General features: G+C 38.1%; 10 protein-coding genes across 10 annotated transcripts; 8 read left to right on the top strand and 2 right to left on the bottom strand.

The window, feature by feature from the left end:
• Window positions 1-9,286: 9,286 nt before the first annotated feature.
• Window positions 9,287-14,368, top strand: cabp5b (calcium binding protein 5b). The gene is made up of 6 exons (XM_023396305.1): window positions 9,287-9,497; window positions 11,063-11,093; window positions 11,215-11,358; window positions 12,278-12,387; window positions 12,557-12,704; window positions 13,328-14,368. Exons 1-6 carry the CDS (start codon window positions 9,447-9,449, stop codon window positions 13,354-13,356), a joined length of 513 nt encoding a protein of 170 aa, XP_023252073.1. The 5' UTR covers window positions 9,287-9,446; the 3' UTR covers window positions 13,357-14,368.
• Window positions 14,369-14,632: 264 nt separating this feature from the next.
• Window positions 14,633-21,193, bottom strand: asphd1 (aspartate beta-hydroxylase domain containing 1). Its single transcript, XM_023396303.1, has 6 exons — window positions 21,134-21,193; window positions 19,061-19,537; window positions 18,558-18,764; window positions 17,665-17,872; window positions 16,803-16,916; window positions 14,633-16,493 (listed from the first exon to the last, which is right to left on the bottom strand). Exons 2-6 carry the CDS (start codon window positions 19,511-19,513, stop codon window positions 16,384-16,386), a joined length of 1,092 nt encoding a protein of 363 aa, XP_023252071.1. The 5' UTR covers window positions 19,514-19,537; window positions 21,134-21,193; the 3' UTR covers window positions 14,633-16,383.
• Window positions 21,194-21,318: 125 nt separating this feature from the next.
• sez6l2 (seizure related 6 homolog (mouse)-like 2) lies at window positions 21,319-37,249 on the top strand. The gene is made up of 19 exons (XM_023396301.2): window positions 21,319-21,434; window positions 22,203-22,283; window positions 22,502-22,630; window positions 22,722-22,937; window positions 26,624-26,757; window positions 27,081-27,273; window positions 28,014-28,199; window positions 28,296-28,479; window positions 29,134-29,297; window positions 30,263-30,457; window positions 32,056-32,194; window positions 33,253-33,446; window positions 33,606-33,800; window positions 34,116-34,310; window positions 34,414-34,605; window positions 34,892-34,930; window positions 35,312-35,429; window positions 35,593-35,704; window positions 35,910-37,249. Exons 2-19 carry the CDS (start codon window positions 22,226-22,228, stop codon window positions 35,937-35,939), a joined length of 2,673 nt encoding a protein of 890 aa, XP_023252069.1. The 5' UTR covers window positions 21,319-21,434; window positions 22,203-22,225; the 3' UTR covers window positions 35,940-37,249.
• A 1,150-nt stretch (window positions 37,250-38,399) lies between these two features.
• On the top strand, window positions 38,400-43,019 carry kctd13 (potassium channel tetramerization domain containing 13). The gene is made up of 7 exons (XM_023396272.2): window positions 38,400-38,834; window positions 39,258-39,518; window positions 39,669-39,838; window positions 40,523-40,612; window positions 40,863-40,915; window positions 41,099-41,294; window positions 41,541-43,019. Exons 2-7 carry the CDS (start codon window positions 39,281-39,283, stop codon window positions 41,787-41,789), a joined length of 996 nt encoding a protein of 331 aa, XP_023252040.1. The 5' UTR covers window positions 38,400-38,834; window positions 39,258-39,280; the 3' UTR covers window positions 41,790-43,019.
• Window positions 43,020-43,885: 866 nt separating this feature from the next.
• On the top strand, window positions 43,886-49,112 carry hirip3 (HIRA interacting protein 3). Its single transcript, XM_023396300.2, has 8 exons — window positions 43,886-44,021; window positions 45,080-45,200; window positions 45,314-45,455; window positions 45,960-46,355; window positions 46,467-46,624; window positions 47,141-47,288; window positions 47,552-47,650; window positions 48,685-49,112. The coding sequence occupies exons 1-8, from the start codon at window positions 43,948-43,950 to the stop codon at window positions 48,864-48,866; spliced, it is 1,320 nt and encodes a 439-aa protein (XP_023252068.1). The 5' UTR covers window positions 43,886-43,947; the 3' UTR covers window positions 48,867-49,112.
• Window positions 49,113-49,313: 201 nt separating this feature from the next.
• Window positions 49,314-52,234, top strand: antkmt (adenine nucleotide translocase lysine methyltransferase). Its single transcript, XM_023396298.2, has 6 exons — window positions 49,314-49,400; window positions 49,980-50,143; window positions 50,266-50,370; window positions 50,455-50,595; window positions 51,123-51,173; window positions 51,320-52,234. The coding sequence occupies exons 2-6, from the start codon at window positions 49,982-49,984 to the stop codon at window positions 51,545-51,547; spliced, it is 687 nt and encodes a 228-aa protein (XP_023252066.1). The 5' UTR covers window positions 49,314-49,400; window positions 49,980-49,981; the 3' UTR covers window positions 51,548-52,234.
• A 737-nt stretch (window positions 52,235-52,971) lies between these two features.
• On the top strand, window positions 52,972-68,416 carry xpo6 (exportin 6). The gene is made up of 24 exons (XM_023396308.2): window positions 52,972-53,760; window positions 54,660-54,750; window positions 55,309-55,421; window positions 56,509-56,706; window positions 57,660-57,819; window positions 58,108-58,185; window positions 58,359-58,890; window positions 59,459-59,585; window positions 59,691-59,800; window positions 59,935-60,043; window positions 60,195-60,287; window positions 61,292-61,361; window positions 61,494-61,653; window positions 61,968-62,060; window positions 62,545-62,689; window positions 63,578-63,727; window positions 63,998-64,187; window positions 64,300-64,455; window positions 65,142-65,256; window positions 65,428-65,599; window positions 65,912-66,073; window positions 66,329-66,427; window positions 66,849-67,079; window positions 67,777-68,416. The coding sequence occupies exons 1-24, from the start codon at window positions 53,758-53,760 to the stop codon at window positions 67,876-67,878; spliced, it is 3,459 nt and encodes a 1,152-aa protein (XP_023252076.1). The 5' UTR covers window positions 52,972-53,757; the 3' UTR covers window positions 67,879-68,416.
• A 1,232-nt stretch (window positions 68,417-69,648) lies between these two features.
• Window positions 69,649-72,305, top strand: nme4 (NME/NM23 nucleoside diphosphate kinase 4). Its single transcript, XM_023396314.2, has 5 exons — window positions 69,649-69,946; window positions 70,872-71,002; window positions 71,103-71,204; window positions 71,422-71,534; window positions 71,714-72,305. Exons 1-5 carry the CDS (start codon window positions 69,802-69,804, stop codon window positions 71,832-71,834), a joined length of 612 nt encoding a protein of 203 aa, XP_023252082.1. The 5' UTR covers window positions 69,649-69,801; the 3' UTR covers window positions 71,835-72,305.
• A 1,028-nt stretch (window positions 72,306-73,333) lies between these two features.
• Window positions 73,334-81,419, bottom strand: eps8l1a (EPS8 signaling adaptor L1a). The gene is made up of 14 exons (XM_023396313.2): window positions 81,236-81,419; window positions 80,298-80,415; window positions 80,131-80,189; window positions 79,421-79,553; window positions 78,262-78,350; window positions 78,069-78,143; window positions 77,845-77,993; window positions 77,549-77,758; window positions 77,191-77,299; window positions 76,306-76,446; window positions 76,073-76,217; window positions 75,343-75,505; window positions 74,495-74,627; window positions 73,334-74,035 (listed from the first exon to the last, which is right to left on the bottom strand). The coding sequence occupies exons 2-14, from the start codon at window positions 80,413-80,415 to the stop codon at window positions 73,949-73,951; spliced, it is 1,611 nt and encodes a 536-aa protein (XP_023252081.1). The 5' UTR covers window positions 81,236-81,419; the 3' UTR covers window positions 73,334-73,948.
• Window positions 81,420-84,811: 3,392 nt separating this feature from the next.
• slc6a16a (solute carrier family 6 member 16a) lies at window positions 84,812-96,534 on the top strand. Its single transcript, XM_023396309.2, has 12 exons — window positions 84,812-85,055; window positions 89,699-89,918; window positions 90,235-90,392; window positions 91,249-91,375; window positions 91,465-91,640; window positions 92,175-92,285; window positions 92,461-92,702; window positions 93,093-93,273; window positions 94,055-94,256; window positions 94,515-94,674; window positions 94,797-94,959; window positions 95,428-96,534. Exons 1-12 carry the CDS (start codon window positions 85,053-85,055, stop codon window positions 95,770-95,772), a joined length of 2,088 nt encoding a protein of 695 aa, XP_023252077.1. The 5' UTR covers window positions 84,812-85,052; the 3' UTR covers window positions 95,773-96,534.
• Window positions 96,535-101,623: the final 5,089 nt, after the last annotated feature.

The following is a 101,623-nucleotide window of genomic DNA, read 5'->3' as shown; positions in this document are numbered from 1 at the left end:
GACTATGACAAATCCAGAGAGACTCACAGGATCCAGCTGCCAACAGCAGCAGCAGAGCTACAGAAAACATGGTTTATGGTGAAGCTGACGAGCTGTGAACTCCACTGACAGTCTGATCTGAAGTTTTTATAGCTGAGTAACAAGGAAGGTCACTGAGTTTGCATAGAATCAAACACATGAAGCATCAGTGTTGGTCTAACTGGAGCCAATAGAAGAGTCTGTTTGGTGTTGCTGTCAACACCTCATACATCAGATTAATGTGTCAGCACATCTATTTTTACTACAGCATTTATTCCTCTATTTAATTGTTATCTGTATTTACTTACTAAACTTGTGTGACAATACACAAACAAATGCATCCTTTAGCTGAGATGAAAACTGTGGTATAGTTCCTGCATTAGTTGATTTACTTTTTGTCATTATCACCATATTTTACCTTTATCTTTGTGATTGCCTCAGTTCAGATCAATGCGAACACCATAGTGCCTCAGAAACTTGACAATGACTGACGTCTGCTGATTTTATAGTTGGAACTGCAACATTTGTTTTTAAATCTTATGATATGAATCACTTTTTAATCCACATCATTTACAGAAATTATATGTATTTATTCAATAGAACATAATGCATTTGAAGTTTGTTTTCAGCAGCCACATTGTTGTACAAATTCTCCTTATTAGGATTTTTGTTTTGTCATATTTCTTGTGAAAGAATAAAGTATTGGTGATGTGAAGCATATACTCTTATATAAAGATGTCATATGAAATCAATTATTTGATATGTAATATATATAACACAATAACACTTAAAACTCAGGCTCCACCAGACTGAAATATGAGGATTGATGGACCTTGTACAGCTGTTCAACCAACTTCAGTCACTGTGAGTCTCCAGCACAATAATAAACAGCAGAATCTTCAGTCTTCAGACTGTTCATCTGCAGATACAGCTGCTCTCTGCTGTTGTCTCTGGAGATGGTAAACCGGCCTTGGACTGACTGAGAGTAGTATTTGCTGCTACCAGTGTCATGCAAGGCAATCCACTCCAGTCCTTTTCCAGGAGCCTGTCTGATCCAGGCCATGTAGGAGCCACCAAAGTAAAACCCAGAGGCTGTACAGGTCAGTGTGTGGGATTCTCCAGGCCTTTTAACCACTGGTTCAGATTCTGTCAGAGTCTGACCATCAACACCTGTAACAAAAAAATTGATAGATAACTGGGAATTTGATTAAATGCTTCAAAGTTTTAAAGACAACTTCAACTCAGGATCAGAGAAAGTCTTCACCTGCCCAGCAGAGAGTTAAAAGCAGCAGTCCTGTCCTATAGTCCATCATGTTAAACTGTGTGTCCACTGTTCTCTGTCATCCTCTCTGCAGTCAGATAAGTAGAGGTGGAAGACATCTGAGTTTTGCATTGACTCCTCCTCACAGGAGGAGAGAACAGGTTTGCATTTGACTTTCTTTTTTATATTTATAAAATATTATTCTACAGTGAGAGAAAAGTCTTCAGAAGTTTGATTTTATTATTGGAATTTTAGTTGTTAAAAACAGATTTTTGGTCGAATGACATTGTTCATAAGGTTTATTCACAAGACAAAACACACACACATACAAACCATCATACAACTGAAAACTTTGTTTTTTCCAATATTGATTTTATGGAAGAGACACTTTGTGAAGATCCATGTCTTGTTATATTATGACCTTTTTAAGACCAGGTTCTCAGCTGGATGAATTTCATCACCTGAAAGGTGTAATAGTGTTATTCAGTTTTCACTTCAGGAAACATACAGTAATATATTATAAAGTCAGCGTATTTGAATTGTTGAAAACAGTTGTTGTAAAATTTAATTAAGAACCATTGATAAAATCTAAATACTGTTTCTCTCTTGACTGTAACAGTGAACTGGTGTGAAATCATTAGTGGTCTGAGGGCTCCTCCTCTGGTGGCTTCATGTTACAAGTGTTCAGGCACTGAGGGGTTTTTGTTCAGGTCTACTGATGGTTTGTGTTATTGTGACTCTCTGGCACAGTAATACACAGCAGTGTCTTCAGGCTGCACATTCTGTCCATTTAGAGTCACTCTGTTGCTGGAAGAGTCTAAGTCAATACTGAACTTGTTCTTTAGTGAATCTTTATAGTGAGAGCCTCCAGTATATCTCATTCCAATCCACTCCAGTGCTTTCCCTGCAGGCTGTCTGATCCAAGCTGTGTAGTAGCTGCCAACAGAATAAGAGACCTGACAGGTGATGGTGAGACGTTGACCTGGCTGCACAGTCACAGAGGCTGGCTGTGTCAACTGTTCACACTTCACACCTGTGAAAAAGAAAATGTTTTGTTATCAATGGTCATGTTCTACAGCAAGAGAAGAAATGTTGACTATGACAAATCCAGAGAGACTCACAGGATCCAGCTGCCAACAGCAGCAGCAGAGCTACAGAAAACATGGTTTATGGTGAAGCTGACGAGCTGTGAACTCCACTGACAGTCTGATCTGAAGTTTTTATAGCTGAGTAACAAGGAAGGTCACTGAGTTTGCATAGAATCAAACACATGAAGCTTCAGTGTTGGTCTAACTGGAGCCAATAGAAGAGTCTGTTTTGTGTTAAATTATCTGCAGAGTGAAAGCTTACCAGGAAAACATCTTTGCTTTACATATTGTAATTTTTAATTTCATTTTAGAGAATCTTTGTAGTTGGTTCTCCAATCAAATACTTTTTCCAGTCCACTCCAGTCTTCTCCATCTAGTTTATCTGATCTAAGCTGTTGTGCAGCTAAGAATTAAAAGAGACCTGACAGGTGATGGGTCAGATATTAACCATCTCCTAAAAACGCCCACTATTCTCGTTGGGTCCGATACCTTTTTAGGGACCAAAATGCTGGATACCCCGGGTTTAAATACTCAGTTAGGGTTAATTTAAACTTGGTTGTAGGATCAGGGTTAGGCACTCTTTCTGCCGTGTTTGTGTGTTTTTGTGTTTTTGTGTGTGTGTGCGTGTGTGTGTGTGTGTGTGTGTGTGTGTGTGTGTGTGTGTGTGTGTGTGTGTGTGAAAAAGAGAAACAAATTCCCAAACCATATGGAAGCATCAAAATATTTATTCATTTATCACCTTCAGGAAGACAAGTATAGTTTTAAAGTTTTACCACAATAATAGAAAGACATGAACAATGAGAAAGTGGAATGTTACTTTTTTTTTTAATCAAAGACTTAATTATTCTCATTATTTTATCAATAAACAATAGATCCAAGGAAAACCACTAATAATCAAAGTTTATTTAATTTCTGTTTTACAATGCAGGTTGCAACTGAATTCAACATTCAGTCAACTTATCTGAAATAAGACTCAAACATTCAGGTGTTCACTCCTCACCTGTTTCACCAAACAAACTCTAATCACGATCAATATTAAAAGAAAGGTGTTAGTGAAGAACCTGAATGTTCCCAGCGGTGGAGGTAAATAAAGGAAGTAGTTTTTGTATGACTCTGCTATCACTGTCTCTCACTGTGTGTCTCTGGCACAGTAATACACTGCTGTGTCCTCGGTCTTCAGACTGTTCATCTGTAGATAGACTTTACTGCTGGAGTCATCTCTGGAGATGGTGAATCTGCCCTGGACTGACTGGGAGTAAAAGAAATGAGAACTGCCTGTGTGCACAAAAGCGATCCACTCCAGTCCTTTTCCAGGAGCCTGTCTGACCCAGTTCATAGGGTAGCTGCTGAATGTGAATCCAGAAGCCTGTACAGGTCAGTCTGTGGGATTCTCCAGGCCTTTTAACCACTGATTCAGATTCTGTCAGAGTCTGACCATTAACACCTGTCAATATGAAAAATAAAAGATCTATTGAAATAGGCTGGTGAAATAAATAAATGTTATGTAAAATTAAAATTTGTAAGAGTCTTCACCTGCCCAGCAGAGAGTTAAAAGCAGCAGTCCTGTCCTATAGTCCATCATGTTAAACTGTGTGTCCACTGTTCTCTGTCATCCTCTCTGCAGTCAGATAAGTAGAGGTGGAAGACATCTGAGTTTTGCATTGACTCCTCCCCACAGGAGGAGAGAAGTGACTTGGACTTGGTCCATCAGAGACCTTGTTTGCTAAACTCTGGCAAGTATAATGTACAACAGATAGAACAATCCAGAATTTTGATATCTGAATTTTAGTTGTTTAAAAACTGTTTTCTGTCTAATAATAATGTTCATAAGGTTTACTCACACAAAAAACCCTATTAGATAAATAAGATAAATATATAATAATTAATTGAAAATTGATCCCAGAACTGCTAATAACAAATAGCTTTTTAAAACATGATGTGGGTTTTTCTTATCTCAAACAATGCCTACAATTGCTGACATAAGATCATTCATAACCTTTATTTAGTATAAGTATTTATCATTCCATTCATTATTATTTAAACAATAGCACTGTTTAATTATTTGTATGTTGCATTTGAATACTGGAATTACTGCATAGGTGGTGTACCAGTTGTACACCTCAGCCAACCAGCCGAGTTGTAGGAAATATGGTCACAATCTCCCCTACCTGAGCTACAGAGCTGAGTAATAGTCAGAGGGGTTTTTGTCGTACATTATGACGTCACAGTGAAGTTGACCTTTGATCATTGGATATAAAATATCATCACTTAATTTTATCCTGATAGATATTTGAATTGATTTGTGTCATAAATATTGTATGAATTTGGGTTATGGCCAAAAACTTGTTTTATGTGGTCACAGTGAACTTGACTTTTGAGCTTTGAATAATTTCATTTTTTAATTTTTTTTTATAAATGGATGGGTACAGTTATTGTTAAATCAAGTTAACAATTCTTTACAAAATCTAAAGACTGTGAAATCATTAGTGGTCTGAGGGCTCCTCCTCTGGTGGCTTCATGTTACAAGTGTTCAGGCACTGAGGGGTTTTTGTTCAGATCTACTGATGGATTGTGTTATTGTGTGTGTCTGGCACAGTAATACACTGCTGTGTCCTCGGTCTTCAGGCTGTTCATCTGTAGATAGACTTTACTGCTGGAATCATCTCTGGAGATGGTGAATCTGCCCTGGACTGACTGGGAGTAATATTTAGAAGAACTGCCTGTGTGCACAAAAGCGATCCACTCCAGTCCTTTACCAGGAGCCTGTCTGACCCAGTTCACATGGTAGCTACTCAATGTGAATCCAGAGGCTGTACAGGTCAGTCTGTGGGATTCTCCAGGCCTTTTAACCACTGGTTCAGATTCTGTCAGAGTCTGACCATCAACACCTGTTAAGAGTATAAAAACATAAAGTCAAATATGTTGGTGAGACAAATAAAAACTATGTCAAATTATGATATGTGAATCTCTTCACCTGCCCAGCAGAGAGTTAAAAGCAGCAGTCCTGTCCTATAGTCCATCATGTTAAACTGTGTGTCCACTGTTCTCTGTCATCCTCTCTGCAGTCAGATAAGTAGAGGTGGAAGACATCTGAGTTTTGCATTGACTCCTCCTCGCAGGGAGGAGAGAACAGGTTTGCACTTGAAAATCTTTGTTAAATTTAGAAATTAATAATCTACAGTGAAATAAAAGTCTTCAGACGTTGAATTTTGGAATTTTAGTTAACTAAAAACAGATTTTTGGTCGAATGACATTGTTCATAAGGTTTATTCACAAGAAAAAACATCACACAACTGAATTTCATCACTTGAAAGGTGTAATAGTGTTATTCAATTTTCACTTTGGGAAAACATACAGTAATGTTTCAGAGATTATAAAGTCAGCATATTTAAATTATTGAAAACAGTTTCTGTAAAATTTAATTAAGAACCATTTAAAAAATCTAAAGACTTTCTAAAGAAGTTTCTCTCTTGACTGTAACAGTGAGCTGGTGTGAAATCATTAGTGGTCTGAGGGCTCCTCCTCTGGTGGCTTCATGTTACAAGTGTTCAGGCACTGAGGGGTTTTTGTTCAGGTCTACTGATGGTTTGTGTAATTGTGACTCTCTGGCACAGTAATACACAGCAGTGTCTTCAGGCTGCACATTCTGTCCATTTAGAGTCACTCTGTTGCTGGAAGATTCTAAGTCGATACTAAATTTGTTCTTTAGTGAATCTTTGTAGAATGAATCTCCAGTATATTTGCCGCCAATCCACTCCAGTCCTTTCCCTGCAGGCTGTCTGATCCAATGTGTGCGATAGCTGCCAAGAGAATAAGAGACCTGACAGGTGATGGTGAGACGTTGACCTGGCTGCACAGTCACAGAGGCTGGCTGTGTCAACTGTTCACACTTCACACCTGTGGAGGAAAGCATGTTGAATATTGACTCAGTGTAATAACGGTCAGTGTGCTGTGATCAAACTGCTTGTTTCTCTTTCTCGGTGAGACTCACAGGATCCAGCAGCCAGCAGCAGCAGCAGAGCTACGGAAAACATGGTCGTCATTGAAGGTGATCTGATGGGAGCTTCTCTTCTTCTGTTGTAACTGATAGTATGATATCAAGTCTTTATAGCAGACTGTGAGGAGGTTCACTTTGCATAGAGAATGAAATTGGCAGAGTATAAAAGGAAGTTAGACTGGTTCCAATCCAATTCATAACTCATCATATTTGTCTCAGTCCTTTGTAATCTGTGCTGCAGCTTCTGTGAGTTTTTAGACCTGGCAGGGGAAGGTTTGAGTCTGATCTTGATGGGCTGTCGGAGATGCTTGTTAAATCAGCTTTATTCCCTCAACAGGTGAACAAAACATTTAAAAAGAAAAAATCACATAGAGCCAAATGTTTTCCCTCTCCTGGATGAGACCTAATTGTTACATCTTGCAAACAGTTTTGTGTTCATCATCTTTTTTTTTCATTCATTATGTGTTTGATTGGTGACCTTTGAACCATTATTCAGCAGTTATAGTTTGTGGCAGTTGAATTATAACAGAACAAATGTTTCATTCATGCCTGATGGGAATATTATTAACCACTAAATTGCTGTAGAAAAGCACAGGTTGGTAAGAAGCCAAAGAATGAGGAAGTCGCAAACCACATCCTCAACTGATGCTTCACATTGTGTGTTTTCCTTTGTTTGTGTAAGTGAGATGCCAAACAGTTGCTGTTTCTGATCTGCTGCTGCCCCCTGTAGATCATTGCAAACATAGGTTATTTGAGGTTTTTGTAAAGCCTCTCGCCCCACTTTAACCAGTGTGTGTCTAGCACAGTAGTACACAGCCCGAGTCCTCCAGCTTTAGGCTGGACAGTCTCAGATGCACAATACTGTTGCTGTTTTCTCTGGTGATTTCTCTACGTCCTTGCAAACTGCTGGCATATACGGTTTTACTTGCATCGTAGTAAATAAGCCCCATCCATTCCAGTGCTTTTCCTGCAGGTTGTCTGACCCAGTGCATTCCATAGCTACTGAAAACAAATCCAGTTCCCCTGCAGGACAGACTGAGGGCTTCCTGAGGCTTTTTCAGTACTGAACTGGAGGGAATGGACTCCAGAGCCTGGCCATTCAAACCTACAAAAGAACCAGAAATAAAAAGAGAGAGGTGGGAATGAAAGAGAAGTAGGCTAAATGCCAGAACATTAAGTATATGCATTTTTTTAATGTTTATTATAGCTAAAGCAACTTACAGGGCAGACAGAGCGCTGTCAGCAGAACAGACAGTTTGTCCATCTTGATGAGACTGAAGATGAGAACTCAGCTGCTTCACACTGAGACTTGTCGTTGGGAAGACAGAAGTACAGCCACTCGAAAGCCTGGATTTGCATTGGGATTTTACAAGGGGAGGGGCAAATATTTTTAGATAAAAATATGTAACACAGAATTTTATGCTTTTTTTCCATCATTGGTTTCCCTCGAAAAACACTGACACACTTCATGCAACACTTTTTGCTTTTGATTCTTACCTGCTAAAATGATTAAATGATTAAAACCAGTCATAAAAGTCCTGACCTTCTGTGAAATTAAAGCTGTGCATCATTAATCCTTTTTACCTTGACTCCGCTGTTGTTCCAGTTTCACCAAGATCATTTTGCATGTCTGAAAATAGTTTGTATAGTTTCGTATAGTAGTATATCTTTTTCAACCCCTTGTCAGATACTGAAACTCTCACAATCATATCAGTCATATGTGACAGTTTCTTTAAATGGACAAAACCTATTCAGCACTTCATTTTATTAATGTATTCATTTTATAAAATATAAGCTTATAATATAAGCTTAATGATGATATAACTGTGAAAGAAATGTCACTTTCATTAACATTTACTCTTTTATTTACAACAATGTCTGTAAATGTGAGAAATGTGTTTTTATATGTGTGGTTAATTTGATCCGTCTGTACGTAGTGAACGTACAGTTTATGACCAGAATCAATGCTGTTATGTAAAAAGATAGAAAAAGTGATTTCATGGTATTATCTGACATCCTGCTCATGATGTCAGTTAATGCAGATCCTGTTCACATACACCATATACAGCCAGACCAAATTCACTACATTTGAAATTAATTCTTACTGAATATGTTGTTTTTGTGTAATCAGACTGGTCATGTGCTCTTTTCATGGGTTTGTCATGCACAACAGCAAATAGATCAGCTACAAATGTGATGCTTGCGTGTACATTTGAGAATATCTTCTTAAGTCGCACTGAACCTTTAATTTTCTGGCATATATGGTTATGTAACAGGCTGAAAATATATAATTTAATAATTACAGTGAACAAGCATTAGAACGGCTGCAAGTCTTTAATAATCAGATTACTTGCATGCTGAGATTGACCATTCTGACAAATCCATTAATTTAGGTTAAAGTTAAATTATCATCACAACCTATAACAATGCTCTTATTTTATCAGATTTTTTTTTTTTTTTTATTAAAAAAAACAAAAGAATGATACATATTATGCACTGGCATGTGAGTCACAATCCTTCTAATACTACTTTCCCATCTGTTGTATTTCATTTAGTGATAATAGAAAGCTTCAGTCTCTGGCACTGTGTCAACAAACTGGAGTCAATACACAAACACAGATATGTATTCTGCATGGGTTTCCTTTTTCCAAATGCATAAAGACTGAAATCCAAAGAGTTGATGGGACTGCAATTTTTATCATTAGTGTACAGTATCAAATTATAATAGTTTTTACAGTAAAATGTTTTTATAACATTTAGGTGCATTAATTCTTTATTTTCAAAAGAAGCTACTAAAAACAACTGTAATCTTTGACTGTGTATATGAAATTGTGTATATGTGCAGCATTAAGCCTATCTTTCTTTTTCTAGTCCAAAGCTGCAGAGATAATCCATAAGGGACCTCATCCCTCCTCTCTGGCATACGCAGATCACTACTGATCACGGTTTACACACACTCACATGCTGGCACTGAAAAAAGAAACCAGATGATACAACAAAATATAACAGTGAATTTCATTTAATAAGAAAAAATAAAAGAATTCACAAACAGTAACTCAGGATCTCAACAAAGGCTGACATCATGAGTCTTAAACAAGCCTGCATCTTTCTCAGAGGAGGAACAAGGAGACAAGTAAGACTGAATTGTTTTATGGTTTTATGGTTTTATGGTTTTACAGTAGATGGTGTTATGGTAGTTTTTGACTATTTATGTGTCTTAAGCTTAAGAGTATTCTCAAAAGTCTCAAATGAATTATTAGTATATATATTATCATTGTTTTCTTTTTAATTGGTTCCAGGAAATACATATCTTATTTTCATCTGTTGATCATTCATAGAACAAATATTGTTTTTTTGTGTTTGTTTGCTGGTTGGTTGATGTTTTTTTTTTTTCTATTGTTTTGTTATTTTTTATTTTATTTTTAATTTTCATTTGTTATTTTAAACTAATGGGAAAAGAAGCTTAAAGGACTAGCCCCATTCTGGAGTAGAGGTGGGAGGGCAAACTTTTTAACTGGTGCATTAGGCGGATGCTTTGGCACTCAGTCAGTTTTTGTGCTTTGTCCCTGATTTCAAAGATTACATTTGCACAAAATCTAAACACAAATAAAAACATATGTACATAGTGGCATTCAGCACTCATCACTATAATATTTTGACCTGCAATTGAAATATATAGGAAATCTGCGCTGATGTAATCCCAAAATGAACATGCTGTAGAATTACTGTATAAAAATGTTTTGAGCAGAGATTTAAGAGATGACACAGACTCAGTCCGCCTGAATTCAAGTATCAATCCTCATGTCAAAACACATTTACAGATGTTAGATGTGCTCAAAAAGAAATGTGTTCAGGAATTGTCAGCAATCCATGTTCATAGAATATACAAAACTACCGCACACGTTAATATGTGGTAATCTGAAATTTAAGGTTGATTTATGTATAATATATACTACCTATGAACAGTGTAGCTAAAAACATGGAGGATTAAAAAAAATACTAACCATTGAAAATTACTTTAAAAATTATGATTTGATTGAAACCAGTGTGTTTCAGGAATAATTGAAAGAATGTAAGTGAGTTTTATTCACTTCATCTTTTTCATGAAGACCTCAGATACTACAATATTGGGGGGGGGGATTAAAAAGCCTATGCAAAATAATAAACATCTTAGTGTTACAGTAAAAATAATACATGTTTATCATAGTGCATATTGTGGATGTTGCTGGTACATATTACATGTTATTTAGAGATACACTTTGGGGGAAGAATGCGACATATTGAACAAAGGTACAATTAAGTGCATCACAGGTTTAAACAGATGTTAACTGTACATTTGTCACACCTGAGTTGCACTTAATCCCCTATTTTTTTACCCAAATTTTCTGTCTGAAAAACAATTCCTTGCAATTTTTAAAGTTAAACTGAAAGTTAAAAATATACACACACATACCTACATATATAGAATTGGGACACTAACAATTTCAACAAGTGTGTCAAGCATGTGTTTATTCCACGGAGACTTTATTTTTCATCTGTAGTACTTATGAACTCTGGATCTATTGGTGCTTGACAAGCTCATTATCTTTCAGAGGGACACGATATACAGTAGATGACTGCAGACATTTTGTTGCAAACTAATGTATATAAAGCATATTAACATCATTTCATATTTGTGTCCATATCATTATTTTGCAGACAAGAGCTCTTACACACGATGAGATAGAAGGTAATTGTTGTTTTTATGCTTCAAGATTTACTTGTAAGAGTGCTGTGTAATTCTTTTTACCTTTTCACAGTTTAGTCACATACCACTATCAATGTCCCACATATCTCTGTGTGCTCTCTAGAGTTACGCGAAGCTTTTGTAGAGTTTGACAAAGACAAGGATGGTTTTATAAGCTGTAAAGACTTGGGGAACCTGATGAGGACCATGGGTTACATGCCAACTGAAATGGAGCTGATCGAACTGAGCCAGAACATCAACATGAATTGTGAGTAATGTCTTCAAATGAGGTTGAAGCGAAACGCACAATTAATGCTTTATAACTACATGTTGGAGTGAACCTTGATGAAAAATGAAAATGAAAAACATTGTTTTAATTGGTGTTATTGTACAGGCATTTTAGAGCAATGGTGTTAAAGAAAAGAAAAGTTATTTATTACCTGTTGTGCTCGGACTCTTCTAAAGCATAACATATGTAATAATTTAGGAATATAGCATTTGATTCATTCATTTATTCATTCATGCATTCATTTTAATATGTTATCAAAGTCTAATGCATAGTTCAATGTATGGTTTCTTCAAGACTGGTGATGTAACCTGACCCACATATTAAGAAATAAATAAAAAGATGAATAGTTCTTATTCATGTAGAAATAATCACTGTAGGGCATTCACGTTTTTACTGAGAAAATATTAAAAAACAGTCATAGCTCTGCTTAAAAATTAAATGATTGAAAATAAAAGACATTAAGACATTGATCTGACAAACTGCTGCTTGCTGTAAATGAGTATTTATTGTTCTGACAGTTTCAGGAAATGTGTCTCGCAAGCTCTGTGTCCCCTGAGCTCTTTATTTGCATGTTCTATCTTGAAAGAAACTTGTCAAGTGTAAAAACAAGGGGGTTGGAGCAACAACATGAATTTATGGTCTCACTCCACATCAGTAGCAAAATTTACAGCAAAGCACATGTTATCATATATTTTATTATTATATTTAAAAATTAAATATGAACCTGTAGACATTTGCTTACCTGATAGAACACTATGTTTTGCAAGAATTTCAATCCACTGACATTTTCAAGTTGATCATTTAAAACAAAGAAGATAAATGAGTGGAGAAATCTGTTTTCTGATTACTGCCTGCTTATACTGTAGTTCCATTAGCTATGACATCTGTCTTATCACAGTGGGGGGACGGGTGGATTTTGAAGATTTTGTTGAACTAATGACCCCCAAGCTCGTGGCTGAAACTGCAGGGATGATTGGGTTGAAGGAACTTAAGGACGCCTTCAGAGAGGTGAGCTCAACATACCCTTCCTCTCTTTTTAGTCTTTGGCACCCCATGGTGGATATTCGAAGAATATACTGTCAAAGCTAAAACTTCAAAATTTACAGCACCGCATTATAATTGCAATATGTATCCAAAGGCTTTGCAAAATTTTGTTTTCTTCTTCCTTTCCCTACAGTTTGATATGGATGGTGATGGGGCTATCACATCAGATGAGCTGAGACATGCCATGATAAAGTTATTAGGTGAACAAGCCAGCAAAAATGAAATTGATGCAGTCGTCAGAGAAGCTGACAACAATGGGGATGGAACAGTTGACTTTGAGGGTGAGACACAAGTAGACAAACACACACACACACACACACACACACACACACACACACACACACACAAAGACAAAGACAAGACAAAAAATAACATCTGCTGTCTAATTTTGAGTTAGAAGAGGACTGCTCTGTGAGACACAGAAGTTGAAGAATTTAATCATTATTTTAAAAAGTATTATTTATTTATTATTTGAAAAAGGAAATAATTTTATAAATGTTGTTTGTTATTTCAAACAAATCTTATGTGAAAAAAACTTTTCTCAACAATAGGCTATCTGACTTGTGTGGCTCACTAGCACACCTGTGAGCATGTGAGCCATGTTTAATGTTATTATTTTTACCTTAAGTCACAATGTCTGCCATGAAAAAGTTCTATTAATAATGTATTTTTGTCATTTGTTTGTTCAGTTGCACATTTTATAGAAAATGTAAACTTGCCATTGAGAGTCCACAATAAAATAACATTGCTCAAGTGCTTAGACAGCTAAATTGACCTATGTTTACATTCAGTGCCAAAGCAGAAAGTATGTACTGTGGATGTCCTTTCAGCAGTGAAATGAAAATGTATTGCTATTAATCGATAAGAATTTAGCTAATTAATATTTTGTCCATTCTCTTCACAGAGTTTGTGAAAATGATGTCACAGAAATGAGGACAACAGAATGAATGGATGACTGTGAATGGGACGATGCATTTTATTGGACTTTATGCTGATGATAGCCTACTTGTCATGAATAACTTTACTTTATTTCCCTGTTATTTAAGTGGCATCTGTTTCGTGCATGATCATCGAGTTTATTAATTTTAAGTGAACAAAGATGTTTTGTTCTTTTTATTAAAATCGATGAATGTAAAATTATTGTAATTTAATGTCTAGATCTTGATAGTCATAACATTAACTTTCTAGATTAGCAAATTTGGCAAGTTTTTTGTTATCTAATTTGCCCTGAATCTCACAGACCTGTCCTACAGAGCATTGAGTGTACATGTCATTGTCATTGTTCAAAAGGAATAGCAGCACTGTTTTCTCTTGGTGAAACTTAAACAACCATATAGGTCACTTGTCCCTACCTTTGGATACAACGCATAGGAGAGTAACAGTACCAATACCACGTGTAGTGCACCTTTGTTATCATGGTAACAATAATAAACACAGGATTAGAATTATGGAACAGTCATTTTGGTTTGGTTTAATTTAGGTGGAAAAAAATAGTTAGTTAGGCTTTTTGAAAAGATCCCAGTACTTCCTTAAGGTTAGAGGATCTTCATTTTCATGGTTACAATGAACATGCAGTCCTGTGTTTTGCTATCCACCCCAACCTCCACGTAATGCGGCCTTTGGCACCTTCTATGCTACATCACCTAACTTCCTCCATGGCTCCCGTCATAAAACATAACTACAAGTCATAATAAGCTGTCTGCAGAGGAGACTGGATAGCTTTCTACTTTGGCACAGATATTTTAAGGTTCCCAGAGGATGATCCTGAAAGATTTTATCGCTGTTTTCACCAACACTTTCACCAAGCATGCAGTGTGAGCTTCCGTGGCACTAATATACTGATTAATTGCATGATGTGTGCTTACGCAATTTTATTTTTTGCAGGGGTATTATTACGTTTGTCTGTGAAAAACCTTCCAAAATAAAATTTCATAATCAATATTAATTACTAATATGAGTTGTGGTTGACTTAACTGAGCACAAATTAATAGAATAATGTGTATACCAAGCAGATGAATCCACATTTCAGTATCAAGTATAATTGATATTATTTCTGAATGACAGATTGCCACCAGTAATAATACCAAATTTAATTTCCATCCACTTTGCCCATTTGGCATCTTTTATTGAAAATAATCCCACTGATGTTGCTAAAGCTGTTGCATAACAAAAGAACCACATGAAAATTGTTGAGTGTGACAATAGCTATATTTGTCTTTCAAATGAACGTGCTGGTCTTTTAAGGCTATAGAAACAAAGCCAAATATATCCATATATATAGCAAATATAGGCATACAATCCCAGGGAAAACATTAGATATTGCTTGATGAAATTATTTAGGGACCAGTAATAGCATAAGATATAAAACATCATGCTTTGGATATGCAGGTGCCATTATTACAATCAAAAATCGCTGTAACACAGCAAGGTGCATAACCTTGACTTGTGATGATCGGGTGATTGAGTTGTTATTTTATTTGCTCATGAATTTAACAATCAAATATTTTTCCTCAAATTAAATCCAAACAGTTCATAGAGTATATGTCCAGTGATGAACAAATCATACATCATTTAACAACATACATGTACATAGGAGTACATATAAACAATCTGAGGAATAATCTGTCTCACGAGGTGGATTAGTTCAGTCTCTGTAATCCTCATCATGGGACCCTCAGAGGAACAGATGGCAGATAAGACAAAATCACTGCAGTAATTCTCATCTACTGACTGAAAAAATAGTAACCAAAAAAAGAGCTGTGAGAGCTTGATGAAGAAGAATGTATTTTCAAAATGGTGTTTTAGTGGATTATAATCAAAAGGTATTTTCATTGAGTCTACAGACTTATTGTTTTTAAGTAATTCACATACATTTAATACATTTACATTTTTCTTTTATAACACAGTAAGCAGTCAGTTTTGCATTTTTATTCTAATAAAAGTAATATATGTGTTTCCCCATATAAGTTCATCATGTATCTTACAAAACAATCAGCTGTTCTCTATGCTTACTTCATCAATAAGAGTGTATTACTCCTTTGAAAATTGTCAATCCACGATTATGCCTTGCATTTACTAATGTATTGTTACATTTTTCTTTCTTTTTAAGATATATCAGTCTGAGTGTTGTTCATAACATTTATGTATACACAGAGTCAATACTGATTTATTTCTTTGTTATTTATTTGTTATTTGGATTCCAAGAAAAAAATGGAACTGACAAAAACCCTGATATATGCATGTCATATAATATGTAAACCACTAACAATCCACCAATTATAATACTAAACAAAGAAAAATATATTTATAGATAGAAACATACAAGCATACACAGAGGATAGTAATAAGAAGGGAAAGATTAACCACAGTATGTGAAAGTTTATATATTTTGCCATTCATTTTGGAAAATAGAAATAAATTGAAATTTTACATTTATATGATTTTCATGTTTTCACAGTTTTTTGGTTGAACCATAGGTAATCTACATACATTTCAAAATATATTATGGCCTCTTGTCCTGAAGGCATATTAGCACATGCATCAGCAGCTTGAAGTCCAGTTATCATGACAGATAGGTTTCACATGCAAATAGCATTCACTAGCATAGTATATGATGTCAAGATACTTTTTATGTTGTTGTAAGATTTACAATAGTCACCAGATCTGCTCTTCTTGGGTGAGATCTCTTTGTGCTTTCAAATGATATCAGTTTATAGTATGCAGCCAAATCGTCTGGCATGTAGTATTGTCTAACATCATCCATAATAATGCATTCTTGGGGCACTTCCTGGTGTAGACCATAAACCCAACACCACTTGTAAGCGTGGCTAATGGCTTGTATAATTATTAGGGCAAATTCACACAGTGATCCATCAATTTGAATGAGATGCATGACCCACAACAATCAGGGCTAAGGTAAGGCATCCCTGCATGTTGTCCATTGGTAGCGCAGGAGCAAATTCAGAGGTCAGGGCTGAACATGAAGTCCAAAGCTTGTCTCTCTGCAGCAGCCACATTTGGATGCCAGAGGTCCACACTCAAAATGACGCGGGGTCCAGTATCTGGAGGCCCTTTAGAAATAGACAGATACCGTTTTAGCTAAAACTGCAGCCATCTGTTATAAGATACTTCAGTAAAGAGATTTAAATATCACTGCCTGTTTTGTAAACAAATATTATGCATTGCATTTCATTTCTAATAATAAGAATTCAAATAAGAGCAAAAGAGTAAAATTAATGATATCAGCATTTATTTTCTACCGCATTTAATGTGCTAGCAATTGTCTTAACTGTAGTTACATTTTTTAAATGTAAAAGTTTCACTCACCCAGAAATACTATATATGATCACAAATTACAATAAAATTATTTTTTCACTGACCCTTGTGGGAGACGGTGTGAAGAAACGAGTCATCAACCAGAAGGCAGTGTCCCTCGGACCAACACTGAGGCTCTCCTCCCACCACCAGCTCACACAGGGGGGGAGTCTTCAGACCTACAAAAGCAAAGTACGTTTTTAAACTTTTGTTACAGAATATTATGTTTTCACCCAGCTAAGAAGGGCATGCAATCCAGTATTGTGTGTGTTTAAAAAACAGAGGATTATAGCCAGACAGATCTAGTACAAAATGGTTTAAGGGTAAGCTTTCACCCACAAAGTACTACTTTATGCCACAGTTTTTCATTTTTGGTGAAGTAGAAGAAATCTGACGCTGATATATTAGTTGCAGCAAAACAGGTACAAAGTATCCCATACTGTACTGAATTGAATACTTGATACTGAATTTACATTACTTTGAGTATTTCCTTCTGTGATTTTTTTTTGCAAAGTGCCTAGCACACAGCATCCCATTTCGGGTGTTACTGGCATATGAATCAAGCAGTCCGACAGCCAAGGCACTCACCACTGTAGCAGGTAATCACAGTGAAGGAATACTCCCCTCCTAACTGACTAAAAGAGGGGGAATGGAAATTTTGTGCATTAGATGAATGTGGGTTTAGAGGGTAAATCTGTGTATTTTAGATGTCAGAATAGAGTTTTGAATTTTTCTCCTTATAATGTGATCAATTTTAAGATCATAACATTGAGTTCCACGTAAGCTAGAGCAGTTACTGCCGAGTGTGTTGCAACAAATTCCAGTTTTATGTGTGAAATAAAAAGCATGAGTCAGTAGATTTTGACAAGAAGAGTTAGATGCAGATAAATGCAGATAAACCATGATGCGTGTAACTCTTTTACTCACCAAGATGACAACGGAGACGTGTATTGGTGGGTCCATATGAACTTCCCAATGTAGCTCCAGGCCCCAACAGCCAAAATCCAGCAGATCCCAGAGAGTTGCTGCTTATAAAAGTACGTAGGGAGAGAAGAGTCCGGTAGGTGCAGGGACAAGAGCGACAGTTTCCTGCCACGCAGACCCCTGCACTGTACAAAGGAAACACCGCCTGGCCCTGAAAGAGACAACGACCTTCTAGTAATATATGATTCAAATGAGATACATACATCAGAATGAATGAGGATCAATCAATTCCTCCACTTATTAATATCAGAGCTGATAGGTGGAGAAAAAATGAACAATTGTAATCATCAAACTAGATTTATCGTTTTGCCACACACTAGTTTCGGGTTACATCGCTGTTTATCCAGAATCACAAAAAATATTAACCATTTGTGTGAAATGTTGTCATATTTGCTATGTGAATTCTCGAGCTATGGCTAAAACAGGTTTTGGGCTGTAAAAGTGACCTTGACCTTTGACCTTTCACAACTAAAATCCAATCAGTTTGTCCTTGAGTCCAAGAGAACATTTATGCCAAATTTTCCCTTGAGGAGTTCCCGGAATATTGTGTTCACAAGGCCTAAGTCGTGTTTTGTGAGTTCACTGAGACCTTGACCTTTGACCTTTGACCACCAAAATGTATTCAAAATCATTTTATTTTTGAGTCCAAGTGAATATTTGTGCCGAATTCAAAGAAATTCCCTCACAATATTACTGAGATATCACGTTCAGAGTTCTGTGCTACTTTCTTTCAGCAGTTCTTTGCATAACTGATCATAACAATTTCATAGAAAGGATCAAAGTGTTTCTTGTGCTGCTCTTTTCTCTTATTGGCCCTGAAAGATTTTATTGTGTACCTTTGGTCCCAGACAGGTCCATCCAAGTTTTGAGTCAATGCCCCGCTGGTAAACAGCCTGGAATTCAGCCAAGATTACAGGGTAGTTGGCTTCCAAGACCTCAATGTCATGTCGATGAGCATCACGTGGGAAGAAAGGAACACTTGGGACATCTGGCAGGAAGAAGAGATGAGGCTTCTGTATAGCAGAGAGATCATTTAGTCTGACCTAAAGTGAGAACGAAAAAGTGAGAATGAGGAAAATCAATGATTGATTCTTGACAATGCTTCCTTCCACCGCTGTTTACCCTTGAACAAAAATATTTCAGAATGAGGTGTTAAGGATTCCTACTTTTACACAACATTATATGCATGCATAGCTAACATTATGCAGTTACGCATGCCATGAAAACTAATCTGGGATCAGAATAAAATTCAATGTAATACGTTATTGAACAACTCATATACAAGATTTACTGCCAATAGCAAGAAGCGGCTTATGGCCTGCTCGGAATAAACTTGTACCTGCTCACGGAGGCCCTTATGAATGCGGCCCATGCCCACCCAACTGTAGCGTTTGGCATATTCTTGCAGTGCTGCATAGAGTTTTTTGGCTTCTGCAGATGCCTGGGCTGGGAACAAGGCATGACTCAGCACAGGGGTGAGGTAACCCTGTCCCTGCTCCTCATCCTCCTCTGTTTCCATGGAAATAAAGGGACTAATTTGATCATTCCTTGACAGCTTGGATCGTGCATTACACTTTGTTCCAGCGCAGCTACCACCACGGGACTTCATGGACCGCCTTGAGCCTGACTTGAGCTTTCCGGCGTGTGCGTGGCCTGGGATAGGCAGATCGGAGCCCATCCGATAACAGTGCCACAGAAACAGGAGCAATAGAGTCCAGAGAAGGCCACTCAGTGAATGGACACCCAGCTCTACATATGGAGGCATGGGCAGTGTATTCATTGACCAGTGCATCCTTTAAATTTGTGAGACAAAATACTGAAATAGAAAGAGATTGAGAGATTATAGTAATGCATATGTATAATACAGCAAAGTACTACAAAGTAATCTCAGACAATTTTTTTTTTGTATTTTTTAATCTTTTTTTTACTTAACGAAAACTAGTTTTACATGTGACGCTAGAGTTTCTACACCTTGTACTATAAGCCTTGATGGTGATGTTTAATTAGTGGGCTCTTTTCTCAATTTATATAATAAAAACAACAGTAGTAAAAAGGTATTCCCTACAGTCCAAAAACATGGGCTTGTCAAGTCTTACAGATCATGTTATGGGGAGGAGAGGCTCTGTGCCAACAGGCACAGCCCTAAAGGGAACGACCTGGTTTCAAACAGCCAACTGAATCATTTACTCTCTTTACTTTAATCCCCCACAGGTTCACAAGGGGCCGAGGCCTATCCCAACATGCACTTGGAAGAAATTAGTGAAACAATCAGGACAGGTTACCAGTCCCTGACAGAGCCACTGACCCTTTGGTTTAGTTGCCTCTGAGACTGACCTCATGGTATTAATAGGCCCTAAGTCCTGGACCCATTGTTCCCCGAGCTCCCTAGCTCTGGATTTTCACAGTAGGCATGTATTCGGAATTTTTATTTGGAATTGACATTGTTTTCTTCCTTTTGATATAAATTCATTGTGTTTTCCTTAGCCACAGTGAGGTCTACAGAGTAGTGAGGCTAGGGTTGAACCATTTATGTACGGTTGGCTTTTGTTACTTATCTGCCCCTAGTTACCTATGAAACTTTCCAATAGTTTACTATGGTGTATCATTTCAGATATGAAGTTCCACATGTTGTATTTTGGCTATAAATAAATTGGATTTCTGTTACAAACTTTTTTTATGAATGGCAATAAAAAAAAAAATTGGAGATATCAGAGCAGGCCAATTTCTGTCCTCTGAGTATTTGGTCTGGAAAATAGATTTACACCCAGTGTGTGTGTGTGTGTGTGTGTGTGTGCGTGCGTGCGTGCGTGTGTGCGTGTGCGTGTGTGTGTGTGTGTGTGTGTGCGTGCGTGTGTGTGTCTGTGTGTCTGTGTGTGTGTGTGTGTGTGTGTGTGTGTGTGTGTGTGGGAGATATAAAGACAGTCAGACAGCCAGAGTAAGACATTTTTTTGTATTGTTTCCCAGAAGCAGAAAACATGAGTGCGTGCACGTCTGGGTAGGCGCGTGTGTGCATGTTTGCAGATGGGAGGGCTCTTCCCTAATAGGCTTATTCCAACGAATTCGTTAGTTGCATCAATTACATGCCAAGTGATGATCCTGCCCACTGGAAACACCTATAGGCTATAGCATGGCTAAGCATCATCAAGGTGTTCCATAAATTGTGGACATGGGTCGTTTTGCTTGCAGTCGCTTCAGCATTCATTTTGATTTTGTTCAGCATCAGCCCCCACAGTTCAGCTGCTTCGTGTTTAATGTCCGCATTTCATGTTCGCGCAAACATCCACCCGTAACGGGAAACCACGGCACGAAAATATTCGCCATGCATACCATATGGCACACGCAGGCCTTTAAAGGAGGAAACATACACCATTTACCCGCATGCGTGCCGCATCTCACATCTCTGTCTGATTACCTTGATATACCGTGCAGCGCTGTGTCGGACACACTTCAGCACCGTGCTGGTGGACAGCTCCTCTAGCACCCACAGACAAAATGTGGCTTTTTGCCGCGCGCCGCTGCAGTTACCGCGTGCGGCCGCTAGAGCGCACCTGAATTTTCAACACAAATGCCCTCACATCATAGCCGAATGCGTCAACCACACGGTAACCAGCTTGGGGCATCTCACCAGTACAAACCCCGCCGTGTTCTCGGCTCCTAAAGCAACAGGATACAGTCCAAGACAAAGAGCACAGGACGCAGCCCGGAGGATAAAGGTAAGAGGCAGCCGCCTTTCTGCGTTGCTGACATGGATGTTGGACTCACAGTAGTGATGACTGATGCCAAAAATCGTCCTCCGCACAAAGAGGGCCGGGGGAGGTGCGAGTGATGCTGCCTCGTATAGCCCCATCATTTTGTCACACACCAGGCTGGTATTTTAACCGAGGAAACGCCTCGAATAACAGCTTAGGTGCCTTTTGACACATTACCATTAACAGATTAATAATAGAATAAGGTTTAGAGTCTACCTGCGGTCAGGGTAGGCTCCTTTGCTGAATTTTGGAATAGCGCATTTTCGGCATGTTGTTGCAGGTTTGGGTGAGAAAATGCAGGGGAAAATCCTGAATATTTAACCTTATACCGATCGCGATGTGTATCTGTTTCTTTTTCCAAGACCTGTAAAAATAACTTTCATTAAATTTTTATACATGCCTCTGTGTTGTATAAACTGAATGGGTTTTTTTTCCAGATTGATGGAGCTGGGCTTTTACAGTATCACATCGCAATGATCCCCTAATACGAGTCATTGTGGCCTGTGTGATGTAAACATATGATCAGTATCTGGATTGCGAGAGAATAATTAATAGTATGACTAACAGTTTACAATGCATCACCACGCCAGTTAGCATGTGTTATTTCTGTACCTCCTGCAGCAATTATAAGATATTAACATACGTAACTTACAATACAAGATACAGTAATTGTTGTATTTACAGTTATGCATAATAGTTTGCTAATTAATCTGCTCACTTTAACCCTCTCAGGTCCTTGAGTTCCATCCAAAACCATGGGGTTCACACGCTTTGCTGTGATGCTGTATGTCACCATGATCCACCTAGTTTCAGGTAACTGTGTGTGTGTGTGTGTGTGTGTGTGTGTGTGTGTGTGTGTGTGTGTGTGTGTGTGTGTGTGTGTGCACTAATGCAGACTTTGTTAATCTCAAACCTGGGGAAAAATAGGTCTATGTATTTTCTCTGCAGCTTACTTGTCATGTCCTCCTAAAATTTTCTTTCATTTTGTTTTTACAAGTAACAAAAACAATGATTCGTCCTGACAATTTCAGGTATTCGCTTTATGAATCCTGAGCCTGATACACCACCAACATCAACTCCAGACTCTTACCCACTGGGTGACCTGATCCATGCTGCCCTGCAGAGTAAGGAATACTTAGGACGGGCTTCTGCAGGCACAGGTACACTAAGGCAGGCTTTTATGGCCCAGGTAATACAGCTACAGTGTGATATGTGTGGTAGTTCATTGAACTGAATTTTTGGCCTCTGCAGGTACTACCACCAACCCGACACAGGCTGTGCCTGGGCTTGGGCAGACCGAGTCAGCAGCGACAGTCATATCACCAGGGCTGCTCACCACAGCTTTAAGCTCATCTTCTGCTGCCAGCCAGACAGGATCAAGGAATACCATGTCTTTGCTGCCCATAGAGGAGGAGACAACCACCACTCTGATCACCACTACCACCATAACCACAATGCACATGCCAGGTACTTGCATATCAACATCTTAGTTTTCCCTTAGTTGTGTTTGATTATGATTCTATAAACTGTTGAGAAAAAATGCTGAGCAAATATTTAAGTATCTCACCTGTGGCTTTGGTGCAGCTCAGATTTTGCAGGCGGTGACAGTGCCAACAAATTCTCACTGAATCACATTGGTTCCCTATCACAACCTCAGTAATTTCTCTTTTGTGCCTCTCCCTGAAGAGTAACAAGACAGACAAGGTAACATGAAACAGTCATAAAATATTAATGGTGAAACATCAGCTTGTTACTGTACAATGTGCATTACTACATACAACCTGTATGTAAAGAAAAAATATGCACATTCAGGCAACAATATATTTCTCTGTTAGGCTATATAACCTCTAATATAACCTATAAGAATTAAATGACTTAATGCAATTTTTTTAGCTAGCTATGGAGTCAACATTGCCACCTGCTAAGAATGTGAAGTGACATTTTGTAACATATTCATTATCTGGTATAGATTTGTTTGGTTGTTTAGCTCACTGCTAACACTGGGACAGTTTTAGCTGTTTGGTAACAATATCTAAAGTACAGACATGATTATTGATTCCTCTGGTCTCATTTCTGCAAGAATTACATGCATCTTGTACTTTTGCATTTCAGGACACATACTTTAAACTTTTGGAGGCACAAATTTTAAATTCTAGAGATTAATTCTAGGGAGCCTCAAAGGAATGAATGTATACACTGATGATGAAGATGATGATGATGATGATGATGATGATGATGATGATGATGATGATGATAGAAATCATTATCCCTTATTTATCACCTTCAATAAAATCTATATCAGTCAAAAAGGACAAGATTTATGGCAATAAAAAGAAGCAGGTGACTTCTAAAAAGGTTCTTAGACTTTGAAACCAGTGAGATGGAACATAATACAAAAGGGGCTTAGGTTAATATCTGGAAGAATTTTGTAGATGATGTATATCTACTGTCATGTGACACATTCACTGTTATTGTTCTCTTGAATGACATTGTCACATGAAAAGTTCTGTATCCAGAATAGTCATGACAATCAAAAATCTAAATATACTCTTTGTCCTTTAGTTATTATTGCAACAGATAAATAAAAGATAATCAGTGAACATGAAAACAACTTATTAACTGCATAAAGAGCAACAAGTGGAGCCTCTAAGTACTAATATCACTAGTGTTATTGTCCTAATATTGTAAGAAGATAAGTATAATTTGACAAATCAGTGTGAGTCAGTCAACAATGCCATCATGACCAGAATACTAATAGGGGGTGGTGAAGAGCACAATAGCATCCTGTATGACTGATTGTCAGAAATGCACTTAAGTGAGGCAACATTAAAGGATTTCCTTTCTCACTGAAGCTCTCACTGAAGGTGGATGAGAGATGTACAGCGACAGCTACAAATCAGAATTAAGGAAATGTGATTGAGCGAGGGGGTGTGGGGGGTGGGCCAGGTGGACCTTAAAGACGAGGAACGTGATGAAACTATTTGCTCTGTCCAAAAGCTAACAATGTCTGCCTCCCAGCACGTCTCAAACTTACAAATTAGCATGTAAAATTTCATTTGTTCATGCCATACAAAAACCAAGCTTTAAAAATAACACATTGCTGTTTTAGGGGAGTTATGTGCCAAGAAAATGTGTGCAAAGAAATAGTCCCTTCCACTTCAGTTTTTCTACAGAGTATTACATTAACAACATCTAGTCTGTTATTAGTGAGCTTTTACGGAAGCCCAAAATTTCTGTAATTAAAAAATTTTAATCTTGAGATCACAAGTTAATTATTTCGTTATCTTGAGATAGCAAAGCTCATTTTCTCGTGATAACTGGTTAATTTATCTCATTATCTCAAGAAAACAAGCCATGTTATCTTAAGCTAATGAGGTAATCAACCCAATATTGCGAGAAAACAGAGGGTCTTTTCCTCTTAGTTATAATGTTCATCAGAGATCAGGAATGCCATGCTAGCATGCATAGATGGTGTCTTGACAACTGTTACTGATTTAAGCTGAAGATGTTGGGCTAGTGTTTGCCCATTGCCTGCATAGGAGGCATTTGGGAAAAATCTGTAAATTGGAGGGTCTACAAATAGTCTGCATTTGAGGCGTTTAGGGGACATAGCATCTGCCAATAGTTTTAGTTTTCTTCGATGGGCTTCAAATGGCTTCTTTGTCACTATTACACAACAGTAATGTTGTATGGAGTATGGAGACAGCAGGTAGGGCCATTCTAAGGCAGGTGTGGTCCAATCAACTCATTTAAAGCAAATGTATCAAAATGGCCAATAAACCAGTTTCTATTTTTCCGTACAGAAAAGTTCTTACACCCCCTTTATTGCCATTCAAGCACCAACACAAACTACAGGAAAGGAAGTGATAGTACAGTTTTCATAAAACTAAAAAGTTCAGAGCAGGACAACATGAATTTCATATCCACACAGTGACTTTATGTACATGTTTGTACACATATGGTAGACTTACCATAAATGTCCTTACTTTTCTCTCGGAGATGAGATACTCCTGGAGCTCAGTAATATCATTTTTGATTATTTGCACAGTAAGGGGTGTGTCACTGGCTATCCAGCTATTTTGGTGTCAAGGATCACCATGATTTGCATCTTTCACCACTGACCTGCTTGTAAGAGTTCAACAGCAAAGGACGATCTTGTGTTTTGTGCTTTTTTTTGTCCTTTACTGTAGACCAAAGTCCAAAGTCATAAGAAAATCCTCTAATGTATATATCTTATTATCTGTTTTATACATTCCTCAACCAGTAAATGTATTTATATGAGATGCAGTCCAGTGCATTTGATTATAGCAGGAATGGCAGGCGAGCAGCATCTGACCTATGTGGTTATAATTCTCGTCTTTAGCCACCAGCCACAGTTGCTTGAATGGATGAAGGATGAACGTTCCCTTTCAGTTGACTAAATCACTACAGCATTGCCCTACATCTGACAGTAGTAAGAGATGTATGTGTGGCCCGTCTGCACCCTTTGATTTAAAACAAGCTTCCCGTGTAATCATTTTATTCTAGCACGAGCACACATGCCTTAATTAATGCAGAACGTTTAATAAATCGTGAGCACCCAGCACCAGGTTTGTCAGATAACCAGACACACCTGTGGGCTCCTGCCTCCTTTAAAATCTTCGCTGATAATTGGGAATTATTCTTAACATCTCAGTATATGAGGTGTAGAGCAGCGTGAGTGTAGGAGGCATCTAGACGCTCACTGAAGACATAGTTCACACAGTTCGATAGAAGATCTTAAGACACTGTGACTTCTCTGTCATCTTCACACCACTAAATGTGTTCAGCTGCACCTGATTGCACTAATCGTCATCCAAAAAATACCAGATGCATTCCCATCTCCATGCAAACTCTCCGCACAGGCATTGTGACCAGTCTTTGCATGGTGTACCTTGACTCATAGAACTCCTTCATCGGACTGTGAAAGTATCAGTTGGGAAAAAAAGAAATCTGTCATCTGTCATCACTCAGAAACTGCCAAGAAGCCTTTGAACAAAGTCCTTTAACTAAATCAATGTGAGTCGTGTTGCTATAAAAAAAAGACCTACAGTTTGAAGTGAATTTAAAAAGATTAGACGTATCTCTCGACACAGTTTCAGTTTGTCTTCTCCTGCCTTTCCCTCTCTTCACAGTACAGTGCAATGCGACTTTGTTAGCAATGGAGGATGTCGTCGAGTCGCCAGATCCTTCATCATCATCATCTTTTTCTCCTCTGGAATGCACCTACAGCATTACTGTGTATGCAGGTTATGGTGTGGAAATTCAGGTAATGTGCAATATCCTCCGGTGAATCTATAAACATATTTAATATTGCCTTTGAACTGATTGTTTAGGTTTCTGCACTTTGATAATTACTGACAGGAATATAGACACAAAACAAATGATCAAATTAGACGCATTAAATTAAGTTTCACACAGCACACAATCTTTATTCGTTTCTTAAAGCTGCAATATTTGCATAGAAAAACTGAAACACAGTTTGTCATGTTAGATAAGGCTGTACATCAGTGATGCTGAAATGTCTGGCTAGTTGTCGAAGGCAGCCCCCTGAACAGGTTGCATGTCATTATTTCCTCCTTTGCCCTCTAGGTGAGAAAAGTGAATCTGTCTAAGGAAGAATCTCTGATGATCATGGGGTATGGAGGTACGGGACCAGAGCTGTTAGCCAACGAGACCCTGATGAGAGAGGGTCAGGTGATTCGCAGCACAACCAATCAGGTGTACATTCACTATCGCAGTCTCCGACAGACCAACCACGGCATGTTCAGCCTCCACTATCAAGGTAAAAGCAGCAGGCCTCTGGAATGACTTTATACAGGTTTTCTTTCTAACCAAAGACTGCACCAGATTTACTTCATCTTTTTTTATTATTCATTTATTTATTATCTTTAATTGTTTGTTAACAGTAAAGTAATTTTACTGAATTATGTTTCCCCTTAGCATAGAAGCATGGTAGATGTTTCTCTCACTTGAATTTTGAAAGTTTCTGAACAGAGACGTTGCGCTTTGTGTTTTAATTGAGGATGATTTTTAGACGTCACATTCTTCTCTGTATTCTCTGGGTCCTCCTTCGTTCAGCTTAGCAAAACAATGAGTTTTACACTGTGGATTCAATTCAATAAGGAGAATCAGATAAGTGATGAATAACATTTATCAGTAAGCTACAGAGAAAGATCTGGGCTTGGGCGACTCACCTGGGACAATCTGTCGACCATGGTGGAGATGGGAGAGGCGGAAGGAAAGCCAAAATGACAGCATCACAAAGATCTAAATATTTAAAGATCAACATCCGACTGATCAGTTCAGAGAAATAGGAAGGAGAGTTGATAGTGACACATGAAAATTGTGACTGTGAGTTTTGACAGCGACAGAGAGAATGATGCACAAAGCAGTAATTCACCAGTAGCAGAAAAACAATGGAAATACGAGAGAAAAGATCCTTTTTCAATTTTTATTGCAGCTGTTAATCTTCCATTTTACAAAATAAATCCGATTTCCTTCCTCTCTCGTCAACATCAACAGCCTTTCTCCTGTCCTGCCCATTCCCTCTGTCTCCTGAGGGCGGTGGAGTGACAGTGACAGACATCCATCCCAGAGGTCAAGCACACTTCCACTGTGACCCGGGTTTCCAGGTCCGAGGCCATGAGGTGGCTACATGTGTCAACACGACACAGCCACACTGGAGCACTCCTGAACCTCAATGTGTCGGTCAGTAAACTGACTCAGGTTTGAATGAAACGTCACAATTTTGGATTTTGTAGAATAATATGTGGGATGTCTTTTTTTTTTTTTATCTTTTCTTAGCTGTTTCTTGCGGAGGGTGGATTCGTAACGCAACAGTGGGCCGGATACTGTCTCCACCCCCGCCATCTGTCAGCAACCACAGTAATGGAAATAACCTGAGCTGCCACTGGTTAATAGAAGCCAAAGAAGGACACAGGCTCCACCTACACTTTGAGAGGATTGCACTCGATGAAGATGATGATAAGTAAGTTTGTGTTTCCATTAGTTTGTGTTTCACAGAATCTGTTTTCTGACTGGGGTTTCACCCATTAAATAAAAAAAAAAAACCTCATAGAATGGACATATCAAATCAGAATTACTGCAAGTGTCTTTTTGTTGTAGCAAATTAAAGTTTATATCTTTAGTTTTTGCATCTTTCCACAAACTTTTATTTCCTCCCTTCACTTAATGTTCTTATGTTCAGCATATTAATCCATAAAACTGCCCGAACCCTCCACACTTGGCTAGATAGACTCTCACTCATTTTTTATTTCTTACACCCACTTGCCCACCATCCTCTTTTAATGATTGGCACACATTATAAGTCATTTTCTATTATCGCAAATTATGCAACTGTTTATCTGAAAATGGAAAATAGACCCTGGCGGTTCATTTCTAACTTAACCAAAACTTTGAATTCATATTCTTGACTTCACAAATGTACAAGAAAATAGATCCAGTATCTTAGAACAAAGCAAAATTGTTTTATTCTACATGTAACACCAGATTTGTGGATGTTGATATACCTTCAACCTGCTGTCGATACACATTCATGCATTTCTCATTGAGACACTGATCATAGCACCTCCCTCTTGTCTCGAACTTATCAGCAGGTGTCTTTGTGGTTTGTTTCTCTCAGGTTAATTGTGCGCAGTGGAAACAGTTCCCTCTCTCCACCGCTCTTCGACTCAGACTTGGATGATGTCCCAGAACGTGGGTTGCTCAGTGAGAGCTCCACACTGTACCTGGAGCTCACAGCCGATTCTTCCTCCATCCCTCTGCTTCTGGCACTGCGATACGAGGGTGAGCACAGAGACTTCACATACCCAGCATGTGTACTTTTGGTCTTTTCCACATTGAGCAAAACACAAAGGCAATAGCAGAGCTATACACCCGTCTAACCTCATTATTGTATCATAATCAAAACCTGAGATGGCATTTTGCTCGAAAACAACACGGATATTATTCATTATAGAATTACCAGAAGCCACCAGCCTCTGAGGAGAGTTAGAGATAATTTAGTTAGATAAGTAGGATAATTGATAAGATATTGCATCTTTAGTGGGAATGCAGTTCAATAGACTAAAGCCCTCTAGAAAACCAAGTCCTTCTTCCCATTAGTGTGTTGTTGTGTTTAAGATGGCCATAATGAACCACTTAAGTGCTTACAGTCTGCCCACACTGGGGTGGGATTTATTTTAGGCTTTGGACATGCTCACTGCTTAAGCTTTTAGCACCTTACACCTTGGCTTTTTCTAGGCAAGAGAGTTTTAAGATTTCTGGGTCATGCCAAATGAAAAGCTGCACTGCTCCCTCCTCAATTAAATGGGTATGGTCACTTGATTTTGTCAGGCAGGAGAACAACTATTAGAATACAAAAACTGGAGATGGTCTTGCTATGGGATCACACCAGCCGGAACGCCTGTCAACATGTTGACGTGCCGACCCATCAGTACTCAGTAGTCACTGCTACATTAATACATGAATTCTCAGTTCTCATATTCAAACGTGACCTTCATTGTGATCTCAACTACAAACCTGTAAAGTTTTGTGACTCCATCTTGCTCAGTTGTGATGCTATCACAGTGACAAAATGTGTTCACAGACCTCCTCTGTGGTAGTTCCTACTACAGTAGGTGTCTCATGGATCACATGTTGCCATGATGACACACACACACACACACACACACACACACACTGCAGCATATGCAGGTACACACTATGCCTAATTTCTTTTCCCTAAGTCTTTTTTCTTTCTTTTTTTTTAGCATTCGATGATGAACACTGCTGGGAGCCCTACATGCCCCATGGAAATTTCAGTAGCAGCGACATAACATATCAGCTGGGCACCACTGTCACCTTCACATGCTCTCCAGGTTTCGTCATGGAACAAGGCTCGGGGACGATTGAGTGTGTCGACCCCAGCAATCCCCACTGGAATGACAGCGAACCTGTGTGCAGAGGTAAGTTTCAAGACTGAGCTTTGGTTGTATTTTTTTTTTTTTATTTAAGTCAATCCAGTAATATGTCGACCCATATGCCAGCCGTTTATGAAATTTAATAGTTTTTTTTATTTTTTCTAGTCAGACTACGCATTCCTGCTGTTTCTTTGGGCTTCATTTTCTTGATTTTTTTAAGTATATTTTTTGGGGCTTTTTATGCCTTTATTTGATAGTATAGTGGAGAGAGACAGGAAACAGGGAGGCAGAGAGGGGGAATGACATACAGCGAAAGGCCGTCCGATGCGGGATTCGAACCGGGGCCAACTGCAGCGAGGACTGTAGCCTCTACACATGGGGCGCCTGCTTAGACCACTACGCTACACGACTCCCCTTCATTTTCTTGATTTTACTTCAGTCTCCTACTAATCCATATTTCCAAAACAAGTGGAGTGGACAAAAGTCATTTGCTTCATTAATATTCAAATTGAATTGCGTTGAGTTGGGTGGCTGAAGCATCAAAACACTCTAGCATGGAGACTACAGCCATGCTGTCTGTGTCATCTGCTGATCTGCTGGCATGCTGTGAAAACTGAGAGTAGTGGTGAGACTGTGGCTGATATAAATTTGGCAGACACTCTGCACTGGGTCAGGGACTGGCTGAAAACACAGGTGTTATAGTTTTGCTCAGCATTAAAATGACAGAAAGATATTCTGAAAGCCATATGCTGTGTGGTATTTTTGCTTGCAGAAAAATACGAGTGGCTCATACACAGTGATGTATAGGGAGGTGGATGTCATTAACTTGAAATATCTGCATGGAGAGGAGATCCAAGGCTCAACAAGGTCTATATGGAGGAGGGCTTTGTCTCTCGGAGAGGAAACTGTTTAACTGCTTACAGACTAAGGAATCAAAAGCTTGAATCTGTGATTGGTAATATTTTATATATCATACATAAGCCAGTGTTTAATCCTGGTGGTCTCATCCTCCTCAAATCATCCTCTCACTGAAATATATTTGATAAATGTTATGGTTGAAATGTTCCCATAGTAGAGCGTGTAGGATGTAGCTGTCCTCATGCTCTTTTCCATCACATTTTTCTGTGAACAATCCTGGATTCACTCCACAAACAAGGCTGATAACGTGTCTGTGTGGCTTCACAGTTTCATGCCTCCGTTTTAATAGGAGGCAAGTAGCGAGTCCTGGCACCAGCGGTATCCTCGAAACACGATCGAGATAAATGTGTTCTCACCGGCAAAACTGTGGCTTTGCATTCAAACAGAAGCGCTGCGTTTGGCTCCCATCACTGCAGTTTGCACCCGGAGCTGTCGTCTCCCTAGTGACACGCTTCTCCTAGCTGTTTGTATTGTATATGTGGTCGGGTCACAGGTTGAGGCGTGTTTGTTGTCAAGTAATGAGGTAAAAGTGTTAAAGTGATCGTTTGTCACATTCATTAATTAATCTGCCAAGAGGCTACAAATAAGTGAACTGCTGTTTCTAATAAGGCCAAGGAGGAGTGTCTCTCTGTCCAGTAATAATCAGTTTCTTCTCCAGTTTTTTTTTTTTCTTTTTCCAATTTCTGATCATTATTCCCTGTGTCTCCCAATCCACGCCCTTTAAGCTCTGTGTGGCGGGGAGTTGACCGAGCCCATGGGTACCATCCTCTCTCCTGATTGGCCGCAGAGCTACTCCAAGGGGCTAGACTGTGTATGGCAGATCCATGGTAATGAGGAGAAACGCATTGAACTGGATGTCCAGATGTGAGTATGGCCATTTTAAGTTATTGGCAACTAAATAACATCAACAACATGTCTTTTTTTGTGGATGTGTGTCAGCAAATGGAAGAACTGCATGTTGTCTTACTCATGTCATAAAGAAATGAGCAACAACACACCTCTACAGGTACAGTAACATAATCCCTTTACATCAAAGATGTTGCGTCTCATTTTCTAATTTGCTGAGATCAAATCTCACTGAGCCCAGGTGCTGTACCTGTAGGAGGATGGTTATATATACATATTATGTATATAATTATTATTATTATATATTATACATACATGTATGACCTTCATACCAACACATCCAGTGATGCAACCTTGTGCCTTTCAGTGTTTTGTTTTTTCAGGCTACATCTAGTTTGACAATATTAACTGATTTGTATCATTAGGGCTATACTGTATGTTTCAAGACTACGTTTTGGATTATTTGTCATGGCATCAGAAGTCCGAAAAGAAATCGCTAAAAGATTCGCTGGTTGTTGTTTAATGTGTAGAAGTATCTCATCATACTGCCAAATGATGACATATTGCACATGAAACTGAAGTGAAGAAAAGAAAAGATGGTAGAAATACTTCTGATGACACTGAAACACTGAAATGTTGTTCAGTGAAAGTGTTTAAAATATCATTTTCTCTTTAGGGAAATAGGGTCACCGCTTATTTGATTTCAACTTCATCTTGTGTATCTTTACCACAGATACGCAATTTACAATGAACATCTCAATGCAAGTTTACATTGTGAGAGATGCGTATTTACAGATATGTACATATGTTACACTGAACATATTTCTTAAACATGTAAATTATATCACATTGCCTTAAAATTAAAAAAGAAAATGAGAGAATAAGAAAGATACTATCATGTTGCAGCTTTATATAATCTTCTGCCTCTCTTGCCTTTCCTCTGAGTCCTGTGCACTGACAAATAAAAAGCATTAGGTGGGTGGACTGCTCATCTCAAAAAACAGAATCCCTCGGAAGTGTAACCTCATTTCTCTGCTTTTCCTTTTTTTTCCTATTCTTGTCTTTCCATATTAAAGCTTAAATATCCGCCACACTGATGTGTTGACCGTTTTTGATGGACGTGATCTCATGTCTCATGTGATCGGGCAATACCTGGGGTCCAGAGAGCGTTTCCAGGTTGTGTCAGGGTCAGAGGTCACCATTCAGTTTCAGAGTGATCCAGATGATTCCAGTTTTATCCTAAGTCAGGGATTCCTCATTCATTATCGTGGTAAGTATACTCAATTAACTCATTTTATGGCTCAGTGGCACAGTAGGCCTGTGTAAAAATCTGTGTCAACTCAAAAGGACAAATGAGGTCTGCCACTATTGAAGACAAGATCATGAAAAACCTTCTTTGACTTCCTTTCTTTCTCTCCGTGTTGTGCAGAGGTTGAGCCAAATGACACCTGCCCTACCCTCTCTCAAATTGAGTTCGGCTGGATCAGCTCGTCCCACTCCTCCCCTGTTAGAGGCAGCGTGCTGACCTATCAGTGCCAACCAGGATATGACATCAGCGGCTCTGACATCATCACCTGCCAGTGGGACCTGTCCTGGAGCAGCAGTCCACCTACTTGTGTCAAAGGTGAGACCAGCAGCTGATCTGTGTGTGGTAGATATGGTGCCAGCAGCTGGTTAGCTTAGCTTAGCATAAACACTGTAAACAGGGGGAAACAGCTAGCGTGGCTCTGTCTAAAGGTAACAAAATCCTCCTATGATAACCGGCTTCTCGCTCAAACTACATATTTACCATACAGACATGAGAGCAGTATCAATCTCTTCATCTAACAGCAAGAAAGCAAATAAGCATTTCCCAAATGTCAAACTTTTCCTTTGATAAAAACCCACTTACAGGATCAATTTTGATGCTGTCATGTGTGTCCTACTTTGTCCCCCACAGTCCAGCAGTGTCCTGATCCAGGAGAGGTGGTAAACGGAGCACGCTCTGTGCGCCCTGAAGCAGGTTTTGCAGTTGGGACAGTCGTCCGTTTCTCTTGTAACCAGGGTTACCAACTGGAAGGTCCCAGCCAAATCTCCTGCCATGGACGGGACACTGGCACCCCGAAATGGAGTGACCGCAGCCCAAAGTGTGTCTGTAAGTAGCTTTTCTGTCTGTTTATGATGCTTATCGCAGCACGTTTAGACATTAACTGCAAATACGCGACTGTCCTCCGTGTGTTTTTCTCTTCTCTGACCAGTAAAATATGACCCATGTCCAAACCCCGGAGTCCCTGACAATGGTTACCAAACCTTGTACAAGCACAGCTACCAGGCAGGAGAGACTCTGCGTTTCTTCTGTTACGAAGGCTATGAACTTATTGGTGAGGTCATTATCAGCTGTGTTCCCGGCCATCCCTCTCAGTGGAACAGCCCACCGCCCTTTTGCAAAGGTAACAGTTACGTTGTCAGAACATGTTTTGTATGCTGCCCTAGACCTACAGGTCCGGGTTTGAATTAAATGAGGTTAACTTTTTGAGATTAGCTGCCTTTAAAAAATGTTTTATTTCCGTGTTTCTTGGTTATCAAAGTATTGTAGTCTTCTCTGCCATCATTTTAGTAATACAAGATAGATCAACATAAAAATATGGTGAGATCCTGACGATGCATTCAAGACTTCCAGGTGTGATTTATAATCATTTATTTGATTTCTCTCTCTCCTACCTTCATTTCACACAGTGGCATATGAGGAGCTCTTGGATGATCACAAAATAGAAGGTGATTGTTTTTCTCGTCTCCTGTCTGTGATGTGTATAACGGTGTATAAGGGTTGTTTTTAACACATAGCACTAAAAAGCCATTACATCAAGGATTTGAATTCCTGACTTTGGCACCATCTAGTGGTGATATTAAGAACAACACCGTGATTGAATATTTCTGTTATTTTTGTACACTGGAATACTTATTATTATCAGTGCAATAATAGCACCAGGCAATTTAAATTCAGGAAATAGAATATTAAAACCTAGTGTTTCTCCAGATTTAGCACTTCATCATTTTAGATTCATAACCAAATCAAGTCCATTGTGAACAGACAAAATTATGTTTGGTAGCAAAGGTAGGGTATCTTTTCCTGATTATTGTTTGATTATTCCACAGTGTCCCAGTCATTCGAGCCGTCCCATCAGATCCTGAGTGAGAACATTGCTTTGGCAATAATTCTGCCAATAATCCTGGTCATTCTCCTGATTGGAGGAATTTACATGTACTATACAAAGTAAGTCCCCTGGTTAAACAAAGTGACATTTAACTCTTGATGAGTTCACACCAAAATTTTCACTCATCCATATCTGTGGTATAGCAACACAGCTTAGCCTTTATTCCTTTTTCCATAGCCTTTATTCACAAGGTTACATGTCATTTTATTTTCTCGTCCACAGCATATGCAGACTAGAATGGAAGCCGCTCTTCTGGAAGTCTCTTTCTCACACACACTCCTACAGTCCCATTACAGTCGAGTCTGATTTCAACAACCCTCTGTATGAGGCAGGGGTAAGTAAAAGACTGATTCTTTAAACATTTGTTACTTCTACTTTATTTGTTTTAATTGAGACATTAGACTATTTTATACTTTTTTTTTTTGTACAGACAATTTAACCATTTCGAACATTAAAATTTTGTCTTTTCCTTAGAAACATTTTGTCATATCAGAGTCTGAACTGATATTTTATTGACTGATTTCTTACTTTGACCACAGGATACACGGGAGTATGAAGTATCCATTTAAAGGAGAAAATGACTCGGTGAGAATTAAAAACCACACAAAGATTAAATTCTTTTGGAAGAAAAATTCCTTACTAGATTATAAGGCCTCGCTCCCCTTTATCATTAATTTTTTAATTATCTTTCTGTTTTACCATCACAGTATCTCTGGTTTATCCATTTTGGAAGTGCTTTACTTTGATTTGTTGCACTGATGTGGTGGTTTGCCAAACGTGGGTCCTACTTCATGATCCAACTTTCTGTATCATTAGGACTGGTGCCTTATGAAGGGTAAGAAATTGACAACAAAGAAAAAAAATAACAGTGTGGGAAGAATAAGAACAAGAGATGGGGAAAGGGTGGAGGGAAAATTATTTATTTATTTATCTATTTAGTTATTTAGTTAATCATTATTAGGCCAAAACATTAGAGAACTTGACAATACTTTATTTGTAACAATCAGAAGTTACAGTCATGGGCATACAATTCAAGCTGAATGTTTTTCTTTTGTTTTTTGGCTCATGTTACATTTTACAAAGTGTTACAGCAAAGGGGAAGAATACCTTTATTTTTATCATGAGAAAAGTTTGACATCAGCACTCATTTTCTCTTCCTCACTTTGTCTTTCTCTCTCTGTGTAACACACACACACAAATTGAATGTAAATATCTGACTTAATATTGATTGAGGTTGATATATATACTTAATTATATATATGTATACATATATATATATGAGCCTCATATATACACTTATACATGGTGGTGGGAGGTTATATATTTTCATTATATATATAATGAAAATTCAGTGCCAAAATATAATGTTAAATAATTTAATGTCCCTAAGTGTTTCATCTGTTGTTGCAATAGTGTTTACAAAGGCAGTGTTTATTTTTATTCTTTGCTGTTTCTGGAGTGCATCGTCACCCAGTGTCACATGACATATAAGAAAAGGTGAGGACATGAATGTCATTATGCTTAGAGCATGCACTGATTGTATATTATATTGCTTCTGCTCAATCTTGCCATTATCATTATAGTTATTGACAGTTATCATTGTTATCAGATTTGATGTTGTATGCACTATGTTGATGACAAATTGCAAACTTGGCTGCTTGCTGTGATGCATTATGTATTTATTTACAAATGATTGTTTGAACGGTGAATGTAGTCTCATTCACTGTGCCAAATGAAGGATCTTGGAGACTGTTGCTTTGTAGACTTAATTCTTCTCTTATCATCAGTAGCATTTCTTTGCTTCATATATGAATACACTCTTTTGAAGGCAGTAAATTATTTGCTGAACTGGAAATAAAGTCTGTTGAATGGTGTAGAACTTGTGAGACTGGAAAGAGCTTTTATTTCTTCAATAACAAGGTTATATCTATATTCATGCACACGAAATATACACATATAACTCATCCAATGGAAAGAATATCACAATCGGGGAGTAATGCTTATTGGTAATTTTGAACTTGTTGTTTTCTTCATGGCTAACAGGGGAGGGGAACAGGAAATACAAAATACATAGTGGGGGCACAATATGCATTTTACAGTATTTTACAAAAAAAGTGAATGTTTCTATGCATAGAAGTGGATGTTTCTATGCGTCATGAGTCTTAGTAATGATAATTTCTCTTCGTTCGTTTTTGATTGTTTTAGTTAGGTTTCTTTGTTTTGATAGTATTCACCGTGTTAGCATGCTATCAACAGAGTATAGGTTACTTACATTACTTTGAAAACATTAACCGGAAGTGTAAACATGCTCTCATGTCTCCATTGACGCTGTCTTGACTATTTTGATATTGCAGTTACTTGCCTTGGCCACTAGAGGGCAATAAACACACGATTCGAAAGGCACTCGGCCGCAGTCAGCACAACAGTCGTCTCCCTTGAAAACTAGTATGAACGTTGCTTGTCTCCACATCAGCAAACGGTTGTTAAAATGTTGCCGTTGTTATTCGCAAAAACCACACTATGAGTTGTAAATATCAAAATTAAAAAACGATTCTACTGATATTCCTGTTCGTTAGCCACAATTTTAATTTTAGTGTTGCAGTTCCTTATGTGGAACACTGGAGGGAAGTGAACACCCTGAATTCACAGATTGTAAACATGTCATTTTATCAGCTACTGTCAAGTCAGAAATAATACCATCATCACACTTCCGGTATTACAATTCATAATAAAGCAACAAAACAGGCTCGACGTGTTTTTAGTATTTTGTCTCCTGCCGTTATGAGAATGTGGAGTTGTAATGTAGTTTTGCCATCCAAAAGCCTGCCCCATGGCCCTGTACGAGGTTGCTATTCAGTTCGAGCTTCATAAACTCAAGGTTTTTTTGGTGTCAATGTCCACAAACACATACTAGGTTAGTGTTTAACGTAGTCGCCTACAGCATGCGAGGCGTGTATTGGTGACACACTATTTCACATCGAAAGGGGGCAGATTTTCATGTCACGAGTTGCCGTTCAACATCGTGTTGAAAGTAGAAGAAGAAAGCAGCGGATGAAGATACAGTAGTTTCGTTTCCGATTGACCCATTTAGCAACTCACATTAGCATCAGTTAATAATCTTTGAATCCAACAATGGAATCGGTCTTCCTTAATTTAGCACTTTGCGTTTTTTGACGGATAATTTCTGATTCTTAGTCCAAGAAGCGATACGAAACAAAGGAGCGTTGCTAGCTGTAAGCGTAGCAAAACAGGCTAGCTGTTGTTAGCCACTTTGATTTAGCTGGGCTGGCTGCGATTAAAATGAGCTGTCAAATGTTGACTGCGTAGTAAAGTTGTTTGTGTGCTTTGGGTTGTTCGTATTGGCTGGCGGGTTATTAACGAGTGCTGGCTTATTGACGCTTACACATTTAGCTATCTTAGCCTAGCTACGTCCTGCCTTGTAGCTCCCTTGGATGTTCAGTGTGGTGAGTACAGTTTGGTCTAAGCTAACTTAATATTACTAGATTTTTTTTAGCCTATTATCACAACAACTAGACTTCAGCTAGTTGACCAGACAGTCAGCGTGTAAACTGCTAATGTAGGATGATTTATTGTGTCACATTAAAGTATGTGGGCTACTGTGAGTCAAATGCTTCCTGTATTTCGCTGTGATGAAGTGTGGAAAAATGCTTGGTACTGAACGGACGCACTTTTAACACGTAAGGAGAATAAAGCCTGCCTTAGAGGTTAAGGCATTATACACAGTTTACCTAAACAGCTGTCAGTATCAATATATTGTCTATATTAACTGACAAGAGACAGCAGATATAGACAGTAATAAAGGAGCCATCCTCGTTCTAGCCCAAATCTGCACCATAAACAAGCCACCATGTTCCTCTGTATTACAGTCGGGAAGTGACTCTTCAGCTCCATGTCTGCTGAGGCTTCAGTTGGCAGTCATGCTGCCGACTCTGCCCAGTCTGCTGTTTCCCACTCCGCCTGCCACAGCACAGATGAGCACAGAAATCAGGGTCTGCTGGGGAGCAAGTATGTCAAGTTAAATGTGGGTGGCTCACTGCATTATACAACTGTCCAGACATTAAGCAAAGAAGACAGTCTGCTGCGGAGCATATGCAACGGAGGAACAGAGGTTACCATAGACTCAGAAGGTGAGCACAAACCTTTTTACTGGATCCACATTGTTACTCTTAAATGTCTTTAGAGTTGTGCCACTGACATCAGCATTTGAACTTGTCACTGCCACTAAGTGCAGAGTATGGTTTCTTATGTATGGTAATATTTCTTTCCTGCTGTCCCAGGCTGGGTCGTGTTGGATAGGTGTGGTCGACATTTTGGGCTGGTTTTGAACTTCCTGCGAGATGGCTCGGTACCACTTCCAGAGGAACACAGAGAGCTGGATGAGGTTTTGAAAGAGGCCCAGTACTATAGGGTCCAGGGACTGGTCCAGCATTGCCTCAGTGCCATGCAGGTAAATAGATAATATATACATATAGAGTTTTTTGTTTGTTTTTTCATAACAACTTTTATTGCTTTTTGTTAAGAGCATCTACAAACATTTTCAAACTACATAATATTAGTACAATGAACTAGTATTTTAAGATTTCCCCCTCCCTTTGCCCCTTCCACATTAAAATCACCATCCAGCTCATCCGCTTTCTCTTCCTCCTCCACCTCCTCCTCCTCCCTTCTCCCAATAAGTCCATTTGTACTGAAGCACCAAAGGTGTTTTTAAAGTCCATGTAGTGTAATCAGATGCAGTGATAAAATGTTCTTGATTGTCTTTGTGTGAAATTGTCACCATCACCATCTCTTTCTGGCTTATTTATCAGTGTTTCAATGTCAAAACATTATGTTGATTAATCAATCAAATGTTATTCATTAATTAATTGTTGTCTTAATCTTAATCATTTATGACTTCACAAAGAGCTTTGCATCTCTCCTAATCTTATAATGCTAAAATATAATAATATAATACTTGCAGGTTTTAGTTAGTGCTCAGACTAAACAAGGAATTTACTCACAAAGAATCTGGTATCTTAAATAGACAAAATTATTTACTGAATTTTTTATCCAGTTAATTGATCAGTTGATAATTTAGGAAAGTGTGTTAATTGCTTATGTATTTCAATGTTTGCTCTTTTTTAACCTTCAGAAACAAAAGGATGTTTTTGAAAGTGTGTGCCGCATCCCCATGATCACCTCAGCCAAAGAAGAACAGAAGATGATTGCTACTTGTAGAAAGGTGAATAACATTTCATCTAAATCCATTGGATCACTGACAGAGGTGTATATTAGGTTAGCAGCTGTCAAATCCTAATTGTCTAGTCCTGTGTAGCAAATGTCTGTCTGTCTGTACAGAATTGAAAAAGAACAAGATGATTTGAAGAGATTTATAATTGGGAGCCATGAAACCTGCCGCTGCAGTGTGAGATAATTCTTCACTTGTAGACTAGAGAATTACCCTGATTTATTCCTGTTCCTTGTCTCTACAGCCGGTAGTAAAATTGCAGAACAACAGAGGAAACAACAAATACTCTTATACCAGGTAAAAATTACGGTTGACTGCATGCATCCTACACAGAGTAGGAAAAACAATATGACAAGTCACCTTCTGCCACAACAACATGTCAGTGATTCACATGTCCATTTGACTTGAATTTTGAGTGCAAAGTTCTTATTAATCTTCTTAACTGATTGAGATTTTCTCTTTGTCTCTGCCTGTGACCAGCAACTCTGATGATAACCTGCTGAAGAACATTGAACTTTTTGACAAACTTGTGCTACGATTTAATGGCCGGGTCCTGTTTGTCAAAGATGTGCTCGGGGATGAGATCTGCTGTTGGTCTTTCTATGGTGAAGGCCGCAAGATCGCTGAAGTATGCTGCACCTCTATTGTCTATGCTACAGAGAAGAAGCAGACCAAAGTAAGCATCCCGTTATGGGTACAGTAAGTCTCAAAGCTGTGGTTTGATCTTTTGGGAAATGTGTGTATCTGCTTTCTGGCATCGATTCCAACAGCAGCTTGTTAGCTTAGCTTAGCACAAAGACTGGAAACACAGGGAAACAGCTAACTTGGCTCTGTCCATAGGTAATTAAATCCACCTAAAGATCAAAAAGTCTGTCAAAAGTCAGTTATTCACCACCAAACTTGACCATTGTGTGTTTTTTAGGTTGAGTTTCCCGAGGCTCGAATCTTTGAAGAAACCCTCAATATTCTCATCTATGAGAATGGCCGAGGATCTGGTCCAGGAGGCTTACACCTTTTAGATTCAAGAGGCTCAGGTTCATCGCTGGGAGCTGGCCAGTCAGAGGAAGAGGGTGCTGTGGGAGGAGACAGACGAGTAAGACGGATCCACGTGAGGAGGCATATAATGCATGATGAAAGAGGGCACGGTCAGCAAACTGTCTACAAGGACTAATAATGTGAAAATATAGGGCATAGGAGAGTTACTTGAGGTATGTTTATTTTTTTGTTGAATGTTAGCAGAATGAAAGAGATGTCCTTGATCATAGCAATAGCTTGGTAGTTAGTTATTTCATTAATTAGGCATCACTGCAGAAATAGAGAGGTTGATGACTGAGTTGCAACTGAAGTAAGAGTCGTTTGGAGGTGAAAAATGCTTCTGTTTACAAGAAAACAAACTGTGTACATTATTTAAATAGGAAATATGTAAAATTACCTGGGAAATGTAACTGGCATAAATATTACTTTGCAAATATTAAGGAACCCCCTGCAAGTTACTGAATAGGTCTAAAACCCAACTCCCACCCCAAAGGTGGCTAATTTATTCCTAGAGCAGATGGCCTACTGTCAATGTAGGTGTTAATGATGTGCACTCGCAGCCTCTTCTGTGTTTGACTTGTAGGAAACACTGTGTCAGTCAGTTCATTCAGGTTGTTAAACATCTGTTGCCTTTTCCGAAGATGGACTGAGATGCTGGCCGACAGTGAGGAACAGAGGATGGTGAAGTTTAGTTTAGATATCTTAACACTGGAATAAAACTGAGTAGCCATTTTTAGCAAGGTTGTCCATGAATGAGATTGTTGAGCAGCTCAATTTTCTTTATTTAAATTTTTACTGCTGTTGCTTCAAGATGTTTTTTATTAATTAATTTATGAACTTAATTTATTGTTTGGTATTTAACTTTTGTATTGTATGCAATCTTTGTGTTAACTAGTGCTCAAGTGAGTTTTAATTTTTGGAATGATATCTATAGCACACATCAGATTTTGAATTTACTCCTGTAAATGACTAAATCGTGAACTTACATTTCAGTTCCATGTTTCAAGAGGAACAAAGACCATGTCTTTGATATTGTACTTCATTCTGAGCCATGATTTTTCACTTATGCTTTATGTCTTACACCAAACCACTGAAATTTGTTCAAAGTAATAGGCCATATAGTGATGATAAAATAAATTAATATTGGGTTGTATTTTTATTTCCCTCAGGGAGAGAAGTATTTTCTTTCTAATAGTCACCAGTGTCTTGTGTAAACCTAGTCACTCTGAATACTGAAAAAAACAGTGAATGAGAGCAATATGTATCTCAGACCCTTTTGTAAAATCACCTTGGAATATGCACTAATATAACTTCCGTCCAATAGTGGTCATGGGAATGTTCTGAATAAATTACTTATAAAATTCAACTTTAGCTTCTTGGTCTTATTTTTCCCTTCTTTCCTCAAGTATAATGAAGAAATGGACTTAAACACATACATTTTCCAGAAAAACAAATGGAAGTTACCCACACGATATTTATTTATTATTCATTCAAACTGATGATTATAGGAATGTAATATCCACAGATGTTCAGTACAGTGGTATGAATTATTTAGGTGTTATGCCTATTATATGGAATAAAACCTAATTCAAGATTTTAACTATTTATCATTGCACAATGCCACATGTCATTGAAAGACATAGTCCAGTGTTTTGTTTTTAAAAAAAGACTGAATCACAACAATTTTCCATTCCAAATTTTTTTCCAGAACAGTGTAAAAGGAAAGTAGAATCAAATCTTATGAAAGGAAATATCAAATAGAAAGGATAAGGCAACAAAGGAGAGAAAAACAAGTAAATGCAATAAAATAAAGGCATATTAAATTCGGAAATATTTTCAAATATACAATAGTATTTTTCAAAAATATTAAATTGATTTATTTCATGGTTTTTATTTTAGATAAATATGTAAAACTATGAAGGAAAAGAAGTAAATATAAGTGATATTTAAGGAAAACCAACATTTATGGGTAGAGCTTTTTCCCATTAAAATCATTACATTTATAATTCAGTCTTAGGGTCTAAATACATTTTTACCTTTTTGGGTTCATATTGTCGAAGGTTACTACCCAAATCTGTTCAAACATATTTTTTTGCAGTAAAATTAATATTGTTAAAAGAGATAAGCGAGAAATTCAATTTAATTTCTACAAAAAATAGAAGTTCTCCAAGTTTTTAGATTTTGTTTGTACTGTGAAAGGGCGTCGCGCTGGTCTGACGTCACTTCCAGCTACGTCCGGCTGTCACGCCAATGCCGCCAAAAACAGATAAATAAAACTAGCACAGTGAGAAACGATGGTGTCAGAGAAAGAGACAGCAAAAATCCGCAGGTTTGTGCGTGGTGAACTCCGCGATGAGCCAGACTTAAGGTACAGTTGAAGCATTCATTAATTCGTTTAATTAATTGCTGTTTGTACCGAGAGTAAAAACACAGACGCGTGTGTGTGTTAGAAGTGAACTGTCGGTAACCTGTCGACATGTAGGACTAAAGCAGTTTACCGTAAGACCCACTAGCATAGATCACTTTCAACACATTCAGTGGTTATTTCACTACTCAGACTGTTGCATGTTGCCTGTTGAACACAAACACTTCAGTTACTGTAACGTTGATGTGCCATTTACTACTACTAGACCACATTCACACATGAGGCAGTTTAACAGTGTTATGGTTTGTCATCCCACACGACTTTGGCTACACGGGCCGTGAGAGGCTTAACATTAACTTTAGGTAGTCAGGAAAGCTTTGTTAAAAAAATTGTAAGGTATTAGTGCCAGTGACAGCTGCCAAATGGCATTTACCACATCAGTAGTTTAGAAGCTAATAGTTGTAAACGACACCTGCTGGGCAGAAGTGGTATCTTTCAGTGGGTTAAAAAATACAGTGGGTGAAAACCATTAGCAAGTTAAACTAAAACAATTGACAGTGTATCTAGTAATGTGCAAGCCTCAGCTTCAGTTGTTGGAATTCAACTAAAATTAGTTCCTCTCGTTTTTGGAGGTAGTAAAGTTATTTTTAGTTGACTATTATGAAGAATAATACACTAAATAATACCTCCATATATTTGTCTATATATTAAACATTGCACTTAAAACTCCAGTGAGGTCCAAAAGTCTGACACCACATTCCCAGATTGTTAGCCACTGTACATTATATAAATATTTTCCTATAGATAGAAATGAAAAAACAAAATCCCTCTTTGTGTGTTACCTATAACTTTTGCATTGAATAGTCACTCAGTCTTAAAGATCTCAGTCTTCATCTGTTCATGTTTCAGTCATTCAGTATGATGTGGGCCTGTTAAACGTTTCGCATGTATTTCTTATTCTGTATTCAAAATCGCAAAGGCATAAATTAAGTATGACTGTTTCTGTAAATTACCTCTTCCCTCGTACACCTTGATATAATTTTTCTAATGTCTTATTCCAGCACACTGACCTTAGGAATTCTAAAAAAACGCTATTTGGCACGGGTGGGCCGTGAATCATTAAGTCCAGAGGCAGGAAATTACATGAAACAGGCGGTTAAAGAGGAACTGATGAAAATGCAGGTAATTCTTCCCATACAGCTCACATATATTCCTTTAAGTGTTTGTGATTTTAGGACTGGGATCATGTTTAGTGCTATAGGTATAACTGTCATTATACATCTTTTTCCTGCAAGGACGATGATGAAAACGGAGAAGAGCTAGAGACCAAGAAGCCGCAAAACAAAAGGAAGAGAGAAGAGGAAAATGATGAGGTGATAAATGAGAGAGAAGATCAAAGGGCAAAGAAATCCCGCTGTCTGTCAAGTTCATCATCAGGTTTGTTTTAATTGTTATTTTCCTGAAATGCTTTTAGATGCCTGTAATTTTAATGATCTATACAATGTTTTACTTTGCCTTTATCTGGTGTGAAATATCCTGGAGCATTACTAACACTAGGACATGCATTTGGCAATAATAGTATGTGGGGTCACTTTATACTTTTCAACATAAAGCAGCAAGCTGATCACAACTAATTGTTCTTTATTGTATGCTTGCTTTCATCAAAGGCCCAGAGATACAGACACTGATATACAGATATGCCACTGTGTACACACATGGTTTTAATCTTGTCCTTTTACAATGCAGTCCTTTTGCAAGTAGCATTTGAAGGTGCTTTATATGGTTTATATTAACCTAGTTGAGTACATTGATATGGTTTATTTCTCCCTCACTGACTAGTACCTATATTACTCCTACCTTGTTTGCATTATTCCCAGTGAGGTTTGTTGCTTCTTTGTAAACCATAAAATGTTTTGTCTTTTCTTGTTTGGTCAATGACAGAATCGGAGGATAAAGAGGGCAACAAATCAGGAAGTGAGGAGAGTGATGAGGAAGACCAAATTAAATCTGGATCTGAGGATGCAGAGCGAGAGGTGAAAAGATCGCAGCACAAGACAAATGGGAACCGTAAACAGCAGATGGACAGTGAAGACTCTACAGATGAGGAAATTAATGAGTCAGAAAAAAAAGGGAATAAGAGTAAATCTGGTGACAGTCCAAAAGGTATGGTGAAAAAGAAATTGAACGCTACAAAGAATGGAGAGAAAGAAAGCAGCTGTACAAGTCCAGAAAGGAAAGCGGCACAGAGTGATGGAGAGAACGAAACTGACACAGACAACAAGTCAGTAAGGAGTGAAAAAATCAACGGTGATGAGTCCTCAGATGACAGTGAAAAAGGTGACTATGCAAAATTTATACCTGCATGTCCCATATGTAAATGTTGATTCTTTTATAGTGTTACAATTTTTTTTATATGACTTGATGTTACTTTCTGTTCATGTTACGCAGAAGAAAAAGTTTCAGTAGAGAAGAAAAATAACGACACAGACTCAGATTCATCATCACTCCCATCTCTGGAGGATGACAAGGCTAGTGGGACAGAAGATAATCAAGATATTAAAAAAAAGAAAACCATGAAAAAAGAAAAGAGCACCAGAGGTCAAAAGGTGAGTCCATGCGTGATGTTATAAATCAGAATCAGAAGAGTCAAGCTTTGTAAAGTTTTTACTAAGTTCTCATCATCAAATTTTTTTTTTTTTTTTCAACAGTATTATGAAATGATCTGTGATGTATATTAATTGATGGTTGCATTTGTTTGAATTTTTATCATTTTTACTGTGGTGAAGTTAAATTCATTCAATTTTAAATAAAGATAGATGCAAAAAATATATAATTAAAACATTTATGCGCCACTGTGCTTTGGTTATACTCCATAATGTATAATGTATGTATCATATTTGAAAAAGCTAAACTGAATGGTTTAATTTACAATTTTTTATGAATAATTAAGGAAAAACTTAAATATCTAGTGTCTGTAAGTGTCCAACACTTTTGCCCTGAATCTTCATATTGAATAAAGGTGCATCTAAATTCCTGTAAGATGAGTGGCAGAAAGCTAAAACCAAATGTTGTAAATGTCTCTTACGTAAATCTTTTCTTCACAACCTGTCTGACCACTGCAGAATGACGACAAAGCAATTGTGAGGCTCAAACGCTACATTGCTGTCTGTGGTGCGAGGCAAAATTACAAGAAGCTCCTTGATGGCTGTCACTCTGTTCACTCCGTGGTGGCTGTTCTGAATAAGACGCTTCAAGATCTTGGTGTCCGTGGTCAGTGGGAATACATTTACCTTTTAACAGACCACACGATCTGGCCATAACTGCTCATTGATTTGCTGAAATACTATACAGTGAGATGGTTTTGATTTGTAATGATAAACGAGCCCAAAATGAAAACCTTTACTTGACTGTACGTTTGTAAAACTGCCATGTGACATTTCTCATGTGTAAACTGTAAAACAGTTTTCATTTTCTGTACAACTGACACAATTTGATTAACTCTAAAAATAACTTGTGTATGTGTTTTCACACAGGTCAGCCAACTATTAAGAAATGCAAAAAAGTCAGAATAAAAAGAGAACAGGCTCAGGAACTAGCTGGCCTTGATGTCAGCAACATCATTTCCACACAAGGTAATAATTTGTCTCTTCATGGTTGCTACCAACTATTACTATTGTGAAAATTTAATTGCTGTTTGTTGTTTATTGTACATATTGCACTCAGCTTGAACAAGAACGGCAAGTTGATTTCACGCATTACTCAATATAGATTCTAGAAAAGCAGAGCAAAAACTTAATTTGACGTAAGTGTATGTAAACATAATTAACACTGTAGAGATGGCTTTTCCGTTAAAGACGCTGTGTGTAGGAATGGGCCAACTGTCTAATTCATACTCTATACTCAACTAGAAGTTTCTTTTGTAAGAAACAAGGAAATACACTCTTTGGTCCCTCCTCTCCCATCCCCTTCTCCTGCGCCATCGTCAGACTGGCCGTTGGGCATACCAGGAAAAATCCCTGTGGACAGTCATTCTGGTTGTGCATGAAAGCATGCTATCTTCATGATCTGTGGCTGGGCTTATTGGCCACTCACAACTGAGTTTCAACCCTCACCCTCATGCTGAGCTTGATGAAAGAGAGGAGGGATGTCTGCAACACAGCCAGGTTTATAGCCTACTTGCAGTTATTACTTCTTCATCCTCTCATGTTGGGCTGAGGCCAGATTGGATGCTACAGCGAGTCATTATCATCTCTTAAGGTACAAAGTGGTATTACAAGATGGAACTGGACTAGCTGCCTAGCATGCTAACCTCAGTAAACATCTCTGCAACGCAATACATGGACATCTTTGACTTAACGTCAAAACTAATTTCTTTACATTCTGCTGATGAGTTTAGTAAATTTTTTGAATGTTTTTAGACATTTTCTTCAATGGGAAACTTACATGTGTCACAGATGCTGCATGCACCACATATTTTAACGTAATAGTATCTGTATGTGTGGTTGATGACCAGGTTGGTTGAAGAAGTGTACACTGCACTTATAGTAATGCTGTTGATCAAGTGTCTATAATTTTTAAATCGCTAGTACTGTTTATCATTTTGGTGCACATGCAAAATATGAAAATATTGATTAATGATACCTGCTAATGTGGATACCTTTCTCAGGTCGTCCTAAACGCAGAGGAGCGTGGCAGGCGAAACATGACCCTCCATCCTCTACATATCTGCGCACTCTGAACTCTGGCTCAGAGAGTGAAGAGGAAAATGATACACACAGAGGACGCAGAAGAGCAACAGACTGGGCCAACCTGCGGGGGGTCATCAGTGATGATGCAGAAAGTGACTGACAGGGACAGTTCCTCTTCAAGTCTGGACATTGGACATTACTTTCTCACTGTACAGACTGGGTTTTGGTCTTTACAAATAATTTTGTTACTGTTTTAATGTCTACTTTTGGCAAAAATAATAACAATTGATAATATAGATGGGGCTTGAATGAATTACCATTTTTTGCAGAATAATAATAATAATAGAGTGATGATGTACATTTATTTTTTATATCAAATAAAAGTATTTTGTTCAAATGGAACAAATATTTTATTTTTACAAGGGGACATGTACATGAAGACTGTTGATTTGCTTTTGCTTTTTCTGACGTGTCGGGGGGGGGGTGACAGAGGGAGAGCATGGTAATAAAAATCTGCCTATAAAATGGGCAGGAGGCGAGTAGTAAAAATAAAAAGTGATCCCCTTTCATCCCATGGACACATCTCGTCAGCTTCACATTTCCGGGAACTAATCGTAAGTAAGCTCTCGGATAGACGGAATATTTGGCAAACGGACTGGTCCGATGGGGTAATGTGTCCGCCGCACTACTGCAGGTCAATGAGATATTTATTTTTAATTGCTATAATACAAGAATCGTTATTACGTTTTTGGTTACGACACAACTGTATTAGGCAAAAAAAATATGTATTTTTTAAGGAGTGAATGTGTGTGTGCGTATTTAACAATCTCAGTCTGACAACGTAGCTGGATACAAAATAAGTAAATGCACGTGACCCTCAAACTGCTACACAACTGTCACAGAGGTATCTTGGTTACAAATCATACATTACACTAAGGACTCGAGGCTAAATAGAAGTAGCTCTAACCAAATCACTACAGTTGAGTTGAGACCTCTCTGACAGTGTCAACCAGAACTGCTCATTACAATCTTCCTAAATGTAGACTTTGTGGAAGATCTGTCGTGTGGGATTGGATAAATCTGTTTAAGCGTACCTAATAAAGTGGCCAGGGATTATCTAAACTGTGTGGAAAGAGAGAGATCGTAGATAGTAGGTATTGAAAAGTCCTATTATGTCCTACTACTATCCCTACTCTTTGGTTTACATAACCAAATGTTGGTATTTTCTCTAACATTACATTTACTTAGACCTTACATTATTAATTTCATGCAGGAATGGACAATGATACACCAGATGAGGTCTTTGCCGAGCTGAAGACGAAGCCCCTTGGAGGATGGGGTGTTGCTCAGATAGCTGTTGGTACTGGACTTGCTGTGTATGCTATGTGGGTGGGAATCCTTCAGCCGGGCTTCCGAAAAGTCCCTTTAAGGCTACAGGTATGGTCCACATCTCCATAACAATTTGAATAATTATTGATGTAACTGCTTGTTCCAAAAAGGTTTGAGAAACATCCAAACATTTTTCTTTTTAATCAGAGGCTCTTTAAAATTTCTTCCAGGTACCCTATATTCCAGCCAGCAAAGCTCAAGTAAATAATGTCATGACATTGTTGAGAGGTCGAAAGGGAGGTCTTGTGGATTTGGGATCTGGTGATGGCCGTATTGTAAGTACAAGCAAGATATTTGGGATCTCATGTCTTGCACTGATGAAAAATGAGTTTTGACAATGGTAATTTTTAACCTGTAAGGTCTTGGAAGCCCATCGACAGGGTTTCGCTCCTGCTGTTGGTTATGAGCTCAACCCTTGGCTTGTTCGCCTTTCCCACTATCATGCATGGAGAGCAGGCCATAATGGAAAAGTGTCATACCGACGGGAAGATCTCTGGAAGGTCTGACATTTGTCACTTGTATTTCAGCATTAGTAACACTCCAGTCAGCATTAAATAACAACATTTAACAGTATTGTAATTGGTTTTGGCAACAATATATTGTTTCCACAACAAAATAGATTAAGAGGAAATGTTCTCACTTCCAGAAGAAAAAGAAAACAAGAATGACACTGAATATCTAAATTGCTGGCAAAATAGTTTCTTATTTTCTAAAGATTGACATGACTTGCCCAAATACCTTTATGAATAATACTCGTAACTCTTTGGTAGCCTTTTGTGGTTTACTTTATCCTGGTGGTGTATGCCAGCTCATCATACCTTAAGATATCACAGCTTATTTGCCCTCCTTTCTGCAGGAGTTTTTGTTACCATTAATTTAACATGGTCAGGGAATAAATTCTGTAGTGACCACAGATTTCAAGAAAGCTGCATAGTTTTTTTAATGTGATCATTCATTGTATTTATGATATTTAAAGGTGAATTGTTAATAAATTGAACAGTGCATCCTGCATTTTATCTCATCACAGGTTGACTTGACAGAATGCAAGAATGTCACAGTGTTTCTGGCTCCTAGTGTGGTGAGTAACATAATGAACAGATATCTAGAAACCATGAAATTGTAGATTGTCTCAATGTAGCAGACAGCCAAGCAAAAATGCAGTAATAAAGAAAAACTGGATGTTAGCTCACTGAAAATGACTTAAAGAAATATTTGTGTTCCTAGCTTTCATTATTGCAGGAGAAGTTGCAGGCTGAGCTCCCTGTTGATGCCTTAGTTGTGGCTGGACGTTTTCCCTTCCCTGACTGGAAACCCTGCAGGATTGAGGGCCAGGGTGTGGACAGAGCCTGGGCATACAGCATGCAAGCACAAAGACAGACCACCACCAGGAAAAATGACAAGCTCACAGTCATGGATAGCGACCCTGACAATGAACTAACCAAGGAGAAATGATCCACTTGAAGCTACATGGTCTTTTTCCTTTCCATGGTTTTTTGTCCTCCTAGAATGGTAACATATAATTATTATATATCATGAATTCATAAGCTGCTCATCACATCAGTATCCTTCACTGGATAAGGACAAAGTTAAGGACATTTTACTTAACTTGACTGTCTACATAATTAAAGACTAAATACTTTTTGATTACTTCCGCAACAGGACGTTTCTGACAACTTCTTCTTTTCTTTTTGCACAAATGCTCTCTCTGCTACAGCTTTGAATCTTATATTTGTTAGCAGCAATGTCTGAACCACTTTTGAACTAGAAATTCCTGAGCAACAGTTTGTGTTGGCATCAAAGTAAAACCACAGCTTTGCCTCCAGATACATGAAGAGTAGTTTTTGTGAATGATCTGTCTGGGGGGGAGCAAGCTTTTAAATGTTGTGTCATCAGCAGTTGTTTCTTCTGTGTTAAGCAGACACGCAGTTCCAATCTCACAAACGGATTGTAACATTTTCTATAAACCCCATGGGGTCCATTGTGTAGAAAGGGTGGTCTTTGCCTGGGTTATAAATAATTATCCAGTAGCAGTTTGTTTTTGACTGTAGCCTTTTTTTTTGTTTCTCTTGAATGTTCAGTCTTCACTTTGCTGTAAAGGTAAATGCTCTATTTATGGACTATAAATTCCTGTTTCTCTTCCACCATGTGCTGTACACTTAATTTGTCACCTTAGTTTCTGACATTCTGAGGTGGGCCAGGTAATTATTCAAACAAAATGCTGCATTCAGTACATGATCCAGGATAGCTTTGAAGTTGAACTGAATGAGCTCTGTACACAGCATTAAACTCAATGTTATACACGAGGAAAGGCACAGTGTGGAGTGGAAAGAATAATTATCCCTAGAGGTGCAGACTTTGTCCAGTTATGTAATGTCCACACAAGGTTCTGCAGATAAAACATCACTTTTGGGATAGAGTACTATATGCATGCTTCAAAGGAGATCAACACAGGCGTCATACTTATTCACTAAGAAGGAATATATGTTTCCATGCTGTCCCCTATTTATTCTTTTGCCTTTGTCTTGTCTTTTTCCATTTATGTTAAGTATTATTGTATACTTAATATTCTATTTATTGTAAGCCAGCCATATTTCTGTATTTGTTTGTGGCCCTCTGTGGGCTAGTTTTATTCTAACACAAAGACAATATTATATGATTGGTCATTTACTTTTTGAGTAAGCTGATTTTCTTTCATTTATAACTTATTACTCAATACTTTTTAAAAAGCTATTTGCACGCAGACAGTGATAGACATAAACTTTCTTTAATATGTTTAAAAAGTGCTGTAATTTGAAAGTGTAACGGGAGCTCGTGCTTTTCTTATTGTGACTGACTTGACACGAGCTGATTGGGTTGGTTCATTTCTGCAGCAAAAGAGGAAGTTGCGAAGCGAACCTTGTTACCAACAAGCTAGCTATAATCTTGAGCCGCCCTAAGCATCGAAAAGGGGAATAACAGGAACAGGCGCGCATAGTATTATATATTTAGTGTTCTCACAAATTTGTCAGTTATATAACTTGGGTGTGCACATTCACTCGTTTTAAAATTTTAAACGGTAGAGGCAAGTTGTCGTGACCAACAGCCCTGGAAGCATGTCTACGTTTGACAGCAAGCTAACGAAAATTACACCTTCATCCTTCTAGAAAAGCTAACGAGTTAGCCATCCGCTGCAACGTTAGCAACTGGGTAACTTAGCCTCGAAACGCTTGATATAGAAAGCTAATTAACGTTGCACATTTCTCCGGTGTCGGAGCCAGTGTTAGATGTCCCACAAAACAAGATTTCTATATTTAACTTACCGGTAAATGGAATTATACGACAATGCAGCTAATCTACCGATTCGAGATAGCTGATTCAATGTTAAGACTATGTACTTGGTAAGCGAAAAGCGTTTTATTATAGGGTGGTAAATTTAACTCAGTGTTTAACGTCGTTTTTGCAAGCAGAGTCAACGACTCCGACCTTTGCTAGCTAGTTGTGTGTGTATTATCGACCAAAGCAGACGAGTAGACCATGACGAGCCCCCTCTGCGGTTACGTTAGCCAGCAACACCTTAGCTAACGTTAGCTACAGAACTGGCTAGTCAGGTAGCTAATGTTGGCTCTTTACTGTAATTAACACGAGACTAAGAAAACTGAAGAAAGCATCTGAGCCAATTAAACATGGTAAGTATAATTTGACGCGTATTTTTTACCTAGTTATTCACATTGTCGTCCTGTCGGATTTGCTAATGGCTAATGTGGTGCAAGAGCTTTTGATTCGTATATTTGAACAGGAAGACCTAACGTTATGATAATAATGCTTTCAAATTTCTTTACATATAGCTAATAGCGTATGCAAATATGCACTATGGTCCTGTATGTCTGTTAAGCCACATAACGGTTTGTGGGAGGCCAGGTATTTCACGGGATGTGACAGCTTGTTAAGCCATTTCGCGGAACAAGACGCCCATCTTGCAAAACCGAATATTTGCTTTGAGTAGTGTTAAGCCTCGGCAAGTTGTGGCTTATTTGAGGAATTTAGACCCGCCTGCCACAGGAGCTGCTCTTTAAAGTCTCTATTTGCTATCTTTTTTTTGCCAGGCAGGGCCCAACTTCCGCCACCTGTCAAAGCGTGGTACAGCACAACCGACTTGTTTTAATTACAGCTTGATTTAAATTGTGTATGGCTAAGACTAAAATTTTCATGCAATCATCAATGCTGAACCATCTCAGCTAGTCGGACTGCAGTTGTGAACTATATTTCCATGATATAATCTGAAAAAAGGGTCAGTAATGATACATGTGCAATGATAAACTAAAGCTCTGTACAGGCATGCACACGTGAAGATACATATCCAGCCCAGTAAGTGATTCACCTGAGCAAAATGCTGCATACACCTGTAAGCACTAACTTGTGAAAGATCTTCTCTTGAAATCAGTCTACAGGACCATATGTTGATATATTGTGTATATATTTTTTTTCATGGTTATGAGAAAAGAACAGTGATTTGGTTGTACATATTGTTTAATAGATGGTCTAGATGTGCATTTTGTATTTAACTTTACCTTTTATTATCCTCTAGGCTTCAGAGGAGTCATCGCTGCGTGCACTGGAGAGTCTTATGACGGAGTTCTTCCACAGCTGCACGACCAATGAGCGAAAGAGAGAAATAGGTAAGTTTGGCCTTGTAAAACCTACCTCTGCCCCTTAGAAGTAAGAACATGATCCATAAGTATTTTCAGGTTTGTGCTTCCACCAATGTGGTTTGCATAGATACAACATAGGACTTGTATCTAGAACAATGAAGAGGGAAGAAGAAAATTGAATTTAAGTCTGAAAAAACTAATTTGTCAGTCTTTTTCGTAAAGGGCAGTTTACTATCCTATTAACTGAGGCAAGTTTTATTCAAAGTGAAATAGATCAATTTGTGCATCTCATTTTGTTATTTGTAAAAGCATGTCTTCACATCTTTGAATATATATTTTTGAAATAGTAAAGGTTTTTCCCATGAGATACTGTATCCCAAAGTCTCTGTAACATACTGTAATGCAGGGTTAGAGTTTGTCACTTTGGAGTGTTTTGTGACCTAAAATCAATTGATTTCTATTAAAGGTGTCAATTTTTTATACACTTCCTGTGTTGTGACGCATTACTTTCGGTCTGTCTGCAAGTGAAGCCTACATTGTCATGTACTTCTGTCAGTGATCATACCTACTTCCTTTTTTCTGCAGAAGAGCTGCTAAATAACTTCGCACAGCAGACTGGAGCGTGGCGGCACTGTTTGTTCTTCCTTTCCAATACTCGGAATGAGTACGTAATGATGTACAGCCTCACAGTATTTGAAGTAAGTGCTGTAGGTGGGAAATACACATTTTCAGTTTACAGTAGTGTCCAAGGCCTTCTTTACCTTTTTATGCTTCGAAAATAAGACAGTACCCAGAGAAATATATTGCTAAATAGGTACTGAATATATTACATGGTAAAGAATTTTTCATTCTGTTTGTCTGTTTCCTCATTTCTTTAATTCTACAAAACAAGTTAGCTGACAGTGTAATACATATTTTATGGGATAAAAGACTGCACATCCTGTGACCCTAGTGACATACTTTCACTGTCTTTTACATATGTTATACCCCTTTTGCACCAAAATTAGTATGTATATATCCACTGCCAGTAGACGACTTTGCCTCTCTGTTTTTTTGTTTTTTCTTTCATGTTCAACGACACAAATGTGCTCTAAAACAGTAGAAAGCAGCATGGAGGCTTTACAATGTTACAGCAGTTACTTTTTTATATCTTTTAATGCAGTCTCCTCAAACTCACCACAGACTGAACAAGGTTGTTGGTGTGAAATGTTTTTCATACAGTTATAATATAACTGCCCGTAGGTAGTGCGCTCATCATGTTTCATCGGTGTTCTTGAATAAGCTGGTAGAGCCTGAGACTCATACACTACAGAAGGGGTAGTCATAGCAACTTCACGCAGTTAAAGCAACATCATATCTGTGTGATGGAAAAGAGGAAAATTAGCATGTCCACCCAGGTTTTATGTTTCCATCTCTGATTGTCACTGGAGCCAATAAATACCCGTGAAAACTACAGAATCAATTCCGATTATATAATTTCCCACTGAGGACAAAAGGCAGATGTTAGTGGGTGTCGGTGGGTTTTTTGTCCAATGTGAAAGGGGCTTAAGATGTGTATGCTTAGATTTAGGTGTTTTATTTGCAGCATTGAGTTTGTAGTTGAAGGTGTGTTAGTTAATGTTTTTCAGTGGACACTATATCATTTAAAAAAATCTTTCTTGATCAACAAAGATATTACTGAACACGCACACAATTATTGAGAATTATTACAAAATATTTGTCTGTATACATCTGTCGCTTCTTGAGACACAGTTTTGACAGCTGATTGTTACTTTTTACTTTCAGAACCTGGTGAACAAGATGTGGATTGGCATTGCTTCACAAGACAAGATGGAGATTCGCAGCTGTCTTCCCAAACTCTTACTTGCTCAGCACAAATCTGTGCCCTATTTCATCCGTAACAAACTCTGCAAAGTCATCGTGGACATTGGTCGCCAGGACTGGCCAATGTTCTACCATGATTTCTTTACAAACACCCTTCAGGTAAGCTCTGATGATGTTGTTTATACTATAAAAATGTTTTGTGCAAGTTTAATCCTCATCAGTAACTCAGTGCTGGTTGATGTGTTCTTAAATGCTTAACAGAAGTTGAGACTAAGACCAAGAAAAACATAGCTTCTCTTACAGTGAACATGTGCTTTTTGATGATGTGAAATTGCACTAAAAAGCACCTCTCTCCCTTAACCTGTTGCATGTGTCAAATTTATTTATGCAGCATTTCAGACTTACTTTTTCTATTAATTTAACATATTGTATTATTGCAGATAGTTTGGATTATTGCTCCAGAGCACAGAAAAAGAGCTTTGGTGTTTGACAATATTGAATCATCAAAGAGCGACTGAAACAGTTTCCTTTCATTTTGAAATTAAATGGCAATCAATCAGAAAAGTCAAGAGTCAACAATATTGGAGGTGATAAAATTAAATCAAGAATGGAATATGAATGTTCCCAAATTTGTGTTGTGATTATGTTTTTCGAGGTTTCCACAGTTTGAATTTAAAAAACATCTCCCCAGTTACTGTACAGCACCAGATTATGAGCATAAAAGTAGTGGAGGAAACAAACTACAAGATTTCCCTCAGGAAATGTTTCAGCCATTTAGTTAGTAAATTTAAGCCTAAATGGGCACTCTCATTATGTGAATGGCTTTTGCAGTGTGAAGGTTAATGTTTCATTTCATAAGTATATTAATTGTAAAATACTGTATGTTAGCAGAGGCCGTCTTTGTTTTAGACAAGATTTCCCACCTCCAATATAAAACATGAAGCCCTGAACTGTCAACCAGGCTAACAGAGGATGCTATATTTAAATACTCTATTATTTACTAGTTATTGCATCCTGACGTAAAACAGTTTGGAAACTGTTTGACCTGTAGGTAGAGAACAAACTTCATTAATCTTAATCTTTATCAACTGTCAATCTGTTGTGAACTGCAGCTGATCCAGTCTCCAGCTCTGGCTCAGTTGGGGTTGGTGATGTTGAAAACCACATCAGAGGAACTTGCATGTCCTCGAGAAGACCTGAGTGTCGCCAGGAAAGATGAGCTGCGTAAACTTCTGCTGGAGCAGGTACCAACCGTGCTTGGACTGTTAACGGGTGAGAACAACTTTTAATACTTTGTGCAATATACGCAATACAGCGATAAAACATCAGTGTTACATGCCACACATTGCAAGGGATGTCAAAGACAGTCTGAAATACAATTCAGTTTTCAGACTGAGGCGCATCTACAGCTAAAGCCACCGATTGTTCAACCAGCTAATTAGGTTTAAATCTGACTTGCAAAACTCAGTCTCCATGGGTCAGGCTGCCAGTCAGAAAAAATGTATAAGTGGAAACCCTTTAGTACATGTGGGTAATTGGGTGTCACTTCTTATTTTACAGGTATCCTGGAGACCTATTGGGACAAGCACAGTGTCATAGCTTCCACCCCTCCGCCCTCACCCACCTCAGGGGAAAGTGGTGAGTGAATCATCCTTTAGTTAGTTAAAACTGCAAATACTTGATAGTACTGTGGTTATAATCTTGGAACAGCTGTTGCTTCTGGTTAATACTGACATTGACTACAGCATTAATTTTATCAAATGGTTTGTTGTGTTTTAACCAGACCATTTTGTGTCTTTTCAATCTATCAGTGGAATTGCTGGGCAGTTTGTTTCAGGGCAGCCAGTATTCAAAGCTGCTTTGCCAGCCCATGGCAACATTGGACAGTGAGAGTCAGCAGCTCTGTTGTCTCGTTTTGGAGTGCCTGGCCCACCTGTTCAGCTGGATCCCTCTGTCCACAAGCATCACACCCACACTGCTGGCATCCATTTTCCATTTTGCACGTTTTGGTTGTGATCTTCATACAAAGGCCAAGACAGGATCCTTCATCTCCTCCAACTCCTCCTCTTCTAATGGGCAGCTTAACCCTGGGACAATGCCACCAACATCGAATGGAGGAGGGCGAAATGGACAGCAAAGTGAGGGCAACAAGGTGGATCGTGCCCGACTTGGTGTACTTGCTATGACCTGTGTCAATGAACTGGTGTCAAAGAACTGTGTTCCAATGGATTTTGAGGAGTACCTGCTGCGCATGTTCCAGCAGACCTTCTTTCTTCTGCAGAGGCTGACACGAGAGAATAATGCTCATACAGTCAAGAGTCGCCTACAGGAACTTGATGAGAGGTATGGCACAGTCCAATGGTGTTTGTGCATGCTGTGTTTACAGACTAGAGAATGTATTTTGACAATTTTAGCATGTAGTCTCCAACTGATCAGATTTACCTTTGTTATAGTTGAGCCTAATATGCTGTCAGAAGTCGCACTGTGGTATATCTTAGTAGTCCATCTCTGAAAAAGAGTCTTTGTTTTCATCACTGCTGTTCACTAGACTGGTTCCATACAGCCATGTACTTCAGCTCTGCCACATGGCTCATTCTGACCTATTCTGTCTGCCTATGTATGTCTCTTTAGTCCCTTTATATACAAACTGTACGTGTGTGTCTGTTGGCAGTCCCGGACACAAATCACTGAGCTTCATTTAATCACCTCACCTCATCTATGACATCCTAAACCTTTTATCTAGCAAACTGGATATTTTCATGAGTGGTCCTGCAGTTTGGGAAATTAGATCACCCGGCCGTGGTTCAAGAAATTATATAATTATTGACCAGCGTAGACTATATGAAGTAAATTCTAACTGTAACTTTGAGTATGTTCTGTGTTTAATAATTTTTCCTGTTTCATCTTGCAGTTACTTGGAAAAGTTCACAGATTTTCTGCGCCTGTTTGTCAGTGTTCACTTGAGGCGGATTGAGTCCAGTCCTCAGTTTCCAATTGTAGAGTTTCTTGCCCTGCTTTTCAAGTACACCTTTAACCAGGTTATTATAATTTTGATCATTTTAATGACACTTGTTTATGCAGTACACCACAGGGTCTGGACTTCTACAGATTTCCTGAAAACTTACTTCTCATTGATTTTTCAGCCTACCCATGAAGGCTACTTTGCCTGTTTGGATATCTGGAGTGTGTTTTTGGATTTTCTAACAACCAAAATCAAAAGCAGACTAGCAGACAGAGACAGTGTCCTGAATAGGTAAGTGGCTGAGAAAAAATTAATTGATGTCAAATATTTTACAATATAGACAATCAGGTGTATAAAATGTCTAATTTGTTATCATTTATTTTTTATTGCATCTGTTTAAAATCGTTATATATTCATTTGGACAGGTACAAAGATGCCTTAGTTCTTCTGTTAAGGGAAGTTCTGAATCGCATACAGTTCAGATACAACCAGGCCCAGTTAGAAGAGCTGGATGATGAGACTCTGGATGATGATGTAAGAACATTTTACACACAGTTTATTTCACGGTCTGTCATTTGCACCTTTTCACTTGATATGTTCAGTACATCTCTTGTAGCCACAACAAATCCAAAATAAAAGTTTACTATATTACTAGTATGTAAACTCCTTTATTTGGTAACTATAGCAACAGACCGAGTGGCAGAAGTACCTGCGTCAGAGTCTGGAGGTGGTTGCCAAGGTGATGGAGCTGCTCCCATCCCATGCGTTTTCTACTTTGGTAAGAGATCGTTGTCGGTGTCACCTTGACATATAGTGGACATAAGGTTTTTTGGCATCTATGAAATGAAATGTTTACAGCCTCAATACAAATATTTTTTGCACACGATGGCTTTCCAAAATATTAAAGGAGCAATACTGACAACTCAATGTTATACTGCACCACTTGTGTTAAGGTTGTGCATCATCAGCTCAAACATAGCCATGGTCAACAGTTTTACCACAAGTAATTCTACAGTGTTATATTAAACTGCAACCACAGCAGCAATACTTGTTGCTTCATTCTATCTTAACTCATTATTGAAACAGAGTCCATCATGTTAAACTGATTACAAACACACAATGAGATGTCTTAAACTAAAAACCACTGAGGTAGAAGTAGGATGATGAACCCAAACGTTGATCAGTTTTACAGGTCTGACAAGATATTTGAACATGACTTCTCTCGTGTGAAATGTAGAATTATCAGTTTCACTTTTGTCTTTACAAGACTCTTGATTTAGATGAAATTGCACATGAGAGAGGCAATTTTCTTGCAGACTAAAACAGAACACATATCCGGAGTGAAGTCGAGCTGTTTAATAAATTGCTATATCTGGAGAATGCTTTATCATTTTGTATGGAGGTTCATAAAACAGAAACTGAATTCTGTAAAATATCATTATGTGAATTGGTTCCTGTTTGGAACCAGTTCCTCCAAACAGATTATGTCTTCTTGATCACTTGTGAACTTGCTTTTGGGTTCTGTGGTAATAACACTGTGTTCTTCTATCACTTCTATCGCTATTCTTTTTTTCTCTTTCAACTCTGTATTGTGCGTGTTATGCATTTATCTCTGCTGTTTTCAGTGATGATGATACAATAACAAGTTTAAAAAAAAAAAAAAAAAAAGAGACAGTTATTTTCACGTGGCTATGGGTTTTATTATTGTGTGTTAAGAGATGTATGGTGACATACCCAGTCTGTGGCAGTGGCAGCCTGCTTATTCTTCCTCTCTTTCTCAAGTTTCCAGTCCTTCAAGAAAATTTGGACGTATACTTGGGTTTGCAGCAGTTTATTGTCACCACTGGCACAAGTAAGTAACTTTTGCCTTGATTTTTAGAATGTTTTTATCAGCTTCACCTCCTGTCTTTTGTTTTAGGTACAGTCACATTGAATGGTGCTAATTCCATAGATTAAAGTGTTTGAATGGTTTGTCATCATTCAGGTCGGAGGCTCAATATCACTGCGGAGAATGACTGCCGTCGACTTCACTGTTCTCTCAGGGACCTCAGCTCCCTCCTTCAAGCTGTCGGACGCTTGGCTGAGCATTTCATTGGAGAAGTTTTTGCTGCACGGTTCAGTGACGCCCTCGCAGTGGTGGAGAGGTCAGTGCTCTGCTATTCATCTAAAGCATGAAACATTTATTGTACCTACATCATGAAGCTATATTTGTGTTAGAGAATGTACTTGCAGTATTGTTGCACATTTTTAGTGATTATAACTGAATCTCCAGTCAGACATTGGCTTCTGTCTAAATGATTTAATACTGTTTATATGATACTTTAGTATTGATTATTATTAATACTAATAGGGAGTTGTGGTGTTTGATGAATGAGTAATGTAGGTGTTTTCTGTTGACTGTTCATTTTGCTTCATTGAAAGAGCAAAATATAATAAACCCTTTCCTTCTCTTTTCAAGGTTGGTTGAAGTGACTTGCTACGGCTCTCAGACCAGCCTTTACGACCTGGAGACCGCTGTGCCTTCTGTGCTCAAGCCAGATCTCGTTGACGTGTGAGTATCACGCGTTAAAAGGAAAATTTAACCCTAACCCTTTACATGTGACTCATTGGTTACACCTAACAAGACTTTGCTGTTCTGTTATTGACAACAGTATTACGACAAGCGCAAGAGAGGGAACTGTGCGTGTGAACAGTTGCAATGTTTGTGTGAATTCAGACACTTCACAGCATGAATAAAGGCCACAGAAAGGCTATTGTGGCTGTTTGCAGTGTTGGTGAAGTTTCCTCTCGTTCATCAATGTCGGAGCAATTTTGCATAATGAAGTTACAGAATAATTTTATTTCTGGGACTGGCTTGATAGAAATGCAGACCAGTCTGAATATTATTTCTCAGAAATTGATTAAAAATAAAATTGATATTCACATTAATTTAGTAAACACTTCACAAGTGATGCAAATTTGTGTAAACTTTATAAGGAAGAAGCAATGTGTTCACCCCACTGTGATTTAACTGTGTGCTGTTTTGGTTGTTGCAGACATGCACAGGCCCTTGCTGCTTTGCAAGCCTACTCTCACTGGCTTGCACAGTTCTACAGTGAAGTCCACAGTCAAAACCAGAGCCAGTTCATCAACCTCATCACATCAGCAATAGATGCCAGTAGTCCACTCATCACAGCTAAGGTAGCTTCTCTCGCTCTTTCTTTTGCACTCTCTAATTACACACATGAAAGCTTGCTCTGCAATTTCAAGTCAACTATCAATAATTTAGGCATTTACTGTATACACTCTCACAAGTGAATTTCAGTCTTCAACAAGCTCAGTGAGCTGGCCTGGCAACAACAGACTGAGCACTTAGTGAAAGCGAAGTGGAAAAAAGAGGGGCAGGCCCACAGACCCTGCGAATACATACACACTCCAGCTAAAATCAAGCAGTAGTGGCAGGTGTAAGGAGAGTGGAGGTACAATGTTTTCTCAGATTGCACAATGCAGATGTAAAAGGGAGTGGAAATAGTTTACTTTAAATTAATGAGCTGAGTCATTTTCGCTGATTAACATGTGATCAGCGTTTGTGTCCTCCAATGTCGATAGTCAATCAAATCAGCATAAGCCTAACACAGAATCTCTTATTTGGGTAAATGAAGAATTTTAATTAAGTGAAAGTCAATTATAAAAAATGCTGTTCATGAATACTTGATCTAAAAAGTGTTGTTGGTTTCATGTTGAAGCAGTGGTTCATTAAGGAGGAAGTAAGATATGGAAAATATTAACCAATGCGTAAAACCTGCAGCCTGTGTTCACAATTCTTGTTGTGTTTATTTTCCAATTTATTAATTTGGTCCTATTTTAGTTAATATTTCCCACACATTAGTGTTACTATGATAAAATGGCACAATTTCAATGACAAAGAAATTGATGTTTGTATTTGTATAATTCACAATTTGTGCATAACAGATACATTAGCTGCTATAGTTCTGTGTTAATGATAGTATTCTCTTTTTCACGGTTACTTTCACACCAGCCCTTATTCAATTCACAGGCTGGCTTCTTAAATTTGGTCTTCATTTGTAGGTACCTGAAAAGTTGATGCTCTCAGCGTGCCATCTGATGGTTTCCATCACATCTACAGTACGACCTGTGTTCTTGGTCACTTTACCAGCTGTTCAGAACATCTTCAACCTCATTACGACAGAGAATCGGACTCGCAGACTTACCCAAGAGGTAAATGTTTGTTGCTTTTATTTTGCATATATTCAATGATTCGGTTATTTAATAAAATAGTAGCAAAGTAGATTTACCTGCACACTAGTTTAATAGCATTGATTGTTTGGAAATTTCTCTTTTTTGATATTTTAAATAAAACACTACACAAGCACAACAATTTAAAAATAGGAATTTTTAAAAAGATCCTCAGAGATTGAAGTTCCTGAAATGTCAATACCTGAATTAAATACTGTGTGTGTTTGTGTGTGCGTGTGTCTATTCATACAGGCTCACGTGTTGGTGTGTAGGGCTTTATCCAACATGCTACTGCTCCCATGGCCAAATTTACCAGAGAATGAGCAGCAGTGGCAAACACGCTCCAGTAACCATGCCAGCCTATTGACAGCCCTCACACGAGAATATCGCATTTTAAGAGGGACAGTGAACATTACTCCACGGCAACCAGCTCTAGATGACAGTCAGTATTTCTTTTTCTTTTTTGATTTGCTTTCTGTTATGTTAGTCTTGGTCTGCTTATTTTGACATCCTGTCATTATTTGTCTTTCCTGACCATCTTTTTTCTACTCCAGTGAAAGCAGTGATACAACAGACCCTGCCTGTGCTCAGAGACATTGTGGATAGCATCTCTGGGGAATCCACCAAATCACGTCAGATCTGTTACCAGAGTCTCCAGGAGTCTGTCCAAGTGTCCCTGAGCCTTTTCCCAGTGTTCATTCAGCAGCCAGGTCAGTGTCTCATCCACAGTTGGTCTGTCCATCTACAGGGTTAACTAAAAATCTGATCAAGGTGAAGATCTATTCATTTGCGTTTTTGTGCACACTTATCCTGTCACGGGGGACTGAGGCAAACAGTATGTACTGTATTGAGCAAACACGTAGAGATGTCTCTCTGCCTCCTACCGATGTATGCATATGATGATAACAGTGCATGTAGCAACAGACCAGATCCACACAACTAAACAATTTGAACACTTAACTGTAGTCTCTACTTTAGCATCTTGCATTTATAGATGTAGCCAAATACCAGTGGACAAAATTACAAAGTTGAGGAACCAGTATCTATTTGCAGTAATGTGCAAACATCTTGTGCAAACATCTTGTGCTAACCTGTTTCACTTACTGTTTGTCTCTTTATTTCCTATAAACTGTTGGTCTATTTCCTTTCGTATAGACTTGTTTTTTCACCTGTACAGCAAGCAGCAATGCACATCCCTGTGAAACCTTACTTTGGAAATTTTTTTTTTCTCCTATACTCTGTCTGTATAGAAATATTCCATAGTTATTGTAACAAAATACATGTAATAATAATTGATAACAATTAATGGAAAATAAATTCTGAAGACCTCAACAGACTACAACACAAAAGGTCATCTGACTGGCCAGCTTTGTTAATTGTCACCTCTCTTTCCTAGATGTGACGGATGAGATGCTGGCCTTCTTCTTGACACTGTTTCAGGCATTGCGGGTCCAGATGGGTGTTGCCTTCACAGGACAGATCATCCACACTTTCCTTAGCATGTTCACCAGGTAAAAAAAAAAAAGTGTTCTCCACAATTCTTATAAACAATAGCTACTTTTATTAGTTGTAGTCACTGTAGTATTACTTCTTGTCTTAAGATTTAAATGCATGGGGCATACAGTGATTGTTGCTATCGCTCTTAACGCTAATTCATGTAATGTCACTTATATGTGCTCCAGGGAACAGCTGGCAGCCAGTATTTTGCAAGAAGGCAGTGCAGGGTGTAGAGTGGTACAGAAGTTCCTGAAAATCCTTCAGGTGGTGGTGCAAGAGCCTGGTCAAGCTTTCAAGCCCTTCCTACCCAGCATCCTCTCTCTGTGCATGGAGCAGGTTTACCCGGTGGTGGCAGAGGTCAGTTGGTGGTCACTTGTCCAGTTTTTTTTTGTTTGTTTGTTTGTTTTTTTTTGGTTTGCATCTGGATTGGTTAGCCTGCTAGCACCTAAAATTTGCATGTGGCATCACTTATCATGTAGGAAATCTTACAAATAAGTAAATACACTTAAATAAGGATATTTACCTGACAGTGTTTCAGAAAAATAAACAAATTAATAGTTGGTCAGTAGAAACATGACACAAATTTGTTCATTTGAATATTCCGAAAATAAAAAGTGTCAGGTATTTAATTATATAATTTATGATGGTATATATGCTTGTCTTTGATAGCGGTCTTCCCCAGATGTCAAGGCAGAGATGTTTGAGTTGCTATACCAAATACTTCACCAAAACTGGAGGTACTTCTTTAAAACTTCAGTCTTAACAAGTGTCCAAAGAGGAGCTGCTGAAGATACCATGGAAAATGAAGCCCAGTTCACAGCTGCCATGCAGGTGGGTGTTTGCACATGGCTACAATTATCATCATATACCTTTTGGATGGACTGATACCTCTCGGCTGTGCTCTTTGTTTGATTTGACGGTGCTGAGGGAACATACAGAACATAAAATCCAACTGCAATGTGTTTCCAAAATAAGCAGTTATCTCAATTGTTGAAATTAGCTTTTCGTCACACAGTTAATGGATAAAGTTATTGTTAAATCTAGTTACATTTCATTTCCTGACTTCTGCTGAAATGTATTTTCCAGGCTTTTGGACAGTCCTTCCTGCAGCCTGACATCCACATCTTCAAGCAGAATCTCTCCTATTTGGAGTCACTCAACAGCAAGCATAAGTTGTATCACAGAGTAAGTTGAGCTTTTATATAAGTATGTTTGTATTTACATGTGTAGTGTATGATGGTGCAGTTTTGTTGACTCACTTCCAACAACAAAAGCAGTTCAAACCTGTCAACTTGTCACATGGGCAGGCAATGACTGTAACCACAGCTGCAGTTTTTTGCTCTTTTATAATTCTGCTTTTTATAAAGTTTTACATTTACCTCTATTAGTTATAAAAACATTAACTGTAAAATGAGTTGTCTTTTTTTCTTTAGTTGTTTTCTTTTACGCTAATTTTGACCCAATTTGACATAAATGTCTTATAGGATAAAATGATGAAGATATGACATTTTATATCCTAATTATGACCATATTTCCTGCAACTTGATTGGTTGGTGGAGGCATACAACTGCAAGGCTGTAATTCTGCATTTTTTATTGTGCTTCAGAAGCTTTTCCGGACCTCGATGCTCTTCCACTTCATCAACGTGCTGCTGCAGGTCCTTCTCCACAAAAGCCACGACCTTCTTCAGGAGGAAATCACCCTTGCTATTTACAACATGGCCTCTGTCGACTTTGATGCCTTCTACTCGGCCTTCATGCCAGAGTTCCTCAATGGTTGCCAGGGTGTTGACACCAGTCAACGAGCTGTTCTTGCACGCAACTTCAAGCTTGAACAAGTAAGAATTAAATTTTGTGACATTCTCTAAGGGGTACTCAGTTGGTTGCAGTCTGCAATCTCACCACTAGATGCCACTAAATCCTACACACTGGTCCTAATAACTAAGCTTAACCTGTAGTGGCCATGCTGATAGTGTGGTGTTTTTTTATCCAACTTGTCCAATATTTATTGTTCAATTCTGCAAGATTGTTGAGCAATTATATTCCATTCACTTCCACTCTGTTCAAGTGGTGGCAGAAATTACAGATACCCTATATCAATCAAAGCATGTTGTTGCAGTCTCCTCCCTGTATTCACTAGTTACTACCAGTCCAGACAAAGTGAATTACCAAATGAGCTGTTGCTCATTTCCCTTGCATTTTGTTAAACTTTTGCAGCACAATAAGTGAGCAGTAATCTAAAGCTCATGGTCCACACACAGGGGTTTTCACTTGCCTCATTAGACCTCACAAACTCCAGTGTCGGTTTGCAGGGTTTCAATCTGTAAACCATTAGTTGATGGTAACATACTGATTGTAACTACTCCTGTGTAGCTTTTATTATGGAAACATCTATAACTGTTTCAGTATCACCTTTTAGCATCAGTGTCTGTTTGGTTGAAAGTTGTTTATGCCTCATCTGCATCCTAAACACTATCTGCTAATATTTCCTCTATAAATTAATATCATTGTTAACTTTTTCTCTTCTTTTTCAAGGACCTGCCTTCGTTCACTCAAAGTGTGCAGCGGCTGGTTAATGACCTTCGCTACTACAGACTGTGTAATAGTAGCCTACCCACTGGCACTATCAAGCTATAGCACAATGACTGCTTGAACCACTCCACACATCAACTATGATCTTCAAGGATTGCCTGTGCTGACCACTTTGCCCAACACTCCCTCTCCAACTCAGCTTCGCTCCACCTGTTCAAAGTGATGGGAAGGGACAACACACATTTGTATGGTTGAGTAATTGGAGGTTGAGGATGCTGCTGATGTTTTTCTTTGATTTCTACTGTAGAAGGTTGGCGCATTATTATTTTTTTTAAAAAGCAGTGCCCTCCTTATGTATTGCCAATGAAAATGTGGCAAGAAATGTAAACCTGGTCTGCAGTTGGCTTTCGCCCAGACCCGGAGCAGTCTGAGCCAGGCCTTCTTTCCCACGCCTCTGCAACAAAGCTAGGCTGGGACTGAGCACTTTCAACTCATTTTGAGTTTTTAAAATGTCTGCTTTTATTCATTTTGCCTTCAATTTTTTTCATCTCCAAAGGAGACGGACTCTCAACTTTCATATCATTCCATTCTGAAAAAGAGAAAACCTGCTTGATTAAATAAAGTGCTTTTTTAGTAAATCTCAGGTATTGGTTAATTCATGATTTTATTGGTCTATGTGCTCTTGCAGTGTTACAATATTGTTTGTGAAAATAATGGTTGCGTCAAGAAATTTGAAACCTTTTGGTATGTTTTTACTCTTTTGCTTTAGACTGCCCAATGGCATCTTTTTCAAATCCCTTTGAGTGTAAATTCATCTACTGAAACTGCTGAATAGTTTTTTTCAAACTTTCATTTTGTAGAGCACAATCAATAGAGTATCAATAGTCTGTTTGGATCTTCACAAAGCTAATGGATAAGGCTGTGCAGATTTTGATTTTGAAAATGGCTAAAGATTTGAACCATCAACAGACAGAGGTTTTGATTTGTAGCATGTGACACATCACATGCACCAATGTCGTCTGAGGACACGACACACAGAAGTTACAGCAGAGTAATGAAGCAACTTCACTAACCTCTAGCTTTAGTGTTAGTGTTGTGGTGCTGCCTATCTATCCAGGACTTTAGATATTAAGATGTTTACGCATTTCCAAACCTTTTCTCAGCTGCTGTTTTAAATATTGAAAGCACATTTTGTTCCAGTTATGATGTTAGCTTTACAATTCCTGGTTATTAGAAAACAGACGGACTGGAAGTTTGTGTGACTCAGTAAAATCTACAGGGGAACAGAACTCATGAACCTTACCTTTGGACTCTTGATTTCATTAGCGTATTCTCTGGCTCAAAGGCTAATCCTGATGCTAAATTTACACCAGTTCTATCTTTAATGTAAAAATACATTTTCATTGTAAGATGTTAGACATCCATTCGAGGCTGAGTGAAAACAATCTTAAATGTCCTGAAATCACCAAGACTGTCATATTCATGTGGTTTTATTTAAAAGGAAATCCACCAATTTGTATACGTCAAGACACATGTATTCATAACGGGAGACCCTTCTGAACAGTTGTATAATGTTTTGTGTGGATGTCAAGTCTGAGACAATAACCCTAATCTGCATTACAAACTTGGTGTGGAGTTTTAGGGCTTAAAAAAACAAAAAAAAAACAGATACTCTAAAGGGACTACACGTTAGGAAACTTTGAGCCTTTTTTGTGAGTTGGTTTTTATCTTTATATCTACCAACTTCATAAAAATGCCTTTAATATTCTTGTGCCATGCTTATGGTCAGTTTTTAAGTGGTTGACATTCAGCTTAAAGGTCAAGTCCAAAGTTGGAATCAGACAGACACTTGAATTGTCCGTCCACGCTGAACGTTTTAGCAGAGCTAAGAGAAACAGCATCATAGTCTGGCATCACTGGAGTTAAATAAGTTTCAGTGTGAGTGACAGACAGGGGCATGACTCGTGAGTTTTGATTGAGGAGGGTTGATTTCTCTCTCTTCAGGCTGACAGAACACACCTTTAAAACATGATCCTGTTGCAGAGGTGCATTTCTAAGAGGATTATCCAACCGTTTTACTCAAGAAATCAAGAAACCGCTAAAAGTCTGGTTTCTGGGTTTCCCACTGCGCTGCTGGATGGACGCAGAGCTGCTGGACACAGGAGCAGATCGAGTAAGTGACTGACTTTGTATCAAATAGTCAGTGAAGCCATCGACTTTCCTTATGGACATTTCTTCTAGTCTTTGAGGCACTGAAGTTGTATGACTTTTTCTTGTCTTTAAGGTACGCAAACAAGTGAAAGGACTAAATGGCACTCTTCCGGGACTTATTGTTTGACTCAGAATTCACCGATAAACAAACAAATCTCTCTGTTTTGATCATGTGATGATGACACAAACATATAAGAACTTGTATTTAAATAATCTATTACTGTTTAAAATTATTGGCACCGATCCCAAGAGACTTCACCTCCTAGGCTCAAAGTTTATTTGCCGTTAACTTAACCGGGCCATTTGCGAAAACAAATTCGTTTGCCAAACTCATGGGGTCATGAACTGGAACTAGGTTAGAGGGACAGAAGATAGTGATGCTGATGATGATGATGATGATAATAATGATGATAATAATGATGAAGGTAACAGCGATGATGGGGAAACAGTGACCTGAGATGTGCGTAACTGGACCAAGACTTGTGCGCACTCTGGCATGGACAGTGTTACACTGAAATGTCATTGGACTGATTCTTCTGGTGGCAGGTCACGTGTATTTAATTGATCGCGTGCAGTCATTCATTAGCTCGTGCGCGGTGTTGCTGCTGCTGCTCTGTGCGCAACTGCAACTAATCTGAATGCATAAAATATCTGATGTGTCTGTTTCATCCGCATCCTGTTTACAGAATGTAGTTCATCTGTGTTTTACATGCAAACCCGTGTGTGTGTGTGTGTGTGTGTGTATATATATATATCAGAGGTCTTCTTCTCTGCAGTAATGTGTGTCAATATTAGCCCTGACCCCTGTAGATTACAAACATTGGCAGGAGACTATGTGAGGGTGATGGTCAACATCAGCTGCTGTTCTGTTCCGTCTGTCGCACCAGGTCTTCCAAATGTCACGGAGCGGACTCTCATCGCTGTGAAGCCAGATGGAGTTCAACGTCGTCTTGTTGGACAAATAATCCAGCGGTTTGAGCGGCGGGGCTTTAAGCTGGTTGGCCTGAAAATGCTGCAGGTATAAAAGTCTGAAGCTAATATGTTTGATGATGTTTATGTAATGTGCAACATCTCTGTTTGTTTAACTGTTTTAAACTATAGCTGTCTCTATTGTGAAGGTGTCTGAGGATCTCCTGTCTCAGCACTACTGTGAACTGAGGACAAAGCCCTTCTACCCCAGTCTGCTACATTACATGACCTCAGGACCCGTGGTTGTCATGGTGAGGACTCCTCTCACTGTGATAGTCCTGAACTGAGTGCATCATTTCTACTTCTATCTCGAATAATTTCTACTTTTGCTTTAGGTTGGCAGATATGAAAGTTATGTTTTAGCAAATGATTGCTAGACCATCATTCATTCTCCGTACACAGTATTTCAGATGTAAACCTGCCGCAAGTCTTGAATAACTGTATGTGTGTTTGTTTATTTTTGTTTAGGTGTGGGAAGGGCACAATGTTGTTCAGACATCACGTACCATGGTTGGACATACTAACCCAGCTGTGGCTCAGGCGGGCACAGTCAGAGGAGATTTCAGCATTCATGTCAGCAGGTAACCTGGTGTAATTTAATCTCATTACATTTACCAAACATTTCAGGATTGAACAAAAATCTTATGAGACTGCTACTTTCCAGATATTGCATCTTGTGAAGCTGTTGCTTGTGTTTTTTGTTTGTTTTTCTTGTTTCGGTCTTGGAGGTAAAATAATGATGTGTGCTGGTCATTTAAAGGAATGTGGTCCATGCCAGTGATTCACTGGAGGGGGCTCAAAGGGAGATCCAGCTGTGGTTCCAGGGAAAAGAGCTCCTGAACTGGGACTGCTGTGACCAGACCATCACCTGTGAAGTGTGAAGATGAGTGAATGCAGTGAGAATCAGTTTTACTGTCTCCATCCTGCTGCTCAAAGGTGTGTCTCTTCTGTCAGTGTGATTACAGTGATTGAAAAACAGGGGTCATGTTCAGTGTTCCTACTGAAAAATATACCTCAGTAAGTGTACTTATAGTCACAATGATTTTTGTTGAAACAAATGTGACTGATTTCTTATTTTTTATTTTTTTTTATAATTCAAGCTATGTTAGCAACTATGCATATAAATCTATAGCAGTTCGATTTTTCAGTATCTGATTTTCATCTGAAAGATTTGAATTGCATGAGGCTCAAAGCAGGTGTAACATCAGAATGTATCCCACAGTCACCTGAAATGCAATAGTCTTTCTGACCAATGGTTAAAATGTGGTGTGCTTGTTTTTATTAGACTCTGTGTCTTTTATCCCAAAATCATAGTGAACAGAAATCTAAATAGTAAAGCTTAATCAAGTAAATTTGTGTTAGTGAAATCATTGAGTAATCCTCCTATCTTTCCTTAAAACTCCACTGTGGAGCAGAAGAAATTACATACGAGGGTGAAGAGTTTAGAGGAAAGTGAAAAACAATGTCAGGAATTGTCTGAAATGTGAATAATTCTTCTAATAATAATCAATGTTTACACTCAAACATTTGACCTCAGGTGAAGGTAACTGGTGGAAATTTACTAAAGTAATATGTTGCCGTGCACTACACAGCTCGGCATGGTGATGATTTACCTCCACCTGCTACCATGTCAACACAGAACTGATTCTGCTTTTTATGTTTGTTGACATTTTCAGTGTCACTTGTTTGTTTTTTTTGATTATACAGCTGAAACAATGTCTTTATTTTTCACTCAGTATCAATTATGAAATAACTAATGTAGAATTCTTCACATGACGTTTCATTTTGAAATTGTATGTTTTAAAGGAGCTTTTTGTCAGGTTTGCTATGGCTGTATAGCCGACATTAGTATTAACAGCTTTCGAGTCTAGAAAAAAAGTTCAGCATCAAACGTCATTCCTTTACTCACTGAAAGCTGTCTCCAGCGGTGAAAAGCAACGCCAATGTAAACTGTTGTTTTGCTACCATTTCTCTCACTTCGTTTCTTCTGCTGAAGTTAGCATGCTAACTAGCTAGCTCCAGCTTGGCCCTTTCGTCACTTTCTGATACCGAATCACTGTAGCGTCCAGTCTGTCCTGAAAAGGTAGTGCTGCTCAGAGGGCGTGTTATAACCTTTTGTCTTGTAAATGAAACAATAGCTGCAGCTCTTGACAAGACTGGTAAGTAAACAGCTGTTAATGCTAATGTTGGCAATGTAGCAATATATAAATCTTACAAATAACGCCTTTAATCTGCTGTATTGAAGCTGATACATTCACAGCAATATATCCCTTATGTTTCCATGTCGTGCATTATATTATGATATGAACCACAGCTGCAATCATAATGAAAAATGCAACATCTTACAACATTTTCATCTCAGAAAAAGTCAGGACTAAGATTGTATATTTATGACATCAGTTTAATGTGTATTTGGTCTATAACAGCATCTGGCTGCAACAAGCAACACTGTCTTAATACAGGTAGACATGCAAGCAATAAAAAGTCAATCAGATCAATCAGACAGCTGACTGTTCTGTGTAGATAAACATTTTAATCATAATGCACATTTCATGGGTTTTATACTGTAGCTCTGAAAAGCTGTTTCAGTCCATTGTTATAGTATTTGCTTTACAACAATAACACATTAGACTTATAATTTTTATGTTATTTTGTTTATTGTATTGCATTAGTGTTCATTGTCATGTTTCAAATATTGCCTAAATAAAGGATGACGGAAATATTTAAATTGTAAAAAATATGATGAAAAATAAATGCAAGGAATAACTTTAGTAAACTCTGGCGAGGTTTATATAAGAGTATTATTTAGAGAGTCTTTTAACACAGTTTGCTTTTGCTGATGAATCTGTAGCACAGACGAGATACAACATGTATGATCAAAAAATTAGACTCCACCTGATGCATCGCTCTGTGGCCCCAGCTGTGTAAGCAACACTACATGCATGTCCATTCACCTTTGATGCCACATCTGTATTAGTGGATGTGGAAAGCTCAGTCAGAATACATCACTCTCTGACTTCAGGCCAATCTTCAGCTTTTGCTTCTCCATCACCGTCTCTAATTCTGTGGCTTTGTGCACATCCTGAGGAGGACACAAGATTAGTTAAGAGCAAAATATCAAGGAAACTTTGCCTCTTTGTCGAACTCAAAATAAGCTGACATATGCACTTAAACTGTAGTTCTGTGGTCCTATTTTTAACCAAAGTCTGTACAATAAAGGTCACATTAAAGACAGCCTGTATGTGAAATCCCTTTAATGTCACAGCAAGACCAGAAAGGCTGATAATAACTAGAAATACACCCACTGCGACCATTGACCTATAAGGTATCCAGTAGCTATTATGCATGTTGAATTTACGAATTGGAAGGTAAATAGTCTTTAGTCAATGTAGGTCAATGACAATGTGCTAAAATGACGTAAGTCTGTGCATAATCCAAGGCTGAGCAAACAACTGGCTCAGGAGTCAGGACACATGGACCCAAGCATAACCACAAACACACACACACACACACACACAGAGGACATTAACAGTGGACAAACCTCGAGAAGAGCCTTCTGCACCATTATCTGGCTGTAAACTCTTGCACCTTCCTCTGGTGACACTGCACGGAGCTCCTCCTTATTCAGGGAAAATAGCTGCGCTCCAGTTAAAATGCCAAGACTCTGAATTGTCCTAGAGGAGGAGAAAGGAGCAACAAAATCAGTGGTTTTTTATGTTTGTTTTTCATTGTCAAAAAAAAACACCAATAATCTTGTCAGGAAGAACGATCCAGCTGTTGAAAGTGTAATAATCCAAAACAAATGTAAGATTCTTTTTTTCTGAGATTCACTTTTTTTTTCCACTTAATACTACCAGCATGTTTCCTAAATGTCCTCCCAGCTCACTGTTTGTGGTCAATTCCAACTCAGCTCACAGTTCACAGTACAGCTTCAATACATAAACACTGGTTAGGAGAGGGGGCAGGTCATGTTTGACATTTGAGGGCGCTATTGTGCACATGAGCAGTATGTATAATGCACTTAAATGTGAACATAAACTTTTGAACATAACAGTACTTAAGTGCCCAATAAGCACCTCCATACAACTCACTGAAGCCAAGGCAGTGTTCTTCCACTGGACCAATAAAATCTAATTTAAATTTCCTGTTACAGTAGAGGCCATGACACCCCTGGATCATTTTAATTTAGAAAACCTTTAGTGATACAAATGCACAAATTTGACTGATTTTAGTACACAACCCTTGTTGGACGTGATATTCCTTAAGCAAGAGGACCTTAAGAACAGTGTGGCTATAAATGAACCAATAGGTTCTTTGAATTAGCTTTGTGCTGAATCAGGTTTTTGGAAACAGCCTGAACTGGAGATATCTCCAGCAGTGGACACTCACTGTGGACTGAAGCTCTTGGCGGTGAGCCAGGCCTCCACCTCAGCAGGTGGCGAGTGGTAGTACAGGGGAGCAGAAGTGTCAGCTGTGCGGGGAACCACCAACGGACGGACTGAGCCTCTTTTCTCTGCTAGCCGCTGAAGAAGCTCATCATTCATTATCAGGACTGCACACACACATAAAACTTCATTTGCATACACATGCAGATCAGCACAATATCATGCACAGCCTCTTATACGATGAGTCAAAGCATTGTCATCATTTCTCTATTTCAAAATTAGTGCTCAACCCACTGGGTTGTTTTACAAATGCGGCTTTTTTTGGTTTTTTAGTTTCATGGCAATTTAAATAATAAAATACACAGTAGTCTGACTTCCCTGTATTTGTCTGTGAAATAATATGAATGGTGCGTAACCTTATAATTATATTAAAAAAAAAAACCTTTGTAGAGTAACAAAAAACAACAACCTGATGTGTGTTACCAGATCATTTTTACCAAAATGTTTTTGATACAGCAGTTTTGTTGTTTTGGTTGCATTGACGACATCAGTGTGCTACACAGGAAATGGAGATCGTGCCAAAGACGACATGGACACTGATGCAAAAAGGCTAAAAGGAGCATCTTCAAATAGCTCTCAGTCCACTGGACCATGATAGCACTCAAGTGACAGATGAGAAACAGTGCACTCATTTGAGAAACAAGCCCTTTTTATGTTTGTACACATGATGTTACCCCGGTCACTGTCTTCCCCCATTGTTGTAGATGGTAAAACCATGCTCTGAGGTCGCAGTGGTGGGCTTGTAGCAGTGGGACTGGTCCCAATCGGGCTTGATGGAGCGTATGAGAAGTAGTTTGTGGGAGGGGTAAGAGGGGTCTTCTGTGGTGGGAAAATGGGAGTGAATTAGAAATTGTCAGATGCACGAGACTAAAAGATACAGTGCGTGTAGTTGTGTCTGTACTTGTACCTTTGACTCTCTGCGTACCAGTGGACTGTCCCTCCCTGAGTTATTGAGAGCAGAGAGAGGCTCCAGGATGTTAGAGGGAACAAATCCTATCTGATCGAAGCGATTCCGACACTTCCACCATCGCTTTGATGATTCAATTACCTGAGGAAAGATGCCACACAAATCAGCTGAGTTTTATGACATTTCCCATGAATATATACTGACCAAAAATATAAGTGCGACACTATTGTTTTTTCTCAAATTTTTCATGAGAGAGCTTATTTCTCTTAAATGTAGTTCCCAAATGTTATTAAAATCTGTTTTAGTGAGCACTCCTTCTTGCCAAGAACAGCCATCCACCTGACAGGCGTGGCATATCAAGATGCTGATTACACAGCATGATTATCGCACAGGTGTGCCTTGGGGCTGGTCACAATAAAAGGGCACTCTAAAATATGCAGTTTTATCACGTAACACAATGCCACAGATGTTTTGAGGGAGTGTGCAGTTGACATGCCGAATGTCCACCAGAGCTGTTGCCCATGAAATGAATGGTCATTTCATTATCAGTGTCATTTCTACATCCAGCCAGCTGATGCAACAGTTGATTTGGACAATCAAAGAATTTCGGCACAAACTATTAGAAAACATCTCTTGATATGCCACACCAGTCAGGTGGATGGATTATCTTGGCAAACGTGGAGTGCTCACTAACACAGATTTAAACACATTTGTCTACAACAAGAGAGAAAGAAGACTTTTGTGTGCTTAGAAAAAGTCCTAGATCTTCCATTTCAATGAATGACAAATGGGATCAAAAACAAAAGTGTTGCGTTTATATTTTTGTTCAGTATATGTACTTTTACAAGTGGGTCTCCACCTATAATTCTAATTATGGGTGTTTACCTCCAGTGTTTCCCCTTGTAGTACGGAGAGTTCACTGCTGTTTCTAGCCACAAAGTCATAACTGCAGCAGTAAAGTCTCTCACCTTCTGGTCGGATCCCATTTCCATCTCTGAAAGGGAAATATCATTTAAAAGATATGCAACATATAAAACAAATGTAAGCAATTTAACAAAGTGGAGTCAGATATCAGTAATCACTAATCTCTGATGAGAGATGTGAAAAGGAAACAATTTTACTAGCAATATACTGTTAATTTCATCCATTAGGAATTTAACTGGCATTGTCACCCATTGTCACTCCAGCTATAAAACGTAATTCTATCTTGTTCTGTAGCAGTTTTCAATGTCTACAGACTTACACTTCCTCACTGCCTTGGTCAGCTGTCTCTACTCTTTGTTGAGTTTGGTCCTGTAGAGTTTGTGCCTCCATACTTTCCCTGAGAGCATCCTGTTTGTGCTGCAACTCGATGGGATCTTCCAAAGGGTGTCCAGATGAGTCATAGGCCGGAGGCTGCCATCCATCCAGGAAGACAGGTGAATATGGAGGAACAGACACATTAAATGACGAACTGGGAAAAAAGAGGGAAAGGGGTTTTGTTAGATCAACACATTCTCAAACAAAGTTTTACACACGCATACACATAAACACACTGACCAGGTTGAAGTCCAGTTCGGCCCTAATGAAGTCCAGAGTTCCTTTTCCTCTTCAGTCAGATGCTCCTGGAGCAGTGAAACTGCACCACTGGTCATAGCAGGACTAACCACTGACATACCTACACCTGGACCTCCAGTGGTTTTCACCATCTGTGAAAGAGAGGATCACTATAGTCAGTGTCACACAGAGAGAAAACACAAAATGAAATTAAACTAACGACTCACTAGTCTAAGAGGCACAAAGATGTGATGCAGCAGGTCTGGAGCGTCAGGCTGTGAGATAGATGACTTGAGACGGTCCTAACAAAAACAAGCAAATGATTCATTTACATTTTTAATTTCCAGGGGTTTCATCAAAATGTACTAACAATCCCCCAGAGATATTTAGTGGTTAATTATATGACTAAACTAATCTCACCAGCAGACTGAGGGAGTACTTGATTTTCTGAAAGATGTCCACAAAGTCTCCCTCTGATGGAGGGCAAGCTTTCAAGGTCAACAAATCATCTGCACACACAAGAGTATAATCACAGCTAACCAAAACAACTTAATAAAGTATACACATGAAACACTGACACATTATCAGCCTACTGCAATCACTGTTGTTGTCACATGCACTGATTTTTCTAACTTGATGTACTTTAGTGTCAGTATCGTTTGTTAAGTGTTTTTAAATTATAATGATTAAGGTAAATAGCAAGTTTTTCAATACCTTTATTTTTGGGAAAGTTAAAGAATAATAGAAAATAGATTTAATAGTAAAGAATACTAGAAACTTTACAGTAAAATTCCAGTACTGATAATGACTCTATAAAGGTGTGGAGTGCTTCTTCTAGCTTGTTGCAGCAAGCGCTCTCCTACAAGACAAAGCCAGTTGCAATGACTAATAACAGTCTTGTGTCCTATTTCGTTATAAATGTGTTCATACATTTATTGCGTTTAAAATTATCTAGGGTCACACCTATTCCACAATACACTAGCCAGAAACCTGGGTTATGTTGCCAGGTCAACACAGGGCAAACACAGATAGACACATACTCCCATTCACACCTACTGGCAATGTCCAGTGATAAAGACACAGCTAGGGAAAAGATCAAGGCCTTGTTGCTGTTGTCACTCCTAATCTTCATTCCACAGTGCAACAAAGAAAGCCCTTTATTTATTCAGAGATGGGATGCAAACTAGTTATTGAGAAAGTCTGGTATGAATACTTTTACCTTTCTCCTACCACTGGATGACTTCATGCCAGGAACACTGTCAGCTCAACACAATTAACTAGTAAATGAAGCGTATGTGGAATGTAACTTGGCCCAAGCTTCAGCCACTACTTTGTCATGTTCCTTGGTTGTGATTAGTACTGCTGGCAAGAATTTTCTTAACTACCTGAATGTTTTTGGTAATGTTTTTGGGTTTTTTTGGCAACCTGCCCGTTGACACGCTTCCATGCAAAGTAGTGTGCAAATGCTCAGCCTTTGTCTGCAGTTTCCTGCTTCTTCTGCAGCCTACGTTTCTCTTGCCCACCCTTGTGAAACTATGAGCACAGTAGTTCGCCAACAGGATGGTGCCTATCCTCTCACCATCTTGCTCTCCCTTTTTGCTCTTCCTGCTTCTCTTCTTCTTCCTTTGGTTGAGAATACTCAGGGCCTCGGCTGCCTGCTGCAACCGTCCCATGAATCGCTCCACGTCGTCAAAACAGTGGTTCAGAATCTCCTGATGAAGACATACACGTGCTTTAGCCACCTTACAGAAATTAATCTAATAATGTAGTAATTCATAATAATAATAATTATTTAATAAGCTATGAGTCAGCCAAACAATATGGCACTAACATGAAAAGTAACATGTATTTCAAAATGTAATCTAATGCGAGAGCCCTGAGATAACATTACATTTGTAATGCTTATGATGTTCAATATTTGAGACAGTGTGAAAGAGGTATTGATTTACATGATTTACATTATATCTACATGAACATCCTGTAAAATGAAATCTAATACAACAGCTTCATCACGAACTTCTTTCTCAGCAAACAAGCTGAATGTTATAACCTTCACCGTGTAGTATTTACTGTAACTATTGGTCACATTGGCTTCAGGAGGAAGCCACCGCATTATACTGAGAGCTAAATAAAATCCTTTACTTTATATCTTCCAGCGGTGATTCCTTTTTAAAACTATTTTCTGGCACTCAGGTTGCCACCTCCTTTGACTTTAAGATAAGCCCACTGGCCCACATTACTGTATACACATATACAGAAGAATATCTAAGTTATTATGCAAGCACATACCACTTCTCTCTCTGCGTTCAGTGGAGATGTATGATTTGAGTCTCCGTCAGCTCCATTCTCTGAGCAGAGGAAAGACAGAGCAGAAAGCAAACTTGAACATGTATATGTAAACACCACGTACAGTACATGCTCACATATACACACACGTATCTGCCAGATGAGTATACCTTTGCCAGAACCTGTGTAGATGGGCAGGCCACCGGCAGGCGGCTGCTCTCCTGGAGTTAACATGACACGGACACCTGGAGGCTTTCTAGGGACCACCGGAGGAGGTGGGGCAGACATCTGTTGAGTGTGGATGCAAATCAAACTGTTATACAACAAGGAATAACATTTATGTTTTTCTTAATTTCAACATTTGTCTGAGTTTAATGATGCAGAATTTCTTTTTCTTGGGGAATTCAGCCCTCTATAATTATCAATACATTATCTCATGACCACTTTATGTGAATCATGCCCTGCATTCTTGAATTGTCATGTACATATGGTTTCATCTACATATCCATTCATGAAATGTAAAAGATATTGATCAGCTTTACCTGACTGATAAAAACTCTCAACTTCACCTTAAAAGTGATGAATGAGAGTTCAGTAGTGACACATTCCACAGGCTGGTTGTAAGAATGCTGAGTATTTTGTGTGCACTTGCAAGTCTGTGTGCATTTCAGTGATGGATGCATATGACAGGAAAAACCACTGTCACCAGGTGCATGGTATGCAGATGACACAACCACCAAAACTTGATAGCGAAACTGTTTGAGCTGAAATTAAAATTGTGTGCTATGCAAACACACTGTAGTTCTTTTCCTCAACCTCCTGCCATTTTTCCGCCTGTAATGTCTTCTCTTCCAACATCAGTACTGCATAAACTTTTTCAAGCTTCACAAATTCTTATAAAATGCACAATCAAAGCCCATAATGCAATTACAAATCACTAAATGTTCTAATGTGTCAAGATGAAGTAAAGCTACTTCAAAAGTCACATATTACTGACGCAAAGCAGCTGTCTGTCACATGACAGTTGCACCTGTTTGTCTCTCTCTCACACACACATACACACAGTTTACACAAAGTTAACACCTGAAATCTAGATTCATCACCATACCTTTTTAGTGTGGTTTGAGCGTTTAAATCCAAGGCGCAGAAACCAATCCCCGTGCTGAGCTGTATGTGCACTGAGCTTAGCTGTTTAAACGAGCACGTCCCACCTTCTACAGATATGCAGAAACGAGAAAAACAAGTCTGGCTTTCCTTTCGCAGTTAATCTGTGTTGCTTTCACTCTCCTCTCTCTCTCTCTCTCTCACACACACTCCCTCCCATTCTTCTCTCTGCATCTCTCTGAGCCTCTCCTTCCTTACGACAGGCTTTTCTACCAGCAACCACCTGTGGCTTGTGCCAAAGGGATAACGTGATCTGTGACACATGCCCTTCCAGAAATGTAATGCAGTCTTCCTCAAGCTCCCCACCTCCACGAATTCAGTGATGTCAAGTTTCGTTTGAGAGAAAGAGGGGAAAAGGTGATTTAATGTTTAAATTAAGAACAAAAACTAATAAAAAGAAATTAAACATTTGAATGCAATTCATTCTTTGGAGGAGAAATGGTATTAATAAAGTCGGCAAAACTAATTTGATTTGAACATTCCCTCCTATGAAGACTTCTCTTTGTGACTATACAACCACCAACCAATCATATTCAATGATAAAATTATTTTATAATGTATAACCCACTTTTTTATAGTTGTCTGATTGCTGTCATTTAACATGCTCTCATTGTTCTCTCCAGAAATCAGAATAAATAATTTATCTCAATTTAAAATCAATTTAGAATCTGTCAAATAAAGTGAAGTGGATGACAGACAGGCTATTTCCTGGTTCAAAGTAAATAACAGGGTTAGGGAACAGTGTGGTGGTTAAACTGCATAAAATGAAATCAATGGTATAATTTATCAATATTATAAAATCTGCTTAGTTAGCAAAGTGCAAAGTCAGAGGGCAGTGCTAACTTTTTAAATACTTCAATACAAAGCAATTATTGATTGAGTAAGAGTGACAATGTTTGTGACAACAGTCAGAAAGACACGTTTGTTAAAACGATATGAGAGAAGGTGTGGAAAAGGTTCCTGATATGGAGACGTTTACTGGCTTGTGCAATCTTCAGCAGTATGACCGATGGGTATCAAATTTATTAGCAAACAAGAAAACACAGATAATAGCATATGTGTCTGTTCTTACAGAGAAATGGTCCGTTAAGGGTCACGGTCAGACTTTTGTTTCATTCAAATGAATATTGAAATTGAGAATGGATGGAACTTTATCATTAAGATTTTTCATTGTGATGGTGTTTAACCAGAGCAATAATCAGTTTAGCAGAGGGCAAACTGAAAGGCACTGATAACTGAACATTTAAGTTAAAATTGTGTCTTCATTAAGATTTTAGCCACTGGCAACATTAGTTCTGTTGTAGGTAAGATACTCCTGTTGAGCAGGTGGCACATAGCATTGGGGAAAAACTGAGCTGTTGATGAACAGTGACACCAACTGGTCATTACAGATCAGACTTCATCCATCCCTTCAGCTCTCCTCATGTTTGACTCCATTGTAGCACAGAAAACTTTAAATAGCTGCTGTTCATATACCGGAAATCAAATGGTTGATGGTGTAGAGAAGTGTAGCAGAGAAACACCTGAGCGTCCTGGCTGCCACACGATTTCTGGGTCAGCTGCTCTGCTGTTAAGACGATCCGGTGGGTGCTGACTGTAGAACAATATGGACAGAAACTTTTCTCTGCAGATGCATTTACCTGGCATTGAATCGAAGCCTGACTAGTAAATAGCTTCTTGGCAAAATTAGTCAAGTGGTTTTCCCACACTTAAATTAATGTAATAGTTTTTCATTCACTACTGTTGTACTACATGATGCACATGACACTGAGCTCCAAAAGGTCTCATCTCTGCCAAAGAGCTTTTCAGTTGATCTCCATAATTAGCTCGGGATTTACTGTGCTGTTCTCAGCAATGTATTCATTTCCGGTGTGTGACTTGTAGAAGGACATTTATGATCTACAGCCCAATAGCAAGGGTGCAGGCTGGAAACAGGGGACACCCTTATTACACCCTTATTTTTGCCTCTGGTATAAAAGTTCCCTTTGAATTAGCAGTTAAAACATTTTACTCATCAAAGTTTGCTTATATCAGCAAGCTGTAGAGGGTGAAACTTGGTTATATCTCTCCAAGTGTCCAGAGTGTTGTATGAAGTGTTGTATGAATTTTTGAAATGATCAGGAATTTGTCACTTTAAATGCTTTTGAGTGGTGGCTGTGAAAAATCTGGTCTGCAACAGGAGACACAAGCTTAAATACATGAAAACAGTAGCTTTCTGAATTCATACTTTGGTGTGAACGGCAGCAGATATTTTGGCTCATTTTCTGGCACATTCTCTCCACTAGAGGGAGTAGGGCCTTTTCTAATATTGAGCCGACAGGTGGCCGAGACAGTGAATTTACTACTAACTGGTATTGCTCAACTGGTTGGTAACAGCAGTTTGCTTTTAATGTCAGCATCATGCTCCATTATTTACCTCCAGGAATCTTTCCTGAGCCAGTAGAACTTTTTACGATATACATTTTTGTTGATACGAAGTCAATGACTTAAAACCAACTGTCTATACTGCAAAGGGACCCTCACCCCACCGCTCTCTCTCTCCCATGTGGAAATCAGCTGTTTGGGTTTTAGCTCTGGTATTATATTGATGTCAAGTTGTTTAAATGTATTATGCGCTTGTATTTACATTATATACAGCCCCACTGATGATGTGCCGCGTGCTGCCTACCCTCAGACACAATAAGCATCATGTTATGAGTTACTACTCAGGTCCCTACATGTAGGTGTTTTAAGGCAGTGCTGTTTAGTTGCCTGATAATGTTCATGTCCATTATGGGCATGAGTTCAGACTCTTCCTTTAGTTTTTTCAGGATGACTCTTTCAGGATCTGTAATGAAAATACATGAATGGGCTGTGCAATGAGAAATATGACATGCTTATGCATTGACAGCTACTCAGCAGCCATTAAACTGCTGTATGGGAATACGCTGAATGATGATTCTTACTTCTGATACTTGAGTGACCTACATTTTTGTTTTGTGCTTTTGTTCTCAGCAGAGTCTATTCGCGATTCTTACATTGTCTTATTTTTGTGAGTTTGCTGTGTTTACATTTATGTAACAACAACCAGTCCAGTCAAAGCGCAGACTGCTTGAGCTGCTGAGGTAATTGTGAGAGCAGTTTTATTTTGTAGAGGTTTGAATTTATCTGCACCTTTCTGGATACAGTCAGCGCCTGTACCCTAAATACACGAATACACGCGCAGTTAAGTTGTGATCGATGAGTGACTTTATATATATTGAATTGTAGGCTACTTAAAACAACAGCACAGAAAGATCACTGTCGGTGCATAAGCATAACATAACTTCTTTAGGGTTTTCCCAAAGCCTGTAGGACAAACACACACGCACATACACACACACACACACACACACACACACACACACACACACACACACACACACACTCACTGACATCCAGCAGTGTGCATCGGGTTGTCCAGGCCCACTGACCGTTTTGGGGAAGGGCAGTTCAGCCCCCTAACTTTCCCCATTGGCTGCAGCTGCAGTAACTTCTCCTTCGTTTCTTCTTGGGTTGGCGACGACAGAGTTTGTTCTAACACCAGGAACGTGGCCGCGAGCTGTCAAAACTACCTGGTCGAGACTTTTCTCCCCTCAGCAAATCAGATTTGTTTGTCAGACTATTATCAAAACCATAAAAGGAAGAGCAAAAGTAGCCTTGTGTGAAAGGCTACTAAGAGCACAGAAACCAACACCAGGGCTACTGGAAACTCTACTCCTCTCTTGGACCGTGCTGTCAGCATGGTATGTCCACAACACAGACTCACAGTTCTGCTTTCACACTTTATTAACGATGTGAGCACTAATATCTGAGCTTTCTGTTCGCTTCTTGCTTTTGATTGTCTTTCCTGTGTTGTTTTTTTTTTTTTTCTCGTGGGAAGTTTTGAGCTTATCTGTTGTATAAGTTACCGTTAACAACTAGACTCCTTTGTCAGTTGCTTAACCCGTCGTGAATAAGCTTTAAGGGGATGTGGTTTGCATGACTTTGGCTAATCTCCCCTGTGCGGCTGATTTTCTGTGCATTGTGTTCACATGCTGCTCAACATGTTCAGTGACAGATATCTTCCCGCAACCCACAACTGTCAAAATATATCTGTACCTAAAGGCTATTGTATTGCTATTCATTTGAAATATGGATGCACTATATACTCTGCTGTACAGCAGCATAAACCAAACTGCTGTCAAATATATATATGGTCATTTTTCCATTTAGTAGCACATTGATCTAATTGTTATGTAAACACCTTCACATTAAAGCTAAAACCCAACACTTAAACCTCATAATCATTCAAATCTATTATGATGGAGTAAAGAACCAGCACAGTAATGTGCAGCTGTCCACAAACTTACAGACTGTAAGTTTTCCAAAATACATTTTAATGAATCACACACACATCTTTGTTTTTGCATTATATGTATAGTACAACATACTGTATGTAGAGGTATTTTTATCCTTCAGGCTCCTTTAGGTTTAGAATATACTGAAGGAGGGAAAATTAGTCTGATTGACAGCAACTCAAGTTATGCAATAGCGCACTGTGGGTTGTGTGTTTGCTGGGGGAACAGTATTAAATGTATTTTTTTGCAGCTTCTTAGGGCAGTGGCTTCCTTGTTACTCTGCTTCTTTATGCACAATATTATTCTCCTATGCTTTGTGGTCAAACGTGTTGACACAATGTCATTTGTGTGATTTTTTTGCACTGCAACAGATCTTGTGAGCCACTCATTTTAAACTCTGACACATTATAAAGACATTACAGTTAGGTTTTGGCTCTTGTTTCATTCCTGTTTCACTCACATGCCAGTTTCGCTATCTGATCTTCATCCTGCAGCAGCTGGCTCGAATGAAAGTTGAAAAAGTGTGGCAAGTTAGCTGGTGGCCTGATGAGTGGGAGTGTTTAATTTACTCTTCATCCAAGACGGGAGTGTTACAGAAATGTTGCTAGGTCTTGAGTTGGCAGATTGCCAAAGAGACATTTACAAGAAAAATGGCTCTGGCTCCTTTTCAAACATGATGTCGACATGTAAAATTGCATGTGAGAAACGAGCTTTATTTTGGCCATTTGTGGAGGGTTGGTGTGTAAACTAACACACATACAATACACGTGCTATTTTAGACAGTAATCTACATAATATGCAGACATACAAAATAAAGTTATATGTGACAATAATTTATTCCCACTTTATGCCCGTTTCTGTTCAATACCCTCTGTTGCTGTAATGGACACTTTAGAATGAATTATATGCATTTTAGGAAAATGATTGAGATGCAATGTTGTGAAATGAGGCTGAAAAAGGACACAAACAGGGCATATCCCACTGTCCCACAGTTAAACTTGCTCAGTAATGTGTATAATACACAATTTATGCAACAGTAACTGTCCATGTAGATAAAGGATAATTAAGGCTATTTTTCCTGCAAAGAAAATCTGGATGAGGGATGAGGAACCTGTGTTCATGGGTCTCAGATTTCTTTAATCTCTACATTGTAATGTAATCCAATACAACTCAGCAGTTTAGCAGTATTGGCGATGTGATTTTCACAAAGCGCTTTTTAAAAACTCCCAGTCTATTTCTGAAAACATTTCAGTTTAATAAAAGTAAAAAAAGGTATTTTTAGAGATTAGTAGGCAGGTTTGACCATTGCTTCATGCTTTTGTGCACTTACCATTACTGTTCACTGAAGAAATGCGGTTGCCTGTTTTTCAACTATCCCCAGAGATAGACCCTGACTGACCAATAGGCAAAAATTTACAGCCGCTGTGTGTGTGTGCTTTGTGCCTGTCTGTGTGTGTGCGTGTGCTGCGGGAAAAGGGGCTGTGGGGCAAGAAGATAATTTAAGGTTATCCAAGTATAGAAAAATAGAAGGAAAGAAAAAAACACAGTAGTTCTTTTGAAAAAGGCTGTAGCAAGGCCCAGAAGTTAGGAATAAGCATGCAGGATTTTTCCACAAGTTTTTAAGATGTTTTAAAAGTTAAAAGCATATTCAAGTCCTCCTTACAGTTTGACCCTTGAAGAAGAGGAAGCACAACAGCCTCTCACTTTACAACAGATTGCAATTGTGTTCGAATTGGTTTATTGCAGAAATTATCTTTTTTCAACAAAGTGCTGATACAGACTTACTGTATTGTTTCACAATGGAGGACGCAGTGAAATATCCAAACCTGTAAATCTGAGGACAATTTGAACTGTATCTGCATTTATGCACAGGCCTGTTTCAAGGACAGAATTTATTTTATGCTTAGGTTGGTTCTCTGTCAATTTGAAGTGCATCTTGTTTTTCTTTGACAGCCAGACTCTATATCTTACTTATATAACTATATAAGTTCAGGAAACCTTAGTGACTCAGAAGGTTACCTGAATCTGGAGGTAACTAGGATCATAACTATCTAACAACTAACTTTTATTGACCAATTAATGTGTTATAGTGTAGTCCAGTTTTCAGTGAAAATATAATAAAAAAATTAACAATTCCCATTTAAATTGTATATCACTCATATCACAATTGCAATATCTGTCACAATAATCGCAGTATGATTTTTTTGGAATATCGTTCAGCCCTATTTGCAAAGGTCTTGTAATGCCTGAGCAACAGTTCAGTGATATGAAACAGACAAAGGCCTCATGTTTGAGAAGCTTGGACCGAGTAAATCTGTGGTTTATTTGCTTTTTAAATAACCTGTGCAATTACTTGGTTATCAAAGTTGTTGTTGATACATTTTTACTAGTGACTGACTTATCAACTAATTATTTCAGCTTCTACTGCAACAAAAGCCTGTTTTGGTTGTCTTCAAAATGTTGAAATAAAGCCTTATAGCTTTCTCCTGCCCTGTTACCAACTATATTCGCTCCGTGGTCAAGCCGTGCACCTCAGCACCACCCACATTGTGAACCAATGTAAACTCAACACCTCCCAGTGGGTTCTCCTACTCACTCCCACCAACACGTCACCAAAGACCCTCACCCTCACATCTGCCTATGTAGCTACTGCTCTTCCCACTTCCCCTCCTCTCTATTTGTGTACGCATGAATATTTTTGTCACTCTCGCACGTCTCTGTGTATGTGACTATGTGTGTCCACATATTTCTGAAATCACCTGTCCTATCTGGCCATGTGTCTTGACCAGCCACGTACTTTTCTGGGTCATACACCTCTTGTAATTTTCCATTCTCACCAGCTGATACCAGCAGAGCCACAGAGAAATAATCCAGCTGGGTCATGTCCTAAAGCCAGTTTTGCTCATGCTAAGCCATTTTGGATCTGGTCCACTCATCTTTGCTAAGTTGGTTAGCAAGAGCATGTTGTTTGAGTACAGTCCTCTGATCTGTTGTTTTCATGTTTGACTATTATTTCTAAAAAGTGTCATCTAACATTGGCGTTATTTATGCATTTTTAAGATAAACTTCAGAGAATTCAGACAATCTAATCAACTTTTTCATTTGGATCATTTCCACATAACAAACCACAATAGGCAACTGGTTAATGATGCACTCCTTGACAGTGTAGACTTACAATAGTGTGCATCATATCAAACAGCACATTTTTATCGCTGCTAACCAAATGAATGATTTTAATGTGAAGCAGCAGCAGGAAATGTTGGGTTTGTATTAGCAGTGACTTCCCACAGACTTCACCCATAGGAATGTAATTGCAGAATGTAGATACAATGAATGGCAATAGCTTTAAAAAAAATGTTGCCCATAAATATCAGAATTAGGGTTTGATTTTTGAAAATCTTAAGCTCATAACTTTAAACTAAAATATTGAGTTCTGTTCTGCACACGGCACAGACATGATCTGAGAGTCTCACTTTTTCCCACATGGAGCATATTTTCCTTTTGTTTATTTAAAAAATTGGAAAGCAGCCCTAGTTACAGCACATATGTCTCACAGTTGTGTTTTCACACGGCAGGTGAGGGATTTAAGGGCCCGAGTTTAGCACACAGGTGAAACTATAACAACAAAACATAAGAGTGTCCCCACTTCTTCTTCCCTCCTCATGACCGTCAGTGGTCTTTAGCCTGTCCCCTCAGACGTCATAGACCTTGCATATTGTTACAGACTACTGTGATCCCTGATAAATGATAAGTTGGACACGGTGGGTATCTGCTGGAATATGAAACACAAATAAACGGGAAACACTCAAACACATTCAGGGTTTTCCATGTTCTTGCCTTACACACGAGTTTTGTTTGCAGGTGTCTGGAATATTTTGTCTTTCCACATCTATTTTCCATTTGCAAAAATAAAGAATAACATATTTAATTTTGTCTAGACTATTCAATTTAATAAGAAATCTAATATCAACTGATTTTCAGGAGGGTTTTACTTAAGTCATTCTTCTTCTTTTTCTTCTTTTTCTTCTTCCTTCTGTGTTTATGACAAGACTGAAAAGCCTTCACTAGACAGCAACGAGGACAGAGCCTGGCTGGGTGAGGGTCAGTCTGAAACTCAGCTTGCAAGTGTTCCCGATGGAGTTGAGACAAACGATGGAGACCGGCCAGCATGGGACTCTAAGATCCAGTATGTGTTGGCCCAGGTGGGGTTCAGTGTGGGCTTAGGGAATGTATGGAGGTTCCCATACCTTTGCCACCAAAATGGAGGAGGTGAGTATCTTTTAAGAAAGAAATGTAAATTATTCAACTCAGACTGATTATCATAGTAGCTCTCTTGACACCAGGAGGAACTTTGTACCTTTTTTTAATGGGGCATTTTAAAACAGATGCAAACATACGACAACACAACAAATAATAGGAAAATGTTCATATGTTCAAAAGAAAAGGGAAAATAAAAATGACAATAAAATGCTGCAGAACAGACACAGAAAAGTAGAAAAGAAACCATTAAAAGGATGTACAACGTGAGTAAGTTAGGTAACTTTATACATGGCCTTATATTTATTTTAATCTTCCCTCCTTCCAGGGGCCTTCATGCTGCTGTATGTTTTTCTTCTACTGATTGTGGGAGTTCCACTGTTTTTTATGGAGCTGGCAGCTGGCCAGAGCATTCGTCAGGGGAGCATCGGTGTGTGGAAGCACATCTCCCCAAAACTGGCAGGGATTGGCTACTCCAGCTGCATGGTGAGGATTATTTGTTAGCTGTGTCAAATAATAGCAAATATGGGAAAGCAATATAATGTATTCTTCTACAAGGCACCATAACTATGAAAAGTTGGTGTTTACACATGCAGCCAGGCTGCTGTGGTGGATTTTTCACGATTGGGTTTTAAAGATACGGCAACCATCAGTATTTTTAATATGAAAATATTCATAAGAATGAATGTCTTCCTCCACTGTCCTCTTAAAAAACCAAAGCATGTTCTCCTTTTTATCACCTTTCTGTCAACAACTTAACAACAACTTTCTTTTTATTACCAGCCACACTGTGTGTATAGTCAAGAAAGGAACGATGATGACATCTTGCAGCACTGTAATGTGAGAGAGGCAGTGTGCTGTGGCGCTCGCAGTTTGTTACATAACAGTTTCTATACAGACGAGAGAAGGCAAACAGAGTAGACAAGAACTTTCTGTGTATGTACAGCACACAGACGTATACTTGTACGCTTAGACGCCCATGCTTTTTTTTTTCAGACTTGTTTATTTTCCAAAAACTCTCATTGCTCTGTTAGTCCCAGTCAATGTTAGTGTCAAAAATTATTTTTACACTTTAAGCATACATTTCCCCATACAAGATTGAACAGGTTGATAATAACTTCATAACTTGTATATAAAGACATTACATCAAGGCTAACTCCTATCTTAGGTCATTTGAGGTTTGCTGTTCTCCACTTGCAAAATAGATTTTTGACCTTGAAAGAACTTTTCACAGAATGTACAATATACAAGTCAGCACATGCTGTGTCCTATCTAGAACTCACTATGTAAATAATGATAATACATAAAGTAAATCATTCATAAACCCTTTCTTCTCCTCTAGGTCTGTTTTTACGTGGCTCTTTACTACAATGTTATCATTGCATGGAGCCTGTTCTACATGGGTAATTCTTTCCAGTATCCTCTGCCATGGGAGCAGTGTCCAATCGATGTAACTACTAATAACACAGGTACTCACATAACTACACTACAAAATGGGATGTCACGTACAGTATATGCCAGTCAAAGGTTCATAGTGTTGACTGTCCTTAATCTACAGTGAAAGAATGTGCAAGTAGCTCCCCGACGTCATATTTCTGGTTTCGGAAAGCGCTAAACATCACAAATTCCATCGAAGAATCCGGAGAGTTTAACCCCATCATGACAGGCTGTTTATTGGCCGCTTGGGCAATTGTCTCATTGGCTATGATCAAGGGCATCAAGTCTTCTGCAAAGGTAAGTTAACATCTCTTGTAGTTTTCACCACAGGTAGCCCTGCATATCAACAACCAATACTCCTGCACACAAGCACACACTGATGCTTGTATCACCGTTACAAGAATAAGATGACACATTACACCTGTTTACTATCAGACAGAGACTTCCACACAAAATGTCTGGTAAATATGTTAAAGATAAGGCTACAGCTAGCAGCTAGTGAGCTTACTCTACCACAAAGGCCAGAAACGCATATAACTTTATTAATTGTTGAGCTTTAGAAGTGCCAGTAGGCAGATTTGATCACCTTTCCATGGCCTTCTATGACGCCTTTCAATCTGTTTCCCCCTGTTCCAGTCTTTGTGCTAAGCTAAGCTAACCAGCTGCTGGCGGTAACTTCATATGTAATTGACAGACGTGGTGGTATCAATCTTTTCATCATCAACACTCTGCCAGAAACAGGCACATGAACATATTTCCGAAAATGTCAAACCACTCCTTTCACATGTTCTGGCACAGAAATCATCCTCCACTTCTTTTTCCAAATCTTAGGTGATGTACTTTTCCTCAGTCTTTCCCTATGTGGTGCTCTTTATTTTCCTCATCAGAGGGTCGATGTTGGACGGTGCAATGGAAGGAATCACCTATATGTTTTATCCTAGAGTAAGCACAGGTTTTATTATGTGTTTCATCATATTCATGTAGTTTAGATTTTGTTTTTTAATTTCTAACTAAATGAATTTCAAATGAAAAATATTAGTTTTAGAAAGTATTAAACACTTTTGCACCTTTACAATAATTTAGACTTAATGAGACCTTGTTTTGTGACATTTTTCAGCTGGAAATTTGGGGTAATGTGCAGGTGTGGCGACAGGCTGCCACGCAAGTCTTTTTTGCCCTCGGTCTGGGCTATGGCTCTGTTATCGCATATTCTTCCTACAATCCAGTCCACAACAACTGCCACAGGGACGCGCTGATGGTCTCTGGCATCAACTTCATGACGTCTGTGCTGGCCTCGCTGGTAGTTTTTGTAGTGCTGGGTTTCCGTGCCAAGAACATTGCACTACGCTGCGTGGCTAAGTACGAATATGTGTGTATGTGCATGTGTGTGTGTGTATGTGTGTGTGTGTGCGTGCATGAATTTTAACTACCCATTGTCCATTATTAGCAACAAATTTTGTAGAACTACATTTACATAAGCCTGTCAGTTTGATCTGTATGAATGCAACATACTAAAACAGACAGAATTCTCTAAGTTATTCTCAAAGTAACTTATTTTACCAAAGTGCCAGAAAAATGCCCCCTGGTTTCACATAGCTATCCAATTTGCAGGAGAATATGAAAAGCAAATTATAACACATGCATGCACTGGATATCAAGACTGATGAAATACAACATTGGACTCAAGGAGTGGCTTTTGGAAAATATTGCCTTTTTCATTTTGTATTTTCTTATTTTTACTTCTTCCAGAAATCTTGGTCTGCTAAGCTCCATGACATCTCATGGATCTAACCAGCACTGGTGGCCTTGGTTCAACATCACTGATCCAAGCTCTGTGTCTTTAGGTGAATACAGAGAGTGGTACAGTCACTACAGCTCCATGGTGGGGCCTAACATCACTGACTGCAGTCTGGAGGAGGAGATGAATAAGGTGAGGGACGTTTAACAGATTCTTGTGGCTCTGTTGAAAAGTGTGGATGCACTAAATCAGTGATGTAGTAAGGGAGCCAGAGTACTCCACATGTCTATAGCAGATGTGGAAACACAGACACTAATCAAATCCATTATATATGTCCTGTATTAATCTATGTTGTAGGAAGAGAGACATCGAAGAGTTGCTTTATGAGGTGCCAGACACCGGCTTGCTTAAAAAAAAAAAAGAGGACAAATCAGGGACTCAACCTGAGGTGAACATTTCAACAACATAGCATGTAGGTGGAGCTCTGAATCTCCTAGGACCCCCAAGGAATATGTGAGGTGCTGTAAAATATCCAGCATGCAAGAGGAAGAAAACATATGGGACACTGTATCTAGTAGGTCCACAGGACAGATGGAAGCAAGCTGTGATAGAGGAGTGAAAGGAGAAACTAAAGAAACAGAGGAAGAGGTACTAAAAGTAATGTTATCTCACAGGGTTTATTTTATCACAAAATTATATATTCTCAAAATAAAAGCCATAGGAGGAGCACAGTTTGTACTGACAAGCTTTTTTTGCAGCAGTTAGGGGTACAAAAGCTTTTATGTAATTTACATAGTCAGGTGATGTAACTGCATTGAATATAGCCGGCAATACCAATCCCAAGTCAAATACTTTCACTGTCTCTTTTCGTGCGCTTGGAGCCACTAAAATACTTGTTTGCAATCATCACTCAATATTTCTCTGATTCTTTTTTTAGACATATTGTCACTATTTTTTCCCTGTGTGAGTGCAGGGTGTTGAAGGGACAGGCCTGGCGTTCATAGCATTCACTGAGGTGATGGCCCTCTTCCCAGCCAGCCCCTTCTGGTCCACACTGTTTTTCCTAATGCTGCTCAACCTGGGCCTCAGCACCATGTTTGGGACCATGCAGGGGATCCTCACACCTCTTATGGACAATTTTAGCCTCTTGGGGCGCCACCGGACTATACTCACCGGTAATACTGTACACACAAGTTAATACATGTTCAAACAAGTTAATACTGGACATTGCCTGCTCCTGATTATACTTAAAAATATCAAAAAAATGGATGATATTCAGTCTTGAGTTAAACACCAGAATGACAGAAATGAAGAACACGGCTGTGTCTGTTTCTGATAGTACAGTATATTATATCAGATGAATGTAATATGCTTTGTTTGATCAGTACCTTTATTATTTTCTAACACTGTCTATATTCCCATTTGTTTTTCAGTGTCCAGTTGTGCTTTAGGGTTCTTGATAGGACTGTTGTTTACCCAGCGCTCGGGTAACTACTTTGTGACTATGTTTGATGACTACTCAGCAACCCTCCCATTAATCATCGTAGTCATTTTTGAAACCTTCAGTGTGGCGTGGGTTTATGGAACTGATCGGTAAGAAACAATATCTCTGACAGATGTCACTCTTAAATTATTTTTGTCTGTCCTGTTTTCATCATCTTTATTTCTGATATTGAAATATATGATTCTAATATTATTATTTTCCTCCCCTGCAGCTTCCTAGATGATATTGAAGTCATGCTCAAATGGCGCCCCCCAGTGGTGTACAAATATCTCTGGAAATATGTTTGCTTACTGGCGATGGTTGGTCTTCTGGCTGCCAGTTTGCTGCGCATGGTCCTCAAAGGGCCCACATACACCGCCTGGAATCAAAACACAGTAAGATATTAGATAGTGGCTTTTTGTCCTACACAGAAGAATTTAAAGTCAAAATAACTTGTTATAGTTTATGACATATGTGGCATTTTCACCATGATACTTTTCCGTGTATTTATTCTCCCAACTGTAACCAGTTATCTGAATAGTTTGAAATACAGAACTTTAAATTTGTACTTTTAGTATCTGTGGATAATGTGATTTTTTTTTTTTTTTTTGTTAAAAGTCCTGATTATGATTTACAGAATTCTTAACCATCTTTGGTTTTGGTTATTTATGAATATACTATTATAGCTGTCCACAAAGGAATCATTAATCTAAAAGTAAAAGGTAATCTTTGCAAGTTTTTCATGGTCTCTAACAAAATAGCTGTTGAAGTGCTAAAACTATTTGCACTGTGAAAAGAATCTTGAGCATTGCTGTGCCTGCCCATGCCTGTCTCTGATATGTTCTTTCTCTTCATCTCTTCAGGCTTCTGAGATGACCCTTGAGTACCCTGGCTGGGCCCTGGCTATGATTGTTATGCTCATAGTCTTTGCTAGCTTACCTGTGCCTGTTGGCTACATCCATTCCACGTTGAAAAACCGCATGGTCCGTAACAGTGGCTCTGAAGAGGGAGGCAGTCCGGAGGTGCACCGCGAGTTGTACACCAAGTGTAACTCCACTGAGCAGCTGGATTCCAACTCCCACCACCGAGTCCCCTCTGAAGAAGACGAGGCTCGTCCCAGGACTTCCTTTCTGCCAATCGGCAATGAACACTATCGGCTCCTGCCCCAGCAGGAGGAGGAAGAAGAGGAGCAAGATACAGGGGTGTGAGCACAGCTGTGGGAGGGTAGTTGTTTGTGAAAGGACAACATTTTGAACCTCTGAGAGTGTACAAGCAAGAACCTGCTGGAGAAAGATGGCAAAGTGAAGGGAGGACAGTCATAGACAGAATTATACTTTATCAGAGGAAGAGTCTTTGGGATGTACCCTATCATCATATTCAAACAAGCGCTACATTGCTGACAAACCAGTTATTTTAACTATTCATATTAGTGAAAGTACACCACCACCTCAGCTCCTTCTTGTGCATCCCTTCATTCATTTTCTGAACCACTTGTGCTGTTCAGAAAATAAAAACACTCGCAAATACATGAAAAACAAAAGAAGCTGCTATATTTGGTAAAACATAGAATTTATCTGAAGTTTTAGATTAGGAAAATGTCAAACTTTCGTTTGTGCCAGCCTGATTTCCTGTGGGCCGGTAAAGTAGCTGGTGAATCGAGCAATGCAACAACTGACAGATATATGCTTTATGACAAGTATTTTTAACTAATGATAAGTATGGATTTGCATGAAAACATTCTACCTTGAGAAACTGTGATGTGTGTGTGTTTCTGTTGTGAATCAGTTTGTATGTTCAGTGAGAGATATTAGTATGTCAGTTAAATAAGTCTATTTTACATTGTATTTGTATCATTTTACCTCATAAGACCACAGCAATGTTTTTACATGTGTTCACACAGTGTTCAGTGTAGCAGTATTGTATTGTTCTAGATGAGGACTTAAATAAACCTCTAGATGGCACCAACCTGACTCAGTGAAGCCTTCACTCTTCACTCAAACCTGAAGCCATTAACACATTTAAAATATGCACTTTTTCATTTTGTGGTGATTTTTTTTATGCTTGCTTTGGTTAAGAAAGAGTAAACTAAAGATTGGTGAGGGGGTTTTCTTCATAAAGCTGAAGGCCATTTTAAAGTTGACTCAATTTGCTAAAGCGGTGAGTACATTGAACTAAGGATGGTTCAAATTAATGCTTCTGGAGAGATCAGCAGCAGTTGATACTTATTCATGTCAATATATGGTAAAAAAAAAAAGGCAAAAACTTAATCTACATCCATATCATTAAAAGACATTATTATATCATTAAGCAGCTCCTATGTGTTTAAAGAGCTTTGCTGCAAGGTTTAATTTTGTACAAAAAGACACTTTTCGGTGAAGCTAGGAGATTTCCCTCAAACACCACGTTTTATATTTCTATGTGAAACGTATGTCCATATGAAGTAAAATCATATATGTATATAAAGTATAGCCTATATATGCAAAAACTACATATGAAACCTCTTAGAAATTGGAACAAGATCATATATTGACATACATATATGTCTAGCTAATAGAAACATGTATTTTAGTATGTTTATATTATACACGTTACATAAACAACCCAAAGTTTGTCAGTATATGTTCATATTACATATGTAAATATGAAAGATAGAAATATATGTTTAAAATTAATAAAATATGATTAATTAAACCATAAACAGATAATATAATATTTACATGTGATATGTTTATATGTTATTTTAGTAAAGTTGGATTTTATTATTACTATTTCATATACATTATAAAGTTATATCTTCATATATCCAGAGGATGTGAATATGCAATTATAATATATCCTTTTATTGGTGAAAGATATGGTAACATCACTCTTGATACAGGGACACGTATGTTATACGTCATAAATCGTAGTATTGTAAGGCATTAAAAGTCACAGTATAGTTAAGCATAAAAAAGTTATTGTATGGTAAGGCATAAAAGGTCATAGTATAGAAAAGCTTATAAAAAGGGCCAAGATTTGAACCCAGAACTTTCTCACTGCATTACCATGTAGCCCTATCAAAAGGCATAAAAAAGTAATTGTATAATTAAAGGTCATAATGTTGCACGGGATTAAAGTCACCAATTAATCGAATGCGCATATCTGTGGACTGCGGGACGAAGCCAAAGTACCTGGAGAGGACGAACATTGGCACAGGAAGAACATGGAAACTCCACACAGAAATGCCCCAGGTCTAAGGTTCAGACCCAGAACCTTCTCATTGTGAGGTAACAGTTCTAACCACTATTTAACATTGCCATCCAATAAGGAAACCCTCATTGTAATAAAACATGAAAAGTCATAGTATAGAAAGGCGTAAAAATGTTATATTATGGTAACGCAAAAGAACGCATAAAACATCATAGTATAGTAAGGCATAAAAACGGCAAAAGACGTCATAGTATAGTAAGGCATGAAAACATTATTGTATAGTAATGCATAAAGCTTTCAAAAAACCTCACATTACAATGAGGCATAAAAATCTTATGGTATAGTAAGGCATTGAAACAGTCAAAAAACGTCATAGTATAATAAGGCATAAAAACATCATAAATTGTCATAGCATTGTACATCATAGTATAATAGATAATAAAAATATCATAAAACTTCATAGTATAATACGGAATAAGAACGTCAAAAAACGTCCTAGTATACTAAGGCATTGTATAATAAGGCATAAATACGTCATTATAAAGTAAGGCATAAAATTGTAAAAAAAAACGTCATAGTATAGTAAGGCATGAAAATGTCAAAAGACTTCATAGTATAATAAGGCATAAAAACATCATAAAAACTCATAGCATTATAAGGCATAGTATAGTGAGGAATAAGAATGTCAAAAAACTTCATAGTATAGTAAGGCATAGTATAATAAGGCATAAGAATGTCAAAAAATGGCATACTATAGTAAGGCATAGTATAATTAGGCATAAAAATTTCAAAAAACTTCATAGTATAGTAAGGCATAAAAATGTCAAAAAACGTCATAGTATAGTAAGGCATAAAAACATCATAAAATTTAATTGCATTGTAAGACATTGTATAGTAAGGCATAAAAATGTCAAAAAACGTCATAGTATAATGAAGCATAAAAACATCATAAAATTTCATTGCATTGTAAGGCATTGTATAGTAAGGCATAAAAATGTCAAAAAAACGGCATAGTATAATCAGGCATAAAAATGTCAAAAAACAGCATAGTATAGTAAGGCATAAAAACGTCAAAAAAAGGCATAGTGTAGTAAGACATAAAAATGTCAAAAAACTTCATAGTATAGTATGGCATTGTATAGTAAGGTATAAAAATGTCAAAAAACGTCATAGTATAGTAAGGCACTGTAGAGTAATGAATAAAAACGTCAAAAAACTTCATAGTATTATCAGACATAAAAACGTCATAAAATGTCATAGTATAGTAAAGCATAGTATAGTAAGGCATAAAAATGTCAAAAAACTTCATAGTATAACAAGGCATAAAAACGTCAAAAAACGGCATAGTATAGTAAGACATAAAAATGTCAAAAAACGTCATAGTATAGTAAGACATAGTATTGTAAGGCATAAAAATGTCAAAAAACGTCAAACTATAGTAAGACATAGTATAATAAGGCATAAAAATGTCAAAAAACTTCATAGTATAGTAAGGCATTGTATAGTAAGTAATGAAAATGTCAAAAAAACGGCATAGTATAGTAAGGCATTGTATAGTAAGGCATGAAAATGTCAAATAACGTCATAGTATATTAAGGCATAGTATAATAAGACATAAAACCTCAAAAAACGGGATAGTATAGTAAGGCATGAAAACGTCAAAAACGTCAAACTATAGTAAGACATAGTATAATCAGGCATAAAAATGCCAAAAAGCGTAATAGTATAGTAAGGCATAAAAATGTCAAAAAACGGCATAGAATAGTAAGACATGAAAACGTCAAACAACTTCATAGAATAATAAGGCATAAAAACATCATAAAATTTCATTGCATTGTAAGGCATAGTATAGTAAGGCATTAAAATGTCAAAAAACGGCATAGTATAATCAGGCATAAAAATTTCAAAAAACGGCATAGTATAGTAAGGCATAAAAACGTCAAAAAAGGCATAGTATAATAAGGCATAAAAACATCATGAAATTTCATAGCATTGTAAGGCATAGTATAGTAAGGCATAAAAATGTCAAAAAACGGCATAGTAAAATAAGGCATTAAAATGTCAAAAAACTTCATGTATACTAATGCATAGTATAGTAAGAACATCATGAAATTTCATAGCATTGTAAGGCATAGTATAGTAAGGCATAAAAATGTCAAAAAACGGCATAGTAAAATAAGGCATTAAAATGTCAAAAAACTTCATGGTATACTAAGGCATAGTATAGTAAGGCATAAAAACGTCAAAAAAAGGATTAGTGTAGTAAGACATAAAAATGTCAAAAAACTTCATAGTATAGTATGGCATTGTATAGTAAGGCATAAAAATGTCAAAAAACGTCATAGTATAATAAGGCATTAATACATTATAAAATTTCATAGCATTGTAAGGCATAGTATAGTAAGGCATAAAAATGTCAAAAAACGGCATAGTATAATCAGGCATAAAAATGTCAAAAAACGGCATAGTCTAGTAAGACATAAAGTCAAAAAACTTCATAGTAGAATATGGCATTGTATAGTAAGGCATAAAAATGTCAAAAAACTTCATCGTATAATAAGGCATTAATACATTATAAAATTTCATAGCATTGTAAGGCATAGTACAGTAAAGCATAAAAATGTCCAAAAACGGCATAGTATAGTAAGGCATAAAAATGTCAAAAAACTGCATAGTATAGTAAAACATAAAAATGTCAAAAAACTTCATAGCATTGTAAGGCATAGTATAGTAAGGCATAAAAATGTCAAAAAAACGGCATAGTATAATCAGGCATAAAAATGTAAAAAAAACAGCATAGTATAGTAAGGCATAAAAACGTCAAAAAAAGGATTAGTGTAGTAAGACATAAAAATGTCAAAAAACTTCATAGTATAGTATGGCATTGTATAGTAAGGCATAAAAATGTCAAAAAACGGCATAGTATAGTAAGGCATAAAAATGTCAAAAAACTTCATGGTATACTAAGGCATAGTATAGTAAGGCATAAAAATGTCAAAAAACGGCATAGTATAGTAAGGCATAAAAACGTCAAAAAATGTCATAGTATAATAAGGCATAAATAGATTATAAAATTTCATAGCATTGTAAGGCATAGTATAGTAAGGCATAAAAATGTCAAAAAACTGCATAGTATAGTAAAACATAAAAATGTCAAAAAACTTTATAGTATAGTAAGGCCTTGTATAATAAGGCATAAAAATGTCAAAAAACAGCATAGTTTAATAAGGCATTAAAATGTCAAAAAACTTCATGGTATACTAAGGCATAGTATAGTAAGGCATAAAATCTCAAAAAACGGCATAGTATAGTAAGGCATAAAAACGTCAAAAAAAGGCATAGTATAATAAGGCATAAAAATGTCAAAAAACGGCATAGTATAGTATGGCATTGTATAATAAGGCATAAAAATGTCAAAAAACGTCATAGTATAATAAGGCATAAAAACATCATAAAATTTCATAGCATTGTAAGGCATAATACAGTAAGGCATAAAAATGTCAAAAAACGTCATAGTATAGTAAGGCATAAAAACATCGTCGAATTTCATAGCATTGTAAGGCATAGTATAGTAAGGCATAAAAATGTCCAAAAACGGCATAGTATAATAAGGCATAAAAATGTCAAAAAACGGCATAGTATAGTAAGGCATAAAAATGTCAAAAAACAGCATAGTTTGATAAGGCATAAAAACATCATAGAATTTCATAGCATTGTATGGCATAGTATAGTAAGGCATAAAAATGTCAAAAAACGGCATAGTATAATAAGGCATTTAAATGTCAAAAAACTTCATGGTATACTAATGCATAGTATAGTAAGGCATAAAAATGTCAAAAAACGGCATAGTATAATCAGGCATAAAAATGT

Source organism: Seriola lalandi, unplaced genomic scaffold (assembly GCF_002814215.2).
Source record: "Seriola lalandi dorsalis isolate HSWRI2012SDOR001 ecotype SW California unplaced genomic scaffold, Sedor1 jcf7180002054975, whole genome shotgun sequence".
In the NCBI taxonomy this organism is placed as follows: domain Eukaryota; kingdom Metazoa; phylum Chordata; class Actinopteri; order Carangiformes; family Carangidae; genus Seriola; species Seriola lalandi.
This window is presented reverse-complemented; position numbering and strand designations above follow the sequence as displayed.

Bases quoted from the DNA above. Each gene is read 5' to 3' on its own strand.
- cabp5b (XM_023396305.1), top strand. From the start codon at position 9,447: ATGAGTCTTAAACAAGCCTGCATCTTTCTCAGAGGAGGAACAAGGAGA. The intron at 11,359-12,277 runs GTGAGTAATGTC...GTCTTATCACAG, and splicing joins CCAGAACATCAACATGAATT to TGGGGGGACGGGTGGATTTT. The intron at 12,705-13,327 runs GTGAGACACAAG...TTCTCTTCACAG, and splicing joins TGGAACAGTTGACTTTGAGG to AGTTTGTGAAAATGATGTCA.
- asphd1 (XM_023396303.1), bottom strand. From the start codon at position 19,513: ATGCACTGGTCAATGAATACACTGCCCATGCCTCCATATGTAGAGCTG. The intron at 18,765-19,060 runs GTACAAGTTTAT...TTCTCACTTTAG, and splicing joins ATAAGGGCCTCCGTGAGCAG to GTCAGACTAAATGATCTCTC. The intron at 17,873-18,557 runs GTACACAATAAA...TGTCTCTTTCAG, and splicing joins GGACCTGTCTGGGACCAAAG to GGCCAGGCGGTGTTTCCTTT.
- sez6l2 (XM_023396301.2), top strand. From the start codon at position 22,226: ATGGGGTTCACACGCTTTGCTGTGATGCTGTATGTCACCATGATCCAC. The intron at 30,458-32,055 runs GTAAGTTTCAAG...ACGCCCTTTAAG, and splicing joins CAGCGAACCTGTGTGCAGAG to CTCTGTGTGGCGGGGAGTTG. The intron at 35,705-35,909 runs GTAAGTAAAAGA...CTTTGACCACAG, and splicing joins ACCCTCTGTATGAGGCAGGG to GATACACGGGAGTATGAAGT.
- kctd13 (XM_023396272.2), top strand. From the start codon at position 39,281: ATGTCTGCTGAGGCTTCAGTTGGCAGTCATGCTGCCGACTCTGCCCAG. The intron at 40,613-40,862 runs GTGAATAACATT...TTGTCTCTACAG, and splicing joins TGATTGCTACTTGTAGAAAG to CCGGTAGTAAAATTGCAGAA. The intron at 40,916-41,098 runs GTAAAAATTACG...GCCTGTGACCAG, and splicing joins AACAAATACTCTTATACCAG to CAACTCTGATGATAACCTGC.
- hirip3 (XM_023396300.2), top strand. From the start codon at position 43,948: ATGGTGTCAGAGAAAGAGACAGCAAAAATCCGCAGGTTTGTGCGTGGT. The intron at 45,201-45,313 runs GTAATTCTTCCC...TTTTCCTGCAAG, and splicing joins AGGAACTGATGAAAATGCAG to GACGATGATGAAAACGGAGA. The intron at 45,456-45,959 runs GTTTGTTTTAAT...GGTCAATGACAG, and splicing joins TCTGTCAAGTTCATCATCAG to AATCGGAGGATAAAGAGGGC.
- antkmt (XM_023396298.2), top strand. From the start codon at position 49,982: ATGGACAATGATACACCAGATGAGGTCTTTGCCGAGCTGAAGACGAAG. The intron at 50,596-51,122 runs GTCTGACATTTG...ATCTCATCACAG, and splicing joins GACGGGAAGATCTCTGGAAG to GTTGACTTGACAGAATGCAA. The intron at 51,174-51,319 runs GTGAGTAACATA...TTGTGTTCCTAG, and splicing joins TGTTTCTGGCTCCTAGTGTG to CTTTCATTATTGCAGGAGAA.
- xpo6 (XM_023396308.2), top strand. The intron at 61,362-61,493 runs GTAAGTAACTTT...GTCATCATTCAG, and splicing joins TATTGTCACCACTGGCACAA to GTCGGAGGCTCAATATCACT. The intron at 62,690-63,577 runs GTAGCTTCTCTC...CTTCATTTGTAG, and splicing joins GTCCACTCATCACAGCTAAG to GTACCTGAAAAGTTGATGCT.
- nme4 (XM_023396314.2), top strand. From the start codon at position 69,802: ATGATCCTGTTGCAGAGGTGCATTTCTAAGAGGATTATCCAACCGTTT. The intron at 71,003-71,102 runs GTATAAAAGTCT...TCTATTGTGAAG, and splicing joins TTGGCCTGAAAATGCTGCAG to GTGTCTGAGGATCTCCTGTC. The intron at 71,535-71,713 runs GTAACCTGGTGT...GGTCATTTAAAG, and splicing joins TTCAGCATTCATGTCAGCAG to GAATGTGGTCCATGCCAGTG.
- eps8l1a (XM_023396313.2), bottom strand. From the start codon at position 80,415: ATGTCTGCCCCACCTCCTCCGGTGGTCCCTAGAAAGCCTCCAGGTGTC. The intron at 77,759-77,844 runs GTCAGTGTGTTT...CTTTTTTCCCAG, and splicing joins CCGAACTGGACTTCAACCTG to TTCGTCATTTAATGTGTCTG. The intron at 76,218-76,305 runs GTACAAGTACAG...TTCCCACCACAG, and splicing joins TGGTACGCAGAGAGTCAAAG to AAGACCCCTCTTACCCCTCC.
- slc6a16a (XM_023396309.2), top strand. The intron at 89,919-90,234 runs GTGAGTATCTTT...CCCTCCTTCCAG, and splicing joins TTGCCACCAAAATGGAGGAG to GGGCCTTCATGCTGCTGTAT. The intron at 90,393-91,248 runs GTGAGGATTATT...CTTCTCCTCTAG, and splicing joins TTGGCTACTCCAGCTGCATG to GTCTGTTTTTACGTGGCTCT.